General features: G+C 42.3%; 5 protein-coding genes across 11 annotated transcripts; 1 reads left to right on the forward strand and 4 right to left on the reverse strand.

Moving 5' to 3' along the window:
• Window positions 1-1,898: 1,898 nt before the first annotated feature.
• LOC114570304 (uncharacterized protein C16orf45) lies at window positions 1,899-18,812 on the reverse strand. Of its 3 annotated transcripts, none has more exons than XM_028600567.1 (7): window positions 18,798-18,812; window positions 14,245-14,355; window positions 9,804-9,924; window positions 6,482-6,555; window positions 6,249-6,363; window positions 4,988-5,058; window positions 1,899-3,793 (listed from the first exon to the last, which is right to left on the reverse strand). In XM_028600567.1, the coding sequence occupies exons 3-7, from the start codon at window positions 9,905-9,907 to the stop codon at window positions 3,675-3,677; spliced, it is 483 nt and encodes a 160-aa protein (XP_028456368.1). In that variant the 5' UTR covers window positions 9,908-9,924; window positions 14,245-14,355; window positions 18,798-18,812; the 3' UTR covers window positions 1,899-3,674. The 3 variants fall into 3 exon arrangements, with proteins under 3 accessions (XP_028456368.1, XP_028456367.1, XP_028456366.1); XM_028600566.1 differs by lacking the exons at window positions 14,245-14,355; window positions 18,798-18,812 and adding exons at window positions 11,320-11,442; window positions 13,024-13,097; XM_028600565.1 differs by lacking the exons at window positions 14,245-14,355; window positions 18,798-18,812 and adding an exon at window positions 13,024-13,292.
• Window positions 18,614-23,880, reverse strand: mfsd6l (major facilitator superfamily domain containing 6-like). Its single transcript, XM_028600564.1, has 2 exons — window positions 23,748-23,880; window positions 18,614-20,698 (listed from the first exon to the last, which is right to left on the reverse strand). The coding sequence occupies exons 1-2, from the start codon at window positions 23,847-23,849 to the stop codon at window positions 18,917-18,919; spliced, it is 1,884 nt and encodes a 627-aa protein (XP_028456365.1). The 5' UTR covers window positions 23,850-23,880; the 3' UTR covers window positions 18,614-18,916.
• A 4,308-nt stretch (window positions 23,881-28,188) lies between these two features.
• Window positions 28,189-45,985, reverse strand: pik3r6b (phosphoinositide-3-kinase, regulatory subunit 6b). Its single transcript, XM_028600515.1, has 19 exons — window positions 45,854-45,985; window positions 43,346-43,432; window positions 41,685-41,797; window positions 41,435-41,503; window positions 40,209-40,344; window positions 40,048-40,117; window positions 39,117-39,303; window positions 37,601-37,745; window positions 37,416-37,505; window positions 35,649-36,012; window positions 35,408-35,504; window positions 34,570-34,689; window positions 33,958-34,068; window positions 32,900-32,996; window positions 32,167-32,237; window positions 31,062-31,152; window positions 30,925-30,977; window positions 29,265-29,365; window positions 28,189-28,663 (listed from the first exon to the last, which is right to left on the reverse strand). The coding sequence occupies exons 1-19, from the start codon at window positions 45,867-45,869 to the stop codon at window positions 28,525-28,527; spliced, it is 2,157 nt and encodes a 718-aa protein (XP_028456316.1). The 5' UTR covers window positions 45,870-45,985; the 3' UTR covers window positions 28,189-28,524.
• A 3,215-nt stretch (window positions 45,986-49,200) lies between these two features.
• Window positions 49,201-70,922, reverse strand: LOC114569442 (phosphoinositide 3-kinase regulatory subunit 5). 3 transcript variants are annotated; one of them, XM_028599255.1, is made up of 19 exons: window positions 69,785-69,942; window positions 67,871-67,989; window positions 67,576-67,690; window positions 66,935-67,035; window positions 66,777-66,845; window positions 64,749-64,881; window positions 62,978-63,044; window positions 62,637-62,814; window positions 61,847-62,018; window positions 58,916-58,984; window positions 57,989-58,821; window positions 57,013-57,138; window positions 55,978-56,109; window positions 55,800-55,893; window positions 52,307-52,383; window positions 52,108-52,198; window positions 51,905-51,987; window positions 51,520-51,638; window positions 49,201-49,627 (listed from the first exon to the last, which is right to left on the reverse strand). In XM_028599255.1, the coding sequence occupies exons 1-19, from the start codon at window positions 69,819-69,821 to the stop codon at window positions 49,480-49,482; spliced, it is 2,763 nt and encodes a 920-aa protein (XP_028455056.1). In that variant the 5' UTR covers window positions 69,822-69,942; the 3' UTR covers window positions 49,201-49,479. The 3 variants fall into 3 exon arrangements, with proteins under 3 accessions (XP_028455056.1, XP_028455058.1, XP_028455057.1); XM_028599257.1 differs by lacking the exons at window positions 67,871-67,989; window positions 69,785-69,942 and adding an exon at window positions 70,809-70,922; XM_028599256.1 differs by lacking the exon at window positions 67,871-67,989.
• ntn1b (netrin 1b) lies at window positions 70,286-121,066 on the forward strand. 3 transcript variants are annotated; one of them, XM_028599260.1, is made up of 8 exons: window positions 70,286-71,051; window positions 72,148-72,294; window positions 72,725-73,769; window positions 101,944-102,132; window positions 106,875-107,024; window positions 108,216-108,269; window positions 111,718-111,792; window positions 119,331-121,066. In XM_028599260.1, exons 3-8 carry the CDS (start codon window positions 72,755-72,757, stop codon window positions 119,648-119,650), a joined length of 1,803 nt encoding a protein of 600 aa, XP_028455061.1. In that variant the 5' UTR covers window positions 70,286-71,051; window positions 72,148-72,294; window positions 72,725-72,754; the 3' UTR covers window positions 119,651-121,066. The 3 variants fall into 3 exon arrangements, with proteins under 3 accessions (XP_028455061.1, XP_028455060.1, XP_028455059.1); XM_028599259.1 differs by having other exon boundaries at window positions 70,286-72,563; XM_028599258.1 differs by having other exon boundaries at window positions 70,286-72,294.
• Window positions 121,067-144,179: the final 23,113 nt, after the last annotated feature.

Genomic DNA, 144,179 nt, shown 5'->3' on the forward strand with positions numbered 1-144,179 from the left:
GAAAGCAGAGCAGTAGCCGAACGTTAATGTTAATCAAAACGTAATTTTCATGTATCAAACTGTGAAATATATGTGTGTAATATGTCAATAACTGGGTGAATAGAATCTTAAATGTTACTAAAAATGTTACAAAAATCCATCTTTTCTCCGACTCGTAGTATTGTGTGACAAAAAGAACGCAACAACCCCGCGGTTACTCGTTTTCCGACATGGATGTGACATCACACTCCAGCTACTAGTCGCGATTACAAGATAAAAAGAACGCACCATTATTATGGAGCCGACGCAACTTCTAGGCAAGACCCGCCCTTCAAGAGCATTCACACGCTACTATTGGCCAGGCATCCATGCTTACGCTAGGTAACGTAACCCGATTTGTTCAGGTCCTATCCCCTGACCAATCGGCTATCCTAACCTTAACCACTTGCGGTCAATGCCTAACCCCAACCAATCGGCCTCATTCCTAGGCCGGGACTTGCCTAGAAGTTACGTGGGATCCCTAATAACGCCTCAGTGACTGAAATGTCACACAAAGATCTCTCATTTACCTTCCCTGGTCTTTAGAGACAACTGCCAGAGGGACAATACATAAACAGCGGGAGGGCTATGCAGCTCCTAACATACATAAAGTACCATAAAGTATACGCCCCATAGACTGAGTCTGAGATATTATTAAATGCTTTCAGAAGAAAGTCAAAACTGGAAAAAAGAAAGCAAGCACAAAGTCCCTAATTGGCAGAGCATGATCTCGCCTTTCCAGGGACTTCTTAATGTCTGGCCAACGCTGCATACAAGAGCAAGCATCCAATTAGTGTGGGTTGGCAGTAACTTGTCTATATTCACAGTATGGAGCCCTCTGATTAGGCTTCTCAGCCTGCAAATTAAATACAGCGGAGAGCGTTGCAGGTCCGTTAATCTGCAGCCAGCTGTGACGGCCGTTGTCAACGTGAGGACGGAACCAAACAGAGCACATTACTGCAGGCAAAGGCTCAGGAAGAAGCTATATAATACATTTGCCTTATGTCCTCTCTGCACCTCATGTATCGTGACTGTACTGTATTGTATTTGAATGTATTGTTAATAGTAGTGTTTTATGTTGTAACTGTATTTAAGTACCTGGCTGTGAAGACAACTTATCTAAAATATTGGACATTGAAGACAGGGAAAACATGCATACCAATCATGTCAACCTGAATAGTATTGTTGTATGTTGACTTGCATTTTTGTATGCAGTGAATGCATATCTATTTGTTTCTTTGGTAATAATATGATTTTGTAAATGAGGGGCAGGACTATATAAGCATTATGGTGATGCGTGCTCCTTCTCAAACTCATTCTTCGTTTGTTCTTTGAGGAAATCGGATTGATGTATCTATCTTTGTTTTATATTTTTGATGTTTTTTTCAGATTTTGTTTATTCTTTTACAGTCTGTTGATTGTTCGAGATATATACAAAATCAAATCATGTCCCTAATTTCTACTAAAACTGAGTATTCTTCGGATAAAATGCTCCATCAGACAAATTAAAGATAGTGGTCTTGCTGCGCTGTATAACTCATCTGTGGCTGCAATATGTGTGTGTGTGTGTGTGTGTGTGTGTGAGAGAGAGAGGTGAAGGCAGGCAGCTGAGGTAAGTTATGTGGAACTGAAACCATCTACTTTTCTCCTCACCTTCTGGTTCAAACACACACACACACACACACACACACACACACACACACATGGCCTTTGTCTGAAATGCAAATATTTCAAAAAAATAAGATCCTGCACTCTGCTTTTGCTACAGCAACACCATTTATTGAAGAGACTGAAGTTTCGGCCCCTCTGGACCTTCGTCAAGAGGATTCAAATACTTGAGATTTTTAAATACTCTTGATGAAGCTCCAAAGGGGCCGAAACGAAACAGCATTGCAAAAGATGATACATTCTACAGTCACAGAAAAGACTACACATTTTCTCTTTTAAGGCATATTACTGAATGACTAATTACATCCGGATCAGACATCAGACTTTGGTTTAAGTTGTGGCCTGCTGAGTAACTGAGTAGCAAACAGAAATGAACAATATTTGCGAGACAGCCTTCTGCATAAATCTGCTCACCTGTGTCTACATCGGATGACCAACAGAAAGTACAAAGGCCTGCATTTTTATTTTATCCATAAAATTGTCATTTTCATATACGGCATCTCCCCTCCTTCGCTGCTAATGCTAACTGTAACATTTAGATGGCCCCAGCGATTAACTGAATAAGGAAAAAAAGAGGAAACCACTCCCAATAATCAAAAACAAAAGTAATCACAAGCATTACAATAATACTCAATACAGAACTACAGCAAGTGTAGCCTGTTCCCTCAGTGAGTCTTTAACAGCTAATCCATCCCAAACAGAAGGTCAGAGCAACTATAATAGTATTTAATTACATTAATTAGACAGAAAGCATTAGTATTAGCCAGTCAGCTTCCTCTCTGCTAGACTTTAAACACAGTATTTCACAGCAGTAAATCACATAATATATCTTCGCTGTTGGGCAAAAACCTTGTAAGTCTAAAACACAAAAGCAAAATTATGACTTAAATACACTGTAAACCCGAATAAGTAAGCAGTTGCCACACATTTGTTGAGTTCATGAACTTAAAAGTCTGAGGTTGTTAGAGATTAAATATGTGGAGTAACATGAACTTGCATTTTTTGATTACCGTTAAATTAAAATACCAATTAAGCCAACTCAAAAATCAGTAAAATGCAACTCGAAAGTATTAAATTAACATAACAGAATAATTTTAAGTATAAAAACTTAACGTATTAATTAACCGTAACTCAACAATACGTTTTAAGTAAGTAGAACTTCTTAAACTGTAAATTTACAAAACTCATTCCAGTTAATTCATTTGAGCATTCGGGTTTACAGTGCAACAACAGAGATGTGAGCACTGGTGACCCTTAGACACAATTTTTATGTAGAGGGGAATTATGGGGCTCCAGTCAGTTAAAGCAACACTAAAGAACTTTTTGTAACTTAAAATAATGTTTCCAAAATCGTTTCAGTTGTTCATCATCTCGTAACAGGGTGAACGGCACTTCTGCATTCACTCTGCGGCTCTCTATCGGCTATGACCGCACTATGCAAGTTTGCCAGATCGGGTAGAGGATCTGTAGTTCCAGTGAGACATAAGAAACTACAATGGACAATTCCGCTTCCAACCTGTAGCGGGACCAAAGTGGGAAAAGTTCTCTAGTGTTGCTTTAAAATTCTTCAACTTTGTATCTCTCTGACTGGACCAGCAAATCGGTGGAGCAAAAGTTCTGTTACTGGGGAAATATCGCCTTCGTTTCAAGATCAGTAATGCTGTTTACGCCAAATTCCTACTTATGCAACACATTCACATAAACGGGTTTGTACAATGTAATATGTACGTTAAATGTATGCACACCAATTCGTATAATTTCCTACGAAAACTAGGTGACCACCGGCTGGTCACGTGATGCCAACTACAGAGCTTTGCTCGCCGACTACAGATCTCCGTCGTATTAGCGGCAGTTGGTAGTTGTGTTTAGCCGCCAATAGGTGACTGTGAGCCGGGTACAGGCAGTGCCAGATGGCGGTCCACTCCGCCAAAAGGTGACTGCTAGTACGCCAGACACACACAGACACACACACACACACACACAGAGTATTACATGATGGAGCAGGTGAAGCCGCAGCAGTCTTTCAGCAGTGTGAGTCCAGTTTTACTGATGAACGGCGTTGACGTCTGCTGGGATTTGGACGCCACGTTTTGATCTTGCGAAGCACCTGATCAATAATGAGACGTGATAGTAAAGTCAGGTTAACACTCTCATCCTCTACATCTTCACTTAAAGTTATATTCCTCAAAAGAAAAGTGCAATGTTTTCAGGGAATATGCTTCTTCAATTTATTGCCACTCTCATAGCTGTATGCAGCTGTTAGCTTAGTTTAGCCCAAATACTGGAAACAGGGGGAAACAGCTACCCTGGCTCTGTCTGAAGGTAACAAAACGCACTACCAACAGGAGGTTTCATAAATAAGCGCCCCCTAGTGGTGGCAGGAAATATGACCTCATATCTAAACCACAGAACATATCCACTGCAGTTTAAAACATATTATTAACATTGTGAAATGGTCGCAGTTTGGTTAGGTTTAGGCTCCAAAACTACTAAGTTAAGTCTAGAAAAAGTTCGTGGTTTGGGTTAAAATCAGATGTTACTTCACAACACACAAAAACTGGACAGCCAGATTTAGGAAAAGATGGTGGGTGGGGTTACAAAATGTACGTTTGGGACACGCGGGACACAAACGGGACATGAACCCCGGCCTCTTGGGTGAAAGTCCTGTGTTTGATTGAGCCATACACCCCCCCCCCCCCCAACGTCCCTCTTTCTTTACCTTAATTGCAACACATTCTCACTACCATCGCGTCAAAAAGTGATGCTTGGTCAGGGGCCTTTGACGTTTGTTATTGACACAAAAAGACTCCTTCTCCTTTTGAGCCTTGTTAGTGGTGTAGAAATAGAGATTTCTTTTTACTTTACCCTCTGCTCCGACGACTAGCTTTATAAGCTAATTAGCAGTTTGTGATCAAACTGGTCCCATTCGATTAGCATGAAAACATATCCCAGAGAACAGTCGACTCGGTACACGTGTTATTAACCCCTAGGTTCATTTTGCGCCAGATTTGTCCTTTAATACTATGTCATCTAACAGCGCCACGGTCAAGCTGTTGCCACGCTTAAGAGTGATTTTTGCATCGGTAGCCGACGCTGAGAGCCACTAACCAAGCGTCAGTACTTCACGAGTTTGGAGTGAGAACTAAGTGAGTTTGCTACTTTCCATTCTGCTCCCTTCATATTTACTACGGACACTAGTGGGAGCCGTCACTATTAACGTAAATATGAGTTGTAATTGCTGCTCGAACAAACGACTTACGTGGCCGTTTTTCGAGTGAAGAAAAGTCGTGGTTGGACTCACCTTTTGCAGACAATGTCTTGGGAAATTTGGACTGTAAGAAGACTGCCATTTCTCTGTCTTCCTCTCTTTCCCTGCGGAGGAGAATATATATCCTTGTTTTTAATTTGCCGGGTTTTTCAATCATGTTAAATGTCACTGGGCTGCAAGTAAAGGAGAAGCCACGTCTACAGGCTGGACCGACAAATCCTCAGGAGAGGGTTTTAATCCTCAGTACATGGTGTGAATTCACTGCTGCATCCGCACACACTCTCACAAACACGTCGAATAATGAAAGAAGATGGCCTCTCGCATCCCTGCAATCTTTATGAGGCCCATCAAAATGTCACTCAAAGATATTCTTTGGCATGAACAGCTGCCTGCTTATCAGTCGTGACAGCTAATTTAACACCACAAACAAACCATCTGAGCGACAGTGGACTTGCTCTCAATATTATTATTATTATTCAGTGTAAATATACAGAGAGGATGCACAGAGCACACAAAGAGACAAAGCTTTGTAAGAACAGAGCTAACCTTTTAAAAACTCACTGGATCAATAGTCTGATCACGTTTGTCCTGGAGATTCAGTCACATGGCAAAGTATAGAACTAAAGGAAAAACTCATCAACATGCTAAAAGCTAAAATTGTAAAGTTAAATTGTTAAAGTTCAATCAACATAATGTGGAGATCCAGACCTTTAGAATTGCACATCTTTATCTTTGCCTGTCTTGTAAAAAGCACTGTAATGGCTGCTTTGTGTGTGTGTGTGTGTGTGTGTGTGTGTGTGTGTGTGCGTGCATGACTACATCACTGAGAGATCGAGAACATTTTTTAGAGTTTACCGACTATTGTATGTACAGAAGATACAGAGGAGACATGAGTGAAGTGTATAAGCTTGTACATGGAATATAAGTATAAGTATGTATGAATAACAGTAAAGACTGATCAACATGCTAAAAGCTATAATTGTAAAGTTCAAGCAACATAATCTGGAGATCCAGACCTTTATCTTTGCCCCTTATCTTGTAAAAAGCACTGTAACGGCTGCTGTGTGTGTGCGTGTGCGGGTGTGTATGCATGTGTGTGCGCGTGTGTCCGGGCATGTGTGCGTATTTGTGTGTATGCTTGTTTGTGTGCATGTGCGTGTGTTTGTGTGCGTGCATGTGTGAGTGTGTGCGTGTGTGCTTGCATGCATGCATGCATACGCGTGTCCGGGCATGTGTGTGCGTGTGTGTGTGTGTGTGTGTCTGTCCTTTCAATCGATTGATTTAATAACCCCACCTGAGCCTCTCAAACTCCACGTCATCCACCAGGAAGTCCCTGGTCTCCACCAGCTTGTTGACCTGCTGCAGCAGCTCTTCCTCCCTCTCTCTGTCCGCCTTGGACTTATCATCGTCTGCTCAACACAAGCCCCAGAGGGTTAACGTTAGAAACTTTTACATCCCATTTCTTTTCATTGTCAGACAGAAGAAGACAGAAGTGAAAGAAGACGTGACAAACAGCACACAGTTTACCTGGAGTCGAGACGAGCTGCTGCAGCTCCGCCTTCAGCCTCGTGATTTCTCGGCAGAGCTGGATGTCATCCATCCTGAGTGTAAAACAAGCACATCGTGAATAGATGTTTTGCAGGAAATCAGCTAATGCCACTGTAAAAAAAATAATTTATAATTAAATAAAACAAATCAAATCAAATACTTTATTGATCCAGGGGGGAAATTGGTCGGTTAAATAAGCTCCACTCTCAATAGAAATATAAAGAGAACCAATACAAGTAAGAGATATGTGAATCTGTGACTTGAAGTAACTAGTGTTCTCTTGATGAGGCTTTTAAAATCTGAAATGGAATTTCATACCATGGCAGCAAAGCAATTCCCCTCCTAACTTTATATGCAAACTGTCATGGTCGTGGTGTTTCCCGTTTATTGTTGTTATTTCATTCCCTGTTTGTATATTCACCCTGTTGCCTGTTTTGTTTTTTGCCTTGTTCTATCTGTGTGTTATGCTTTATGCTTCAGTTTCACTTTTCTGCAATTTGGGTCCAAATCTGCACACCCCTGACACAAACATCCATGGGAAATTGTCGGAGCTTATCAAAGAAAACACAGCTGGTGTCCAGATGGTGATGATGTGTGAGTTTATCAGCTGGAATAAGACAGCCACGCTGCCCTCTGTCAACGACTCACAGCTCAAAGTATCAGATCTCATTTCACCGTCTGACTCTGATGCAGATTTGAAAACACGAGTGTGTCTGTCTGTCTGTCTGTCTGTGTCTGTGCATCTGTCTGTTTGTGTGTGTGTGTGTCTGTCTGTCTCTCTGTCTGTGTGTCTGTGTGCCTGTCTCTCTGTCTGTGTGTCTGTCTGTCTGTCTGTGTCTGTGTGTCGGTCTGTCTGTCTCTCTGTCTGTCTGTGTGCCTGTCTCTCTGTCTGAATGTCTGTCTATCTCTCTGTCTGTCTGTGTGTGTCTGTCTGTCTCTCTGTCTGTGTGTCTGTGTGCCTATCTGTCTGTCTGTGTGTCTGTGTGTCTGTCTGTCTGTCTCTCTGTCTGTGTGTCTGTGTGTCTGTGTGTCTGTGTGCCTGTCTCTCTGTCTGTGTGTCTGTCTGTCTGTCTGTCTGTCTCTCTGTCTGTGTGTGTGTCTGTCTGTCTGTGTGCCTGTCTGTCTCTCTGTCTGTGTGTCTGTGTGCCTGTCTGTCTGTCTGGATTTACCCTGCAGAGATCTTAGGAGCAGGTAACCATAGTCCTCACAAATCCACTGGAGGTTAGAACGCCAACACAGAGACAGAGGAAGGGGACGGACGATCCCAGAAGTGGACCGTCGTGGATACAGACTACTGTCTGTGTGTCTGTGTGTCTGTCTGTCTGTCTGTGGATACAGACTACTGTCTGTGTGTCTGTCTGTCTGTGGATACAGAATACTGTCTGTCTGTGGATACAGACTACTGTCTGTGTGTCTGTCTGTCTGTCTGTGGATACAGACTACTGTCTGTGTGTCTGTCTGTCTGTCTGTGGATACAGACTACTGTCTGTGTGTCTGTGTGTCTGTCTGTCTGTGGATACAGACTACTGTCTGTGTGTCTGTGTGTCTGTCTGTCTGTGGATACAGACTACTGTCTGTGTGTCTGTCTGTCTGTGGATACAGACTACTGTCTGTGTGTCTGTGTGTCTGTCTGTCTGTCTGTGGATACAGACTACTGTCTGTGTGTCTGTCTGTCTGTCTGTGGATACAGACTACTGTCTGTGTGTCTGTGTGTCTGTCTGTCTGTGGATACAGACTACTGTCTGTGTGTCTGTGTGTCTGTCTGTCTGTCTGTCTGTGGATACAGACTACTGTCTGTGTGTCTGTGTGTCTGTCTGTCTGTCTGTGGATACAGACTACTGTCTGTGTGTCTGTGTGTCTGTATGTCTGTCTGTCTGTGGATACAGACTACTGTCTGTGTGTCTGTCTGTCTGTCTGTGGATACAGACTACTGTCTGTGTGTCTGTCTGTCTGTGGATACAGACTACTGTCTGTGTGTCTGTCTGTCTGTCTGTGGATACAGACTACTGTCTGTGTGTCTGTGTGTCTGTCTGTCTGTCTGTGGATACAGACTACTGTCTGTGTGTCTGTGTGTCTGTCTGTCTGTCTGTCTGTGGATACAGACTACTGTCTGTGTGTCTGTGTGTCTGTCTGTCTGTCTGTGGATACAGACTACTGTCTGTGTGTCTGTGTGTCTGTATGTCTGTCTGTCTGTGGATACAGACTACTGTCTGTGTGTCTGTCTGTCTGTCTGTGGATACAGACTACTGTCTGTGTGTCTGTCTGTCTGTGGATACAGACTACTGTCTGTGTGTCTGTCTGTCTGTCTGTGGATACAGACTACTGTCTGTGTGTCTGTGTGTCTGTCTGTCTGTCTGTGGATACAGACTACTGTCTGTGTGTCTGTGTGTCTGTATGTCTGTCTGTCTGTGGATACAGACTACTGTCTGTGTGTCTGTCTGTCTGTCTGTGGATACAGACTACTGTCTGTGTGTCTGTCTGTCTGTCTGTGGATACAGACTACTGTCTGTGTGTCTGTCTGTCTGTCTGTGGATACAGACTACTGTCTGTGTGTCTGTATGTCTGTCTGTCTGTGGATACAGACTACTGTCTGTGTGTCTGTATGTCTGTCTGTCTGTGGATACAGACTACTGTCTGTGTTGCAGTTGATGTAAAACATGTCAACACATGCAGGCCCCCGGTGACGAGAAGGCGAGTAATCTATTATTGGGAGTGGGAGTGTGCATCACTTTTCATCCTCTGGATGCGGATGAACGCGGATGGAAATGAGAACAACGTGTGATATGTGACATTATGAACCACCAACACGTATCTGATTTCATTTAACAAGAAATAATGAGGAAGGTCTCAACAAAAAAATAAAAAAAAAATAAAGAGAAAGTCAATAACCAAAAAAAGGACAAAAGGGCATCTTTTGAGATCTGAAAGAAAAAAAAAAAAAAAACCTGATGTGTGCTAAGACCTTTAATAGCACTGCTGTTTTCTTTTACACACTTTTTTTTTGCCATCATGCACATGGCTGCAGTCAGTGTTGGTGTCTGACTGACATGATGCATCATGTCTTATTCCTGGGGGGCTGATAACGGTAGCTTGGCGTGTATTCAGATCCCCTTTACAGCAGAGCTTTATGTGTCGGTGCAGAGGACCAAAAACAGGGGAACGTAACGTGAAAGAAGAGACGTATGTGTTATCATCTTGGCTCTAATGTCACCGTGCCATCGCTGTGCGTCAGTGTCCCTTTTGTGTCTATGTCAGTTGAAATACTGAACACGAGAACTGGTGTTGAAGAAGCAGATCTTACATGTATCTCAGCTCCGATTCCCTCCGCACGAGGATGTCTCTTATGCGATCGATTTTGCACAGCTCTCCTTCGATGTCCTCGATGGTAATCGTGGAGTCAGCCATGGAAATGACATCCTCCGCTGAAAGACAGGCGAGACCAAAACACATTTGCTTGATTCTGATGATGGCAACAGGATTTTTTTTAAGAAATACACGATGGACAGTAGACCCTGTAACAAGACGTCTTTCAGTTGATTTCCAGTGAAATTGAGGATAGCAATTCCTTGCACATTTAAAGATTATCTTTGGGGCTTTTTCACCTTTTTAACTGACAGGACAGCTAGGTGAGAAAGACATGCAGGAAATCGTCACAGGTCGGATTTGAACCCTGGACCTCTGCGCCGAGGCACAAACCTCTCAGTATATGTGCACCTGCTCTACCAACTTCCTTGCACATTTAAGTGCAAAATTGCTTAATTGGAGTAATGTATTGCACTCATAACCCATAGAATAGAATAGAACTGTATTGTCATTGTCACTTGTACAACGAAATCTTCCAAAGTACTAACCCGGCAGTGCGTCATTAAAAAAAGAATAAAAAGATACATAGTATCCAAAAGCTGCATGAACAGGCATTCATACATACTGTACATACTGTACATAGACAGCAGCATGAGAATCCTTACATACCAACCCACGTTATTCACGGTATTTTGATTTATTGATTTGTTTACAGGTCACAATTTGGACGTTTATTTCGTGTACGCGTCACAAATTTTGAACGTGTACATGTCACGATTTTCGAACCTGCTCTGCGATCCCCGGGTGCAGGGGCACACAACGGGGAAATGAAACGCCACAACAGCGGGACGGTTGTGGTTAGGAAGAGAATAACGAGGAAAGGAACTGCAACACGCGGGACGCCATCCCCGGTCTCCAAGGTTTTTGACCCATCCATCCCATCATCCCATCTTTCGCCTTATCAATACTACTTGCTACCGTCATCGTTCTGTGATCACGAAATATGCTTCCCATTGAAATACATTGCTTTAAAATTCGTAATCACCACCACGAAAAAAAACGACATTATCGTGTCCTGTCCACGACTCGATAGATTCAATAACGTGAACCGTATCACGAACTGCCGTGAGACCGGGCTGGACGTACACTGTCACACTTATTGCAATCCCTCAATGGACTATCAGGTCAGTTCAATTTAGCAGCATTGATTTTAGTTAGATGGGTGAAAACTGTTTTTGAATCTGTTGGTTTTTGCCCTGATGGATCTGTACCGTCTGCCTGATGGTGACAGTTCGAACGGGGGGTGTTATCAAGATTAGGGGACTCTCGAGACTCATGATGAGAGACCTAATGTGGGACTATTTAAATATCCAGGCACAAACACACAACAAGCACACACATTTAATGAATGAGTTTAGTGAAACCTGTTCAGCTGTAAACATTAAAAACTTCCCTGGATCAAATTCCGCTGTCGTGCTATGATCTGATCAGAGCACTGTGAATACTTCCCTCACCCCCAGTCATTCTTCAAGCATCACTGAATATCTGCACTGCCTGCCTCCTGCAGCCTCCTACTCCTCTCCAGGGGCAACGATGAGTCATCCAGCAGAGCTCGGATCCGCTTTTAATTACCTGGCCTTGTGTGAAAAGACATTACAATCATACTCGTAGGTTTGTGTGAATGCAGTTTATATTTATGCGTGCTCTTACTTCTAACCACAACTATAGTAATACCGTCACACCCTTAAGGAACATTTAAAGTCAACCATGTGAAACATGTGGATAATAGAAAGCAATAACATAAAAATGAATGTGTGCCATTTATAGTACAATGTTGCACACGTGGTATTACAGAGGAGATGGTTGTATAAAATGGGAAAAACCAAGAAGTGAGCCTTGAGGAACGCCAAAAATAAAATCTCACTCAAGCTTAAAGGGGATGCTATATATATATATATAAGTGTGGTTTTCCTGCTCACAGGCGTTAGGGGGGAGCGAGACGACCACCATTCAACAAAAAAAAAGTCGTATAACCATTCCAATGACTCCGAAGCCTTTCACTTAAGGTGAATTAAGCTAAAAAAAACATGCATAGTTCCCCTTTAAGATATAAGGGTGTCTCCGTTAAAGTGACATTTTCAATGACATTACAGGATGGCATTGTTACTTTTACTTAGGTAAATGATACTGTATGAATACTATTTTTAAAGACTCAAATATTTTGGCCTTATTATGACCAAACTTTAGCCAATTGTATCAGTATGACTTGACATTGTTCCTATTTCTCTCTCTGTGTGGATGCAAATAAACTCTTGTCTATGTAGTTCCCTAATAGTTTCCGAGGAATTTCCCTGGAAAGAAATATGTAATTTCTTAGTAATTATAGGGGAAAATAAGTTTACCTTAAACAAAAACTCAAGTAAATACATGTTTTTCATTCATTATTGTAATATGTATTGTATATGTTGAATGTCCTGCTGTGCACTGACATTACGACTCTCTAGATCTAGAAATGAAAGCTATGAAAAGATTTGTTGATATACCGATTAGTTGAGCGTCAGAAAAATGATGTGCAACTATTTAGACAATCAATTTATCGTTCTTTTTTTTTTTCATCCAAAAAAGTGAAACATTCTCTAATTCCAGCTGACTGACGATAATCTGCTTCTCTTTGCCTTAATGTGGAAGTAAACTGAATATATATGTATGTTGGACTATTAGTTGGACAAAAACAAGCTATTTTAAAGATATTGTGATATTTTTTACAGTATGCTTAAATGTGACCATTCTGAAGGAAAAAAAAAAAATGAAATAACTAGAAGCTATTATTGGAATTGTATTATTCGCAATGGAGAAGAAGGCACTTCGAGAACTAAATTTAGACCATAGGCTACATGATGGAAAACTCTTGGATAACTGTATGGCCTGTCAAATTAATAAATGTAACATGTTCTCCTGCAGAGAAATCTCACCTACACAACATGCCCTCTATCGGTCCTTTAGAGGAGGTCTAAAATCCTGCAGACAGACAACTTGAACATGCTCACTGAGAGGATCTGCAGGCACCTGACGCTTTCATTCCCTCTGCTTAAAAAGTTGGCGCAACAAAAGCATCCCTTTTCCTTCGCTGATTACTTAATACAGAAACACAATCCAAGCGTGCATCCTCTTAAATTCACACACAAAGCACCGTAGAGCATGTTACACTCAAAACTCACTCGGTTTCTCCGTCGCTGTGTCCACCTGCGTCTTCTCCAGAGAGCCGTACTGTTTAGACGACCTTCTCTCTTTTTCCATATTGTTCAAAAATACTCCCCCTTTTTTTTAGACACTGCTCAGAAAAAGTCAAGTAAAAATTTGTGCAGCTCGAGAATTGATATTAATAAGGCAGGCCTATCGACTAAGTCCATGCAGAACTGCTGTAACGTGTGAGGGCATCTAACGGGAGGAGAGCTGCCGAACAGATGCTGAACCGACTCCTACAGAGCAGCATGTCCGCACGGAGGAGCGGAGGCTGCGGGGCGCCACCTGCTGGCCGACCGGCTCTATGACAACCCCCCCCCCCCTCTTAATTAGCTTAACAAGTATGAGCATTTCTCAACACAAAGGAACACTTCATCCTTCAGTTGGTCACAAACATTCAACATCAACACACGTGGAGATACAGGACAGGAAGCCAGAAGGGGATGAAAAACCCATCATCGCATTCTGAAAAGTAACTAAGCTGTCAGACAAATGTAGTGGAGTAAAAAGTACAATATTTACCTCTGAGATGTAGAAAGTAAAAGTATAAAGTAGCAGAAAATGGAAATACACAAGTAAAGTACAAACAAGTAAATGTATTTTGTTACATTCCAGCACTGCATTTGTATTTATTAAGAGAAGCTTCCAACAAATAATAACTCCTTGTTTCCCAAAGAGAGCAAATGCATGGAATCATGCCCTGACAGTACCTACGTAAGGACTACTAGCCAGTCAGAAGCAGAGTATGAGGGCGTGCCCTGACAGTACCTAGGTAAGGACTACTAGCCAGTCAGAAGCAGAGTATGAGGGCCCATGCTAGCAGCTAGGCGAGCATTATAACGTGTGTTCCAAAGTGACCACGTTGGTCTCTGAAGTAAAGGCTGGACTACAATAGAGCTGTTTGGAGCAGTTGGTGAACAGTGTTTTCTGTTGGAGATGGTAAGTCCCTTTGGGGGGGACTTTGGGCTTTTTCACTTTGTAAACCTGTAACGTGCACAAAAAAGATATATAACACAATAAAGGAAAGGGGAAAAGCCAAAAAGCATAACATGAGCACTTTAAGAATAACAAACATCTGCCATTTTAATGGTCTGCTGCGCTCTAACCACAACATCGCTCTCCACATGAGAATCGAGCTGTCTATCATCGTGGAATTTTCATCGCGCCTGATTGAGTTCATCTGGTTAACGACATACCGGGGATGACTTGATTTCATGTAGTCGGGCCCTTGAGGACTGCGGCAGATGTTCGGGGAGAGCGACATGTGCGTGCCGGTGTAAACAGGAAGCAGATTGGCTGACGTTACTCTGCGGTTAAAAAACATGAATGTATAAGCTTAGAATACAGAAAATAATATGGAGAAAGAACAACAATGGTGAAAAGTAAGAGCAGGGAGTTCTCTGCTTGGACCAACGTGGGCGCAAACCCAGCAAAATAAATTGTTTTTTAAACTAAAACGTAGTAGTGTAGATGTAGCCCATAATTTCCACCAGGCGCGTCTGCGCTGCGTTCTGGGTGAGCAAATTTATGAATCCTACTACGGCCACGCCAAGACCCGCCCTACGAAGCAGCTCGATTGGTTGGGGTTAGGCACTGACCTCGAAGGTTAGGATAGCTGATTGGTCATGGGATAGGACCTGTACAAAAGGGGGTTACGTTACCTTACGTAAGCATGGACGCCTGGCCCTGGCGTGGACATAGTAGGATTCGTAAATTCGCGCCCCGTGAGCAATTGCGGCCATTCCAGTCAATGTTTGATAATCCACCTGCTGTGCCACGCCAATAACTCATTATTGCTCATAGCTCTTTCATCAGAGTTAAATGTGACATCCTGTTTTTAGGGCATCGAAAATATATATGTATATATGTATATATATATATATATATTTTTTTTTTTATTAATAAGTAATTATAATAATTATATATATATATATATATAAATAAATATATATATATATAAATAAATAAATATATATATATATCTCTATATATATATATATATCTCTATATATATATCTCTATCTTAGTTAACTACACTTATCCGATTTTGTCAATTAGTTGATTTAATCGTCAGATCTGTAAAACGGAGTTTCTCCACAAAGAATCATGCGACAGCACCACTTTAAATCTTGTGTTTACCAGAGATGTTCCTAGAAGTTTCTTTGAAATAAAACATGGGATTATCTTAAACACGCGATTGTTCTGTAAAGTACTTGTAGTGACAATATAATCTGTGAGTCAGGCAGCAAGACGCTCCACTTCTGAGACTCAGCCGGTGTGGTATTGGGGAGCCTGCCTATGTTCCCACAGCCCTATGTTCCCACATTTCTAAGATGGGTTTTTCAAAATTAGGCCCTATATGTTCCCACATTTACTTTTTCATAAATTTGTATCAGATTTTATCCCCCTTTCTCCTAATTTGGTAGCCAATTACACCCAACGTATTATCCAGTAGCAATGGACTACAGATGGAATGTATCCCTAACCCTAACATAGGGCCTAATTTTATGAAAAATCTTAGAAATGTGGGAACATATGGCCTAATTTTCTGTGAAAAAAAAGAAGAAATTCTTAGAAATGTGGGACCATTGGGTTGTGGGACCATTGGGCAGTGGGACCATTGGACTGTGGGACCATTGGGCTGTGGGAACATTGGGCTGTGGGAACATTGGACTGTGGGAACATAGGGCTGTGGGAACATAGGGCTGTGGGACCATTGGACTGTGGGAACATAGGGCTGTGGGACCATTGGACTGTGGGATCATAGGGCTGTGGGACCATTGGACTGTGGGATCATAGGGCTGTGGGACCATTGGACTGTGGGAACATAGGGAAGTGGGACCATTGGGAAGTGGGAACATAGGGCTGACCCCCCTGACACTATGCTAACGTTACATTTGTAGCAAGCATTTCGTCATTTGTGGGAACATGACCCCTGGTATTGCGCGTGGTGGAGAACGGAACAAAACAGCCGGAGCGCAGTACAGACGTGCCCAGTCACTACTCAGCTGTGGAAAGAAAAAATAAAAGGAAAAAAAATGAAAGGAGTGTGTGTTCATTCAGTAAACATGACAGAAGAAGAATATCAAAAGATATAAAGAGTCAATAATGTACCCAAAACTCGTGAGCATCAGTCTGAATGAATTTCTCTGGAATTACATGATTTGGCTCTAAAGCAAACTTTTATTTTTGGCTGCTGAAAGCACTTCATATATGTATTTATTTATTTATATTATTACACACCAGATGAATCTGTTACTGTATACAAATGTGACATTATTTTAAATGTTTTAGCAGGAATAGTTTACTCTTCACAGTACTCAGGTCTGTAACAGGTTGAAGACTTTTAAATACAACATAGACAAACAAAATCTTTGTGGAAGAAAGAATATTACATCAGGGCACCTTTTATATACAGTACAGGCCAAAAGTTTGGACGCACCTTCTCATTCAAATGCGTTTCCTTTCATTTTCATGATTCTCACTGAAGGCATCAAAACTATGAATGAACACATATGGAATTATGTACTTAACTAAAAAGTGTGAAATAACTAAAAACATGTCTTATATTTTAGATTCTTCAAAGTAGCCACCCTTTGCTTTTTTATTAATAAAGGGAAAGAATTCCACTAATTAACCCTGACAAAGCACACCTGAGAAGTGAAAACCATTTCAGGTGACTACCTCAGGAAGCTCATTGAGAGAACACCAAGGGTTTGCAGAGTTATCAAAAAAGCAAAGGGTGGCTACTTTGAAGAATCTAAAATATAAGACATGTTTTCAGTTATTTCACACTTTTTTGTTAAGTACATAATTCCATATGTGTTCATTCATAGTTTTGATGCCTTCAGTGAGAATCTACAATGTAAATAGTCCTGAAAATAAAGAAACACATTGAATAAGAAGGTGTGTCCAAACCTTTGGGCTGTACTGTATATTGGTATTAAATTTGACCCCACTCCATCAAAGTGCAGTATGTGTAATCCACATTTGGCATTTTGAACCTAAAGGCAATGCTTTCTCTTCAAACTAATGTCTGTAGGGTTTCCTGACGGGTTACAATGGACTGTTTGACACGAGGTATGTTCAGAAAAAATGATTGGACAAACATTTTCTGACAAAGACGTCTGCTCATGCTGGCACAACAAGAATCTTAGGCTATGTTTACATTCGGCATCTTTTTTTAAGCTGCCAGCGTCTGTTTTACATTATAATCCTGTACGGAGTAAACCGGGTTTTCAAAAAAGTTCTGAGCGCTTTTTTTAAACACCACCGCAGACTTCTTTTTCTGCAGCTCGGAGCATCTTTTTGAAGTTCAAAAAAGTTCAACTTTTTTGACAGCCGACCAATGACAAGCGGAGTAGCCAGACTTGTCGTTTCGATAACAACAAGAAAAAAAATAAAGAGTCGGAGTAAAGCAAATTATATGATATGACCGGGTGCTCCCTGTACAGGGAACTTGCTTTGTTTTATCTAACGTTAGAACTTAACTCGCTCCACCACTTTGTTTTATCCAACGTTAGCACCTCTCCACATAGCACTCTAGCTAGGATACTGTAGCAGTAGCTGTTATAGCAACAAAAGATGCTCTCGGCTGCTTTTTGGAATAAAAAAAAAAAAAGTCAAACTTGTTCTTGTCAAAAAAAAGAGGCCAAGTGTGAACATAACCTTAGTTTGAATGTGCAGTTAAATGCACATAACTGAGCTGCTTTAACCATTTTATCAGTTCACACAACCCAAAATAAGGCACAAACAATGAATGACTTTAGCCGAAGATAAACCAACTGTTTGGGGTGTGGTGAAACAGGAAGAAAGTCTACTTTAGCCTCACCTTGTGCACACGGCTTGTGTTTACACACCTACCAAGGTGAGGGAGCTGAGTCCGTCTCCTACCCGCCTATAATCCTGCTACCTTGTTTGCTTTAAAAAAGCATGATTGCTTATGCTAAAGTACATCTGTGAAGGCTCAGGTGGCACAGAGATGGATCCCAAGTCCATCAGTATGTACCTGATAACATGGGGAGGGCTGCCACTTCTTAGTCGATTAGTCGACCAATCGGCCACTTTGGTCCACAAATATTTCTTTAGGTCGATTAGTCATTTTCTTATGCTTCTTTTTTTCCCCCCATTCTGAATGTTCAATTTCAAAGAAACTTCTAGGACCATCTCTGGCAAACACAAGATTTAAAGTGCCGATTCTTTGTGGAGAAACTCAGTTTTACATATCGGACAATTAAGTCAACTAATCGACAAAAAGTGTTAGTCGACTAAGGTTTGTTTTTAGTTGCCCTAAAAAACGGGATGTCACAACATTTACAGTAACTCTGATGAAAGAGCTATGAGCAATAATGAGTTAAAAATCAACACTAGAGCTGCAACGATTAATCGATTAGTTGTCAACTATTTACATTAATCGCCGACTTTTGAGTTATTTTTTATGAAAGAAGTAAAAAAAAAAAAAAAAAAAAGTCTGCTATTCCAGCTTTTTAAATGTATCTAAAATAACTTTTAAAGTTGTGGACAAAACAAGACATTTGATGACGTCATCTTGGGCTTTTTGGAAAACACTGATCCTGATTTTCTGAAATTTTACAAACCAAACAACTAATCGATTAATCAACAATGAAAACAATCGTTTTTTGCAGCACTAGTCAACACTGTTTGAATTAAACCCGTCAAGGTAGGAAATAAATGATCCGGCTTTGAGCTGCGCTACCTAATGATAAAGAGAGACACGTCTGTAACTGACCTGGTGGGGAAAATTATTATTATTTTCATGCTGATAGAAGTGATTTGGTTTTGTGAAGATAAATGCCTTTTGTCTACTGCACTCTGTAAAGCGTCTTTTTGTACTCTCCCACTGTGGTTTCAGTGGCCTCTCCCCCGTCCATAGTTGTTATTGCTTCTGCTGTCCTCCATCGCTTTTTCAAGCCAGTCTCTCTCCTGCTCGGACTCAGAGTCGCTGGCTTCGCTCGCGCCAGCCGCCAGCAGGCGACAATAGTTAATCCGCCGCTGGCGAGGGGCTTTCCACTGGAGCAGCGGCAGACACACGCACCACGCCATCACGCACACCGCCGCTCCTCTGAACAGCCAGGTCAGCCCGAACCGCTGGACCACGAAGCCTCCGGCGAAGCTCCCGAGCCCGCTCCCCAGGTGGAGAGAAAGCGCGCTGTAGAGCTTGCTCACGCTCCTCTCGGCCCCCGGCGTGGCGACTTCCGCGCACTGGGCCTTCACGGCCCACCAGAGGGCGCCGCCGCTGAAACAGCTCAACACCTGGGCGGGCAGCGCGGCCCACGGCGCCCACAGGAAGGAGTAATAGAAGCACTGCAACCCAAGACTCGCGGCCGCGACAACGAGCACCCTCTCCGGGCTGAGGAGCTTTGAGACTCGGCCGGCGAGCAGCGGGAAGGCGGCCTCGGAGAGCGCGGCGAGGGCTAGAGACAGCCCCATGTGCAGCTCGCCGCTCCCCTGGTCCTGCATCTGCCACAGCAGGAAGTTATCCACGGCCGAGGCCGCGCAGCCGACCAGCAGCGCGGTGACGGCGCACAGCGCGGCGCGGGGGGAGCCGCGCACCAGCAGCGCGGCTTTGAGAAGCCCGTTGGCCCGGTTGCGCTTCTTGTTGAGGTAGAGAGGGAGGCAGGCGGCTGCGGGCAGAGCCAGGGCCGCCAGGGCAGCGTAGCAGAGGAAGTGCACGCCGCTCCCGGGCGTCCGATAAGCCACGAGACAGCGCAACTGGCTCACCAGCACGCCCGCTCCTCCGACCCCGCACGCCGCTCCGAGTAAACCCCACACCCGGGTGCTGCCGTAGCGGTCCGAGGCATACGCAAAGTCCAGATACTCGTACAGGCCGTCGTCTGCCGTCCACTCCAGAGGCGCTGACGCCAACTCCCACACCAACACGATGACCAGGGTCAAAAAGAAGAGCTGGTGTTGAGGGTCCAGCACCAGAAAACCCAAACGGCTTCCTTTGTCCTCTTCCTGGGTCGTCTCTTCGCCGAGCTTGTCTTCTGACCCTGAGAAGAATCTAAAGCTGGACCTTTTCTTCCTCACCGCAGCCACGGAAGAGCCGACTGGCGCAACGCTTGGCTCTCCAGCGCCGTCGTTAGCCACCGCTGAGGTCTTCTTTAGTGACAGCAGAGGATGCGATGTATCATCGTCATAATACCGATTAAGCGCCGTTTGGGTCGTCGGAACCGGAGCAGATTTAGCGTCAGTGAGAGTCGTTGCAGGAAGAGTGACACCAGACGTGGAAACGGGAGCGGTGACAGCGCTGCTCCCGAGCAGGTTGGCGCCCGGTCTCAGATCTGACGCGTTACAGCTGGCGGTCTGTGGGTGCACATCGGCGGGCGAGACGAGCAGCAGAACCACGGCGACTGCCGCCGAGCACACCAGGGAGCCGTTTATCACCGCTCGCCTCTTGTCGTAGCGTTTGGACAGCTGGCTCGCCGCGGGGCTCCACACCAGCGATATGAGGTGCTTGGTGCCCATGACGATGCCCGTCATGGCGGGGGTCAGACCCAGCTGTCTGAAGTACAGCGTGAGGAAGGGGAGCAGGCAGGCGCGAGCGCAGCAGCACAGGAAGTTGAAGGTCCCGGCCACAGCAAGGGCGCGCTTCATGTCGATCTGCTTGTTCCTCTTCATGGTTGCCAGCTCACGGTGTCACGTTCAGACAGACAGACAGACAGAGAGAGAGAGACACAGACAGACAGACAGAGAGAGAGAGAGAGAGACACAGACAGACAGACAGAGAGAGAGATATGGGAATTAGTGCCGGGGATTGTCAGGGAGTACATTTACAGGCACACCAATATTCCACTATTATTCCGAATATGACAATATTCGGAATTGGATACGGGTCATGTAAACAGAATATTACGGTTGGATATTCAGAATAAGGCCTTCTTCCGAATATAGCATTTTCCAATTAAGACATGGGAGGGATATTCCGTTATTATTCAGGTTTTAGAGCAGAGATCTTCAACAGGGGGTCCGGAGCCCCTAGGGGGTCCTTAGAGTTACTGCAGGGGGGGCCACCAACTTTTTTTAAATTGTTTTTCAAAAATGAAAATGTGTCAACATGAATCAAACATATTATTAGCAAATATAAAAAAATGTGGTGAAAAAAAAAAACCACATTGATGATAGGCTTACTGGCCCAAGTATAAGGATTCACTTAACATTACAACATGATTTTTAAAATCATGCCAACAATTACTTAATAGCTTGGTATTCTATGCAAAAGAAGAAGAAGGCTTTAGGCCACCCACATGTAATTGTAGGCCCTGTTAAATATGCAACTTTTATACAAAATTTATGTATAATATATGTAGTAGCGGTCCCTGCTCAGTTTCTCTCAGTTAAGGGGTCCTTGGCCTAAAAAACGTTGAAGACCACAGTTTTAGAGGCATTCTTTGGAAAAGTCAAAGATCATCTATACTAAAGATCATGAAACAAGCAATGGTATGAAACGGTACACACTTCCGGTCTCCTAAAGGGGCGTGGCCTCGTTTGAACGTTGTGTGGATGGATTAAAAGTTATTTAAATAATTTATTAAAAAGGTTCTTTTGCTAAGGTTTGATATTTACACAGCTAAAAAGGCATATTTAGCATCACAAAGATTAGTTTGGTTAGGGCGTTCACAAACGTTAGCTTCTCGGTGTTGCCAGATCTCGCGAGAGTTTTTTCCTGAGACAGAAACAGGTCTCAAACAAAGTTCATTTTCTGTCATTTTAGTGTCAGAATGTTCTGGAGACATGTGGCTTGTGATGAATGGGTCCAATATTTACTCTGGGTACTATGGGGCGAAATTATCACTCATAATCTGTGTTCACGTTCACTTCTCCCGTTGGAATCATTGCACGCAGGACCTGCCGCTAGTCTCCTAAAGAGGTGTGGCAGTGGGGGAGCCCACGTGACACAGATACAGAAAACTACTTTACTTGGGGCTGTCTAGACCAGAGACAAGATGTGAGTCTACATTCAGAGTCATACATACCTACACTATGGCTACGTTCACACCGCAAGTCTTAATGCCTGATTCAGATTTTTTGCTCAGATCCGATTTTTTTGTTTGGCTGTTCACATGACTTTTTAAAATGTGGCCTATATCAGATTCCAGTGTGAACTGTTCGCGGTTTTGAACTGACCTGCATGCGCAAAAGAACAAGAACGATGACATCAGACGCAGCACGCTGTTGCACTAAAGTTAGGGAGGTTATGGAGGAAGTCAGCATTTTCGTTTTTTTTTTTTTTTTTTTTTGCCGACATCACCTTTTTACGTGAGCCGATCCTCGCCCTGGCGATGCGACGCGCGGTTGGGTAACACTGAGGACAGTCCGCCCCGGTTAACAGCCGCACTGGAAGCAGGGGGGCCCGCCCCTCCCCGCGGGGAGAGGGGGCGCAGCGAGGGTTTTTGAGGTAAAAGTCACATCAAATCCGCCTTGGCTGTTCACACTGCGGCCGCATTGAAAAAAAGATCTGGGTCGGGTTCAGGACCACATGTCGGATTTGGGCCACTTTGGCCTGCAGTCTGAACGTAGCCTATGTGAGTCGCGCACGTGCAGAAAGGCCGCCATCTTTGACAGATAGCTACGGCACTTGGACGAAGTGTGAAAACTACATTCTTTCACCCAGGAAATGCATGTTTGTTTCCAGGTAGTGTTTTAATCCAAACCACCATCTCTCCCCCCCCCCCCCTTTTCTGTTCATTAAGGGAACTGAAACTGAATTTGTTGAACAGTACAAGTATCTGGGAACCGTTGTAGATAAAAACCTGAAGTTTGATGTGAATTGTGATGCAATACGTTTGTACTTCCTTAAGAAGTATAACTCAGCTTAATTTGCACATGTAATGTAGTACTTTGTTTTGTTTTTAGAGATTGTTCCAGCGGTAATAAATTGTGTTGTGTGTATTGCATACAGGAAACCTTTTTTGTACTCATATCTTGTATTGTTGCCTATATATTTGTATGTTGCTTGAATGTTTTTCTTTTTTTAATCTTTCACTCCTGACTGAATATCAAGTTTCCCATTTGGGATAATAAAGTGACTGAACTGAATGTTCTTTTTTTTTTTTTTTTTTTTTTTCTTCTTTAAATGTTTTCAGTTTAAAAACCCAAAGAAAATATTCACATTTAACAAGCTGCCATCAGATTATTTTGAGGACTCAAAACGATATAATCGACTATCAAAATAGCTGACGTTTAGTTTAATAGTTGACACTGGTTTAATGGTTTACACTTTTGGAGCATTTTTACTTTTAAAATTATCAATTATCAAAGTAGTTGCAGTGACACGATGCTTTGGGCAAACCGCAAAGCCCACACCACAGCCCTCTGTAGTCTTTATTTTTAAACCTAAAAGATGAATACATCTTCATAATTATACGAATTTATTTTTATTTTGCTGGGATTTAAAAAAAAATAACGGGTCATTTATAGACTACAGTATACGGCATATATATATATATATATATATATATATATATATATATATATATACACACAATACACTTGTGCTTAATTCTTTCTTTGAACGTGTGGTGCATTCATTGGAAGAGCTTAACTTTTAAAACGAGCGTCCCAAAATAAAAGCCCATCGTGCACCTGTTCCCCGGTAGGACGTGGAGATGTGGAGCGCTAGTCCACGTCATGTCATGTTTGTAAGATAATGAAATAAAAGTCAACGTTAAACATTTACCTTTTGAACTCTCTCTCTCTCTCTGTCTCTCTTTGTGTCCGCAAAAAGCTCTTTAAACTTTTTTTTACCGTCCACCTTCCACCTCGAACATTCGCATCGCATCCACGGTGACCTGTCCGTCTGTTGTGTTCTGAGCTAGTTTTATGTAGCCTAGCGGGCTAGCCTACAGGCTATGATAAGGAGAGAGAGAGAGGGAGAGACAGAGAGAGAGAGAGAGGGAGAGAGAGCACCTGTGTAAGGCGAGGAACACTCGTTAACACCTGGAGAGCTTTTCCCCACGTCTACAGCGCCCCCTGACGGTGTGGGTGCCTCTGTAATAATACTTAAAGTGCATTACCGCCACCTACCGGACTGGACTGCAAAACAATAGAGTAGCAGGAAAAAGAAATAAATAAATAAAAATGAAATGAAACAAAAATTAAAAATGCTAGGGTTTTTTTTATTTCATAAAATAATTTTTTTTTTTCTTCAAATACAAAATTCAAAATTTTCAAATAGAAATTAAAATAAAAATAAAATAAAAAAAACGAGAAAACATTTTAATTTTTTTTTTTTTTTTTTTAATTTGTATTGGAAAATTAGGAATTTTGTATTTTAAATAAAACAACCCCCCCATTTTTTGGTTTTGATTTATTTCAAATACAAAATTCCAAATTTTCAAATACAAATTAAAATAATTGTTTTTTTTTTAAAAACCCTAGCAAAATCAACCAAACTAAATTAGGACAGACTAAACTAAATTCTCTCTAAGAACCCAAAAAAAAAATTATGAACCCAAAAAAAAAATTATGTTACTAGAAAACGCATTCCCCATGCTGCATCCCCAAGTAAGTTTTCTACTGTAAAGCTAACCTAGCTTCTTTTAATGCTAATCTGGGTTTCTTTCTTTTCTTTTCATAGCCCCTACACTCAAGCAGCACAGACCCACGCTGATCACAATGCATACACCTACCAGTTGGGTGTTTATCTACTCCATGACAACCATTTCTTCAGTACTGTTGGAGAATATCTATTAGATCACACCGTACTTTTTTATCTTTGTGAAGTTTTGAATCAATTGCCTTCTTTCATTCTCATATTTCTGACAATAGTAGAAGGTAAAAGTGGAATATGCTCGATTGTTTCTTCTTGCCCACAGTAATCACATCTTCCTGTATTATGCTTACCTTTTTTAAACAGTGAGGGGATCTCATACCAAAAAAAATTTCTTGCCCTTTAAACTATTTTGGACAAATATTCATGAATGGATGTGTATTATAATATAATCAAATTAACACGTCTGACAACACACATATCACATGACCATTCACACACACTGGGCATGTGCGTGCTGGTGTAAACAGGAAGCAGATGGTCTGATGTTACTGTTATAATACCTTGCATTCCCAGAGGTTTTAGAGGTGTTATTTTATCTCGAAAAACTCAACAACCACATATCTTTTGTAATTAAAGGTGCTGTAGGTAGGATTGTGGAGATCCAGGACTTAGCCAAAATCATCGACAACTTCTCAGTCCCTACCCCCTTTCTGATAAAGCCCAAAATGGTCTTCTAAGCCCCTCCCCCCACAAGGGAGAATGAATGCGTTGGCCCTGATTGGTGCATCTGAACAGGGAGTGGTGTATTTTTGCAAATCTCAGTCCAGGCTGTAGGTGGAGCCAGAGGAGCTGGATTTATTTTAATGACCTGCTTCATGTACAGTACAGGCCAAATGTTTGGACACACCTTCTCATTCAATGCGTTTCCTTTTATTTTCATGACTATTTACATTGTAGATTCTCACTGAAGGCATCAAAACTATGAATGAACACATATGGAATTATGTACTTAACAAAAAAGTGTGAAATAACTGAAAACATGTCTTATATTTTAGATTCTTCAAAGTAGCCACCCTTTGCTTTTTTTATTAATAAGGGAAATAATTCCACTAATTAACCCTGACAAATCACACCTGTGAAGTGAAAACCATTTCAGGTGACTACCTCATGAAGCTCATTGAGAGAACACCAAGGGTTTGCAGAGTTATCAAAAAAAGCAAAGGGTGGCTACTTTGAAGAATCTAAAATATAAGACATGTTTTCAGTTATTTCACACTTTTTTGTTAAGTACACAATTCCATATGTGTTCATTCATAGTTTTGATGCCTTCAGTGAGAATCTACAATGTAAATAGTCATGGAAAAAAAAGAAACACATTGAATGAGAAGGTGTGTCCAAACTTCTGGCCTGTACTGTAGTTCTACTGGAACATAGGGTCAGTTTCAGCAGATATGACAGAAAGTTAAGTTTTATAAGTCTTACCTACTGCACCTTTAATACAGTAATTCTAACTGGAAAGCATCATGTATTCATTTATGTAAGTGGAAAAACAGAAAGCCTAATTCAATTGGGTTTATTAATGGAATTAAACACTTTGTTAAAATCATAAAAATGTGTTAAACAAAACACCAAGTTCATAAAACTATACTGCAAAACTTGGAAGATAAGTTTTTGCCATAACTTTTAAAATGCATTACCCATGCTATGCTATGGTAAATATCCTTTCACATGTGTATGTAATTTTCATAGGCTTCAACAGAAGTCACCTGGTATTTTTGGGCATTTGATGCCTTTAATTGATAGGACAGCTTAGATATGAAAAGGGAGAGAGAGGAGGGGGAAGACATGCAGTACAGTGTTTTAATTCCTGTTATGTTTTTATATTAGATATGTTAAGTGTGAGGATGTCATTGCGCCAATCCTTTTCTTTAAGATCATTTTTGGGGCATTTTAGGCCTTTATTTATATATGACAGCTGAAGACATGAAAGTGGAGAGAGGGGAAACGACATGAAGCAAAGGGCCGCAGGTCGGAGTCGAACCTGCGGCTTTTTTCCTTTATTTTAATTAGAGCAGCTGAAGACTGACAGGATGAGAGAGAGAGAGTGGATGACATGTGATAAGATGAGATATTTTGTTTTATGTCACAAAGGAAATTTGTGTTGGACAAACAAACAGGGCCTCGGGTCGGATTCAAACCCTTCCACTTAAACCAGCAGGGGGCAAGCAAGACGCGGGAACTTGGCTCTTAAGAAGTTGTAGCATTTATTCACCGACAGATTAACTGTATAAACACTACACTACGTTCACAGCTACCGATGGTGCATCCCTGACAACAAACACAACTTCTGTGTCCACAGGAGGACTTCTGTTGACGAATGAGGCTGTTCTCATGAACCATTCGTACATATCGCTACGAGAAGTAAGGCACATCATTTGTATCTATATTTGTACATTGTGGACGATTAAGAAATCTGGTTTTAAACTTGCAAACTTTTACTTGCTTTACATAATTGTACTTTCTGTTGTATCCGTATTATCCTAATTTATTTATCAAATTTTATTCATCAATTCAGAAAGTTTTAGGGCCCTATTTTAACGATATAAGCACTTTTGCTAGTTTGACGGCGGAAAAAAGGGTCCATGCGCTGGGCGCATGGTCCTAAAGGGTTGTCCTTAGTGTCTTCGTTAATCAGAGGTGTGTTTTGGGCATAACATGCAATCAACCAATCAGAGATCATCTCCCATTCCATTTAAAAGCCAGGCGCGTTTGGACCTTGGAGCATTGCTATTATGATGGAGGATTTGCACCGTAATATATTTATTTGTAATCTTCTGCATGTGTGTGCGCTGCTGTGTGTCCCTGTGTGTGTAACAAACATAGTGTGCGCGCGCTGTGCACGAGCCTAGGAGCATCTTCCTAATTTGCTGTTAAAATAACAATGAAATGCTGCGTTATTGACTTTAGACCAGGTTTTTGTTGGTAAATGGCGCGATTGCTTTACGCCCAGAATGCAGTTGCATTTACTATTTAAACGACGTGGGCGTTGGACGGGAAATGCATCGGTCTTAAACCGAAGAAGTTAAGACGTTTATCTGGGAAAACGAACTGCGTTTTTATATAATGAAATGAACTGCGATCGCCGCATGACGCTCACTTGTTGTCGGCTGAACTCTGACCTCTCAAATGGCCCGGCAGCTCGCGGCGCTCTGTAGCCAGCACCCAGTAACCTTTTGTCGGCTAAATTTAACTGTCACATAGTCTATATTACCAGTGCCGCCGATAATTGCGCTGGATGTCCCTCTATTCGCCCGGATGTCCGTCCCCTTCCTCTGTCTCTGTGTTGGCGTTCTAACCTCCGGTGGATTTGTGAGGACTATGGTTAACTGCTCCTCAGATCTCTGCAGGGTAAATCCAGACAGCTAGCTAGACTATCTGTCCAATCTGAGTTTTCTGTTGCACGACTAAAACTACTTTTGAACGTACACATGTTCCACCAAAACAAGTTCCTTCCTGAGGATATTTAGAAGAGGCACCGTGGCTCCGTCCGGTGCTTAGCTCCGCCCAAGACGATTGTGATTGGCTTAAAGAAACGCCAATAAACCAGAGCATGTTTTTCTCCCATCCCAGAATGCTGTGTGGACAGGACCCTCCTCCGCAGCACTGTGGGGGAAGGTCTGGTAATGCGAGACTAACTAAACGACTGACTTGCCTATTTTGTAGGATATTACACAAATTGTTGTGCATAGGTTTTTGTACGATATCATACCAACCCGTTCATGAGAATGCACTGCAGGACAAATGCATAATAAACACTTATATCTGCTTACAAATACATTATAGTGTTTTATAACCAACCATAAAATGCTTAAATACTGCTTATAACCAAATTGCCTAACACTCAACACTATGTAACACTCAATCTGGTGTCGGTAGAGCATTATGTACAGCAGTGGACGGCTCACACGCCGGTGAAGGTGTTGATCGGCAGCGACAGGACTTTGTCCACATACTTGCTGAACAGCTGCTCTTGCTCCTGTCTCACACTGAACCGGGACCGGACGTTGCATCCTGGGTCCAGGCACGGAGAGATTTCTACCCTATAAAGAAACAACATCACATTGTTTCACACTTTTAACCCTCCTGTTGTCCACGGGTCGAATTTGACCCATTTTCAAAAAGTTTCTATATCAGAAATTTGGGTTTCTTTCCACCAAATTGTCAAAATAAATAACGTTGATGGTTCCATACAATGCTCTACACAAGTAAAAATAAATGATCAGTTCGCTACTTTCATTGGATTTGGGTGTTTTGTTCAATTTGATAGCATTTGTAAAAAATAAATAAATAATAAAAAAATAGATAAAAGAAGGTTGAAAAAAGTGACAAATATGTGGGGGAAAAAACAACAAAAGAGGCAGAAAAAAATTGAAAAAACATCAGAAAAATTAACAAAAATGTTGGGAAGAGCTCCAAAAATGTCATGTTTTTAGTGATAAAAAAAATAAACGTAGAGAAAAGTGACAAAAACATTGGGGAAAGCGACAAAAGTGACATCCAAAACGTTGAAAAAAAGGTTTTCATTTTAGATTTTGTCCCAGAAAAAGAAAAGTTGCATGTTCGACGGGAAGACAACGCAAGTGTTAATTTGCTCAAGGTATAGAGAAAATGTCGAAACAGAAACGTAGAGTCGTACAAGACCTTTGAACATCGTTGTATGTCCTGCGGGAGTCCCTGTCCAGACACACGGAGAGAGTTAGATGCTCCATTGTCCTGAAGCTGATGTTCTGAGTTTGGATCGCCTGAAATCAAAACAGAAAAGGTTTAGCAATAACTTAACTTAGCTTAACAATTTGCATTAAAGGTTCAGTTACAACACTATTATAAATATTACTTCAAATAAACTTAATAATAATGATTAGAGAGCCCCTATTATGCTCCTTTATTTGGATTTTTTCTATCTTTTAATGTGTTATATAGTTTTTGTGTGTAATTCATGTATAAAGTACAAAAAACACATTTCACTCAAAAGCTAGAGCCAGAGCTTTCTCTCCCACAGACAGCACTTTATGTCAACTGCCTATAAACGGCTCGCCCACATTCCTGTTTGAAATTCCTCCATTAGTGATGTCACTGATTGAAAAAGACAGCCCAGTTTTTCATATGTACTTCCCATAGTTCACCAATCACAACAGAGTGGGCCAGCTGACCAATCTGGGCAGACTGCTAGCTGCCTGTCCCCTGAACACACTGTAAAAAACATCTCCTCACTATCTGCTAGCTGCCTGTCCCCTGAACACACTGTAAAAAAACATCTCCTCACTATCTGCTAGCTGCCTGTCCCCTGAACACACTGTAAAAAAACTCTGCACAACCTGCACCACCAAACATAACGAACAGTGTTCCAGCCAATAACCGACTAGAAGGATTTGGGTGTTGGGGGGGTGTTAGTGTGCGGATAAGGAGGAGGGAGGGGCGAGCTAGCCTCCGTTTTGTTTGACAATACTTCGAACGTCAACAAAAAGTAACTAGCCTGGGTAAACCCTGACCAACTTCCGGCAAATTTATGATTTGCTCTGCAAGTCAGTCTGGCCAAGAGCCCGTTCAAGCCACCGAAGCGCAGCAAGCTGTTGATGCCGCTGTCGCTGCTACCTCACCCGGATCGTTGGTCTGATTGGTTGAAGGACTAGCCAATCGCGCCCGGAGGCATTTGAGCGGCGTCCGTTGGTGACGCCCCCTTTGGAAATGGGCTGTGAATGAAGCTTGCCCAGACCCACTCTCAGTTATAACTGAGAAGGGTCTGGTGTCAACCAGGCTAGGAAGTGACGTCACCTAACATCGTTTAGAGCACCTTTAATAAACACTACATAGGGAATAGTGAGCAGTGTTGGTCATCTTACTTTAAAAAAGTAATTAATTACAGTTACAAATGCATTTAATTTCAATGAGCGAGAAGTAGTGCTGGTACTTCCAGTTCGAGAATGCTACCTTTGAATTTTCCTGGCTTGTCGCCATTGTCGCTGTCTTGTGTTTAGTGGTAGTCAGAGCGTGCAGTGAGACAGCGTGAGCAGGGCATCCGCCCGTAACGCCGTTATACTTAAACGCCGTTACTCCCAACACTGATAGTGAGTGAGGGATTGAGGGGAACGCTTTCAAACACAGCTAGAGTGGTTCAGACAGAGGAGCTGCAGCAATGGGCAGTATGAGAAACATAATGTGTTTTTTGAACGTCAAAGCATGTAAACCTATTCTAGTAGACCCCAAGAGTACAAATATGAGGCTGAAAAGGAGTATAATAGGGGCTCTTTAAAACAAATCTAATTAGCCTTTATTCCTGAGCAGTAAGTAAATAACTTCTTACGGTGTTGTGTTCTGGGTTCACACTGTCGAACCTGACAGTAAGGTGATCCTCACCTACACAAAGTGATAATGCATTAAAACCCTTGCATTGTTGCATTTATTGCATCTGTCAAGTAAACATAAATGCAAAAGGGTAACCTGATGTTACAGCGGCCGGCTCTGATGTAATCACCACGCCACATGTCATGGGCGCCTTTCCCTTTACAACTTCTCGTTTGCTTAAAGGCATCTGTTGAGGAGACAATAGTTAGTCCTGTGGATGCTAATGATAAATATAAAGCATTATTAATGACCTAATGCAAGGCAGCTTTTCTTTTATAGCACACTTCAGCAACAAGTCAACGGACTTTACGTTAAACATTAAAAAGCAGTTCAAAACAATCAAAAACATTAGAAATGTGAAGAAAAGGTAGCATATCCCAAGTTCCCAAGTCAAGGATGACAAAATACTGCCTTTCACTTCTTTCATTAGGCTAACATCACACTAAATCAACGCTTTATGGTTTAAAGGAGAAGGCTTTGTGCCAAAACGCGTTAGTGTTTATTTATTGTTATGTGAGCCTAATTAAATAAGTAAAATGAGAGTATTCTGTCCAGTGGTGGACAGGAACTAAGTACTCAAGTACTGTACTTAAAATGTTGAGGTACTTGTACTTTACTTGAGTCTTTTCTTTTCATGCCACTTTCTACTTCTACTCCGTTACATTTCAGAGAGAAATATTGTTCTTTTTAGTCCACTACATTCTCTAATATCTGTTACAGCTTTAGTTCCTAGTTGCTTTACACATTAAGATTTGTGCACACAAAACACACTTTACTCTTTCTACAATGGGAGGATTCTTCTGCATTGAGTACTTTTATTTTGAATAATTTAAGTACATTTTCCTGATGATACTTAGATACTTTTACTAGTAATACTTCTCCCACCACTGATTTTGTCGTCCTTAATTTGGGAACTTGAGATGTGCTATTTTTTCTTCACATTTTGGAACATGCATATTGGATTTTGGGTTTAGCACTCCACCAAGAATCTCTATTGCAGAAGCGCAACCTCCTTTTTCAACTCAATTCAAAACATTTGTTAAAGAGAATATAAAAACGGCTAAAATAGAACGAGACAGATATGAAATACAAGAATAAAAGTCACTGTGCAGTGTAAGAAATGAACAATTACGCTACTTTAAAAAAAGGCAGCATCAAAAAGAAAGGTCTTCAGCCTTGATTTAAATAATAATAACTGTACCTTTGTGTAAGTGACTGAGATGAACGCCCCAAAGACCACTGTTGACTTCTTTCGGCGTGCAGACCGCTCCTCTGTCAAAGACAACACTTCACTTTAAGTAACTATAATGTTAGCACAGTCATAGTCTATATCCACGATGTTCCACTTCTGGGATTGCTCTGTTGCCGCCGGATTTCACTCTTTTCGGCCAGATGTCCCGTCCCCTTCCTCTTTCTCTGTGTTGGCGTTCTAACCTCCGGTGGGTTTCTGAGGACTATGGTTAACTGCTCCTCAGATCTCTGCAGGGTAAATCCAGACAGCTAGCTAGACTATCTGTCCAATCAGAGTTTTCTGTTGCGCGACTAAAACTACTTTTGAATGTGGCCGGGTTGGCTCAGTGGGTAGGGCAGACGCACATATATTTAGAGGTTTATGCCTCGACGCAGAGGTCCAGGGTTCAAATCTGACCTGTGATGATTTCCTGCATATCTTCCCCCCTCTCGCTCCCCTTTCTTGCCTAGCTGTCATGTCAAAATTAAAGGCCACCAAAACAAGTTCCTTCCTGAGACTATTTACCAGAGGCACCGTGGCTCCGTGCGGAGTTTAGCACCACCCAAAGCGATTGTGATTGGTTTAAAGAAATGCCAATAAACCAGAGCACGTATTTCTCCCATCCTGGAACACACACACACACACACACAGACACAGACACACACACACACACACACAGACAGAAAGAGATTCCGAAACATACTTGAGAACTTTTCTTTAAGGTGTCTGAACTCTGGGATGTCGGCCTGTAGATGGGACACAAACACCTCCTCCACCACATCACCGTGGGAGCGGGTCATCTAAAAACACAAACTGTAGTCAGTCAAACCAGGAAGTGCATGTCTAGCATCAACAAATACAGAAACCCATTTAAATATATGTATGACCCTTGCAGAATTAAGATAAACTGCAGAGTCGGGTGATAATTCTCTGGGTATTCCTCAGAGCTACAAGTGATCCTTTTTACACTCCACATGCTCATTTAAAGGTATAGTAAGTGATGGTAATCCATAACACTTTATGGTCAATTTCAGTGAATAACCCCTTGATGGTCTAGTGCACGAGCCAAACAACACTTTTCCAGCAACAGGTGGCGTCAGTTGATGTGAGGGGGCCAGGGGGAGGGCCAGCATGTGAGTTAGAGTGCGGATCGGGCCGCATTTTTCTGTCCGAGCCCAGCCCGCGTCCTACAGAGCAGTAACCGAACCCGGCCCGAGCCCGACAGGTATTAAGATATTGATGTGCAAGCCCGACCCGAGCCTGACACAGTTAAAATCTCGTTTTTTTTCTCATACTAAAGACACACGTACGCTTGTTTGTGTGAAAGCTTTTATTAAGGAGCTGTAGGAAGACATTCGGAAATGTCAACAGATGAGCGCATCAGCGCACACGGGGCAACAAGCGCACGTTAACACAGGCGCGCACCTACATTATAAGCCTTTTTAAATTTAAAATGTTCAATGCCTTATCGCGCTGATGTGACAAAGCCCGAGCCGAACCCTAACTTCATTTCTAAATATCTGTCTGATCCTGGCCCAGCCCGTCGGGTCCCGGTTCGGGTATCCATCCTCTAATGTGAATGTGCTGGCAGCCAGTATTTATCTGTCCGTGAATCTGGGGGTGCGGAGCTTCTATATAAACACTGCATTATATGTGATAATTTTATATTTCTGCTGCCTATGTTGACATATGAAAACCCAAACTTACTTTGGGTCTTCGATATTTGCATGCATGTAAAGTTTAATATCTGTACCACTGTACCTTAACTGAATAGAGCGGCAGGTGAACTAGCTGCGTCCCACAGCGAAGGTAGTAACACAGGCTGTCCAGCAGGAAGAGGTTTCGCTCCGCTGGCTCGCTGTGATTCGATTGCTGCAGTAGAGAGACATCACAGAAGGAAGAAGGTATGAACATGAACACGGTTAACACTATGTCGCTGGCAGTGGAACAGGGTTTCTGCAGGTTTTATCAAGTCAAATTTAAGACCTTTTTATGACCTTTTTAAGACCTTTATGAATGGAATTTAAGACCTATATCACGACATAAAAGTACAACGAAATGCAGAGTTACAAAAGTACTTGCAAAGTAAATAAATGTATTAAAATTGAATAAAAGTGACACAGAGTAATAATAATCTGTACATATACAATACCACTAATTATATTTGGACAAGCGAAAGAAAGAACTACAACCACAGAATAAAAAATAACAAAAATTTCAACGAGCATTAGTGATAGTGTTACTTTGACGTAGGAAAATTAAATCCTGTTTAAGACTTTTTAAAGCCTAAAATTTAGAAATTGTGGACTTTTTTTAAGACCCAGAAAAAACCCTGTGGAAACACGGCATTAGTCCTGTTTAATCTACAGTTACCGTTTCAGCCAGTTGAGAGATTGCAGGTCCCAGAGTGTTGATGTTGCTGTTGTACCATGGATCCACTCTTCCCAACATGGAGGCGAGAGACAGTCTGCCTCCATCCTGACATGGGCTATCCTATGAGGAAAAACAGCTGTTGCAGGGTCGTATTGTCTTCTACATTCATACCAGTCAGTCAGTATCGCTTTGAGCGTAGTCTGGATGAACAGAAGGACATTTTCCAGGATAATTGCCTAACATGCGGCATTTGATGTCCCTCACCTTCCGCTCTCGGTGTGTTGCTGTTCTCAAAATCCGTTCCGCTTCGGTAAACAACAAACTTCGAGCTAGCGAGCTACACACTGAAAATGGCAAGTTTTGAAGTAAATTCGGATCTTGCAACAAGGCAGGCCTGCTTGGTTCTTTCGAGGAATGATTGTAAAGATTAACAAAGAATACGTTTGCGGCATTACTTTCTAACTGGGACGTTTTGGGACCGATTGGTGGGATTGCTGGGGACATACACATGGCGAAACACTGGTAAGAGACAATGAGGTTTAACCATGTATCACTCACATTACTGTGTTGTGTGAACAGTTAACTTCATTTAATTTTGAATGTGGCAGGTTTTTTTGTGGGGTGCAAATGTTCCACCAAAACAAGTTCCTTCCCGAGACTATTTTGCACAGCCACCGTCGCTGCGTCTGGAGCTTAGCGCCGCCCAAGACATTTGTGATTGGTTTAAAGAAAAAGCGTTTTTTTTCCTCCTATCCCAGAATGAATCTGTGGTGTAGCCAGACTTTACTCCACAGGTCTGGCAATGTGAGACTACTTTAAGTGAATCAGTGTAACTTACAGCTGAACTGAGCGAAGGCTCCACATCAGGGACCGGGATGTAGTACAACCGTAGGTTCAGTTTCTTGGTCAAAATAAGATATTTTGACTCTCTTTCTCTGTTGGGAAATACATGGACAACGAGTTTACTCATTCACAAGTGCACACACATAACGCAAATGCAGAAAAGGTTTGAGGAACATACACCACTTTGCTGTTAACATCCATTGAAATAAGGTATCCATTGCAAACCAGCTGCTCACCGAATCGAGCAATACGCCCTGGCGAGTCTTCCCAACGCACGATCATCTCCCAGTACCACGACACGTGCTGTGTGATGCCTTGTGTCTTCTGTAATGACGGTAGAGCTTCCATGAAATGTGTTTATCTTCTCCCTCAGTAGGCTCATTTGATCTGAAGGATTCATGGACGCCTTAAAAGCATTTCTCCGTGTGAATGCCGCCGCAGGGCTTTTGACTGGAGACTTCTCTGTGTCATCAAAGTCACTGTCCTTCAGATCTCTCTGGATCCCACTGTCGTCGGAGCGAACTGAATCTCTTTTGTCCTCTTCGTCATCAACACTAGCTGAGATACGGGAACTCGCGACGAAGTTTGCCAGCAGAGTCCCTTTGAGGTAAGGTAGTCTTTATTATCCCCGAGGGGCAATTTGTGATACAGACAGCAACCAACACATACAAAGATTACAAAAGACAACAATTAAATAAAGATTAACTATTAAGTGCACGTATGGATATGTTTTTAAATCTGTTAGTTCTGCATCTAGGAAGACAGGAGCAACTGAAAAGCCTGTGAAAGAGCAACGCATTCTCATGAAGGGGTTCGTATGAGATTTCGTATGAAAACGTATGCACACCCATTCGTATAATATCCTACGAAATTAGGCGACTGCTGGCTGGGACGATCACTAACAATGACGGTTAAGTTTAGCGGTGTTTAGAGTAAAAGTTAGCCCACAAAAGGTGACTGTGAGACCGCTACAGAGCACCATGAGCTGCTGGTCATTTCGGCGCACATTACGGTTAAGTTAAGCAAGTGTGTAGGCACCAAAACGACTAGATTACGACTAAGATTATTAAAAAGGTTGTGGTTTGATTAAAACACTCCAGGGACACAAACACGTGTTTCCTGGGTCAAAGTATTTTGTTTTCCCGGGGTCACTAACTCCATCCTAGGGTTGAAAGTGCTGTTTTTTATGACCCACCCGTCAACCCTGACCTCCTGTGCACTACTTTTCTTAGCTATATGTACAAATGGTTCATGAGAACAGCCTGGACAGAGGGTGGTTGTTGTCTGCTGAAATTGACTCTCCCTTTAAAAGAATTGGAATGATCTTTTATAGCAGTGCCTGCAATTTTCCTGCACACTTTCAATATACCCTGAAGTCGTTTTTGGTCTTTTTGTTTGAGTAAACCGTACCGACTTATAGTACGAAGTTAAAAGTAAGAAGCAATTCGAAGAAACAACACTTAAAGGTGCACTATGAGTTCCTGCATGGTTTCAGCGCTATTTCATTTTTGTCTCCAATCGTAGGCATCTCTCCTTGATCCGCTAGCTGCCTCTACCGGTCTCGGGAGACAACACAGGGGTCGTAAACGTCAAACAAACACTAGGGGCACAGGCTGTTCACCACAATACAACAAACCACGTTCCAGCCAATCACCAACAAGATGGTTTGGGGAGGGGGTGGGGGTTAGTGACAATTAGTCAGTTAGTCATGATAGTTACGGAAACATGGGGGGAGGGGCGAGCTTGCTCTGCTTTGATTGGTATTTACTTGGAACGTCAACAGAAGTGAAGTCACGCAGGAACTCATAGTGCACCTTTAAACATTGTCATCAGAGTCGCATCCACGTTAAAACTTTTAAACTTATGAAATACAGGCACTGGTTGGCTTTCTTACACACCGGGTTGACATGATACACAAAGGTCAATTTTCATCCCAAACTTTGGGGAAACATTTAGTGTACGTGTAAGTGTAGTGGCAGCTTTTATTTGGCTGTTTGACTCACATAGATCCTCCTCATCTTTCCACAAGAGGAAGTTGATCTCTGGAAAGGGCATTGAAGTGCTGCACGAAGAACCGTGATCTAGCTTGGTTCCTTTTGAGAAATCAGGGTAAAGGTAACATATCAATCTTGTCACAATCTCTGCTACCACCAATCTGTGTTACAACAGCATTGTGCAGAACACACACCTTCTTTAGAGACAGTCATGATGTCTCTGTATATGTGCTGTAGTTTCTTCAGATAGTTTGCACGACCACCTGCGCCATGCTTCAAACTCTTCTCCACGGCTAGAACCACTTCCTGGAAATATTTCTCTACCATATGTTCCTGAGCCTGAAATACAGAAAAGATACATGGTCTGATAGAAAATAAAAAAAATGAAAAATACTGAATAAAGATAAAAGTACAAAGTACATCAGTTATTTCGGCATAAGCCAAAATATTGGAGTTAAGGGATCATCAAAGCTATCATTATTCATGAGGGCTACATGAATGTCTGTACCAAATTTCATGCCAATTTATTCCATAGTTTCATTTCAAAAGACCAAAAATGTCCCCCTCATTGGGCGCTAGAGGAAAAATCAGGGGACCCCCAAACCAAAAGGATCCTTCTTCTGGGAACCATGAATGTCTGTACAATTTTTTTTGCGCATTGATCAGGTTGATGTTGAGATATTTATCAAGATAAGTTAAAAAATGTACATACTGGTTGTGTTAGATGAAAGGTTAGGGGATCACTGAAGTTATTAGGACTCATCCTCTATTGGGACCATGAATATATATCCTAAATTGTAATTGCAGTTTGTCCAATAGTTGTTAAGACATTTCAGTCTGGAAGAGATAAACCGACTGACCAACAGCGCCAGATACCGACGCAAAAATCACCCTTTGGCATCTGTATGGAACACACCGGGTGTAGCAGCAGCTCGACCGCGGCTTTGTGAGATGATGTAATATAAAGAGTGACAATGGTAGGGAGTAGTATTAAAGATTGAAACTCCGCATAAGGATGGTTATCTGGTATATCTGGTTATATGGTTGGTTGGTTGGGATGATGGATGGGTCAAACAACACAGGACTTTCACCCAGGAGAGCAGGGTTTGTGTCCCGTTATTGTCCTGTGTGTCACATAAACATACATTTTGTAACCCCACCCACAATCTTTTCCTAACCCTAACTAAGAGTTTTACCCAGTACGTTGAAAATTGATGCCAAATCTGTCACAACCCAGTGCGTCCAAAAGTTATGCCAAGAGTCCCAACCAAGCGCATCCAAAAATCACACCAAATGCATGAACAGAGCATCAAATATCTCCGCGGATGGGATTACATTGGAATTAGTTGAAAGCCCCCTGCGTCTGACTGACACTTTTTGTGTCTGTAACTAACACCAAAAGGCACGGACCAAAGGTCTGTGTTTGACGCGCTGGGAGTGAGACTGTGTTGACCCAGGAGACCAGGGTTAGTGCCTCTTTTCGTGTCCCGTTCGTGTCCCATGTGTCAATTAAACGTACACCTTTGACCCCACCAACGATCTTCCTAACCCCAACTACTTTTACCCTGCACGTTGAAAAATGACGCCAAGGGTTCCTGATCAAGTACATTGAAAATGAAGCCAAAGGGATACCCACGGCGTTAAAACGTGAAGCCAAGGGGGTCTCTTAACAAGCACGTTGAAAAATGAGGCCAAGGTAAACTTGCTTACCTCCAGAGCCTGAGCCAGTCTGGCGCTATGGCAGGTCGTCCCCAGGCCCACCTGCAGCACACGTAGCACCACATTTTTCTCCATGGTTGAGGTGTCCCTGGTAAAGCTGCTGGACGCCTCCAAGTGTGCTCTTACTGCTGCTTCCAGCGGAGCAGAAAACACAGCAGGGTCGGCAAGCACAAACACCCTGGAGGAAACGAGCAAACAGGGAAGGAATATTAGTTTTATTGAAATAGTTTATTGCGTGTTAAACTCCCCAGTTTACTTACAAATTGGTTGTTATTGTGATATCAGTCTTTAGTGAAGTGGGCGGGGTTGGCTGGTGGACAGGGTCGGACTAACACGTCGTATGAGGGGGTGTAGTGTTGTTGATCTGATTTAACCCGGCCTTGCAGGTGTGTGGAGATGGATTGTGGAATTGATTCAGGAAGCAGAGGTGGAGAGCCTCAAGAGGACGGACGCTACAGTCCACACACACGCTGAAGAAAAACATTTTGTTTTTTTTATTGAAGAGGCGTTTTCTCGTTTCCCACAACACGACTTCTAGTAAATACACCTTTTAAAACCTGAACTGCAACGAGGAGAGCGGGCTCGCGGAGCACTGACGGCGACAAAGGACGCTGGAAAACAGACCCGGAGCGGAGGTCACTCAAGACGCCGTGGTCAACGAAGCAAGCAGGCCCGTGAATTAAAAACAGTGGCTGGGTGAGTCAGTTTAACACAGCACAACCCCTCTTAGGTAGGAAAGTATACTCATTTAGGCCAGTTTTGGTCTTACTCTCATTTTAAATGTATCACGCAGAAGAAGACAACACCATTAATGTTACGTACTACGTAGTTAGTAGTAGTTAGTACCTGTGGTTCTTATTTATTTAAAGAGCCCAGGTTAGCTTTAGCCTTGTAACAGTTGTCATTCAAATTATTTACTCACTTTTCCTTCAAGGTGAAAGGCTCTTTCTTCAAGTTTTGCTCCATAGTGACTTTCCTCTGATATAAAGAGCCTGTTAAAGGAAGAATTTGTCTGTCAAAAGTGTTTACTTTACAGCATCATTCTGTGCAGCTTCTGTAAATGTGTGAATTGATGGATGATACCTGGTGTGGTCATTTCCATCTTGATGCTCCTCAGAGTGCTCAGAGCCACAGCGGAGTAAGGAGACGGTAATGTCAGCAGCTTCATCAAACACTCGTACACCGTCTGGTAAACACTAGAAGGAATCATGACACCTGACTGGAAAGATACAGAAATAGCGAAACTTATTCAATTACGTGTTACGCCTTTTATATTTTCATCTTCTTTCCTCATCGTCAGATTTTCTTCCCACATAACGTCAGAATCAGAAAAATGATTCATTGCAAAGTAAGTTGAAACTGTCCCCCAAAAAATGCTCACACAGGTCGCTTGTTCAAGCAGCAACTACGACTCATATTTACATTACTAGTGGTGGCGCCCTCTAGGGGCCGTAGTAATTATGATAGAAGCAAAGTAGAAAGTAAGGTGACGTAAAATTTCCACATAAAGAGGCAGGTTGGGGTGAAGCTCATGTTATGCTTTTTGGATTTTCCCCTTATCTTTATTCTGTTATATATCTTTTTTTTTGCACGTTATATGTTTACAAAGTGAAAAAGCCCCCATCTCCAACAGAAAACACTGTTCACAAACTGCTCCAAACAGCTCTATTGTAGTCCAGCCTTTACTTCAGAGACAAACGTGGTCACTTTGGAACAGACATTATAATGCTCACCTAGCTGCTAGCATGGCACACCCTCATACTCTGCTTCTGACTGGCTAGTAGTCCTTACCTAGGTACTGTCAGGGCACGCCCTCATCCTCTGCTTCTGACTGGCTAGTAGTCCTTACCTAGGTACTGTCAGGGCACACCCTCATCCTCTGCTTCTGACTGGCTAGTAGTCCTTAATTAGCTACTGAGCATGTGCAACTCCCAACAAAGATGGAACAGAAGTGAGATGTCTCACTCTGTAGCTAAAACAGAGAGCTCAACACACAGGGTGAAAAGAGGAGCTGCAGCAATGTGCAGTACAACAAAAATATGGTGTTTTTTGAAAATTAAACCATGTAAACCTATTCTTATATAACCTCTAAATACAATTATGAACCTGGAAATTAGCATAATGTGAGCACTTGAAAAAAACGTGTTGTGTGTAGGGGGGAGGTTAAGAGTCTGTCAGTGGGAATCCCGAGCTGTGTAAATGATTCTTCTTCTGCATCTATTACAAATGTAAAAAGCTTTCCACTGTTACAAAGTTTACATTAACAACATGTTGTCAATTAGAGTCACACAGGTGTGTCTTTGTCTTACCTGAATAACTGCATAGTAGAGAGTGTGCAGCACTGGGATGACATGCGTGTAGGATCCTTTTGTATGATTCTGTATTACAAAGTAGTTGTCAAACAAAAGGTTACAGTTAAGTTGATTAGCTTTTGCAAATATTCTTTTTCTGACTAAAAAAAAACTCATCGTCTTCAAAGAGAGAAACACACAAGCTTTTGGGAATCTACATTTACACCGTTTTAAATTCAGCTTTGAAATGTGAAACAAAGGAGCCAACCTTGCTAGCCCTCGTCCTCTTCTGGTCCAGCTCTTTGACCAGCATTTGGATCAATGAAGCGCTGCAAGATGGATGGGCCTCCAGCTTCTTCTGAAGACTCCAGCGAAGCACTCCTATAGAGCGGACAGAGCTTTATATTCGACTGTGCACATTACACAGTGTGTTCGCTGAATCAGTTTTGCAATGAATCTTGGGGCATGCAGTCCAGTGTTGATAATTTATTTTTTTTCTCAAATAATTTTAAATAAAGCTTCAGTGGGTAGAAAACAAAAAACAGCAGAAATGGAAGTATATGTAGAGTGAGACCTCTTTCTGCAGCTCTCCCCTCTCTGTCGCACGGCAATGCATGCATGCATGCCAATAGGAACGCTCTCGCTCTCTCTCTCTCTGAAATGGCCTGTGATTGGCCAAAGTCTCCTGTCACGGGTTAAAAGCCTAAAAACAGATCCAAGTCTAGTTTTCTCTTAGACTACTTGAATTACAATATGCTGAAAGATTATTAAGGAATTTTTGCCTACCACAGCTTTAATCAAAAAAGAATGCAATAAAAGATTTATTCTGTAAAATATTAAAGGAATTGTTTGAAATCTTAGGGAAATAAGTTCCTTTTGAGATTGATGAAGTACTACTCTCACATCTGCCCATTGAGTATAAGGCTACAGCCAGCAGATTGTTAGATTAGTTTAGCATAAAGACTGAAAACAGGGGGCAACAGTTAGCCAAACTGTGTCCAAGGGTGACAAAATCCACCGATTAACCAAGATCTAAAGTGTTAAATAGTGAGCTTTAGTTTGTTAACTTCCGTTTCCCCTTGTTTCCTTTCTTTATGCTCTGCTACTATAACCCTTATATTAACTGTAAAGACATGATCATCTAAATAATGATTAATAATGATTACATTTTGGTTTCATTTAAACTCATTTGCCTTTAAAGGTACAATATGTAACATTTCTGCTTTAAAATGTCTAAAAACGACCATATATATTTTTATGAGTTGTGTTCTTACACTATCCCAAATGTTTCCACCAAATGTCAAACCCAGAAAAATCTGTTATTTTATTTTCAGACACGGGACGTTTCCTTTAGTCGCCCGTCAGTGGCGTCATATAACCTTTCACTGTCTAGTTCAAGGGGGGTAAGCTTCGCTTCAGAACGCGAACCTCAGATGGCGCTATTTTGTTGCTACAAAGCGATCACCTCTTGATAGCATTCCACTGACCGCCATTTTTTTTTTACGTCACTTGACTGTGAATAACTTTACATCTGAAGCCTTTAAAGACTCTATTTGTCCGTTGTTTAGGGTTAGCCTCCACTGGGAAGCTAACATTACTTTAGCTAACCAGGCTACGTGCACCGCCCCTCCCCCCCTCCTCCACACAGTTGCTAGTAGCCAAGGAGGACACGGAGGATTAAAAAAACATGATGGACTCTTCAGAAGAGGTCATTATCGCCTCTCGAGCTCCTGTCTGGGAAATTCACCGGAAGTCACAATCTTCTGAACATAGTCATACTGAGAAATCCAGAGAGAGTTATGTGGAGAAGATAGTCTTAATTAGCTTTGTAGCAACTCATTTGGCAACGGCATGAATGTAACGGACGTTCATTCATATCAAAAAGTTATGCACTAAAGTTTTAAGTGTTTTCTACTCCCTCAGTCGTACCAGTCTGTGAATTTCTTTGGCTGTCTTTGAAAAGAGCCTTGACGTTGTCGTACAGGCTGAACACCACCGTCGAGAGAGCCACATCGGCTAAAAAAAGAAGATCATGCATGTTGTTATTGTTATTGTTATTTTACAACCACAGTCAAGTTTACATTCTGCTACTCCAGGCTAAACCTGGGGCCTGTTTCACAAAACCAAGATAAGGGATTAAGCCGGGATTTCCTGGTTATCCTGGATGAATTTAGCCTTGACTCGGTTTCACGAAAGCAGAGGCACATAAATCACCATGGAGATTTATTCTGTGCAGCTAGCCTGGTCCTGACCAGGCTAACAGCCAGGATTTATTTAATCCTGGAACCTTTTCTGTTCACTCAGCAGTGGTTTTACCCTTTTCTTATCAGCCTGGATTAAAATACAACAGGTGCATATTGCTGTTCATTTGAGTACTGTTATTATTTAAAGTTGTGACCATTATTTTGCACAAAAGCAGAATATATAAATCCAGGATAACTGATAAAGCGAGGCTTGACCTAGTCTAATCTGTGCATCCTGGCTTGGTGCGTTTCACGAAGGCCGAGCCAGGCTGAGGAGGAGAGACTAGGTCGAGCCAGGCTGAACTAATTCAGATAGATGCGCGTCCACGGATTTCCTCAAAAGACCGCGAGGTCGATCACAGATTTACTGATGCCAAAATGGAGAATAGGCATTGTACATAGGCTACTTTATACAGAGTGAGCAGCAGCTTCTTGTGGAAGTATGATGACGTGAAACACATTATTTGAATAAAAAGAAAATAACACGGCTGCTACTGAAACAGAGAGAAAGTGTAGCAGACGATCACGGACCGACTGAATGTGTAAGCAGCCTAAATATCTACATTAACTGACCACTGCTCTGAATGGAAACCGTCATAATCCTACCATTCAATGATTAGGCTACTAATCATTTGCACAAATTAACAATTGTACGCTTTGCCTTAAAAGTAAGCAGAAGATAATGTTACTCAGGAAATTTACCATGAAGATCCATTTTCTATAACGCTAGAATATGAAGCGTATATCTCTTTCACTCTGTTCCTCCCTCTCTCTCATGGGCTAAAATATTAATTTCCTAAGTCATATTAACTTCCACTACTCGCTTTTAATGCAAAGTGTACAGGTGTTCGTTTTTGCAAATGACAAGTGACACATTGAATGGTTTCATTTAAGAGCAGTGGTTCAAAAATGTATATTTTTAGTCTGTCCGCTATTATCTGTCACGCTTTGTCGCGTTTTTTAATTTTTTTATAGAGGACGAGTTTCCTTCTCTACATATTATATGCCTTGCTCCCTGGTATATATGGACATGGAAAATAAAAACACTGAAGAAATTGAACTGTAAAATCTAGAAACTATAAAGATAATAAAGTGATAAATTCCATGCACACTATAAACATGAATGGAACAGAGTATATTCATCAGTTATTTCCCCCCAGGCAAAATATAAGGTCAAAAACCATTAAGGTGTCCTCTCCCTGTTGTTACATGAATGTACAGTAGCCTACATCACTAGATAGTTACTGGTCCAGTGAACTAAGTCTATAATTTGGGAGGATTGTACAGTTAGGATATGTTCTTAAAATTGTACAATCCTCCCAAATTATAGTCCCAGTATACTGGACAATACAAATTGTGTGCTAAGAATGCCAAATACAATGCACATGGAAGCAGAACAAACATGATCCTTATTGTTAAAGAAAAAAAAAAGAAATTATAAACTAAAATAATTTAAGGTGCATTGGGGAACTATAGAAATGTACAGCATTGTATGTATTGCCCTTAGTAACAGACTTCATTTAAAACTCATTTGAAATTTTATCAGCCTTTTCTAATTATCTCAACAACTGCCATAATATATTCATCAAACTTCTTACAACAATATGAACAGCAGCCTTCATACAGCAATATAACAGTAACAATGACAAATTTATGATTATAAAAAAAAATAATGGTCACAACTTTAAATAATAACAGTACTCAAATGAACAGCAATATGCACCTGTTGTATTTTAATCCAGGCTGATAAGAAAAGGGTAAAACCACTGCTAAGTGAACAGAAAAGGTTCCAGGATTAAATAAATCCTGGCTCAGAATAAATCTCCATGGTGATTTATGTGCCTCTGCTTTCGTGAAACCGAGTCAAGGCTAAATTCATCCAGGATAACCAGGAAATCCCGGCTTAATCCCTTATCTTGGTTTTGTGAAACAGGCCCCTGGTCATAAGACATCTCAAACAATGCTTACTTTGTAATAAAAGTGTTACAATTTACCGAAATACACTTAATGACAACAGTCATAAACATTCATAAAGACTCCTTTGTGTTCATGAAAGGTGGTATGTCATCACAGTTACAGCTGTGGCATGTGCATGGCAGTCCCCCCCACACACACACACACACACACACACACACTCTTTCAAAAACAAAGTGGAACCATAATTTCAAACACCAAGTTCCTCTTAAACACTCACCAACAGAATCAACCATCTTTTCAGTCTCTCAGAAGACCAGCTCCCAACCACAGCAAACCAGGAAAGCGGAAAGAAAATCTGCCAAATTCACTTGCATCTGTCCCTTCATAACCATCCTCCACTGCTGCTACCTTTAAGTGAAATGACATGCAGTAATAATGGCATGTGAGACATGTGAGTGAGACGGGGGTGTGACTCATGTAGGAGGAAGTTCAGGAGAGCCAGTCACTGTCTACGCTGTGAGAACAAAGAATCAACAAAACTGACTCAAGTAGGATTTTATTGCAATTGTGTGACACATTAAAACAGCTATCGCTTCAAAAATAAATAGTTTATTTTACAACATATTTCTTAAAAAGAACAAAAAAGGTTTTTTTTTCTCCGTCAACAGATGGATCAACAAAACGTACACAGTAGTACTAATCAAGTATTCAGTTTAATGCTGCTCACAGCAGATAGAGCATTTCTCTTTTGAACTGTCAATCAAAGATGTGATAAGGGGAAAGGGAACTGCAGAAACGAAAACATTCCTCTAAACACACAGACGGACACTCTTTCCTTCCCATCACAATGTGACACACCTTCACAACAGCTACAGGACAAACCTGAAATACCTGAAATATATGTCAATAACTAATTAGCACTGTGCTACTTCTCTGTTACGGTATGTGTCTACTGGGGCGGGGGTTTTTCGACGGAAGGGATCGCCACATTTCCCAGCATTCGATGCTTGATGGGCTTTCCACGAGCAGTTATCAATTTATCCTCGGTGACCACAAGCAAAGAAAACAGGCTCAACCGTCCTACAACCGCCATGGCTGAACCTGATTGGACGAACGCTTCGCTCGTGGGGCTGTCTGCTCCCGGATTTCAAAACAGACCAACATTTGCTTATTTTACCGAAATGTGTTTCTGAAAAACTTTTATGCGGGAAATTAGATGAAGCTGCTCAATCTGTCATCATTTTTAGAACAACAGCGGTCGGTTTAAAAGATTTTCCAGATTGTTCAATAGGCGGCGAGTGGAGCTGGATGTCCCTGATTTGCATGAAGTAGGACATCTTAGACTTAGAAAGGTGAGAGAGAGAACGAGATGCAGCAAAGGGCTGCAGATGATTGGAACCGAACCTGCAGGCGCTGTGTGTGCAAATAGGCGCGCTCTACCAGGTGAGCTACCCAGGCGCCCACCTAAGTACATTCACTCAAGTACTGTACTTAACTACACATGTTGAGGTACTGGTACTTGTGTTTGAGTCTTTTCTTTTCATGCCACTTTCTACTTCTACGCCACTACATTTCAGAGAGAAATATTGGACTTTTAACTCCACTACATTCATCTGACAGCTTTATTTACTAGTTACTTTACACATTAGAATTTCTGCACACAATAAACATGTTTAAGATATAAGATATACAATTTCAATTACCCTAGTTATCTAAAACAGCTTATGGTACCCTTTTCCTCTACCTACCACTTGAGACACTCTACACAACTTATTTTTTTCTGTCCCTGCTGTATCTTTCGCTACAGCTAAGAAAGCCTTTAGGTTTAAAGTGCCCATATTATGCTCATTTCAGGTTCATAATTGTATTTTTAGGTTGTACCAGATCAGGTTTACATGGTTTCACTTAAAAAAAAACACCATATTTTTGTTATACTGCACATTGCTGCAGCTCCTCTTTTCACCCTGTGTGTTAAGCTCTCTGTTTTAGCTACAGAGTGAGACATCTCACTTCTGTCCCATCTTTGTTGGGAGACGCACACGCTCAGTAGCTAGGTAAGGATTACATTAGCTGGTCTGGTCAGTTACAAGGCAGGATTAGCCGGGAGACTTCTTCTAAACGAGGGAACACTTCCAACTTTGCGTGGAATACCTGCAGAACAGGGACATGGAAGTAGTTCTTTGTAGATTATGGTGAACTAGTGTGTGTTGTAGCAGTGTTTTGCCATTGAGAACGAGCTAGCAAGCTACGATTAGCCCCCTCGTTTTGGCTAGTGACGTAGAAAGCCCTGCAGATGTTGACCAGCTCACCCGGAGACTGAAGGCAGGATACATTCAGAAACCGTATCTCACTCAAAACAGCATGGATATTTTTTTTTCCAAGTTTATGTGTGTGGAAGCACCAGAGACACAAAATAAAAACCCAAATCCCAGAGAAAGTGATTTTTTCATAATATGGACACTTTAAAGCCCCATCAGATCGTAATAATCTACTTGTAAACATTCGATCCATTCTATCTCTCCACTCCTTTAAAAATGCCCTGTTTTCCTACTACAGTAGCAACTGTACCTGTCCATAATCCTCTACAACACCTCTTCTAATATTACTATTAATATCCAGTTTCATTCTTGCTCTGCCCCAAACTAGATTTTGACTGACTGATTATGATGTTTTTTTGTGTGTCTGTTTTCGTTTTGTTAACTGTTGTGTTTAGGATTGTACTGTATATGTACTTATCGTTAAGGACCCCCTCAAAACGAGAGATCTAAAGGGGTTACTCCAAATGAAGACATTTTCAACAAATATGTTTTATTATAAATGAAACTATCTAACAATATAACGGCCTGCAAGTCCAGCTGAAAAGATTAGACCATTAAACACACAACTGGTTGGATCCTTTCCAGATTTTTCTGCATTGACTACTTTTACTTTTTATACTTTAAGTACATTTCCCTGATGATACTAACATTTTCTATGCAGGACTTTTACTTGTAACAGAGAATTTTTACAGTGTGGTAAGTACAGGATCTGAATCCTTCTTCCACCACTGCTGGATTTAACTTTATGCGAATGAAGAGCGGGCAACTTGAAACTCGATACTCGCCGCGACGCTACCAGAATGCATTGCCCGACTGCTTTCATAGACAATGAATGGAAAATGTGGAAATGGCGCTTGCCAGTGGACGCGCACCATTATGGTTTACTGTTCTCTCCTTCCTTTTTCACAACCTTTTCAGTATTTGTACTCTGCATCCTGTGTTGCTTGGGTTTAAACATCCAGTGGATTCGTTCAGAGTGGTGAAAAAGACCCACCGTAAACAAACCGGGAACTATATTCTCAGGCGGAAGAATATAGTACTTCGGCGGAATGATTTGCTTTGCAGCAAGCCTGTCTGAGAATATAGTTCCCGGTTTGTTTACAGTTAGAAGATGGCTGTGTCTCATGTTACGTTGTTTTTTTGTACATGCTGTGACTCTACAAATCACAACATGTAAATAGGAACATGTTGGAGTTATTTTGTCACTTATTGGGAGCAGTAGGCTAGTTGGAACCATTCACCTGCATGATCTGTGATGGGCTGCTGCAGCTGGAGCCGTCAGACAGCATTACAGCAAGCACGGAGATGAGAAGGGTATGTATGGACTTGTCTAACTCTGGGGGTTACGGTGAATAAGCTAAATTCCCAATAAGTTGGCCTGTTCCTTTAAGCGGAATTTCGATCTTACATAGTACTCGCTACCGTAGTCGCTCTTAATGCTACCTCATCTTCTCATTGACTTTACATTGGCATTGTTTTGGCCACACAGATTTTTCACACATTTGGTGCCACCACCACGTAATGCGCTGCTAACGATTCGTGATCATTTCACGGAATTCTGTGCGACCACGCTGGGAAAAGTGTGTCAGGGAAATGAGGCGGTGAAGGAGGTGATGGGCAGGCAGAGCAGAGAGCAGTAGGACGGGTGCAGAGGCTGGACTTGGCCAGGCGACGGCTTGTAGGACCTCCAGTCTGAACCGCTTCCTGGTTTACAGCACAGAGACACATCACACCTGCGGACACACACGATACAGCATCACTGCACCTGGGCCTGACAAACGCACGCACAGGTTTATGACTAACATATATTCAGGACAATGAGGGAGAGAGGACAGAAGTACAACACGATGCAAAATCCACAATCCAAACAAATGCTACATTTTCATTTCAGGTTCAGAGGCCCGTTCCCGAAAGCAGGTTTAGTGAAAACTCTGAGTTTGTTAACCCTGAGATGAGGGAAACTCTGGGTTTTCGGTTTCAGAAAGAGAGGTAACTTAACCTCAGAGTCAGTTACTATGGTAACTGAGCCTGTGAACCTAACCTGGTCGGGAGCAGGTTTTCTTCAAGAAACTTCAAGTTTCTCCCTCTGAGAGGGAGGAGACTGAGAGAAACTGAGAAAAAAACCTTGAGTTCCTTTCAGTCTCCTCCCTCTCAAACTCATTTCCTCATTCATTTATTCATTCATTCAGTCTGTATCAGGCGTATTTTAATGCACTTTGTTATCTGCATGAATAAAAAAAACATTAAGCAGACTATAAAACCTTTTTTTCTCAAACACGTCATGTCCTTTTGTCGACGATCCCGTTGATGAAAAAGCTGTGTTAATTCATAGAGTTTACGTCGGGAGATTGAGTCCCGACTATAGTTGTATTTTCATTTCCACATAAACGATTTGAGAGGTATTTTTTAATCACAGTCCATCAGATATGTAGATACCTTATCCGTCCACATATCAATAACATCAGCCATTGTGGACAGGCTTTAACATCCCAGCAGATACTTTGTGTCGCATTACGTTTTTTGCAAACTGCAGTTTTCTTTATAACAGTGTAGTGGATCACACTGTAATAGTAAAGCTACTGTATGCAGAGCCGTCAGAAAAGTGTGACTTGCTACAGTACACTACAGTACACTACAGTAAACTGTAGTGGAGTAAAAAGTACAATATTTCTCTCTGAAATGTAGCGGAGTAGAAGTAGAAAGTGGCATGAGTTCCTCAACATTTGGACTAAAGTACAGTACTTGAGTAAATGTACTTAGTTACATTCCACCACTGGTTGTCAGACGTGTTCATGTGCACGGAGATAAGTTCTGCTACTGGAGTTAAAATTCATGTGTGGACGGAAATCGTTTGTGTCTCAAAGCGCTGCTTCAAAATGAAAGCGTAGCGGTAGCATGTTAGCCTGGTGACACAGTCCTGATCTGGCGAGTTTTCTACTCCCAGATCAGTCTGGCATCTTGAGATTGAGAAAATTTGGAACCGTTCGCCAAACGACCGACCAATCAGCGTTGGTTTTGAGGCGGGTTTAGGTGGTGACAGACAGATGGTTAATCCAATCAGCGAACCAGTATTTTCAGACAGCGGTAGCCCTAATTCTGTTAGCCACTCGCTAATGCTTTTTTCTCTTGGATCTTTCTTTTGGAATATGCAGCGGGAACCTGAAATGGTGTCTTTTATTCCTAAATTCTCGTTACACAAACGGCAAATATCCTTTACCGACATGTTGCTTGCTTGCTCAGCTAACGAGTTATGCTTTGCCTGCAGCAGCAGAGTTTAGTTTATTTATTTAAAGAAACAGGGACAGCGTACAATAAACATTAACCCCAAGGGGAGAGATGCATAGTACCAGGTTTTAGCTCAAGAGCTAATTTTCACCTGTAGTCCCTGGCAGGGGCTTGTGGTTGTATTTTCATACGCTTCGTTGATCTGATTGGTTGATTTGGCCCGTCTATCACCAACATAGGTGGTGCTAGACAGATGGTTTATCCAATCAGCTAACCAGTAACGGTAAGTTCCCAGATGGATGTGCCGAGCAAATGTGAAGCGATCCATCTGGCGGAGTCAGGTTAGTAGCATGTAGCCTAGGATGAGAAGATTGATACCACTGTCATGATGCTCTTGTACCTGGTGACACTTTGGATGAACTTCTTCTCATCCTGATCCAGACACACGGCAAAAGTTGTCCCATCGTCTCCGCCGTTCACCTGCACCTTGTCCACCTTCACCTCTGAGACGGAGATGTGCTGCCACAGGACATGTGGAGGGAGAGAAGTGTGAGGAGGGGGTGTTTTTAAGAGGAAGGGGTGCCTGAAGTGTTTAATTTCAACTCTTTTTAGAAGCACCTGTCCCATTTTGTGTATGTGAGGGTATGGTTTGTGGAAGGGTATGGAGTGTGCGTATGAATGTATACCTCTAAGCACCAGAAGGAGAAGCACTTTAATTTCGTTGTGACATTGTTTTACAATGTTTTACAATGACAAATACACGATTCGGATGATTCTGCTTTTACCTGATTGTAGCCCTTTTTAGACTTGGAGCACTGCCTCTTCAGGACTTCTGTCATTGTCAGCTGCAGGCTTTCTATCCTTGAATCTGGACGGACAAGATTTGATTTTAATTAGACATCAAAATGCAGACAAAAGAAACCCAATTGCCAACAATAATAATTGCTTGCGTGTGATCAAAAGACTGGGTTACATCACTGTCACATACTTAGCTCAGGTTTCCGGCAGGCTTTGTAAAGATTTATCGATGTGCAAACCATCTCCGTCTGCGTCCACTGGCTCCTCCCGCTAACAGCCACCTGTAATCGGAAAGAAGAGGTAAAAATAGCTCCATCTGTGAACTGTAATATGTGTTGTGGTTTGTTTTTGCAGGAAATCTATTGTGAGCGTCAAAGCAGGAAGAATACCTTGTTGTAGGCAACCCTTAATGATAAAGGGACAGCCTCCCGTTCTTCATCAATTCCAAACCTTTTGCTGGCAGCACCTACAAAAAGACACTTTAGACAGTAAGTGTGTGTGTTTGTTTATATGCTGTTGTGGCTGTCTGGCTGTGTCTCTCAATGTGTAGTCTCATATTGCCAGCTCTATCTCCACAGTGCTGTGCAGTAAAGTCTGGCTAAACCACAGATACGCTCTGGGTTGTTTGCACTTCTTTAAAGTGCTCATATGCTCATTTTCAGGTTCATAATTGTATTTAGAGGTTAAATCAGAATAGGTTTACATGGTTTCATTTTCAAAAAAAACATATTGCTCCTCTTTTCACCCTGTGTGTTGAGCGCTCTGTTTAAGCCACAGAGTGAAACATCTCACTTCTGTTCTATCTTTGTTGGGAGTCGCACATGCTCAGTAGCTAGGTAAGGACTACTAGCCAGTCAGAAGCAGAGTATGAGGGCGTGCCCTGACAGTACCTAGGTAAGGACTACTAGCCAGTCAGAAGCAGAGTATGAGGGCGTGCCCCGACAGTAATTAGGTAAGGAGTAAAGTCCGGATCGGGCAGAATATTTCTGTCCGAGCACGGCCCGTGTCCGACAGAACCGCAACCGAACCTGCCCAAGCCCGACAGGCATTAAGAAATTTGTGTCCGAGCCCGACCCGAGCCCAACACAGTTAAAATTTCATTTTTTCCTCATACTAATGACACATGTAGGCTAGGGGTTAAAATCCAGTTTCTGGTGAGCAAATGAATGAACTTGGCTTTCAGTCTGGGCTTTATTTCAGACACCGCACACACTGTGTACAAAACTTATTCCACCAACTCTGCTCTGGTTGCATCTACACGTCTGCTTCCTCTTTCTCTATCTCTCTACTGTCCACACACACACACACACACACACACACACACACACACACACACACACACACACACACACACACACACACACACACACACACACACACACACACACACACACACACACACACACACACACACACACACACCTCTCTTAAAGGAGCCGCAGCACCATTTTACAAAATGAAAATGCCACATCCAATATTGACTGAAGTTAATGTTGACACAACACAGTAACGTGAGCTATTTAAATGAGCTGATGCATGGTTAAATCTCATTGCCTCTTACCAGTGTATCTCTGTGTGTACTTCGTCCACAGCAATTCCACCAATCAGTCCCAAAACCTCCCAGTTAGAGAGGAAATGACGTAAACATAGTCTTTGTAAAATCTTTCCAATCATTCCCCAAAAGAACCAAGCACACCTGCCTTTTTGCACGATTAAAAAACACACTGAAAAAACTTTTTCAGTGTGTAGCTCGCTAGCTCGAAGGTTTTTATTGTTTCCCGAAGCAAAGGGACCTGACACACCAACTCAACGGCTGAATTGTATTGTATCTGTATTGTCGCCCCAATGTATTGTTTTTTTTTGCAAGAAATAGCAAGTGCAGTTGCTGAATCTGTCTTCATTTCAGATTGACAAAGGTCAGTTTAAAAGATTTTCATCAGATTTTGAGTGGCTTAGTCAGGCTCATCCTGCTCGTCATTTCCGGGTTAGCACTCCACCAATCAGATTGGTCACTGAGTCCTACAGCCTGCCCTCCTACCCAGCAAGTCAGGTCGGCCAAAATGAAGGCAGACGGCTCCTCCGACGGACGACAGCACGGAACACACTCGAGTCACTTATGAAGGTAAATATGGTGCAAAACGTGAGAGCTCGTAGAATACGATGTGAGAACTTGCAGAACAAAAAATCTGAACGTGTATGAAAAAATCTGAACTTGTAAATTGAAATTTGCACTTGTAGAAAATATTCACACATCTGTATTCTGAATGTGAAGTCGCAGAAAAAATATACACAGATTAATATTTGCATGAACACAATGACAGCTGCAAACTTGTAATGCAACATTTACTCGTGTACTTCTTTTTTTACTCAGGTTCATTTTCCATCACAACCACAACTCAGTGATTACAACCTCTCGAATCGGTCACAAAGAGCCCCTCACCCGGCAGCAGCGGCACATCGCCCGGCCATGACCACAGCTTGCTTTGCTGATGTTGTGCCCACATTTTGCATCACTGCCAAACATTGCACTCGCTTGGGCAGCAACAATAATTTCTGCAGAAATGAGTGTTCCTTAACACTCATATCTGCTGAGAATTACATCCACCTCGCGGGCAGCAGCAATCATTTCTGCCGAATAATGCGTCATCTATTCACCCTCGTTGCTGCCGAGAATTGCACCCAGGTAGCAAGCAAATGATAGAGTCTGATAAAACATTGATGTCTCTAAACGTTCTAAAATTATAATCATTATTGATGAACATGACAATAAATGTATATAGCATAGCTTTTAAACAGTAGCTACTTTGCCTTATAAAATCATTATTTTATCTTCTTAAGTCTCGGCAGGGATGCAGATCTTGGCACGTGTTACCCGCTGATGACGGTCCATCTGCGGCTGCAGGACCTGGAGCTCACCGCCAGTGTTTCAGTTTGACTGTTAAAAAGTGTTAAAATAATTAAAAGGTATTTATTTAGAAGCAGGCTGGTTAGTTAGTTAGCTAACGCTAGCTTGCTATTCCACCAGTCTTCCATGCTACATAGCTAAATAAGCCGGATAGAGTTGCCCCTCATCTGGTGATAGAAACCCTGCTTTCCCCGTTCTGTTGGCTCAGAGCTCCACAGCCGTAGTCCACAAGGTCCACAGGTACGGATTAGTTTTGCACCAAATGTATCTTAAGAACTGTTGCAAAAGTGGAGGCGCAGATTCGCCACTTTGTGATGCGAGAGAGCACCTATGTGAAGTTGCAGTGACATATTCGAGAGGTTGTAATCACTGAGTTGTGGTTGTGATGGAAAATGAACTTGAGTAAAAAAAAAAAAAAAAAAAGTACACAAGTAAATGTTAGTAAAATTTTGCAGCTGTCATTGTGTTCATGCAAATATCAATCTAGACATTTGTGAATGTTTTTTCTGAGACTTCACATTCAGAATACTGAGAATTTTTTCTACAAGTGCAAATTTCAATTTACAAGTTCAGATTTTTATTACAAGCTCTCGTGTTTTTTTCTTTTTGTGACTTCAAATTCAGATCAAGTGTGTGAATATTTTTTATAAGTGCAAATTTTAGTTTTACGAGTGCAAATGTTTTCAGATCATGTGTGTGAATATTTTTTTACAAGTGCAAATTTTAGTTTTACAAGTGCAAATTTTAACATACACGTTCATATTTTTTGTTCTGTAAGTTCTCACATCGTATTGTACAAGCTCTCACGTTTTGCACCATATTTACCTTCATAGTCACTGACCTCGCCAGACTGTCCTACGGCCGATTATCGGCTAGGTGTGTCAGGGCCCTTAGAGAACGGCAACACACAGAGAGCAGACATCCTGCATGTGAGGCTTTATCCTGGAAATGTACTTCTGTTGATTCAGACTACTCACCCATGGCTTTAACAGCTCTGGTTCCAGCAGTGTGCCCGAGCTCCAGAGAGTGAATAAACACTTCCCTTCTCCTCTCTCCTCCAGCTAGGGTCAGCTGTGTGGAGGAATTCAAAAATGAATCAGGTATTTACTGCAGTGTGTGTGTGTGTGTGTGTGTGTGTGTTGTTGCTTCTCTCACCTCAGCCTGGTAGAGCTGCACCAGAACCGGCTGGTCTGCGTGTCGGCAGTAATAAAGCACCATGTCGGCCAACAGGGGGAGTCGCTCCAAGCTGCCACTGCTCTCTGACTCATCACCTTCCTTACACACCATCTGGTTCATAGAGAACACACACACACACACACACACACACACACACACACACACACACACACACACACACACACACACACACACACACACAGATTTCAGACAATACAATCTGTAATGAGGGAATAATGTGCATACAGTTGCATCATAACACAGCTTTTACCAAACCAACACCTGGTGTTAAGTGTACAGAACCAGCATTTTCATCTCTAAAAAGGCAAAATATCACCTTTCTGTTTTGGGTAGATTTTAGCTAGATGAAGAAAAGGCTTTTTCATAGAATAACTTTAGTGTCTCTATTCTCCATGACGTACAGAAAGCTCCTCTTCTCCAACTCTTCTTCCCCTATTAATAATTTCCATAATGTCCCTAAGAAGAAGACATTTAAATGACGTGAGCAGTTTTCTGTTACGTTATTGCTAGACTCACATTGCCAGACCTTCCTCCACAGCGCTGCGGAGGAGGGTCTGGCTAGTCCACACAGCATTCCGAGATTGGAGCAAAACGTGCTCTGTTTTATTGGCATTTATTTAAACCAATCACAATCTTTTGGACGGTGTCAAGCGCCTGACGGAGCCAGGAACTAGTTTTGGTGGAACATGTGTACGTTCAAACGTAGTTTTAGTCGTGCAACAGAAAACTCAGATTGGACAGATAGTCTAGCTAGCTGTCTGGATTTACCCTGCAGAGATCTGAGGACCAGTTAACCATAGTCCTCACAAATCCACCGGAGTTGAAATTGAGGGACATCCGGCCGAATTACTGGCAGCAGCTGAACAATCCCGGAAATGAAACGTTATCGATATAGATTACATTATTGCTAAATGTAGAAACTCTTTTTGTCGCTGAGAGTCAATTAGGTGCTGGAAGACATGGACCTGAGAAAGGGGGCAGTATGGAAGGTACCTGACAAAGGACGTCCGAGGACAGGCTGAGCAGGCTGAGGACGTTCCTCTCGTACCAGGGGTCGATCAGGCCCAACATCTGGGCGATATCATTGGAGCTGTCCTCCAGTACGCCGCCATTAGACTCCTATCACAATGAAAGAATAAAAAGGTGATCATTCCTCAATAATCCAAACTAATATACATAAATAACATTTCATTAACGTCATGATTGACTATGGGCGGCACTTCAATACCGCCGCTCCACCGACCGATCACTACTGTGCTCTGATTTCAAAATTACAAGATGGCCAAGTTGGTAAAGGCAAATAATAGAATAGCTAATAGGCTAAGTCTGTTAAGCTCAGACAATGACATCACTTTACTGTAATGCAGGCTTTAAAACCAGGAAAAGACAACACGTGTCATATCACGATATCCAAAATGTAAGACAATCTGTTGTGAAATGTTTGTTTAAAGCACTTGAATACAAAATTCATGTTGTTTAGTTTAAAACAGACTAAAGGAAACGCACTATTTACATTATTTCCTGTAATTAATTTACAGCTGATATGTGAAAAGGTACACAACCTTATTTGTTTAACAGTAATTTAGTTTTACAGCAAACTGTCACAGGAAGTGCTTTTATTTTGAAGTAGCCTACACGGAAGTCGTCTGTTGTGTACTCTTGCTAGCTTACTGAGATGAACGTGAGACGCTAGATGCAAAACATGTCCGTCAAGCTTAAGTTGTTCATTTTCTTGTTTGTAAAACTGCAACATATTGAACAGTAAATGTTCACAGTAAAAGACAAGCGTTTTTGGTCGTCCTTCGAAGCCATTCCAATACAATACCTAGCTTCATATATCTGTGACGATATAATATTGATATATTGCCCAGCCATACCCTATGGGTACACATACCCCCATTTGATTAACACTTACCTACAGTATAACATATAGAGGTGAAAACATGCAACACAGACAGACAGTTCTCACCACAGCGGCAGCAGCTTTGGTTGAACTTCCCATCGACCCCTCAGTTGGTGTGTGTCCTCCTCCCGGGCTTCCGGTCATTCTCCTTTTGGTGGGAACAAGGTAAAACTGCAGTTTGCACATCTTGGTGAGTCGGGGAAATCTGCTCTCTCTGCGCTGCAGGTCGTTGTATGCTCTGGCCAGCCTGCCGGCTTCTCTATCGCCTCCGAACACCACCACTTTGAGCAGGGTGGGCCCCTCCTCCACGTCGCCTTCGTGGTAGCTCAGGATCGGCCTCCGGCGGACGCACACGTGCTTCCGGGGGGCGAGGGGATCCAGGGTGGCAGTGGACGGATGCAGAGAATGAACGTGTCTAGACACGGTCGTGGAGCCAGTTCTGTGGCCGTCTTTGGTAAAATCCCCACGGTGGCTCAAGCTCTGGGCCCGGCGGCAAACGCTCGGGCTGCGGGGGCTCTTGAAAAGCGACGAGAAGCGCTCGGCGCCTAAGATGGATCTGGACTTCTTTTTGGGTTTCTTCCTGAGCTTCGGTTGGACATCTTGTCTGTCCTCTGTGTCCTCGTGTGTTGCGTCCTCGCTGAAGTCGCTCTCCACCCCCGACGAGCCAGACAGCGTGGAGACGGCGGAACAGGCGGAGAAGAGCGAGTAGCCGGAGTCCCTCGAGGAAGAGGATGCGCTGGAGAAGCGGTGATTCTGAAGCCCGTCGTCCGCTTTGTTCCCCTCCAACTCGTCTTCCTCATCCACACTGGTGTCATGGTTATCGTCCTCTTCCACTTCGGTTTTAAGGAAACAGTCTGGAGGGGAGTTCAGGTTGGGCTCGAGAACGCCATTCAGAACATCTGCATGAATGTGAAGAAGATTATTTTTTACAGTTAAAGACACATCTCTGGTAAATAATGCCGGCGTTTGGAGAGTTTAAACTTAACTAATTACCAAAGTTGTCTTTTTCCCAAGAGCACGTTTGACATTTGGGGAAGGGCAGCATGAAAGTCTCCACAGCCCCTAATGAGAGGAGATCACACACAATTTAAGGAAGCAATACTGTCGCATAACAATCTCCTTCTTTTATAGTTTCAGTGTCACTTTGGAAGCAATTCTGGATGCCGACAGCATATTGTCCATGTACACATGCTGCTCGATTACAACAACAAAAAATCATAATCACTATTATTTTGGTCAACATTGAAATCACAATTATTTAACACAATTACTTATTGACTTTTACAAAGATGATGCATTTATTGAACTTCAAAAAACAGTGAAACAGATAAGCAAATCAACATTCAAAAAACACCTTGAACTGCGAAATTTCACTTAATACTTTTCCCGTTTGAAATTTCTTTTGAATTCCCCTTAAAATAAACTATATTAAAAAAATCTATTCAAATGTCAGTTTAGCCGTCGGGAGGGGCCAAAGTGCACACGTCATTCAGAACACAAAAACAAAATAAGAGTTTCATTGTGAAATAATAGTTTTCCTTGATTACATTGCTTTTGTGATTGTTAGGAGCCGAAAGTCGTGTTCAAAAATTGGATTAATGGCACAGCCCTAGCTTAAAATGCGTATAAAATGTCTATCCTGGGATGCATTTTTATAAACTATGATAATTTTTCATTCAGAACACAAAGCACATACAAAATAAGAGTTCACTTGCAAAACGTCATGTGCTAAATAATCATAAATACACAGCCCTCACACACAATCTTGAAAAGCAAAAGTTTAAATGCAACTCTTCACACATTTATCTATTTCACATCTATTCTGTTTCACATGGGACACATTTATCTATTTCCGCTTTGCAGACATGTATTACTAGAGACCCAGACTTAAGTAAAAGTGCAAGTAATCAAAAAAGTGACTTGAGTAGAAGTTGAAGTGCTCTTTAAGCACAACACTTAAGAAGAAGTACTAAAGTATTCAAGAATTGTTGTACTTAAGTATTAAAAGTAGTTTATTTTAAAATTTACTACTCAAGTACTGAAAGTAAAAGTACAAGTATTGTGTTTAGCACTTACTGATAGCTCAAGCTGGTGTGCCATTTGTGTATTATATTTTGTAACTTACTCTGATAGGTTTCTTCAAATTCAACAGTGAATTTTTGAAGGCCATTATTTTGCAATCTTTCAGGAGGCAGTGTAGGCACTTCATTCTATATGAATTGTCTTTCACTCCGACAAATGAAAACATGGACTCTAAGTAGGGCCGGGGGTGGTCTCTTTCCTCAGCGGCACGATTGCCCCAAGTTGAAGTTGTTGAAGGTGGGGTTTCTGGTTCTTCCATCTCGACACAAACTAACAAAGCTGAAGTGTTCTCAATGCAGGCAGGCAGCAGAGCGAAAGGCAGAACGGGAGCATCCCCAGTCCTCTTATAGACCTTTTTCACAGCAGACATGATGACATGTTATAGTAGGAAAAGCACAGGTGTATCCAAAACCATTACTGATGGCTGCATTCCACTTAGGAGAGGTCCTGGTATTGTACATGCTGACTCACTGAAATATCTTACTGGGACACTTGATGGAACTGAGCCATCGTTAAGGTTATCAATTTCAACTGTGCTTTTCCTGCTATGACAAGTCAAAATGTCTGCTGTAAAGAAGGTCCATAAGACAGCTTGATCGCTTGATATCGCTCACTGATGAGCCAGCTTCATCAAACCTGGTGACAGAGCCATCTACCGCTCTGGAACTGATAATGTGGGTTTGGAATGATTCGTAACATTTTTATAATTGTAACGAGTAACGTTGCAGCACATAAAAACATTATCGGAATAAAAGTATTAAACTCATCGAAAAATATGTAAGTAAAAGTGGAAGTAGGGGAAAAAATACAGCCTTTTAGTACTTAAGTACAGTAGTGAAGTAGTTGTACTTTGTTACTATACATCTCTGTCGCTTTGTCGTTGGCAGTTTATGTTCCAACCCGTTCTTACTCCCTACTCGTGAAATACAGACTCTTGGTCAGTGGCTCTCAGCGTCAGATACAGACGCAAAAATCACCCTCCAGCGTCTGTACGGAACGCACCGGGCAGAGCATTAACAGTAGAGTATTAAGACAGTAGATAGTAGTAAAAAAGACCGAAAATCTGCATAAGGAGGTCGGTTGGGGGGGGGTGGATGGGTCAAACAACACAGGACTTTCACCCAGGAGACCGGGGCTTGTGTCGCGTTCTTGTTGTGTGTGTCACTGAAACGTACATTTTTGTAACCCCACCCGCCATCTTTTCCAAAATCTAACTGTCCTGAGCTTGTGCCGCATGTCAGTTCAACGTACGTCCAGACCCAGAGCGTCAAAAAGTGAGGCCAAATATAGGGCTGTGCAATTAATCGAAATGTAATCGTGATTATGATTTCGGCTCCCAACGATCATAAAAACAGAATAATCGAGAAAAACAATTATTTAGCTTATTACGTTTTGCAAGTAAACTGAATAGATAAAGTCTAAATAGGAAAAGTATTAATTAATAATTAATTTTTTTTTAACAGTTGATTTATTTAACTTTTTCCACTGTTTAAGTTCAACAATTGCAACATATTTCCAGATTTGAAGATTTCAATATTGATCGACATAATCGTGATTATATTTTTTTCCATAATTGAGCAGCCCTAGCCAAATATTCTCGACCAAGTGCGTCTAAATATGACGCCAAAGGAGACTTTTTGCGTCTTGCATTGCACATAAACACAACAAACATACTGTAAACATGCATAAATCATAAGCATACATTATGTCATCCAAATGCGTTCAAGGAACACTTTCGATAAACCTCACACAAGACCCCCCGCCTACCTTCCCCCACACTCACAGAAGAAAGAGAACCCACGATGGGAGTGAGAATGTCATGTTCATGTGTTTCTGTCTCACCAGTATCTAGGCAGCCATCAGCGGGAGTAGGAAGGGCCACGCTTTCTCGGAGCCTCTCCATGCTGTGTAGGAGACCTTGTCTGGCTGCGCTGAGACCGGCTGTAGAGGCAGCTGTCTCCATTCGGTCAATCACAGCCTCGCTGAGCTGCTCCAGCTCCTCAGGACGCTTTGTCTGGGCGAACGTAAGGAGGGTTTGTGTTAGGAAGCGTGGAAGAAAATTAATTACCTAAAAGTTTTAGTCCCATCTCATACTTATATGCTCTTTCCTTCAAGTAATATCGTTATCGCGATATTCAACAATGTTATCGCATATTTTCCTTATATCGTGCAGCTCTTTTCTCTTCCCTGTTCACCGATCCAATTCCTGCTGTTCTGTATATTTCGACTGTGCTGAAACTATTTGACCTAAAAGAGTCTGTCTGCCTTTTTCTATAGCTTAGTTTTAGGAGGAAGCATTTCACTTTGGTCACTGAGTGAGACTTTTTGTCAGGTTGACTCCGACAGAGATTCACAATCACGCCTCAGCTAATCAAAGCACTTTGGATTAGTGGGAGCAGATGGTATTGAGTCTATACAAATCCTTTTCCTCTAAACTGTCTAAAACCCTGGTCAGAGACTCCTTCGGGTCAGAGAGAATCCTACAGCTTCTCGTGAACTTCTGTCTCCACTGTGCCGTGAATAAAACTCATCTGAACCAGCCACTGAATTGGAGCAGAGAGATGTTTTTCTCTCTCCTAGGAAAGAATAAAAAAAAGTAAATTGTGCATCCAAATCCCATTTGGTGGGTCACCTGCAGGGCAGTGTGGAGCGCCTGGGGGTCGTGATCGGTGCCCAGAGCTGCCTGGAAGCCGTGCACGATGAGGAGGACGGCCACGTCTCTGCTGGAGGGCGCGGTGCCGCTCAGCTGCTCCGCCACAGACTGGACCTCTGGAGGGACGTCCTCATCTGGGCTCACTAACAGCACCGTCCTGATCACACACACACACACACACACACACACACACACACACACACACACACACACACACACACACACACACACAAGTGCCATAAAGAGTTTAACATGTGTGGAAAAGTAGCCATGTTTAGCTGGTTTTAATAGCCAACATTAATGAATTTGAATGAACTTACATGGTTCTGGAGTTAATCTCAGTGGAAATACCCTGCTCTGTCCGAACCTGTCTTTGAAATGAAATACCTGAAACAAAAGTAGGCAGACAGTTTAGTTTAGTATATCTAATGGCGTTTTTCCATTACATGGTACCTGCTCGACTCGCCTCGCCTCGCCTCTACTCAACTCTACTTGCCTTTTTTGGTTGTCCATTACGATAAAAAGTACCTGGTACCTACTAACAGGTACTTTTTTTAGTAACACCTCAGTCGAGGTTCCAAGTGAGCTGAGGCGATACCAAAAGGTGACGTGAAAGCGACAGAGGGGTGTGTCCTGAGTATAGATGTATTACCAACATAAAAAGATGGAAAACAACCACAAAGAGACACAAAAAGACTACAAACGACCCAAAAAGCCTACAAAGAGACACAAAACAACCACAAAGAAACGTAAAACCTCTACAAATACTGTAGCTCATAAACCAGACCCTGTGGAGTGGCAGCAGCGTTCTCGCCACCGTCGTTCGACATGATTCAGCCGTATTCAACTTGCGTCGGGGTCACCAATGTGGAGTGCGATAAGTGAGGAGACAACAGACGGAGATGCGTTGAGTCAGCTTTACTCGCCACTTCAATACGTATATAACACTGTACAATGAGTGAGAACAACAGCGGCAACACCACGTTAAAACCGGAACCTCAAATCATAACACCTCTCCCTTAAAGGTACAGTCCCTTGGTGAATGTCTCTTTAAGTGTTACTTGTGTGTCACCACAACCCAAAAATTACCACAAAGTGATGCACAAACTAGATGCAAAACCAGCACAAAAAAGGTATAAAACAACTACAAAAGAACGCAAAATGACTTAAAGACTCTTAGAGATTCTTTGAATTTGGGTGTCCCATTGTTTTATAATCCGTCCATGAGTACGCCCTGTGGTGGAATTTCCAGCTTACAAATTCCTGCTATGTAAGTTGAGTACCCCAGGTTTGATTCAGGTCAGTGTCCAACATAACCTCATAACCTTTCCAAGCAGAGGAGCACTTCAACTTCAAGATATATAGGCGCCCGCAATATCTTTGTTTACCTTAAAGGTTCAGCTAAACTTAACGCCTCCAGCATGGGTTAAAATACACCTTCAGGAAGACAGGAACTCCAGAAGTTGGGATAGCAACCACACTGTAATGTGTGATCCTAAATTCTCCTGGATTGAGATTCCATTAAATGCTCCTGTGTAAGTCATTAAAGTCTCCTGAATCTGCCTCACGTATGTGAATGAGTGGTCACCTTCCTCCACAGCGCTGCGGAGGAAGGTCTGGCTAGTCCACATTCACAGCATTCCGGGTTGGGAGAAAAACCTGCTCTGGTTTATTGGCATTTCTTTAAACCAATCACAATCATCATGGGCGGCGCTATGTGCCGGACGGAGCCACGATACCGCTGCAAAATATTCTCAGGAAGGAACTTGTTTTGGTGGAACATGTGGACGTTCAAAAGTAGTTTTAGTCGTGCACCAGAAAACTCTGATTGGACAGATAATCTAGCTAGCTGTCTGGATTTACCCTGCAGAGATCTGAGGAGCAGTTAACCATAGTCCTCACAAATCCACCGGAGGTTAGAACGCCAACACAAAGGAAGAGGAAGGGGACGGACATCCGGCCGAAAAGAAGGACATCCGGCGGAATTTCCGGCGGCACCGGAGCAATCCCGTAAGTGGAACGTAGAGATAGAGACTAACAGTGAGGTGACATTGGGCCTTTTTCATCGCGGTGTACGAGCGTCGGTGCTACCTGGTGCTCGGAGCTCCTGCTGAATAATATTCAGCAGGCGTTTGCTGGCAGAGCTGCACGGCTCCGGCCAGGCCAGGAAACTATGGAACAACTGGTGGGCCTCCTGGAGCACTTCTGGAGCCACATGAGGAGCCTGAGAAACAGAGGTGGGATGTAACCAAGTACAGTTACTCAACTACTGTACTTAAGTACAAATTTGAGGTAAGGCTTTTCTTTTCATGTCACTTTCTACTTCTACTTCGGTTCCTTTTTTAGAGAGAAATATTGCACTTTTTTCTCCACTACATCAATCTGACAGCTTTAGTTACTTTACAAATTACGATTTTTGCACACAAAACACGAAGTTTACAAAATACGATGTTTTATTATAAATTAAACTACCCAACAATATTTAGGACTACAGCTGAAATGATTAGCCGATTAAACACTTACTTTTTAGATTTTCTGCATTGAGTACTTTTACTTTTAAATACTTTAAAAGGTCCCATGACATGGTGCTCTTTGGAGGCTTTTATATAGACCTTAGTGGTCCCCTAATACTGTATCTGAAGTCTCTTTTATATAAACCTAATTGGTCCCCTAATACTGTATCTGAAGTCTCTTTTTTATAGGCCTTAGTGGTCCCCTAATACTGTATCTGAAGTCTCTTTCCCGAAATTCAGCCTTGGTGCAGAATTACAGCCACTAGAGCCAGTCCCACAATGAGCTTTCCTTAGGATGTATCATTTCTGTGTCTGTAGCTATTGAGGAGGAGAGAGGGGGGAGGGCAAGGTGGAGGGTTGGGGTGTGGCCATGACCAACTACCACTTTGCTAGTTTGAAAGCCATGATGTCCTTTTCTCATGGGGGGGCCAAATTCTCTGGGCAGGCTGTCAGTACCGGATCCGTTCCACCTGCACAATCCGTTCTGCGCATGCGCAAGATGTTCACGCATGCGCAGATGATAATACTGTTTTACGACCTGCCCGATCTGTTCCACGCTAGCCTCCACCAGGAAGCTAACGTTAGTTTAGCTAACAGCTAATTCGGCTAACCGCTAGCCGACAAATAACGCATGCGCAGAATGGATCGTGCAGGCAGAACGGACAGCTAGATTCAGTCTAAAATAATGTTATGTCAAACATAATGGAAAAAGCAGGCTACAACAAAATTAAGACTTTACAGTAATAACAATAAAGACAAGTATTGAGTGATTGTATTTTAAATGAGCACAAGTAAAGTAGAACTGACGTAACAGCTGTTATATATGTTAACGTTTGTTTTGAAGTTTTATTTTGAGGGTCTTTTAAAGTTTACATGCTGTCTCAGCTAGCGGTTAGCCAAATTAGCTGTTAGCTAAACTAACGTTAGCTTCCCAGTGGAGGCTAACAGCAGACCGCTATAATCACCAAGCGGTCCGCCCAAATTAGCTATTAGCTAAACTAACGTTAGCTTCCAGGTTAGGCTAGTGTGGGAACAGATAGTGTCGTAAATCTTCGTACCACAGCGCATGCGCGAACATCTTGCGCATGCGCAGAACGGATTGTGCAGGTGGAACGGATTGGGTACTGACACCGGCAAAGCAGAGAAAGGGGAGGTAACCTTGCTCCTTATGACCTCATAAGGAGAAGATTCCTGATTGGTCCATCTGAGCTTTCATTTTCTCAAAGGCAGAGCAGGATACCCAGGGCTTGGTTTACACCTATCACCATTTCTAGCCACTGGGGGACCATAGGCAGGCTGGGGGAATGCATATTAATGTTAAAAAACCTCATAAAGTGAAATGTTCATGCCATGGGACCTTTAAGTACATGTTCCTGATGATACTTACAATACATACTTTTACTTAAGTAACATTTTCAATGCAGGACTTTTACTTCTAACAGAGTATTTTTACTGTGTTGTATTATTACTTTTACTTAAGTAAACAATCTGAATACTTCTTTCACCACTGCTGAGAAAAAGGAAGTAACCAGGTGAAATAGAGAGTACAGAACAAATTGGGAGTCTGTGCGTGTTCCTCTCCTGATTATAATTTGGACCCGCTCACCTTTAGGAGGGTTGAAGAGAACAGGAGACTGAGGGGCACCACCAGCTCATACTGACACTGCTCTAGCACCTGTTCAAAAAAAATTTAAACACACTGTCATTCCTCATATTACACTGAACACTTTTGGAAAATTATATTGTTGTGTGTTAGCGCTTGACCTCCTTTGTTTTCCTCAGTATTTTATGCAAAAGGATGAGGAAGTTGTGCGGATCTCTCTTCACAAGTTCCTCCAAACACCAGCGGTTTATGCACAGCCCGGCTGAACAGACAGACAAACACACAACTTATTTCTCCTTTTAGGTTTAGGCTTTTTAGATACATTTTAACAACAGATGATCAGGAAGGCGTTGACCTAAAGGCAAAAAGATTAAGCCACTTTGCCTTGTACCTTGTTGTCTGAGCTAATTTATTTCAGTAAGTCTTTCAAAATTAAACTAAAGCATTACACAACATGATACTCCTCCACACTGTCTGTCACTCCACATTCTGTGTGTCACCACTTTCACTTCCCATTTGTCTCTATAAGTTGGACAATGTGTTCCTGATTGGTTCGCTGGGTGCGTGTTTTGATGATTTTACAGGTTAAAAATCAAATTAATATTTATTAGATAAAAAAATATATAATGCATATAATAATATATAAAAAAAATATATAAAAAATTAATACTTCAGTTCAACATTTTGAACTATCTCCACGTGTCTATTTCTGGTGTAAATTGAGGACCCAAGTTGTTTTACATTTTCAGCTCTAGTTTTGTATTGTGTTAGTTTTAAAGACAGGTACGGGATTGGGTCTTACCGTTCCAGAGTTGTTTGTCAGGAATGTCGAGGCCCAGGCCACAGAGGCAACGCTCCAGGACATGCTGGATCCGATCCTCAGTGCACGAGCTCTGCTCCATCTTTGTCATCATCTTCTGCAGAGGCATCACAATATCCACAGAAAGATACAGGAGATAAACCGACAGGAAGCCGCGATATAAAAACAAGAATTACACCCTATTATTGTGTTACGGTAAAACAAAGTATTATGTCTCTTCAGTAGTCCAAACTTCCTGTTATTGCTGTAGCCAACACTTAATATTCTTCATAGTTACCCTCAAGAGACAATCAACCACACATGTCCACAGCAAAGACGTCAGGGCAGAAAACACAGCCTGCCCCCTTCCTACTGAAAGCAGTGAGTCGCAGACTGTGTGAGCAGACCGGAGATGAGCTGGTCGAAAAAAAAAGCAACCTCAACTTCTACTTCATTCTTAAAATCTGCTGCTGACACCACATTTCACATGACTCAAAGTGGCATGGAAATGAATCTTACTAAAGGACAACTTCCCTTATTGGTCTTATTGGCAAGCAAAGACAAGTATGGATGTTTTTTTTATTTATTTTTTTATTCAACTTTTTTTTTTTTTAAGTAAAGACTGTGAAAGTCAGTCAAGGTAAAAGAATCAATTTAAAGCACAAAAAAACCCAGATCAAGTTACAAACTAAACAAATTTTTTGGAATTTGCTTACTAGAAATCACATGCCACCTGGGGTTAGGGTGCAAACGCATGTGATGACACACAAGTAAAACCACACTGACCATTCGATGAAATGGACAATTTTGGAAACAATAACATTTGACAGGGGTAATTAAAGCCTTTATTCCAAGGCAGGGCCTGTTTTAATGCCTATTGTGATTGATTTAACAAGAAACATTTGGAATAAGACTGCCATAAGACAAAACATTTTCCTCCTAAGTATATTTGGCTTCCAGGATGTCGATATGAATACGGAAGCTGCAATTGTGCCCAGCTGTGGCAGATGTGTCACTGCAGTGTTGAATAATGTGTGTAGTGACACGACTGGAAAACTGGGGTCACCTGTGCCCGTCAAAACAGGAAAAAGGCCTTCCGGGAAGCATGTATGCAATATTAGGACGGGACAGGGGGAGAAACTGCGTCTTCACTAGTTAAAATATATTGAATATATACTCCAAATGTGTTCATTTAAATTGATTTTTAGACAGAATCCCTATTAACTAAATAAAAGTGGATATTGCTACAATTTGTCAGTGTTTGTTTGGTTGGTTTGGTCATGTATGCATATGTACAACAACCTGTAGAAGCTATGTTTCACCCATTTATCATCCATTACTTGAAGCTAAATATTTCAACTGTTTATCCATTACTTTAAAGCTGTGGTAGGCATTTTTTTATTTTGGCGACGTTGAGCAAAAATGCCATTATAATCTCACAGCATATTGTAATTCAAATGGTAAATTTTGTCAGATGATGTTGCGGTTATAAAATCATGATTTTAGCAGTCCAGGGCAGCAGCTTGGAAACAACTTGAGAGTTTCTACTGGTTAACATTTAGTCTGAAGCGGCAACATTTCACTCACTATTTCATACTTGTTCAACAGAAACAGAAAAATATGTGAAAGAGAACAGCTTTATTGGCAATTCGGTTGTATTAAAATACTGTATATGTGGACACAGAGTAGGAGAGTAGCAAGCGTGAAAAACTGACGTCTGAAAAAGCTAATTAGCGCAAGATGAAATCTAGCGACATTTAGAGCAAGCTTTAGCTACTTTCCATCAAAAGTAGTTGCGTAGTAACACTGAAGAAGAGGTCACACTCTACTTCAAATGTTTGCTTTCTACCCACTGCAGCTTTAAGCTAAGTGTTTCAATTGTTTATCTGTTAACTTTTAGCTAACTAGTTCAACTGTTAGCCATTACTTTTAGCTAACAATTTCTGTTTAGCTAACATTAGCTATTTCAATCAATTGTTTACTTCAGCAGGCTGTTCTCTGCTCATTTGCTAACTAGTCGTGTGTTACATGTGGTGTTCAGCAGTTACAGCTGACTTCTCCCCATTCTGACTTTTCTTTTCTTCAAATTTGTTGAATTTGAAACTGCAGAAGTAGGCCTAACGTTACCTGTGGCTGGGAATCACATCAACCTAACAGTAAAATGACTAGCACATATACAGAATATTAAACCATGAAGACAAGCATATCTTACAGTATGTGCAGCAGGGAGGAAGCAGGTGTTGCTCCATTGTATGTTGTAAAGCTATATTGTCCAGCCCTGCCGTGCAAACTTGACTTTTACTGCCACAACAATACTGAGCTTGGCTGCGTGGTGTTGGCTTTAATTGCCCAAAATGGAGGGAGGGTGATGTGCTGTTTGGTTTTTAAGATGACTGCATTATGTCATAAATATTTTCATTATCTTAGCAAAATTTCTCATTCACAAAAGTAAATTCAGTAACAGAAAACCTCTGTTCAAAGTTGATGAAATACAACAATACATACAAGTTAATCAGCACCCCTTAAACCCTATAGCCTAAATACATACTATATATATATATATATATATATATATATATATATATATATATATATATAAATTAATTCAGCCTGCACTGCTGAATTAATTTTTCCGTAATATATTTATATATTACAGAAAATATATATAAAATAGTAGTATATATATTTTTCTTTCTTTCATAATGTATTTACCACTTAACTTCTGGTACAGTATATATGCATTTTGTCATTGTACTTGTTTTGAAATAAAAGAGAGAGAGGGGAACAACAGGTGACACTGCCAGATGTAGGCCTACAGCTGGCCCCTACAAACCCAACTTAATTATGCGTATCCCACAACCCTTCAATAATGGAAAACATATATATGTACTACTACTGAGACTCAATACTCTATAAAATACTTTGCCAAAAAAACTTTAATCTGTTATTCTGAACGCACTGATAACAGCCTTCTGCAGCTTTTAAAAGGGGAACAGGAAATCTGCAGAGCTTAAATAACACTGCAGTTAGATATGATGGATGTTTTGCAACAGATGCTTGTTCCTAGTTAAGAGGGAGAAGGCCTGTATGAAATGGTTAAAATAAATATATGCAAAGGCTCCTCTGGCCAACCTGACACAAGCATCGGACATATGATACAGATGCATGGAAAATACTATGTGTTAAAGCATAAAAACTAAGATTAAAAATTAAGAAGTACATGATATAAGTCTTACCTCTCTGCTGCAGTTATCAGTGTCCTAGATCATCCCAGATCAACCACAGCTGAGGCACAGCAGCGACAGAGGGAAACAATACAGAGACCACATCCTCCTGTGTTGGTGCTTTTTCAAAAATAGACCCTCCGACTGCACAGTCAGAGAGCATGTGCTGCAAAACAGGAACTGCATGAGTCTGTAGGCTAAGGTGGTTTACATTAGACCATCTACTTATGTCATAGGAGGAGTCTGGCTGAAATGGTTTGTAACTGTTCTACCTTTTATTTTACTTTATTATAGGATGCCCATTAGCTGTGTCCTTATGCACAGTTACTTCTCCTCAGGTCCACATTTAAAAACATACATTAAACATTACAGTCAACATAAATGATGAACATAAGCGTATATTAGGCTAAAGAATTAGTAAAACTCACACTTATACGTGCCAATGAATAAGCTTACACCGATGACTCTTAACATAGAAACCAGAAAAAAAGTTGAGGCTACATGAAGGTTTGAAACCAGTTTCATGTTATAGTAAGTAAAAGAAAATGGCTAATGAGCGACTTATCGTGGGAGACACATACTGCAAAATGAAAAAAAGGAAAGTAAAAGTGATGAAATTGTTATTTGAGCCCAAATTATTTGTAAAATAACAACAATGTTATGACTTAACTACATTCATCCCAATTTAAAGGGGTACTATGCAGTTTTGACCATTTATTTGCTGTTTTCTGGCTTTTTGCCGGCAGGTTTCTCTACAGAGCCCCCCCACCCCTAAGGTAAATTGTGCTAAAAAAAAAAGAATTAACTCAGTGTCCTCTCCCCCTGCTCAGATGGACAGTTTGTCTCTCAGAAAATACTGTATACAACAAATGTTTGAGCAACAAATTTACTTCCACTTGCAAATTCAGCAAAGTATATTGATTTCTGCAACATGACAAAAAAACTGTTTCATGTTTAAAAATGGCTCACGAGCGATTTGTCCTGGCAGATAACTGTTATTTGAGCCCAGATTATTTGAAAAATAACTTGACTTAATGACCCAACCACATTCTTCCCTATTTAAGGGTTAACAAAATGTCCTCTCCCCTTGTTCAGATGGACAGTTTGTCTTTCACAAAAGAGTACATATAGGCTAAGTCTACAACAAATACTTGAAAATGAATAAATTCCTGCATGGCAACATGGCAATAAGAAAATAACTAATTTGTGATGAAGATGTCATGTGTTTAAGGCCAATTAATTAGGCTATGAATAAATGTGTTACTAATTTTTCAAAGCACAAGATTTCAGTGCATCAGATTTCTCTTTATTGGGACTAAAGTAGTGTATTTTTTTTTTTTTTTACCTGCAGTGCAAATAATCTGCCGGAAGATGTCGCCGCTCTCTCTCCCCCTCCGCAGAGACACTCAAAAGGCTCCGACTCCTCTCCTCTGAATGAGTGGACCCCCTTTTCCCTTTTATAACAGAGAGGGAATGGGACAGAAAGAGAGAGAGAGAGGTGGGCAGAGGTGTGACTGAGAGGACAGGCAGAGGCAGAGGGAGACTCAGAGCCAGCTGGGCTTTTGCCATATCTTATTTTTATTTAGGAATCTCAAAGAGAGAGAGAGAGGGAGAGAGAGAGAGAAAAGGGGGAGAAAGGCTGAAGTACTATAGCAGTAGTTTTTCGTGCGTAAAGGGGATAGGTTGTTCTCCAAATTCTTAGGAGTTGTGCTTCACTTTCAGACTGAGCCGTTTATTTGCAGGCAGTGTCCTGGGTTTCTTTGCCTCGTAAGAATATTTCTTTTTTCCCATGCTTCAGTGCGTCCAAGTTTTCCATATATCCACCAGAGCATCATTTACTGTGATAGTTTTATTCTGGTCTTGATTGTGCCTTTATCAATATAAATTCCATTGTTATTAATTATATATTTGTCTCTATTGCATTTCAGCGCTAGAGTCCCTGCGGTGCACGGATTACAATGCAAAGGATTGTGGAGGTTTGGGTCACCTTGGTGACAGTTTGCGCGCTGACCGAGGGGGTCTTTGGAGGATACGGGCTGAGCATGTTTGCTGCGCAGTCTTCCCCTCCGGACCCGTGCTACGACGAGAACGGGAACCCTCGGCGGTGCATCCCCGACTTCGTCAACTCCGCTTTCGGAAAGGACGTGCGCGTGTCCAGCACCTGCGGCAGCCCCGCCGCCAGGTACTGCGTGGTGGCCGAGAAGGGCGAGGAGCGGACGCGGGACTGTCACACGTGCGACGCCGCGGATCCCAAGAAGTCCCGTCCGCCCGCGTATTTAACAGACCTCAACAACCCGCACAACCTCACCTGCTGGCAGTCCGAAAACTACGCGCAGTATCCGCAGAACGTCACGCTCACCTTGTCGCTCGGGAAAAAGTTCGAGGTCACCTACGTGAGCCTGCAGTTCTGCTCACCCAGACCCGAATCCATGGCGATCTACAAGTCCATGGACTACGGCAAGTCGTGGGTGCCGTTCCAGTATTATTCCACTCAGTGCAAGAAAATGTACAGCAGGCAGAACAAGGCGGCGATTACTAAGCAGAACGAACAAGAGGCCATCTGCACGGACTCCCACACGGACATGCACCCGCTGACGGGCGGACTCATCGCCTTCAGCACGCTGGACGGCCGTCCGTCGGCGCACGACTTCGACAACTCCCCGGTGCTGCAGGACTGGGTGACGGCCACCGACATCAAGGTGATCTTCAGCCAGCTGCACACCTTCGGAGACGAGAACGAGGACGACTCGGAGCTGGCCCGCGACTCGTACTTTTACGCCGTGTCGGACCTGCAGGTCGGAGGACGGTGCAAGTGCAACGGGCACGCTTCAAAATGCGTCAAGGACAGGGACGGGAATCTGGTCTGCGAGTGCAAACACAACACGGCGGGACCGGAGTGCGACAGGTGCAAACCTTTCCACTACGACCGACCATGGCAGCGCGCCACGGCCCGGGAAGCCAACGAGTGTGTCGGTAAGTCATCCCCCCCTCTTTTGTCCTTCACTGTGGAATAGTTATTGCTCTAAAAATACGTTTTGGATTAACTGTATTATTCGATTCCTGTGAAAAGGTGCTGTTACAAATAATCCTAATCACTGTGTCCTGCCGTTACGCACAGAAAATACGCACCGACCTGATCTTTATTCGTTCATGTGAATTCATTATTTGTTTATTTATTTATTTTTCTTACTGGGAATAAACTCTCGCCTCAAACCATAATGTTGTTGATTTTTGTCAGAAATGTTTGTGCTGAAGGCATAGATTAATAGGTGGTGATCTGACCTTAAAATAGGCTTTCTAATGAATTTGGTTGTGGCTAAATAAATCCTAGTAGTAGTAAAGAGAGAGAAGAAGGCCTCAAGCTGAAATCCACGACCTAAGCTGTAAAAGAACCATTCTGATTATTTAAATCAAGAGACGGTATAATTAAGGCCTAAATTAAATATCTATACTCTATTAAATTAATTCATTTACATATTCAAAACATGTGTCTTTGCTGGTATTGCAACTTTAATATGTCCAAAACAAACAAAACTACTGCTGACACAAGCACAGAAACAAGTGACATCAAATACATTATTTAAATGTAAATAAATGAAATATAATTTAGGCCTAAATACACTGTTAATTATTTGGCCTAAAGAAATTGATGAATGCAGTAATTTGATTTTGTGAGAGACATTGATATTTATTCATGAAAATCAGCTCGGCCTTTTTTTTCAAGAAAATTTAAAATGCAATTTAACTGACATAGACATTGATGAAACAAAGGTTTAAGCTATTTTCATTTTAAAATAAGAAAATTTAGCCTTAGTGTTTTCAGATTTTCAGAAGCTATATATTCTGTTTTGCAACAAATCATGCACTTTGTTGACCCCTGATTTTTATCAACATTCAGAAGAAAAAGCAGGAAGTCATTTCAAGGAACAAAGTCTGCCTGTCCGAATGCATAATTGCGCTTTGACCTGCGCTTCCGACTGTGGTAGCGCTTTAATAGGAAGGAAACATGCAGTTGCGGAGATAGACTGCAGGGGCGGGTTGTGTTTCCATAAGCAGGTGCTATTACAGATTGGATGGGCGATTAGGGCGGTTTTATTGACATTTTTGGCACGTAGAGTATAAACTTCCCCTTTAGAGCCAGTAAACTATTCAGAGAGGGGGACAAAGCGCGAGGTAATTTGAAGCCTGATGTGAGTTTTTACTCTGTGTTCAGTGTATTTGCTGTGATGCTTATTTTCAACAGAGCAGGGTGGGGGGGCTTATATCAACAGCTCAAGCCCCCCCTGAGCTATAGCGAACCAAACCTGGAAATGTAACAAGTTCCGACAGTGCCATGGTTTGCTTAACCAAACGAAACAAGTGAACAAGTTGTTCCCCTTGGCCTCCGCCTTTTGCCTCCGCAAAGCCAGCATCTCAGTGTATTTTACTAAAACAAAAGGTTGTCACTTGTGGCATCCATCTCGCTGTCAGCGGGAGGGGCCCCCCTTTCACCATCTCGCTTTTTTGTGTGAGCGGTGTCATCAGATAAAAACCGCAGCCAAAAGCCAGACTGAGCATGTCTTCCAAAGAGGAAATAAGGGTGGCCTGACACCCAAGCATGAAAGAAGAAGACGACCCAGGGGAGGGGTTGTTTTCATTGAGCAGTGGGTCCATATGGTCTGGCAGTGGGGATGCAGAGTGCTTGGTGCTAATGATCTGTCTGGATTTCTGGACATTCAGACATTGAGAGAAGGGTGAGAAAGAGAGGTGTGGTTGTTGGAGAGCGGTCGGTTTCACTCACTGGTGGCCGGCATCAAGAAAGTAAGACAGAGTCCATTTCCCCGTGACTTTGGATGCAGCGATGTCGTCATTTTGTCAAAAAGGCATTTATGTTGGCAGAAGCAGCTTTCACATTCCCGTCAGCTGCACTACAAATTTGTTCATAAAGCCAGGGCCGAGGCGGGAGGGTTGGCACTGGCCTCCCCATTTAGGCCTCACCCACCAGAGCCAGGGGGTGATAGGTATAGGCATGGATGGATGGAGCCCCTTGACCAGACCTCTGTGTTGGAAAGTCATTCAAAGCACTACAAAGTGACCACAAAGTGACCACAAAGTGACCACAAAGTGACGCAAACTGACTGCAAAGAGATGCAAAATGACAAAAAGAGACACAAAACGGCTGCACAAAGATGTGAAATGACAACAAAGTGATGAAAACTGTCTACAATGAGACACAGAATTTAAAAAAAGAGACACAGAACACCAACACAGAGATGCAAAATGACCACAGAGACACAAAACAGACACACAAAACGCCCACAAGTGACCCAAACTGACTACAAAGAGATGTAAAATGACAAAAAAAAGAGACCCAAGATGAGAAAAAAGAGACACAAAATGACCTCAAAGTGACGCAAACCAACTACACAGAGATACAAACTGACAAAAAAAACACACACACAATATGACATTAGGAGATGCAAAATGGGTGGAGGGCCTTGTGTCTGTGTCCAGGGGCCTGGCTGTTTTTTGAGTTGATATTATTTCACATTCATTCTTTATTTGGCATTCATTCATTCATTAATTCATTTGGCATATGTGTATGATGCGTATTATTGCCAGGAACCAGGGAATCCCCTCTCTTCAAAAGTAAACCCGCCCCCGCATAAAACTTGCAAACGGAAATCTTTACACTTGTCTAATACATTAATGCGGCAAATGTTTGACCACGACCCATAATCATTTATGTAAAGGAATGGTAGAGAAACACACACACATATGGTGACACGCCAGGCTCTGCTGTCCCAGGCAGCTGCTTCATATTCTCCCCATGTTCAGCGTAGCAGTGACCCCTGACGGTCCGGCCCCCGCTCCTCTCCGGCCTGACTGATGAGCTGTGAAGGGAACTGTGGGAAACTTCTACTTGCCAAGTGGGTTTTGAGGCAAGCTGAAAATGGTAGCCTTAGTCACTCATACACGTAATTTTGCACATTAGTTCAATTTCAGCTTTGTTTTTGCTGTCACCGTGCCATGCGATGTTCTGTTTAATGGCGACTGAGCGTCAGCTGGAGGTTCAATTGGGCTCGTTTCTTCACGCTTTTGATGTGCTTTCAAAGTAAACGTTCACCTTCACGTGTCTATTCTTACGTTTGGCCGGCGCTTATCTGGCTTTGGATGTCTTTGATATGACAGAAAATAAGACAAAATTAAAACATCTGGGGAATATTTGATCACAAAGTCAGTTACTATCTGTCCCAGTAGAGAGCATTTTATTTTTTGCTCTGCTCAACGTATTTATTTTATTAAACTTACGTACACAGACCTTTGTGAGGAAGAGCTGACATGTTTGCCACCCACAAGGTAGCTGAATTAGGATATGATTGTATCAATTGCCTACTGGCTCTGCTCCCAGTCTGTGCAGCACGTACTGGTGCTCTCTCCAATAGCTCTAAAAATAGAGTGCAGAATATAAAAGGTTCACATTACTTTTAAAGATATTATTTAAATATTGTGGAATAGATTTGAAAGCACGAATGCAAGGGACATTTTTATGATAAAACCAATAACTTTTGAAAACACCTAAAAAAATACCTCTTGTATTATAAAAGCCTTTTTACTCATTTATCTATTAATTTACTATCTACTGTAACCATTCATCTGTTACTTTTACCTAACTATTTCAGCTGTTTATCCATTACTTTTAGCTAGCCATGTCAACCGTTTATCGTTACTTTTAGCTAACTATTTCAACTGTTTATTTGTTACTTTTAGCTAACTATTTCAACTGTTATCTGTTACTTTTAGCTAACTATTTCATTCAACATGTATCTATTACTTTAAGCTAACGGTTTAGATTTCTCTGCTTGCTTGCTAGTTTTCACACACTCTCAATCGCAGCATGTTGGTGTTACGGCCGACTCAATATGTGGATATTTATTTTTTAATCAAATTGTGATTTAATTTTTTTTCAAATGAGGTGATCTACTCAAAAATAATACCCATGATTGGAAATCACACATCAAATCAGTCGAAAAAACACAAATGTTTGTCTTTTAACACCTAAAACCCACTTGCATGACAGCAGCTGAGAGAGAAAGAGAGAGAGAGAGAGAGAGAGAGAGAGAGAGAGAGAAAGAGAGAGAGAGAGCAAACCAGACCCTTACTGTACAAAGACGCCACATTTACCACAGTCTTACAGAACCAGTGGTTTTACAGAACCACTTCACATCCAACATTGCATTTCCTGTTTAGTTTACAATTGAGCCATGGTTATTTTAATCACAAGATGGTTTCAGGGATGCACGCTGACGGCATCTCTGTGCTGGATCAGTCTTTGTCGTCCATGTGGTGGCCTGGGACCATTGGCGCTACTGACGGTGAATGTGGCGCCACGGGTTGCCAGGTTGGGCCAGGCCAGGCCTGCTCACCATCTGGGTCATATGTCAGCTCCATGTGACAGGAGAGAAGAATTTCTGTAAAGCATGATGTCATAGATATTCTTCTGTCTCACTCGTCCTCTGGTATAATTGGTTCCTCTCCTCCTGTTACCCCTGTCGTTCTCTGGCCCGTCATTGTGTGCCAACGCCAGGGGACAGTCAGCCATTTCCATTTAATTTGTAAGCTGAGACATATTTGAGGGTTTTGATTTTTCACATGAAGTTAGTCAACAATAGCTAGAGGACATGACTATTTCTGTGGTTGTTTTGTTGACTTCTGTTTTGATGGGTTTCATGTTTAAATGCATTAGCTTAACATATTGTACAATACAGTAATGAAAACAGGCTGCGTTTGCAAAGTTAATGCAATAGAGGTGAAGATATTGTTAGAATAAAGAAGCTGGTTGATGCCCTGTCATACTGAAGTAGGTCTACCCATGAGCAAGGCACCGAATCCTCTTCAGGCTCTGACCTTTGACCTCGGTCTGGTCAGCAAAGAATTCATTCTTTTTGGGGTGAATTTAAGCACGACGGACACAAATTCACCGACGTTCAGTGGTAAATATGAGAGAGGACTTTGGTCATGCGGGGAAAAGAATCTTTTCTGAAAGATACATTTGACTGAATGAGAGAAAACACAAAAAGGAAAACAAAGAAAAATGCGTGCCTTGCTGTTGTTGTGGGTTGTTTGTTTGGATCCTCACTAGTGATTATTGAGGGAACAGGCATTTCCTAGGGTCTATAACAACCTTAACATTACAACCTTTAGATGTGCCGTGCAAAATGTTTTAATACGTACATACATACTAGGGATGGACCGATTATCGTCCATGGCCGATTATCGGGCCGTTTGCAGATTATCTGTCAGTGTTTTATTTGCCTGATAACCGATAAAGTTAATGAATTAAAAAGTGTTTTACTTTGGCTCGGCTACAGCTCTGTGCCTGTCCCTCTGCTCTGTTTTCACTCCCCACTGAGTCTGACTTAATGTCCCTAATTTATGAAATAATTGCTTAAAGCATTTAAACAAAGTTTGTGTTCAAGTTTGTAACATTCCAAAATCTTAATTTGAATTTAAAGATTTTCATTTTCACTGTAAATGCATGATTATTAGTATTATTAGACATTATTATTAGTAATAATTATTGGTATCGGAATCGGCCTTGAAAAACCAGTATTGGTCGATCCCTAATACATACATAAGTATGTGAAAGAAATGAGATATTAGGTGAAGACAAACACAAAATCTGGAGTGGTTAACAGGAACCAGGTGAGTTGCAGGTTAGGAGACATTTAGGAACTTTTATGGCAGCAGTGGTAAAGTCCCATCAGGAGCAGAGCGCCAGTTAGATGGACCGACGAGTGTCAGTCATCTAGAACGCGTCAAAGCTTGAGCACAGCTCGGGGGGGCACTGGGGAGGAAAACGCACATGGTTTGATCCATGGGAGTGCAGAGAAAGTAATTACAGGCGGTAGTGACCCTGAAGCAGAACTATATTAAACCAATCAGTTTCAATCAACAAAAATCAAATTGTAAAGCAGACTGACATAAACATGAAGAGAGTATCTAACAACATCAGCACAACCCAAGCTGTCGGGGCTAACGTGTCGGCCTCCTCCCGAGACACACTAACCCAAACAAGCAACAGAAAACTGGAGATGGACTCTGGAAACTGTGACAGGAACCATTGCAAATCGCAGGGAAAAATGTGTTGTTACTAATGATTAAGCAAATCAGTCACACTCGGTGTGTGTGACATGTTAGCACAGCGGAGTTCTCTGTTGCACTTCATGTTCACAGAAATGAACTGACGTGTCGGAAAAAGAAGGGACCCTACATTTCTCCGAGTTCTCTGGCCGTCCTCGATAGCGAGGGCGGAGTACGCAGCCAAACATGACAGGGATTCAGTACCTTTCCTAATACTTCGACGTAGAAGACGTCAGACGGATTCAGATTGTCCCGTTAAGTATTGATATCCTGCCACAACCCTTACATTTCAACGCTCTTTCCTCTGTCAACGAGAACAATACTTCTTTTCTTGCAACATAAGCTTATGTGTCTCTGGTAAGAGGTTTCTCTGTATACAACCAGACCATAAAACAAAGAGATGTATTTGGGGGATCCAAAAAAAAAAAAAAAGAAATCCCTGCTCTGCTACAATCCAGTGTCCTCTGGGTAAAGGCTGCATGTTTTGAGGATTTTGTTTTGTTGAGCTCATAATTCAAGACAGACACGATGTTTTGAGCCAGAAAGGTTTCACTCAGGCTTTTAAGAGCATACTGAAAAATCTTGTTCTGCTATGTTGTGGACGGCGGTTTGGAGAGGTGACTCAATGTCTTCAGAGGAGTATGTGAGATTTGATTTAATGTCGGTATCCTCCCTGCATGGGATGTTGGATAGAAAAGCATGAATGTATGCAGAAATACAGTGGGTTTATTCTCCACTTAGATTATTGAGTTTAACATTTGACTGAAAGGCGATTACTCTATCAGATGGCTTGAGACACACTGTGCCATCATTTTTCAACAGTAGCGTTGATGCATGTGTCATAACTGGAGATGTACACGATGAATACCAATACATTTTTCAGATATTAACCGATACGAACAGGAACTGCTAGTAGCCAAAGCAGCGTGACTTTCCATGATGCAGATTTGTAGACAAAAAAACGATTGCCTTTTTTTTTGGATCAGTTTTTTTTTCTTTTATTGATAATAAACAAGTAAACTTTCAATAATAATACAGGTTTAGACTTTTTAAAACCATAATACCTTATACCTTTCCACATTTCTAAGAATTTATTTTCCAAAATTAGGCCCTATGTTCCCACATTTCCTTTTTGATAAATTTGTATCAGATTTTATCCCCCTTTCTCCCAATTTGGTAGCCAATTACACCCAACCTATTATCCAGTAGCAATGGACTACAGATGGAATGTAACCCTAACCCTAACATGGAGCCTAATTTTAAGAAAAATCTTAGAAATGCGGGAACATAGGGCTGTGGGACCATTGGGCTGTGGGAACATAGGGCTGACCCCAAACAAACATCCCCACCCTCCCCCATCCCACAAAAAGCTATTGCTAATGAGGTTTAGATAGTTGAGACAATAAGTTCACCCTCCATATGTTTTCAGTAGTTTTTACCAGATTTGTTTTGCAGTGCAGGATAAAGTGTGTCTGACGTTGCACAGGTCTTCACCTCGTCAGATATTGAAGTTTGTCCCTTTTTTACATGACTTGACGGCGAACTGACAAGCTGAAATTAGGCACTGTCCAAAAACTGCACGCAACATCGCCAAGACAGCTTATTTAAAAAAAAAACAAGCTTTTATTTTTATTTTGACCTCTTCCCGATGCATGCACAAAGCTTTTTTTAAACTATGAACTTTGACTCTTTGAGCTGTGGTGGCTGTTGTAAATACCTTTTTATCATTTTTTAATCCCAGAAAATTCAGACCAACTTCACATTCAACTGGTCCTCCTTTTATTATACACACAACCTCTACATTAAAAAAAATAAAATGAGATCAATCTTGCAATATAGCTCAATGCGCTTCTGACTTTGATTTTCCCACTGTTAAAACCATCCGATATTCATTTTTACCAGGATCTTAAATGTCAGTGTGTAAGCTTTTTACTTTTTATTTTTTCGTGGCATTTCTGAAAGTTGGTGTGAGTGGGCTAATAACTCACTTTGGAATTTTTTTGGAGTGTAGGGTTGAAATACAAATTATGATTTGAGTATTACATGTATTTGATTAATCTGCGGATGTTTTTACAGTTTTCATCTGTGATCCAGAATTAAAATCTGTAGAATTTAGCAAAACGTTTTTTTGCTTGGGGAGGAGATGTGTCATCCTGAGATTTATTATTATTATTATTATTATTATTATTTAATGTGCTTACAATCTGCGGAAGAATTCTGGGAATTCTGCAGGATTCCATGTGGCCCTGGTCATTACTGGAGCATTTATTCAGTGAGTAAGTGTAAACTGTGATCTGAAATGCAATGCAATTTGTTGGGCCTCATCTCAGTTACAGACAACAGTGTATGACGCTGGATCCTCGATGGCTTGGACACTTCAAAGAGTTTGTTCTTGGCTGTTTATTGTAGTTTGTTCATGAGGCGCCTTGTTGTTCACTGGGCCAAGATGAAAAAGATGCACATGTTTGAGCGTCTGTGTGGATGCTCGGCTCTTTGTGTCCACCGTCTGTCTACATGAAGCTGACTGCCGGGGCTTCCACGGTGGCATCAGGACCACCTAGTGCGTGCGCATCGAAGCCCCTTTTGAGGCTCTGAAGCAGGGCAGGCTGGGAATGATTAATGGGGCCAGCGGAGTGACACACTCCGCAGCTCAGCTTCAGACCCCCAGCCAGCTCCCCTGCTGCGCTGCCACCCGACACAGCAAGCTCAGTGACAGCGGTGTTTGTACGCCCACACGCAACACACTTCCTCAGTGTCACTTACCCGACTCACCCCCTGTCCCACTTCCCCTTCAACCCCCAAAAAGCATTAAGGAACTCTGCAGTGGAGGCATAAGCTCCTTTGGCTGGTACCATCCTCCCTGCTGCGCTGTCGACACAGGGGTCTTTTTACCGTAAGACAAAAGCACCGACTGACAACTGGATTATTTATAGTTGAATAATGTCTTGATCCTTATTAGAATGACACCTACAGTAAGTCTGCAGGGGCTTTCCTAAAGTTTCAGGGATTTATTTGTTATTGTTTGGAGCCTTATATGTAGAGCTGCAAAGCTTAATTGATTAGTTGTCAACTATTAATTGCCAACTATTTTTATAATGGATAAATCATTTTGAGTCATTTGAAAAAAAAAGAAAAAGAAAAGTAAAGCATTGTCTGATTTCATAGTTTCTTCTCTCCTCTGTGACAGTAAACTGAATATCTTTGAGTTGCGGGCAAAACAAGACATTTGAGGACGTTGGCTAGGACTTTGGGAAACACTGATCCACATTTTTCACAATTTTCTGACATTTTATAGACCAAACAACTAATCGATTAATCGAGAAAATAATCGCCAGATTAATCGACAATTAAAATAAGAGTGAGTCGCAGCCCTACGGTAACATGTAAATTAAATGTGACTGCTGATTTAAGCTCCTGACACACCAACCCGACGGCCGACCGGACTGATCGGTCGGCTCCCCGACTTCCAAAAAGTGCCTCAAAACACACCGAAGCGACGCCGACTTTAGCGTATAATACGTCTCCATAACAGCAGGCAGTGCCAAACTGTATTGTCGGCCAAAAAATGAAAACCGGCAGCTGTCACATAGGTCTGGCTGCTCCCGGATTTTTTCAACCGGGCATAATGGCGGCTCGTTCAGAATCTGATCTCATATTGTACTAAAATAGTTCACCGAAACGTGTTTCTGAAAACATTTTAAGAGAGAAATAGGCCGTGCAGATGCTGAATCTGTCTTCATTTCAGATTGACAAAGGTCAGTTTAAAAGATTTTCATCAGATTTTGAGAGACTCTAGTCACGCTCATCCCGCTCGTCATTTCCGGGTTAGCTCTCCACCAATCAGATTGGTCACTGAGTCCGACTGGCCGCCCTCCGACCCAGCACGTCAGGTCGGCCCAAATGAAGGCTGACGGCTCCTCAGATGGACGACGGCCCGGAACACACCGAACAGACTCGAGTCACCGACCTCACCAGACTGTCCGACGGCTGATTATCGGCTCGGTGTGTCGGGGCCTTAAGACTCCACCAAGCATCAGGAATGTCCGCTGCTAATCACCCCGCTCCTCTTTTCATTAACAGCCACTTATCTCCAGAACCCTTTAAAACAAACACAGCCTAGCCATAATAGGCCCGTCTTGAAGAGGAAATGGAGTCCTTTCATATTTATTTTTCCGTATAACGTCTGTGCGAGCCTGTCTCAGAGTCTCTATTGCTTCATAATGAATGTCTACATCCTCCTGTGCTCTGCCTCCATCTCTCATGTACCCCAGTGACCAATTCTTCTCCGAGAGAGAATGAGGAACCACTTATTGGATTTGAGGGGATATCCAGCAGGATAGATAGAGGAGAGGAGAACACAGTGGCTACCAGACACCGGTCCCTACGCGACTATAAATCTACGGTTCCACATCTGCTCAAAGGAGGGAAAACCCGGGGATTCATCAATTGCAATCCTCCCTCTGCACTCTGTGTGTGCTTGAGCTTGAGGCAGATCTCTTGGTCAGACAGGGAGCAGAGGATTAGGCCGCCTTCCAGTCTTCCATAACCAGGGCCTAAAGTTACCTTTTTTTTGTTATCACTTATTCTTTAGATTATGGCTTTGACTCCGAACTTCGTTATTCGAATATCATTCGAATATTAAAAAAAATAGTGATATTCGCTTCAAATAAGTTTTTAGTCCCGATCACAAAAGGATTTAACTTAACTCAAATAACTCAAATCCAAAGGAAATGGTGGGCTTGGTTGAAATGTGAAAGAACAACAGTTGCAAAAACCAATCCAGCCAACGCGGCAGATTAACAGTTTCACCTGCCAATGCCAAAATTCACCCGCATTTGGCGCATGGTCGGATGTTAATTGCAGGCCGTGTCCATAACTCTTCCAGTCTACGGCCCTGCCCACATGAACACAGGTGTTTTCAAAACCGCAGCTTGTTCTACGGTTAGGCCGCTCGTCCAAACCATAGACTGTTAATATTAATGGACAGAGCATATGAGACGTCACCCATTGGTTTGTGGAGATCTGCTATGAGTCATCGAGTTTGGCGTTACGTTAAAACTAGCAATTGAGACCATAAACTCATGAAAATGTTTACTGAGGTAATAAATCAAGTGAGAAGTGGTGTCACTTTCTCATAGACTTCTGCAGAAATCGACCTCCTTTTGCAACCACACGTGTCGCCCCCTGCTGGACTTCAGATAGAAAGCAGGTTTAAGGCACTTCCACATTTGCAGCACTTCGCCGAACCGGATGCTTTGTCTATTAATATTAACAGTCTATGGTCCGCACGCTAACGCAGTATCAATTTTAGAAACTGTTGTGTAGCTGGTGAAACCAGAGATTTTGGCTTGTGACATCAGAGTGCGCAATGTTGTCTCCTTTGTTTGACATCAGATTGTGCGCCGCTATCACCTTTGTTTACATGAGACAAATCTCTGCAATGGCGGACGTAGCTAAGATATTGCTGCTAATAACTGTGCTAACAGGGCTTGTTACATACAGATACATGCACACAGTTCTCCCATTATGTTGCGGAACGGAGGTGTCCGAATGCAATACTCCGCAGGTCACTGCTTATGACTACACTCCCATGACACAGAACTGGCCGCCATTGTCGCCGGTTGTGGACAAGATGGACAACGCGAACTTCAGGCTTCTGATTGGCCAACATGGCTTAACGATTAGGGTTATATTGCCACCTGTTGGTTTGGCATGCAATAGACAGCACTTGATAGCGTGTTTTTACATTTTCATGTCGACAGAGGTTGTTTGTGAAAAGGAGGGAAAAACTCTGTTTATAAAAAATACCTGTGTACGTGTGGACTAGGCCTGTGTGTTTAGGACAAACTCAGGAGCAGCACAACTCATTTGACATGCATGAAGGTTTGGGATACCTTGATGAATTACACAGAAGCATTTAATAAACACTCAATTGAGGAAAGAATTTAGGTAGGCGATACAGTTTAACCACAGCGTGTTATCGTGTTGTGCCATCCCAACTCTCTGAAGTTCTTGTCTTCCTGAAGGTGTATTTAAACTCACGCTGGAGGCGTTAAGTTTAGCTGAACCTTTGATGTAAACAGAGATATGGCAGGCCCCTAAAACACAGATGCCAAAGCCTAGTTCAGCCTATCTCTCTCTGGGAAATATGCAAAAGTGTGGCAGGCCCACCGACCTCCAAAAGGAGACAGTCCTTAAACAAAACATTCCCTTATCATAAAGCTTCCTGGATTCCCTGAATCTATGGAAGCACAACGTTGAAGTACTCCTCTGCCTGGAAAGGTTATGAGGTTATGTTGGACACTGACCTGAATCAGACCTGGGGTGCCACTGTCTCAACTTACATAGCAGGAGTTTGTAAGCTGCAAATTCCACCACAAAGTGTGCATGTAGACAGAGCAAATTGCCTGTTGCCGCCCTCTCTTCATCTCTTGTCACCACAGCTACTGTGGAGCAGATGGCTCACAACTCCTTCACACACTCACACCAAACAGTAGAAAGTCCCTTCCTTCCTCTCCTGATGGGCCGAGATGTACATCAGACGCTTTCCTCCCTTCTCGGCTTGCAGTGTGATGTAAACTCAGTCGGAGTGTAGAACAGCTCATAGCATGCATATGTGTGTATGTGTGTGTATATGTGCCATGTGCTTTATTTAAACAGATAGTGAGGCTCAATTTGTCAAGATAGTGAGTCAGAGATAATATGCTGTATCTGGTTCCCACTTGGGCAGGCAGCTGGGGAAAGAATGACCTCAGAGCAGTGAGCCCAAAAACCATGTTGGAATACACGCAGTTTAAAAAAAACGATTATTTTCGGGTTAAGACGATACCCCGATTTCTCAAACTCCATGTAAACCAACCCCTTACCTCGGTTAAAGTCGGAGTTCTCATAATCCGGTTAACAGAGGTAGAGAACTCCTTCAGTAACCAGGTTATTACTCCATGTATACACCTTAACCGGGCTATGATCGGTTTAAGTGTCTGCGCATGCTTTAGCTGCCCTCCAACCGGACATACGTACCGGACAGCGCGCTGTGAATCGTAGTCGTTGCTATGACACAAAGTTAACGTTAGCTTGCTAATTCCGACCGACATTGGTTACAGATAACGTTATAATGAGCTGAACAAGTTGTCAGTCATGTGGTGGCAACACTGTGCTGTCCTACGCTGAGATAATGTGTACATTTTAAAATTAAAAAAAGTTAACATTTGACTAATTTAGTGTTCAGTCTGTGTGATTTTGACATAGGTCAACCGGAAGAAAAGCGTTGTGCGTTTGCAGAGCGCCACCTACTGTAGGAGGTAGAGTTACTCCTGGCATTCTCCCAATTCGTGCCCGCTCATGTATACGGGGAGAACTCGCATAACCCGGTTATTCACTTAACCAAAATAATCAACATTTCTGTAAATGTGCCAGTGTTAGCCAGCTGGCTAACTGTAGGCCTTTGGCCAGATGTTTTGAGACCTGAGAGATAAAGGTAGCTGCAATGTGTGGGTAGGATTTCAAATGATTTGTGCAAATGTTAATATTACAAAGATTTTATTTATTTTTTTTACACCTACCTTCTATCTGTAAAGTGTCCTGACATAACGTCTGTTATGATTTGATCCTATAAATAAAATTTAATTTGAAGTTCTGTCATAAATGAAAGTTAAATGAATTCCATTCACATAGGTTTGATTGACAGAAGAGGCCCGTCACACTGGATGTCGTCCTTACTCTGAGGCTCATGGTAGGCCTATAGCATTTGCTTTACTCATTCCGACCGTAGTTTAAGTTTCACTGGTTTCCTGCTAAGATGGCCAGCGGTTGGCGTGCTTCAGGAAGAACCAAGCCTTTTCCTCTTCAGCTCAGTACCATGTCCTGGAAGCCACCTAGCAACCAGAACAAACTTTGAGATAGCTTTGCTTTGGACACAGTAGTAATACAGCCTCTACAATGACCTCTCATTGTTTCCATGAAAACGATCATTAACCTTTTAATTACCTAACTTGTTCCTTCATATTGAGAGATATATATAATATATTGAGACCCCAGTGTTCAGGCTGTGCAATTTTTTCTGAGGTGAGCTGGTGTCCCATTATAAATTGAACAATTGCTTAGACCTGTGCAGAGAATGCAAACCATGTAAGTGCAAAGCAGGGTTGGAAATTAGCACCAACCAAATGCTGGTAAGATATGCAAGTGGCTGCTAGATTTGTTCACTCACCAGCCGAAAAAACAATCTATTGAGTGGCTGGTAGATTTTAGAATCCACCAGCCACGGTGGCAGGTGGACCAAAAAGTTAATTTCCAACCCTGGTGCAAAGTGACTCAGTGAAAATCTCTAATGAACTGAATACAAATTGGAAAACTGCCCAACCAATTCATAATCTCTGATCGTTGAGATATAGGGTTAAATGTGTTGATTCAATCCTAAAACACACGGGAGAGATATTTTTTGACGTGGGGATGCGGCTCGTTATAAATAGGCCCTCGGAGAAAAGGGGAGAAAAGCACAATAAACATGCCAGAAGAACGATGGATTGTCACCTCAGCTTTATGATTTACAACCTAGTGGCTTCCTGCCTCCCATCTCCCTTATTCCCTCTGCAGGGAGGAACACGGTGGAGGACACACGTGCCGGAGTGTTAAAATAACCTCCCTGCTCTGTGGGGAAGATTTGGACCTCAGCCTAAAACTCGCCAGCAAAGTCCCACAGCAACCTGGCCCTGTTTAGATGTTTCATACGGGTTTAGTCTGGAGAGCGTCCCCTCCGACCACAAGCTCAATTATGCTGCATTCAAGTTTACTGTAAATAAAAGCTTCCAACTGGAGAAAACTACTCATGTCAGCCTCAAGTTGGTGATTTTGGTTAAGATAAGTGAGTGATTTTCAGATGTCTCCGTGTTGTATCAACACTCAAACCAAAATCCCTATCATCCAAATTACTTATAAGACACAAGGAGTAAAGAATTTACAGTCATTTAGACAATTTGGTTTAAAAGGTAGAATAGTGGTGCCACTGATTACAAATTTGATGCTATATCTGTCATCTGTCATACCATCTTTCCCACCAACTAAACCTTGTATCGGTGATAGAAAACAGCGATTCCCAACCAGCTCCACTTGTAGCCCAGGGGTTTCTTCTGTAGTTGCCAGTTGGTACGTGGATTGTTGATTGTGGAGTATAGCTTCACTTGAACAAAATAAAATTTTGATTAAAGAATATATATATTCACATATTGAGCTTTTAACAACAGTACACCATGTGTTTGCGAAAACAAGTCGTCCGAACCATACAACAAATATTGTTCTTTTATTTCCTACTCTCTAATACGACCCACAGGAGCGTTTTCCGTCCGCATATCTAAACCAGAGAATGTAACGGTCGCAGTTTTAAACATGTCATCAACGTTGTGAAACGGTCGACGTTTGGTTATGTTTAGGCACCTAAACTACTTAGTTAAGTTAAGAAAAAAGGTCGTGGTTCGGGTTAAAATCAGACGTTACTTTTCCTGTTTGTTCCGCAAAGTTTTAAAACAAAACTCGGCGATAACTTTTATTTTTATACCGGACATGAATGCCGGTCGCCTGGGTGAAAGTCTTGTTTGTTTGACCCATCCACCACCCCACCCTGCCTCCTTATGAGGAACTTGGCGCTCTTATACTTCATCGTCCTACTTTCTGCTTTGCTCCCGTCATAACTACTACGGCCACTAGAGGGTGCGGCCACTAGATACGGAAGTATGAGTCGTAATTGCTCATACAAACGACCTATGGGAGCGTTTTTCGGTGGAGGACAGTCGAAACTGCCGTAGTTACCGAGCAAGAAAAAGTTATGGCAGTAAAAAAAGAAATGTCAAACCTTTAAAACCTGTTTGTGTCCATGCAGTGCACTACCATAGACTATACTGTAACAACCTCCCTCAGAAACAGAAAAGTTGGAACAGAATTTGCTTATCGAGCTTAATGACCATCGACCTTTTCATCACCTCTCCCATAATGTTGAGGAAGGAAAAGGGGCAGCACTCCAGTGGGCCTGTTTCCACACCTACGCTGTGGGAGCACTCCAGTCCATTAATGAAAATATACAAGGCATCAAACACAAACACACAGATAACTTCAGAAATAAATAAGCTTTAATGAGATTATTACTCAAGAGAATATCTTAACAACAGTCACAGAAGGCACGTGTAATTGCTGACGCAGTTGCGTGTCTGTTTATGCACGCACAAACGCACCATACACACAGAGTAAAGAGGAAGTATTCCCCCGACAACGCCCCATGTTTCTGCCAGCCAGCGACAACAGGATGTTCCTCCACCAATCTATCAGCTTTATGCTTTAATTGGACATTTTAAGTCCAGTCTTGTTTCCTCTTGCTGTCACTCAGGAAACAAACCTCACATTTGATAATGTGACTCAATTCCAGATTTCGCTGATTTACATTTAAACACTTGAACTCTGATGTTGGGAGGATCAGGCATAAGAGAGGCCCTGACAACAGGCCTGGACATCTGAGGAAAAGCTAAATAAAAAAGCTAATAGCCGACGCAGAAATTCATGCTCCGCTTTCCCACTCTTCTTTGCGTTTCCCTTTGTCCCATTTGCTGCTATTTCTTCCCATTTCTAAACACATTGCTGCTTTAATTGGCAAGTTTAGAGTATACAAAGACGAGACAAATGGGTGATAGAAAACGGGTGACATGCAACAAAGATCCCAGACGAGTTTGTTGCAATTACAAGGCATACGTTCCAGCGAACTGAACCAGCAGTACGCCCACTCCCGCCTCCCCTGGAACGCTCCCAACCCTGCAACAAGAGGATAAATGGGCTGAGATATGCTGGCCATTATGTATTATTATTCATAAGAGGGTGTGTTATCATTGGCACCACCTAGCAGCGGCTGTTTAGAAAGGAGAGTGAATAACTCTGGTCATTACTGATTGCACAATTACAACATGTCAGCTCTTTTTTCTTGTATGTAAAACAGGTCACGGTTCTGATTAGTCTGGGCTCACACACTGCGTATGGGTTGTGACATGTTTCACGATACTTTCTGCAAATGCAGTACATTGTGATGGCATGTAATATACATACAATACAGTCAAATTCTCAGAGCAGATATTGATTAAAGTATGTGGTATAGAGAGGCGAAGTGCCTCACCTTTTAGTGGGACCTTATTTTGGAAAAAGTATATACGGTAGTGAACGGCGAGAGACAAAGTTATTCGTTTTAATGGAGCCATGAATTCAACATATTCTGTTCGTCAATTTAAAGTGATTTAAAATGTCTGCGTGTTTCATACCCGGATGTAAAGTTACTGACATGAGCAGCAGGTCTTGTTCGTTCTTTTGCTTTTCGGCTGATAAAAAGCTAAAAAAAAAAAAAAAACGCTGGATAAAACACATCAACTAAAATAACGTTACATGTTCTGTGGAACAGAGCTAAGCTAGCCAGCTAGCGAGCAAGGTGACGTAGATTGTGCGAGACCATAGATGTAGCTCATTGAGCGGTTTCACACCAAACCAAGTGCAACTACAACAAACCTACGACAACCTGTGACTTCCTTGACTTGCAGAATTATCTTTTACATTCACAAACGTGTAATTCATGGTTCAATTCAAGCAGGATCCAAAAATGATTTGTCTCTCCCCTATTTGCTAGTAAACATATTTTTTTCCCCAAAAAAGGTCCCACGGTGGTCCACCAGAAAGGGACTTTGCCTCTAGGGTTGGGTCCCTTTTGCATCTGAACCAATACCACTACCGATACCGGTAGCTGGAATTCGGTTCCGGTATCCAACGGGTACTTTCCCTCTGTAATTACAAAAAAAATATTTCAGTTGTAAAAATAATTCCAAACCTATTTACTTAGAACATTGTTATTTATTTAGAATATTTTACACTGACAGAAATAAAACCCCTCCCTCTCTCCTCCCAAACCCGTCCCTACAATCTATTAAATTGAATAATTATTCCACTTTTATTCTTGTATTTGTATATTATTCTAATTTAGCCTGTTTTATCTTCATCATGACCGTTTTTAATTGCTTTAATTTACTTTAATGTTTCATGTCAAGCATTTTTGTATTGCCTTGTTGCTGAAAGGTGCTGTAGAAGTAAAGTTGCCTTGCCTTGCAACCTCAGCCTGTCAGTCAGTCCCCAGGGCAGAGGAAGTGTAATGTCAACAGCACCACGACCGCTTTCGGCTCACCATTAATATCATATCACGGTGAAAAACTGTAACCACACTTGAAATCGCTTTATCGGCATCGCCGTGACTCACTGTGACTTGAATAAATCTGCAGAGCCGACGTAGTTTACTCAAGTTTACTCCATCTGCACCTCTGCTCCCTGTCAACATGCAGAGAGGACAGATAAGCTTGCGCTTACTGTCAGGTACCGAAATTTGCCACCGTTTGAATCTACGTGAACCAATACTCGGTAGTACCGACGTGATTCAGTCGGTAACGGTAAAAGTACCGGGTTCGGTACCCAAGCCTATTTGCCTCTTTATACAGCAGATAAATCTGGCGTCATTAAAGCCTCTTAGAAAGAACTACTGTTGAAATAACCATTCACCACTAACAGCTCATTATTAATACAACCCACACACATTAATATCGGCTAATCTTAAATTACATTGCTAATGGTGCATTGCCTGAGCTGATGTCACGTTGCATTACCTAATGACACACAGTATACTGCACTGAGACGGAGCCTGCGGTGCTGCTCCGGCCAGCTTGACTTGGGTGGCTGTTTATGTTGAGGCAGTGCATTCCCCGTTCGCCAGGCAACCGAACGGTTTACGAGCAGTTACTCACACAAAAGCACGGGGCGGGCTGATTGCTCAGCTAATTGATCTCCACCAGAGATCACAGAGCTGTGCTCGTAAAAAGAAAGGGGAACGCCTCCCATGACATCACCGCATGCTGCATGGCGAAACGAGCCGTGCAAGTCAGGGGAGAGACTTATTCCCACACTGAGGGAGGCAGACTGCAGAGAGAGGAGAGACAAAGGGTCCCATGGAAAGCACACATTCACACTTAAAAACAAACACACACCCACACACACACACACACACACACACACACACACACACACACACACACACACACACACAGACGTCCAACTATTAATCATCAGCTACAAATGGGCAGAATATTCAGCTTCTAATCTAGAGCGGCTGGTGGCATAAAAGCAACCTTTTTAGGCCTCAAAGCAATACAATAACATACACATGAGCTGCAAAAGCCTTGGAAACCTTTTGTAATGCCATATTATCTACAATATAGTGCCGGCTTTACCATCTTATAGAAAGTTTCCAACCAAAATGTTGACTGTTCTTACTGTAATATGCACAGGGAATCTAAGAAGTTAATTAACAGCTTAGTCTGATTCAAGGCAGCAGATCTTGTTGGGAAAAGCATGCAGTATGATGTCATTATGTTGGAGCCATTTTTGAATAGTATCGAAATCATATTGAAGATCGTTCTGTATCTTAGATATCATAGTATCAGAAGTATATATCACTGTGTCATCAGCGTATAAATGTATAGAACAATCGGAACAAACTTGAGGAAGATCATTGACGACGATTAAGAATAAGAGAGGCCACAACGATGATCCTTGAGGGACACCATTTTCCATAATAGAAAAGCGAGATAAACTACCCTGGATAAGGACACACTGATATCGAAAATGTAAATAAGAGTTGAACCAGAGAAGAGCTTGTTTAGAGAGACCAATGGCATAAAGTTTATCCAAAAGAATATAGTGATTAACAAGGTCAAATGCTTTAGTTAAATCTATAAAAATTGCTCCGGTGGATGATGACACATCATTGGTGAGCTTTAGTAGGGCAGTTGTGGTAGAACATTTTGGTCTGAAACCAGATTGATGTTGAGACAAAATAGAAGACTAATATAGATTAATATAGTTCTATAACTGATTGAATATTAGCTTTTCAAATTTTTTTGCCACATTGCTAATAATAGAAATGGGTCTGTAATTGTTAAGATCGGATGGATCACCTCCTTTATGGATAAGAGTTACTCTGGCACATTTCCATCTTAGTGGTACCTCGCCAGAGGTTAATGATAAGTTAAATAAGTCTGATAATGGATATGCCACTATGTTAGAGGTAATCTTTAAGAACTTAGTTTCCAAACCATCTAGGTCTCTACCGCTTCCAGACTTCAGTTCTGAAATAATTATCTGGAGCCGAAATATAAACGGACACGCCACGCGGCTGACACGCGTGCAGTGTGTAACCGGCCTAATGAGATCAGTCTGGACATATAGCTAAAACAGCAATACAATCAGTTCATACCTGCACTCAAGCTAAAACTGTACAAACCTAGAGCCCAGCAGACTTGTACACAGATATAGGAACGTGCTCAGACCTGGGTGATGTAGGAACGCGAGATGGCTTTAGATAGCATTTCATCTCGGAGGATAACTCAATTCATTAGCTCAGAATTTACCTTTTCATCTCTTATCTGGTCTCGGGGCACAAAGTGCACTCTTGTGTGGTTTGGCAGCTCCTCAGAGGTGAAAGGTGAGCTGAGTGATGGTTCATTATGTTTCTCTGTGCAGCTGTTATGGTAGCAGAGCAGACACAACTCCCCACAGGGAACAGAGGTGTTGCTGCCAAATTGGCCTTGATGGCATCATTAGATTGATAGCATCTGTCCTTATACAACCAGGCAGATGCAGCTAAACTGCTCTGTTGGCCTTTGCCCTTGGTATCAGTTCTGAAGTGGACCAGTAATAGCTCTTGCCAGAAACAAATCAATGTCATGTCACCTAGAGGCTTCTGAAAGGATGTTTTGATGTTTGTGGTTACCGCTCGTTGCATCTGGTCAAGCCACAAAAAAACCTGCAAAATTGCATCACCATGATGCTTGCTTAGGCAAGGTAATGCAGCTTTATTCATAGAGCACATTTTAGGAACAGGGCAATTCAAAGTGCACTAAAACAAGTCAAAAACAATTAAAAACATGAGTTAAAGATAACCGGACTAATTTCCGGAATCAAGCCAGACTTGTGATTATCAGTGTGCCAGAAGACATGCCCGTGGGTTAACACTGGCCATAAACTAGCCAGAGTGATGCTAACAGGAGCAGATTCTCCGCTCAAATGTTGTGGGCAGGGCGAAGTACGGATGGCATCCAGGCTAACTAAAGCCCACAAAGCTCTGGCATCCGCCCCGTTCAGCACTGAGGCAGGTGCAGCAAAGTGAGGTCAAGGTCAAGGAGTCTTTATTATCCCTGAGGGGCAATTCGTTTTGCAGCAAATAAAGTGCAACATAAACAAGACATAAGCCATACAGACAACAGACACTATCGATGGAGGACACAAGTAAATTCATACTACACAGAAGTCCACATCTCACATTGAATTGTTAACAAAACCTATAGCGGCAGGAACAAAAGAGTTTTTGTGTCTGTTTGTCCTGCATTTAGGCAGAATCTGCAGCCAGACGGCAACAACATGAAGTAGCTGTTCAGGGGGTGGCTTATATCAGCCAGGACTGACTGGGCCTTCTTCAGGGTCCTTGTCTGATATAGAGATCAGAGAGTCAGAGAGTCAGAGAGTTCCAGGAAATTTTTCCACACTTTTTGTGAACCAAGTATTCTCATATGTCAAACATCCTCCTGCCTCTAATATGCGTCTCATTAAAACCACGTCACACATATTAACTCCTCATGCACCAGCTCCGTTGTTTGCCTTAGCTATGCTAACTCAATCATAGAAGGTGGTCTTTAAATCATTCTCCTATTGGCTCACTAGTTTTGATGCTTTATTTGTTTCTGTGACACCAAGGTGACGGGGGTTGCTGGTCATTGCGTAAACCCTGCTCCGTTCTGTGCGAGATAGAAATCTCCCCGTAGCAGCTCCCAATTGTCATTCTTTTTTGGTGAAATCATCAAAAGCAGTCCGGAAACTTGTAAAAGGATTAATCATCTGGCGGGGCTGTTGCAGAAGTCCTTTGTTGTTGCACTCGCCCTCATCACAATCCCAGCTGCCGCGGTGATGTGTGATCGAAATGTTGATTGTGGGGAAAACGTGCGTCTGGTGGAAGTCGCAGCTGAGGGTGACGGATCGTAGCTTTTCATGTCTGTGCATTACCGAATCAAACGTGCTTCATCAGAGAAAGTCCACGAACGCTGTTAGAAACCGAAACACTTGTCCGTTTCGAGTTTTGGCTTCAACAAAGATAAGCCTCAGTGCATCCTGTTAGACCCTTGGCAGCAGATTCCATTTTCTGTGACTGATTTATTGAACCTTTACAGCAGAAATCAATTTACTTCCATCAGATTTACTTCCAGCCTTCCAGTATTATAATGATATATTTGTGCCATCTGTTTTTATGGAATATGATGTGACCTGTAACATCTCAGTGATGTCTTTATAATCCTACAGAGGAACTACTTCCAGAGAATGAAACCTAGTCACTCACTTAATCATTGGCTGGTAGGGATGTAACGATACACTCAACTTAAATACGAAAAAAAAAAAAAAAATGCGTACTCACTTCATGGATATTAATGAACTCTTTTGACTCTTCTGCAACATCCCCCACATATACAATACAGGTGTTATGCAAGCATTGCATAATCTTCATATGCTTTGCAGTAAGTCCTTAGAATCAAGTACTTTTGATGTAAATTTAACAGTGTGTGTGTGAGAGCTCAGTGAACAGTCATGCACCCACCTTAAACAAAACACGTGAAACTGTCTCTGAGATATTCAGAACACTACAGTTTCTGTATGTATGCGTTTCTCTGAAATATCCAGCCACTAAACCAACTTCCGTCGTAAAAATATGTTTCTGATAATCTGTTAAGGGCCAAGTGTTGTCTTTTCCTCCGATCGCAGGCTGTGATGAACCCTGTTTGATCTGGCACACGTCGACAGCTCACAGTATGAGCGACTGCCCGGGATTATACACAGTGAGAGAGTAATTGATCCTGAATAAACAACAATTGTGCTGGAATTCCATCTCTCTCCGTGTCTGAAGGAGCGGTGCATTCTTCAGTCGGCACGGTTAAACATCTGACACCCGTTGACAGGGTTGGTAAATATCTGCAGTCCTTCAAACCGTCTGTAACCAAATTTCATCAGCGATCATCATGGACCGACGTTTGATTGTTTCTGAAGTGAGCTCTTCTCTGTAGACGGAGCGAAAAACCGCCTCCATCAAGCTGTGGGATGCGTAATTTCCATCCAATATGCACACCCACCACGAGCGCTTCCTTCACTAAGCCTGATAGATGGCACTTGAACATAAATAGATTGGAATAGCATAGCTCTAAGTAGGCCCTTGAAACCAAATGAAGCAGACCCAGAAAAGACACCTTGGTACTCTGGATGTCCAGGGCAAAATCACAGTAAGCTGCTGATTTGCAGTTACAGTGCCTTTATAAACTCAATTTATATTCAGAATTTAGATTTTGTTTTTCACTTGAATAGTGAAATTATGGGCAATAAGATTCTATTATAATATGTGTTTACTAACTCAGTTTGCAACATGACATCAGGACTTTGTGTAAACGTACACGCCACTTTGTTATCTGTACGCATTTTGAGCTATCCGCGTATATGTCTACTCTGTATACAGCGGATGGCAGTCTGCAACATCCCAGCGTAAACATACACGCCACTTTCTAAAGCCACGTGGCGTGTTATCGCGATGCTACGTATTATCACGAGGCTACGGTTGGGTTTAGGAAACGTCACACGCGGGTTGGGTTTAGGAAAAGAACAAACGTGGAAAGGAAACGTCACATGCGGGACACGAAGGAAACATCACACGCAGGACACAATCCCCGCTCTCCTGGGTGAAAGTCCTGTGTTTGACGCATCCTAAACCACGACCAACCTCCCTACGCAGATTTTCGTCCTTTCATACTTGCGTCAATTGACATGCAATCGCAAGGTAATGTAAGTCAATGGAGGCCAAACGGATTGATAAACACGCTTAAAATCGAGTACGCAGCTTGATAACACGCCAATAATGGCATACGAATTGGCGTGTCATACGCCACTTCATGAGAGCAGCCTGCAATTTGGATCACTCATTGATACTGTTCTAGCATTTAAGAAACACACTAAAAAGACAAACGCTTTCACAAGCTGGGTTGTGTTACAAGCTGGGTTGTGTTACATTAGACGGCAGAAACAAAGGATTTATTTGTATGTAAATGTCACACATTAAAAGGTAATACTATTCTAGTTTTTTTTTAAGTGAAAGCCACACAAAACGACGCGCATATAAAGACAGACACTTAAAGTAACAGCTAAACAATAGAATACTTCGCTAAGTGATGGATATATGGTTGAAATGGTGGATGTATTAAGGAGATCTGGATACCGTATTCAAAGATGGCGCCGCGTCCATCAAGCAACATCAAAAGTTGCTTGATTTAATCATATTGGTCTTGCATACTTTCCAACTTTCATTGGACTGAATGGATCCAATTATGATAATAAAAGTCATTTCAGAGGGTTTGTGGCACTCAGAAAAATGTCTTCCCCGTTTTACTGACGCTCATTTTTCAATGATTGTGTAGCCTACAGGAAAAATTTGGACCAGTGTGCATCACGTGATGTTGCAATATTTTGTGCAAGTTAGAATATATGGCCCTGGCCTTGGCTCTGAAATATCCCTAGCATATATACCGGTAAGCTGTGTATTGATAAATCCATGGCGCTGTCTGTGGTGCTGAAGTAGCAGACGGATTTGAATTTGCTTTGAATTGGGGCGGGTATTAAAACATACAGAACCAAGACCTAGAGAGTCAACTAACAAATCGCCTCCTGGGTGCATGGGTTCATCTGACAGGAGTGTGGGAGTACGCTTGAAAAACAAAAAAAAGGCTCTTCACTTAGTGATTTCACATACTTTTTACTTACAGCCCAAACTGTTGAGGAACAAAACCACAAAGGTTTACCTGTGCCCTGACTTTTCAATAGTTCCTAATTCAGTTATCTGGCAAACGTTTTACAGATGTTGCGAGGGGCATTTGGAGCCTGTTGCTCTAAACCCGGCTTATCAGCGCTCAAGCTGTTGTCGCTGCTGGACGACAACTACAGTGACTGTGTGGGCAGAGTGGGGATGTGTGGGAGAGATAGCACAGCGCTTATTAAAGGACCTGGAGACAGCTGTGGAGATAGCGCTTATTAATCTCATGACGCTTTCACACACAAGTACTTTTTTTTACCTTTGAGAAAGTCTCCAAAGAAACCGATTCAGATTGAAATATTTGCCAAAGACTCACAGACTTTTATTTCTATTTGCTTGCGCTCGATTTTAACACAAGAAAAAGATCAATTATGATGTGTAGCCCGCTTAGTTATGTTGTCTCTGACTGTAAAAAAAAAGAAGTAATTGTGTTCTTTGATAAACACGATAAACACATCTGTCTCTGAATATTAGAGTAAGATGAAAGTACAGTACCAGCATCCCTTTCTTCAGCAGGGACAGCTAAGAGCATTCCATTTCCTATTCATGAAAAAAGCCCGTTGTATTTTCCCCAACACTTCCCTTAAGTGGAGATAACATCTGGGATAAGAAAGCGGTAAAGAGTAAGAGGGAAAGGGAAGGGGAGGAGGGTGGGTGTGTGTATATGTGGGTGTGTGTCTCTGTGTGTGTGTGTGTGTGTGTGTGTGTGTGTGTGTGTGTGTGTGTGTGTGTGTGTGAGTTCTTCAAAGCTTGGTGTAGTGTATGTTGGATCGGCCCTGGGGATGGTAATGTGGTAGATAAGCCTGTGACAGCTGCTAAACAGTGTGTGTGTGTGTGTGCCTGTGTGTGCGCGCGTTTGTGTGTGTGTGTGCGTGCGTGCGCACGACTGCCCCCCCCATTCAAAAGGAGTGTTTCTGAATCCCAACCACCTGCCAGCTCTGGTCCCTTTTGGCAGGTGTGGGTTGGTTAGTACGTGATTCAGACCACTGATGAACGTGGAGCATATGTGACAGTCTTATCGCCAGCATCTCTATGTAATAACGTTAAGACGGCCACATCGATGGAGAGATTACCGAAATGTGAGGGACTGTGAGGGCTGCTCATATGATTGGTCCGTGCCTGATTCAGCCTAAAAAGGGGGGAAGTGACCTGAAATAATAAAATATCACTAACACGAGGATGACAGAAAATTTCATCATTCTCACTTTTTATTGGAATTAATTTTTATTTTGTAATAGATATTTTATTTCAAAATGGTGTTTTATTAAACCCCAACTTTTATCACAACAGATTTTCAACAGGCTCTGTGTCACTGCAGTGTGGGTATCAGCTCCAAGCTCACCCGCCAGAAAAAGTCAGCCGGATGGCAGACATCAAAACTAATATCTTTAATTATTTAGCTTATCAAGGCGGCGCATGCAGGTTTCATGTGAGCTTTGTTTATTACTCATGCCAGGTGGTGAAATAGGCACGTTATTTTGATTTATTCATTTGTGTACACGTCACGATTTTGACGTTTATTTCGTGTACACGCCACGAATTTTGAACGTGTACAGGTCACGATTTTCAAACCTGCTCTGGGGGATGCAACAACGGGGAAATGAGGCGCCACACGCCGGCAGACAGTAATAACGGCAGCAGCTAACGTTAGCTGGTTAATTTGTTAGTTACCTCGGCAGCCTTTTTGGTTGTAAAGATGTTTCTAAAAGAAACTGTGAAGAACAAAATGACCACGTGTCTTTTCTCTGTGGATGCTCTAGCCAACAGGCGCTAGCTAACAAACACCGCTAGCACTTTCTCTTCACTTTTATGCTAAATAATAAGAACAACCTAGCATAGTTAGTGAGTCGGCTAGGTGGGTAAGTTAAATAAAAAGAGAGGTGTAGTTACTGTGTCTGTGTAGCCTATTGTGTTCAATTTCAGCAGTTTGTAGTTCATTCATAATTACTTTGACATTGTTGATGCTCTAGCTAACGGGAGCTAACTGGCTAAACTTTGTAGCTTGGTTGTTGAGCTTGCTAGTTTAATAGAGGAATGCGGCCATGTAAATGGCTGAGACTGGTGACAACATCATTGTCACAAAAAGTGACAATAAATAAAAACAGTAGAAAATAACATAAAAATAAACTCCAATAAAACTCTCATTTTAATAATAGAAACATTGGAATAATATAGTAATGACATTAGCTTTAGTATTTTTTTTTTCATTTTTTTCAAAAGTTGTTGGTTCAGTAATAAATTTTGCACAATTCATTTATTAATGTAAGTTCCATGAGAGAGGTCTGAAATCATGTGTGCATCAGTGCATAAGGAATATGAACTTTGGGGTCAATATTAACGAGTGAAAATAGTAAAGACAATAAATCTGCACTCTTTCAGATGTGTGGGAGAGCGGAAGAAAGTTTTCCTGCCTGAAATCACCAGAGTTCAGAGGTTAAATTCACAAGCAGGTGGCCAAGCGAACGAGAGCCTGAACCAGGACGTTTCTTTTAGAGGCTCCATTATTCTCAAGCCAGACCAAAGCAGGCCAAGCCACTCCATCTGTTTCAATAACCTGTTGTCTAAAAATTACAAACTCAAACCAGGAGATTGAGACTTTGTGATGTCTTTCAATTGCTTTTTCTCAGGAGCTGCGTTTGGCTGCGCACCACAATTGCAAATTGGAATTGGTCGTTGTGTTGAGTTCATCACTGTCAGATAACAAGCATATATATATATACACATATTTCTAAAATGTCAACTTTTCAGGAGCTAAGAAAAACAAACGTGTGTTTTGCTGCTTGATGACACTGCATTTGGTTTCATGAGTCTAAGAGTTTGGAGTTTCTCAACTGACAGAGGACTATGTTACCATGCAACTGGAGTGAAAACATGAAAATCAGCAAAACTGGAGCTACGCTGTTTCAAAATACTGCCACATGGGATTGTTTAAATTTGAGTACTGAACATATTACTTCATTTAAAAGCATTATGACTAGCTGATCTGCAAAATGTCATGGTAGACTTTCTCAGCGTCTCTCTCTCTCTCTCTCTCTCTCTCTCTCTCTCTCTTTCTCTCTGTCTACCCAGCATGCCACTGTAACCTGCATGCCCGCCGCTGTCGTTTCAACATGGAGCTGTACAAGCTGTCAGGCCGGAGAAGTGGCGGCGTCTGTCTCAACTGTCGACACAACACGGCGGGACGCCATTGCCATTACTGCAAGGAGGGTTACTACAGGGACATGACCAAGTCCATCTCTCACCGGAGGGCTTGCAAAGGTAACAGGAAATTCAATTCTATTTCATTTATAGTGTCAAATCATAACAGACTTATCTCCGGAGACTTTAAAGATAGAGTATGTCTAGACCACACTCTCAAGGACACAAGACGTTCACGGGTTCAACGGGTGTTCGTGTCCTGGAAGTACTACTTAAGGGAAACGGTGTTTTAACCCAAACCACAATCATTTTTTCTAATCTTAGTCGCTTTAACGTAACTGTTGTCGCCGCATGACAGTCACTTCTTGTCATCTAAACTTAAGTGCAACGGCCTCTACATCGACTGTAACCTCGTGTTGCTCTGTACCTGGCTCTCACTCACCTTTTCTCAGCTAGACTTAACTGTAACGACCGCTAAACTTGCCGCTTGTCACGTGGCCGGTTGGTGGTTGCCGTAATTTCTTTTGATATCATACGAATTGTTGTGCATATGTTTTCGTACGATATCATACCAACCGGTTTATGAGAATGCGTTGCAGGCAGGGCAGGATCAGCTACAGCAGTAAAATGCTGCTTAAACATCAGTGCATCAGTGTTAACAATCTACTATTCTACTTTTTCTGTAAAACAATACAACTACATCTTCAATACGTGTACTTTCACATAAGTAGGATTTTGCAAGCAGGACTTTAACTTTTAGGATCTCTGTACTTCTTCCACCGCTGTCTGTTTCACACTTCAGGTATTGATGGAATTCTTTAAAAAGTTAGTGGAGAAAAGTGCCCACCTGTCTTGGTGTCAGTGAACTGACCCATGCAGCTCCCAAGCTATTTAGGGTCCTCTGTGGATCCCTGACGAAACAAACAGAACAGAGGTGGGAGCTGATCCACTGAACAGAGCAGTGGAAACAACTCGCTAATCGCCCCCCTCCCCTATTCATACTTTGCAACACATTGCATAGGCTCAAAAAAACAACACACACGCAGGTGTGAGCACATACGTCAGGCTTGAGACCAAGCGGCCGGGGATTAACGTGTGGGGAGACAAAAGCTGGGCTCCTTCTGTCTCGCAGCACCTCAGGGAGTAAAGGCAGGCTCCGAGGCCCTGAGCAAACAAACTGCTGTCACTCAGTTACCCTGCCTATACACTCACCGGCAAAATATCCCATAAATGCACAAAATACGTGTGCATGTCTTTCTCTGACTATGTAGTCTTGCATTCCCGGAACTATCTCCACAGCGCTGCTGTTTTCGGACGGAAAGTCTGTTTAAAGTCTGTGGGGAAAAAAACTTTTTTCAAAGTTACTAACTTCTTGGCAGTGGCTGCTTTTAAACAATATTGAATCCCATTGTACATCTACATCACAATTGTCTGCGTTAGACAGATGAACATATATTGCTCTCTTGAGCAACATGCACCACTGAGCAATGATTGGCTGGTGACGGGGCCTCAGGATGCCTATCCTCCGGTGGTCCCATCCTTGGTATACCACAGGCTATTTAAACACAGGAACAGCAACGTGATATTTCCTACTGCATGCCGCAACAGTCCTCCCCTCTTAATCTACTCTGACTCATTCAGCTTGCATCAAATGAAGGAAAAGGCACGAGCAACTGGGCCTACAAAAAGCGTTTTCAGAGTTTTCAGGGATGGCGCTCAAACAGAGCGCGGGGTCAATTTACTGCATGTGAACACAAGTTTGATAGATCGTTTGTACTTAGCAAAAAAATGACAAATGGTTCTTTGCAGCGTTGTTTCACTCAGCCAGCCTAAACATTTTCACAAGCTATATTTGAGGAGTAGTTAGTCAGGGGGATGGAGCTGGGAGCAGGTCAGCGTAACGGAGTTTCTCACTTTGCCTAATGTTGTAGAAACATCCATAGATCTTTGTAAAGTCTTTCCAAACAGCTGGATCAATAACCTGAACACTCCAAGCCCCTCTCCCCATCTCTTCATATACCCAGCTCGGTGCTCTGGGATCAAACCTAAACAGCCTGATTGCTGCCTTTCTCCTCAGGTGACAAAAACAGGGCACTGTGACATCGGTTAGAAACCACTATATTTATTGTTCAAATCAGCCAACCATCCCACTCTGCTGTTGTTGGACAGGAAATACAGCGCTGCGCCAACACAGCCAGGAGGAAGTCTGCTTTCATTCTCCATTCCTTAACCCCCACCACCCCCCCTCCTCTCTCTCGCCAATACTCAAAACGTCTCAAAACGATTTGCTTAATAGTTGAAGGTTTAGTGCACTATACAGCGCCTACATCTCCAGTGGCAGCATGGAATGCCTCATGCTTTATTTCCCAGATTAACAACTTCACCCCTCATCAAGCGCAGTGTAAACACGGCTCTTGCAGAACCAGAGCGCACCCCCCCCAACTCCCCGCCCCCACCACAGTTTTTTTTTTTTTTTTCCCCATCCCCTTGTACGTTAGGCAGTCTAAGCCTTTAACTAGGAGTCCACAGAGATGTAGCTGGTACATGGTTCACTGCACCGCACTCCTCCTCTCAGCAACCATTCAGCTCCACAGCCCCCCCAACCCCCATTGCAGGTTGAAATGAATTGATCTGTCTAGTTAGAAGCACCTCCTGCGAAGGCAGTGAGGCTGTGGTTTTACATTAGGGGACTTTGGAGATTCTACCTGTCATTACAAAACAAGTGACAAAGTAGCTTTCTGATATTTTATTGCATTATAAACATTATTCAGTCTTTCACATTTCATTTAGAGTCAATCAAACACTGTCTCTTAAAGGAGTAGTTTGACTCGTTTTAGCAGCCAAAAGAAAACCCTGTTGCTAGAAACAGACAGGGGGTTACGTGCAAAGATTGTAGAGTAGCTCAACTAATTTGAAAAAAAAAAAAAAAGAAGAAATTATGTTTTGCTTAATTAAATTCTGCTTATTAAAAATATATAATCTATAAAAAAGGGATTGTGTTGCTGTGCTGTGTGTTAACCATCCAAACATTCATTAACAAAAGAAAATAATGGGACAAAAAGAAATCAAGGGACATTTAGAATAGGCAGGCACCCATATGTAGAGGATTACTTCTCGACGCAGCAGCCTGACCTGCGGCCCTTTGTTGCATGTTGTTTCTCTCCCCTTTTATGTCTTCAGCTGTCCTGTCAAATAAAGGCCTAAAATGGCTTAAAAACAATATTTAAAAAATAAATAAATAATCTGGATATTCTTTAGTTTTTCATTTGGAACATAGTTTTGAATCGATGAAGGGGTATGTAAATTAATCTGACAGTGCATTGGGGTACCCCAGACCGAAAAGGTTGGGAACTGCTATGGGTAGGAATCACCAGAGACCTCACGATACGATATCATCACGATACTTGTGTCACGATACGATATTATTGTGATTTTAAACATATTGCAATATTCTGCGATATATTGCAATGTATTACTTTTTTTCCAACTTCAAATGTTGTCCCCCCAAAGGAAACTTTGTCAACATCTGTTTCATCTAAACAGATACATTTCTCTGTCTGTTCATCTCACTGCAAAATGGGCGTGTCAAGCAGACAAACCGACCAACACATATATCATAATAGATCCATACTTGGCATCTGTGTATCGACACAGTATATTGCCACGGAAAATATCATATATATATATATATATATATATATATATATATATATATATATATATATATATAGTCTATCTATTTTTTTCCCCCCACCCCTAGGAACTACATTGTTATGTGATGATTATTGTATTGCATTTGTAGTTTCCATTTAACGAACTGGATCCCTGAAGATTTGACCATTTTACTTTCAACAAATACACTCGGAAGACACTTTTATGATCCATGTCAAGTAGAAGAAAAAAACAAAGAAGTTTAGACCTTTTTAAAAACAGACTTAATAAGCATCTCGTTATGTTCATGAAGCTCCATAAATTCCAACTAAAAGCAACTCCAACCTCTACTGGACCACTTCAAGCACATTTCAAATAACTCTGCTGGTACATATAACACATGCAGGGCTAATAGGGAGGCTGGGCTTCCACTTCAAACACTGGCTTTATGGTAAACGCTTGGCAGAGCGCACACACACACACACACACACACACACACACACACACACAGAACAAATTTCTCACATTTAAACGTGCCATCCTCCCAACTAACAGCTTAAACAGACTTTGAAGTGCGTTCCACTCGTCCATTAATGGGAAACATTATTCAGGCAGTATTTGCAAGGAACTCTTTGCCAAAAAGCTTTACATTGGAAACTCAATCTGAAGAGCACACAGTCTGTCTGATCACAACAGTGCCGAGGACACAAAGCCGGCTCTCAAGAAGCTCAAAGACACATGCGCCCGTTTGCAGACGCACAACACGTGCATTTTGCGTTACACGCAGTAGGCCGACGCAGTGTGGTGAGGGTGAAATACTATAATTAATCAAGTTATTTACTCTCCTGCGTGCCTTCCAGAGCAGACCCAATGAAAATCCCATCGTCATTATGGGTGGAGGAAGGCGGTGTAATTTGATTGAGGTTTTCTGCTGGTGCAGGGCCCAGTTCCCCATCTGTGGTGGTCTGGAAGGAAAAACACAGCGTGCTCTAATGTGAATGATTTCTCACTAGGTTTTTGTGTCAGATGACTTTTTATTGTACGGGTTATGTAGAGTCAGCAGAGGACAGGGTGGAGACACACCGTAGCCATTTGAAAGCTGATATTTGTTTTGTAAGGGCACTGGTTTTGAAACCACTCATGTTTTCATTTTGCAAATCGTTTACTTGGGTACAATCGAGCTTGATGTTCTTGTGCTTTTTTTTTTGTAGCGTGTGATTGCCATCCAGTTGGAGCAGCAGGGAAGACGTGTAACCAGACAACAGGCCAATGCCCCTGCAAGGATGGAGTGACGGGAATCACCTGTAACCGCTGTGCCAAGGGCTACCAGCAGAGCCGCTCTCCCATCGCCCCCTGCATCAGTAAGGCCCACTTGTACCACCGTTAACACCCAATGATCGGATCCAGAGAATAAATCCAAGTTGACTGCGCAAGCAACAACCTCTTTATAACTCAGGGCCTCTGGTTCAACTTTCTAATGAAGGATACAAAGCTTCGATACCAAAACCCCCTCAGCGATAGCAAACCCTCAGAGAACCGCAGGACAGGACCTGAAAAGGACAGGACACGTTTGTAATTCATAAATTCATGGCTCACACGATAAGATATTTTGGGTAGATATTTAGCTGTTCAAACCAGAGCCTGGATAAACAGACCATTAGAGCTTGCCTAACATGGCCTTGTGTGCCTTCAACACCATTAACGGTCCGTCTCACAATAAAGCGCCAGAATGAGTCCAAGGGAATGATGGCTGATATGTTTATTGGCTGTATCTGCTGCCTGCAGACTCCAGGCCCTCGGCAATAAGCGCCAGCGCCTCACAGAAACGGAGATGGGTTGCTGGTAGCTGCTTTCGCCAGGAGCATCAGGTTGCTGGCTGGCGTGGTCAGATAAGATAACAGTGACGTCTGGGAGGAGATGTACACACTAACAATTGTCCACTATGTTGCTGGGGTTGACATTTCTGATAAAGTTGTGTGTGGGGAAAATTGGACATGGTCTCTGTGGACTTGTTTGTCCAGAATCCACAACGATAATTTAACCTGCTGGTATAGGATTTCTTTAATTTTGTTGGAAAAGTAACAAATGCGGTGTAAACGTTGGAGGAAATAGGGGTTCTGGAAGAATATATTTGGTTTCTCGTATATGTTTGAGATAATGTCTTTTGGTTTTAATAGCACAATATAAACTTTTTGTGATATCTAACTGTCTGCCAGCTCCGACTTTTATAAGACCCGCGGCCTTGGCTCTACGTACCTTCAACATACCGCAATCAGGAGGGAGCGGAACATAATAGGGAACTCGCAGTCTTGTTACACACTTTCCGGCACATCTGTGTGTCAAAATCAGCTGCCATTAACGAGACATCTAATTAAATCCATCCCCAATTCATATGCGCTCTGAGGTATTTCACATGGTGTGAAATTCTACTCTTTGGGGAATAATCACAGGAAATTGAGCTAGATGTGTTTCCCTATCAGATACGTTGTATTCTGTTTATGCAATTCTGCAATATGATCACAACGTAAAGTCTATCCATCTCTTTGTTGCAGAGATCCCAGTTGCATCTCCGACAGCAACATACACCAGCTACGAGGAGCCGTCAGGTGAGTAATGGCACATATTCTGCTCATTCAACAACAATCAAACAAAACCTCTTATGGATTAAAGCCCTATTTTTATGATATGTTCTGTTTTCAAGCACTGGCACAATTTAGTCCCATTGCTCCTTCAATGTACTTTTTGTTATTTTATTACCGTGTCCTTTTTAATCAGTGTGCAACTAAACTAAAATAACTGCTCCTTCACACATGTAACTATGTGCACATTTCTACACATGCATGTTTTTCCATCCATTCATAGCGCCAGTCCCCGACTAAACGCGCGTCAGTGAGGTCTGAGTGCCGCTGATGTGAACTCCAGATATTTTGCCAGTGCTCCCTGCGGCCTCGTTGCCTGTATTCCCAGCCGGCTCAGCAGGCTCGCCCCCCCCCCCCCCCCCCCTCCCCCCTCCCCCGGGTCTCAGCCCTAATCTGATTACATGCTTCATTTGCACCAGTTTGTATTTCAATCAAGGCTGGCTGCGCCGACAGTGATGCCCTGCCCGACCCTTTTGTCCGTGTGCTCTGACAAGGGTGTCCGTGCTGGACCGCTGACATTAGACGATACGCAACAAAAATATTTACCTGCAGCTTTACGCTGACCCCAAACTACTTCTCAAGCCATTCCACTGTCACAGGCAAAATTCCAATAGAATAGATAAGATGTCTATTGCCATTTGCACAGGTACAGGGCCATACAATTACATTGTAATTCTTGTGCATTGCTCTTGGAGTCAGTTCTACAAAAAAATATTTGAAATTCAATAAAAAAAATACAATGAAAATATAAAGCTATATAAATATAAAAGATAATAATAAAAATTATATATCTATATGAAGTAGAAGAACAACATAAAGAGAAAACAGCTGTGTAAGATAAAGTAATGATTGCAACAGTGCAACGGAAACATACAGAGTATAAAAAATATATCTGAATGAAATTATGAGTCTTGCTAGAGTTGGAGCGTGCTCGCGACATTGCGACAAAATCAAACGAGTTTGATTTCATTGTAAGTTTGAAGTTTTGGCAGCAAAATCTTCTAGTCTGACTGAAAACTCAGCGACGTTATGACAGATTGTCTTTCGATTTTTTTTTTCAACGTCTTGTCTGTTAGCGTATGGTTGGCTTCAGTGTCATTTCTGTGTCTGTCCTTTAACGGCTGATTATGATGGCTGTTCATGAATGTAATTGACCATCCAGCAGGATGTAAACCTGATATCTCAGCTGTTTAGGTTTTTTTTTTTTTATTACAGCGTATCAGTTAGTCTTTCTTAGCCTACAACAATACAGGTCGAATAGGCTGAGTCACTTCTGATCATCAATCAGTGTCGGACGAGAGTGGCGCCACTGACTTCATCCAGCTTTGTTGTGAGTCCCACTTCCTACTGTAGTGCCTGGCGAGGCTGTGTGGAGTTTGGATTCCTGTCAGAAAACTCCACACAAACACCACCCTCCAAATTAGGAGCGGTGTGGTCCCCGGGGGGGGACCCCGCAGAATGAACGTGGCACTGCCGCAGCGACACACAAAGGGGGCGTTTGTCCCCACAGCGGGAGATTGGACCTTAATGAGAGCGGTGGGTGTAATGGCCCAGTGCAGCGATTGCGCTTGGGGGCTAATGGGCAACGTCAGCTATCAAAGGGAGGTATGATAAAGGCCCCCAGGGGCCAGCGGGAGATAAAGAGGCCCCCCCCGCCCTCTGCACTTCATTTACATGTAAATCAGGCATGCTCGATATGGACTCGTCAAATTCATTTACTTTGGGATTTCCTCTTTTCTTATTTCTCCCGCCACCCCAGAAAGCGGCCAGGCCTTCCACCAGAAATGCTTTCTCTACATACGTGAATTCGATCCTCATCCCACGTCCCAAACTGCTTCTTTTTTTTTTTTTTTTTTTTTTTTTGAGAGAGAGAGAGAGAGAGAGGGAGGAGAGGGAGGAGAGGGGCGTTTTTTTCTTCCTCAATCATTACCCAGGCAACCTCATTCACACAGAGTATAATGGGGAAGAAAGGGGAAGACTGGACAGAGGGCTGGAAGAAATAATGAAGTTTGTCCATATTCAGGCGAGCTGAAAGGTCCCCTCTCTCTCTCAACTGCTTCCCTCCTTTCTCTACAGACTGCCCAGCCCAGCTTTCCCACCCCCCAGAAAAGAGCACAAGGCTTATTGCTCCGGGAGAGGCGGAGTGGAAGAGGGGGGGGGGGTGGGGGGGCAACACTCACAGATGATCTGGTTCCAATTTGTGTCAGTCAGTGGAAAGTGGGAGGCAACAAATGATTTCAATTTTTAGTTTGGCCTCTGGTCTCACCTCCAGCTCCCTCGTTAGAAAAGATAGGCGGCGCGGTGACAGAGAGACAGCCTCGGCCGTCGTATTGTCTGGTAAAGACTCTAACCCTCGTCACACTGAGTGTATGTATGCCCTTAGGCTGTTAATGCTGCTGCTGGTGTATACTTGCATTTATTATGAATCCGTGTTGTTGATGTCTGTGTGGAATTATTGATAGACACACACAAATTGTGTGTAGGTTATATTGACATGATTATTTCCTGTAACATGCGGCCACTTTTCAAAACCCCTGAGGGGTTTTTAGGCAATTCTCCTTCACATTTCACTTACAAATTATATATTGTATCTTTGTGATTTTTCTTTTTTTACATGTGTAAATAAAGAAAAGAAACGAAACAACACAACAAGAGCTGCAAAGATGAATCCACTGCTTTATATACTTATATAAAAAAGTCAAATTTATCTGATTCCAGCTTGTTAAATGTGAATATGTTCTAGTTTCTTCTCTCCTCTGTGACAGTAAACTGAATATCTTTGAGTTAGAGACAAAACGAGACATTTCAGGACGTTTATCTTGGGCTTTGGGAAACACTGATCCACATTTTTCATCATTTTCTGACATTTTATGGATCGAACAGCTAATCGATTAACGGAGAAAATAATCGCCGGATTAATCGACAGTGAAAATAACCGTTAGTTGCAGCCCTACACGGAACAATTAGGCTCGGCCAGTGGTCGAGTGTTCACTTTCTCGCCTCCTGTGGCTGAGATGCTGCTCAGGGTGAAGCTAATTTTCGGTAGGTCACTAGCTAATCCCCCTCCCCGTGACCTCCTTTTGTGCAGGGGCAACCCCTGCAGCCTTCAGAGCTCTCACAATGCATGCCAGGACACTGACGAGCCGGGAGGAGTATAGTACGAGTGTGTTGCCAGACACAGGAGGAACTGTGTAAGCTATAACCAGTTTCACAATGGCACTTTGAAGGCTTCATAGAGCCCCTGGGGGCAGAAAGAGTGTGACGCGTGGGGCCACATGTAAAGTCCATCCGGCTGGAGTCTGGCCTGATGATGCTGAAAAGCGTTTTCCCTGTCATAGGAAGCATTTTATGAGTCACAGGATGACCTTTGCGATCTAATTTGCTTCTTTCTTTACCTGTCACCTCTTCTCCCTAGATTGTGAATCTCACTGCAAAGCGTCCAAGGGAAAGATGAAGATCACCATGAAGAAGTACTGTAAAAAAGACTACGGTGAGTGAGTCCAATATGCAGAAATGCGCGCTGCCAGATGTCCGCCAGCAGTCAAGAGGTCCGATGTCTCAATTAATCTGAGACCTCGAGCAAAGCCAATCCACTCCGTGGTGCCGTTCTGTTTCTGTGATGTCTTACTTAGCCTCAGGCAATGTCCGCTAGTACGGATTCATCTGAAAACATATCTTTTCTCTCCGCTGTGGGCTTCCATACACACGAAGCAGACACTTCCCACACCTGAAGTCTGCACCGGGAAAACTGAACTGTCAGCCAAATAATTTTGTACGTTGACACGGCTGATCTGATCACCCAGTACTCGTGTGTTCGTGGTGTGTTCATCGACATACTCAATCTCTCTTTTTCTGATGTAAAATAACTGCAAGAGTATGAAAAATATTATTTCGATAAAGAAATATTCCACTAATTTTCCCGTGTGCATGCAGTTTACCAAATAGGATGTTTATGTTGGTAGAACCCCCAATTTAGACGCATATTTTGATATACAAAATAAACCCGCATTTCTTGTCTTAATCGGAAAATGCTATATTTGGAATAAGGCCCAATTCGGAATATCTTTTATTTTATTGTCATATTTGGAATAATAGTGGGATATTAGTGTGTATGTAAACATCATCAGTCATTGTTAGGATGGGTCAACAGCTAGGATTTACCCTCTCTCTCTCTCTGTCTCTCTCTATCTCCCTCTCTCTCTCTGTCTCTCTCTCTCTCCCTCTCTCTCTCTGTCTCTCTCGCTCGCTCTCTCTCCCCTTCTCTCTCTCTCCCGCTCTCTCTCTTTATGTCTCTCTCTCTCTATCTCTCTCTCTCTCTGTCTCTCTCGCTCTCTCTCTCCCCTTCTCTCTCTCCCCTCTCTCCCCTCTCTCTCTCTCTCTCTCTCTTGCTCTCTCTCTCCCCTCTCTCTCTCTCTCTACCCCCCTCTCTCTCTCTCCCCCCTCTCTCCCCTTCTCTCTCTCTCTCCCCCCTTTCTCTCTCTCTCTCTCTCTCTCTCTGTCTCTCTCACTCTCTCTCTCTCCCCCTCTCTCTCCCCTTCTCTCTCTCTCCCCCCTCTCTCTCTCTCTCTCTCTCTCTTGCTCTCTCTCTCCCTTCTCTCTCTCTCTACCCCCCTCTCTCTCTCTCTCCCCTCTCTCCCCTCTCTCTCTCTCTCCCCCCTTTCTCTCTCTCTCTATCTCTCTCTCTCTGTCTCTCTCACTCTCTCTCTCTCCCCCTCTCTCTCCTTCTCTCTCTCTCTCCCCCTCTCTCCCTTTCTCTCTCTCTCCCCCTCTCTCTCTCTCTCTGTCTCTCTTGCTCTCTCTCTCCCCTTCTCTCTCTCTCTCTACCCCCTCTCTCTCTCTCTCCCCTCTCTCTCCCCTTCTCTCTCTCTCTCCCCCTCTCTCTCTCTCTCTCTCGCTCCCTCTCCCTCCCTATCTCTCTCTCTCCCTCTCTCTCCCCCCGCTGCCCACGTAGAGCCAGGTTCACTCTGAGGTTTCTCCCTGTTAAAATGAACTTCTGTTTTTTAACACTAAAAATAAAATTGAATTCAATTCCAGTCATACGCCGGTAGACATATACTGTAACCACAGGCCGTCAAAACACCTGTAGCGTGTGATCAGCTGGTGTAAAACACAGATGACAGAGAAGGATGGAGGCAACAGGACAGAGCTTTAGAGGTGCTGAGAAGGTGGATTTTGGTACCCTTGTACAGAGCCAGGCTGTCTGTTTGCCCCTGTTTCCAGTCTTTGTGCCAAGCTAAGCTAAGCTAATGGACTGCTGGTTCCAGCTACACATGTAGGGTACAGAGATGAGAGTGGCATCAGTTTTCTCATCGAACTCTCGGCAGGAGAGCAAACCGTATTCCCTCAAATGTTGAACTACTCCTTTAAAGGAGCATGGTTTGAGGATTAGGATGTGTGAATTATTTTTTTAATTTGAGCACTAAGATGTGTTGTCTATCCACTGCAACTAAATGTATAGCATTGAGTATTCCCTCCTTGGTCATAGAAGAGTCAAAGCGTAGATGTCTTAACTGTGGTAGACGGAACAGACCGCACACGTATGGTGGATAAGCTTTGTCCAACTCAGTCAGCCTGAGGCATTTGGCAAAACTTTTAGACGTTTAAGAGCAAATCTCAAACTGATAAGAGAAGCCAAAACACGCACACACAGTAATCACATTATGTTGTCAATGAATCCAGAGAACAAGTGGTGCAGCTGAAATTCATTTAACATTGTAGCGCCAGGTAAATAAACATCACATAACGGGGTCTGAAGTGATCCATTAAAACGCGTGTACCACCAGAGTAAAAGCAGAGACAGCCGTGTCTATTCAATCAACCGCTTGGAAGAAGAGGGAGATTTGATACTTGGTGATTAATGTTAGTTATATTTCAAACAAAAACCACAACAAAGGGAGAGTATCATACACACATAAATACTGTACACGAATATGTTTCACTTTGCACTGTCCCACTGTGAAGCTCTTCTTTCACTCACATGGCAAATGATCCACTGCGATCTTTGGATTTTCTGCCCCATTAATCGTAGCAATATAATAGTTGATCTGTTACCGGTGGATCCCCATCTGTAAAGCGCAGAGACACAAAAAAACCCGGTACACAGGATGTAGTCTCCTCTCAGCCAAGTTTTTGCAAGTATTATATCCCTAAAACCACAACAAGTGTGCTTCTGTAAATAAAACCTACATTTTTCTCTGTTAAAACGGCTCCGCCAGAACCCTTGTAGCTCCCCTCATGTTGATTTCTTTCAGACATGCCTAACTTGTCTCTGGTTCAAAATCATCATCGCTGAAACTTCATCGTTATAGGCTTTAAACGGCATCCAACTGAAATTTGGCCAAACATATTTTACTCCCCTCCCACAGTTGAGTCGACAGTAAATCAGTCAATTTTTTGTGTGTGTGTGTGTGTGTATGCACTTTGCTAGGAAGCCAAACTCAGCAATGATTCATATTTCCACTGATTTAAATCTTAATCATCAGCACTGAGACAGGCTCTGCATCTATATATCAGTCAGGCGGATTCAAGCAAAGCGGGCGGTTCCTGTTGCTTTTCTCTGAAGTTCCTCAAAAACAAAATAGAGTCTGGAAGCAGATGATTGGGCTTCGGCAGTATGGCAGACATCATTTCTTAGCGTGCATTCCCTCCGCCTCGGCCTAATTCATTTCTCAGGCCTGTCGCCTTGCTTTTGTGGGGCTTCAGAGTCTCCTCTCTGTTCTTCGGAGGCCACAACCCCCATGTGTCCGCGGTGATGCAGCCCCCCCCAGGGGGTCACGGGAAGGGGCCCTCTGTTTAAACACAGTTGTGCGCTCTGCCGGCACGGAGCATTCCTCGGGGCACAAACAGGTGGTAAATTAGGCAGACGGTGACGGATCGCCACCCCGGAGAGAAAGAAATATGTTTTGTTTATTCAATTTTTGTTTTTCATCACTGGCGTAGCTACGGAGACGGAGGACACAAAGGGATTATATTCTCGCCTGACACCCTCCTCTGCACACACGCACCCTCCCCTCTCCCTGCCACCGGGAGGACAATGAATCAAAAGGGCCGCGTGTTTACCGACGCGCCGGGATAGCACTCAAAGGCAGGGCCCCCCAGACTCCGTGGTCACCCCTCTGTGCTCACCCAATGGTAACAGCTCCCTGATCATTCACTCAGCTGATAACCAGAGGGGACAGGGGCCTCAGTGCGGTAATTAAGCGAGCTCTAATTTCATTAGCCCTTGCTTGTTGGTGGCATGCCGTGTCAAGCTGCAGCACACCACCCAAAGAAGATAAACCCAGCTGGAAGTTTGGCTCTGAGGGAGGCTGGGTTGGCAGCCATTGTGTGCCGAGTTCAGGACCATCTCACTCTTCTCTCCTCTCTCTCTCTCTCTCTCTCTCTCACTGTCTCACCAAAACACTGTCAGCATGCACCATTTTGTAATAGATTGTTATGACCCTGTGCTCTTAGGCTCTCTCTCTCTGCCGTCTATTTAGCTCAAACCAAGTGGCAGAAGGTGTGTGTGGATTTGTGTGTGTTTAAACACACTGCGCAGACTGAGAACATACTTGAGAAAGAAAGGGGGGAAAAAAAGAGGCAGACACTGACAAGAGATACTGGACGCTGTAACCGAGTCTCCTCGGAGAGCGCTATCTTCGCTGGATTCTCACGCTGTGAAGTTGGATGGAGCTCTGGGAGCAGAACCCAGGATAGCTCATGAGGTCGGAAACACATCACGATTCTCCTGGAACTTTTTTTTTTTTTTTTTTTTTTTTTCTGTGGCTGGGAAGACAAATAGTGGCCCCTCCTGCCTCCTCCTCACACACCCTTTATGTGTCTGGATGAAGGAGAGGGCTGGAATGAATGGCAGGGCTGTGAGAGCTCGCTCTACTCAGCCCAACAAACCTTCTTTATTCTGAAATTGTGTGCAATTTGCTCACACCATGCATTGACACACACACACATACTCAAACACCCTCTCCTCCGGTTCTCCTCAGTCTTGGCAGTCATTTGGGTTCGACTGACAAACACTGAAAGTGATCATGTTCAGCCAGAAAGGCAAAGAAAAGGCTAAGCTACCTAGCTCTCTGATTGAAATGAGAAGGAAATACATTTTATTATAATTACAAAAGTATTTGGTTAACCATTCCCCCACAATGTGCAGGGTGTTCTCATGAAGCATTCATACATATAGCTATGAAAGGTAAGGCACTGTAATGCATATGTATATTGGCTCCTAAAACACAGGGCTTTCAAGCGGGGGAGCTGAGGTCATGTCCCGGAAGAAGTTAAGGGGAAAACACAAGACTTTCATCCAGGAAACAGGTGTTGGCGTCCCGGGAGAACTACTAAAGGGGACAGGTGTTTTAACCCAAACCACAATTGTTTTTTCTAATCTTAACTAGTGGTTTTGGTGCCTGAATCGGGCGGTCACCTTCTGTCGGCTAAATAGAACTGCAACTGAAATGACCGGTGTCTCGCGGTGCTCTGTATGCGCGCAGTCACCTTTTCTCTGCTACGTTTAGCTGTAAAGAATGCTAAAGTTAACGGTCAGGTGACAACCGGTCACCTGACCGTTAAGTCGCCGTCATTTTCGTAACACGAACCCGTTTATGAGCATGCGTCGCAAAGTGAAAAAAAATGACATTTGTTATTGATTGAAGATGAATAGATAAATATAAGATTTTAAGACTGTTACACATCCAACTGATTAGGTGCATCTTGAGTCTTTCCCATCATCTAATTTGAGTGGACCTCCCACACACACACACACACACACACACACTTAACCGTTAATAGCACATTCCTAGCTAAACCCAAGGGGTAGAGCACTTCACTTCAAGCACAGATTAGCTTCGTCGCTGTTGAGCTGTTTGCCTCTTGTTGCAATCACGCTGATGAGGTAATGGCTGCTTGGTCTGACGGGAGAATCCGTGCAGGGGAGCTTCTGCGAACAGAGCTTTAGTCATTTCCTGGTATGAAAATATCTGCTACAAGTGGTGTCCCAATAGCTTCCAGATTTAGCTGGATTTAGCCCGAGGTTGTCGATGTTCGGAGTCCATCTTAACGCCTGATAGAACAGTTGGAAAGGTTATATTGTTAGCAGATGTGATATCTTTCTATAAAAAAATAAATAAATCTTTTTTGGCCGTTTATTTTTTGCAATAAAGAAGCTGATATCCACCTCTTTGTCCTCAAACTCTGGTCACCTGAAGTTCTAGGCCTACTAATAAGAATAACAATAATCTTTATTTATAGAGCACTTTTCAAAGTCCACGTTACAAAGTAGGCTACTACTACAAAAACAGCAAAGTGAAACAGAGCAGTCATAAAAACATAAGGTTTAAAAAAATAAAAAATTGGGTGTATAAAACTGGTACAGTGTAGTTAAGAATAGTAAAAACATTTTTAAAAGAAATAAAAGACAGTTCAAAGGAGGTTCAAGCTCAAATAAGATCAGAAAAAGCCTCTCCGATAAAAGTATGTTTTAAGAAGGGACTTAAAGGAGACCAGTGACCCAGCCGGGCTGATATCCTCGGGAAGATTGTTCCAGAGCCTCCAGCCTTTTAGAGAAATGTTTCTCTGCCCCCCGTCCCCCCCTCCCCCACATGGAAGTGTGCTTTCAGATGTTCTCCGCCAGGAACCTTTGTGCTTGCACAGGGAGCGCTATGGCAACTGTTGCTGTAATAGGGAGTATGCTCAGGAGCACAGCGAGGAAAGGTCAAAGGTCAGAGATGAGGAGAGGGGTTGGTGGGGGGGGGGACCTGTGACACCCAGCAAAGTCAGCCATTTCTGGGTCATGTTTATACGGGAGGTTTTATTGGACCTTTTATACAATGTTGTATAAAAGTGGCATCTGCCCGTCTGTGGCATCAGACAGTGGCATCTGTCTGTTACAGTTTACGTCACTGGTCCGATGTGATTTAACACTATTAACTACATGAAAGGAGATATCATTACACAATTGTTTTCATACCGCTGAGCTGTTTGCATTCATACTTCCACTTGGAGTCCCAAAAATTCTTCCATTTTTTAGTTGTCCTGTTATGAATTTCTTCTACGTATTGTTGCTGTTGTCGTCCTGCAGGCTTTTCTCATGAACCATTCTTACATAGAAAAGTAATGCTCCGCCATTTGTATTTATTCAAAGTATTTATTGCTGTACGCACTACATTCAGTCCTTCCAGAAAAATGCTGAGTTTTTTTGTGATTGTTGCGAGCAAAAATCCTTGATTATGTGGCACGTTTTCTTAAAAAATGCAATGGAATATGCGGGATATTTATGCAATTTGATGCGATGAAATTGCGGGAACTTGCAAAAACTGCGGTTTGATGAAAAAGAGAAAAACATTTTATTCCCCCAACACCCTGCTTTTCGATTATGTTCACGTCACGTAATTACGTCACTTCATAACGTTCCCATGGCAACAGGGGAAAATGGCTGCTCTTGTGTGAAGTAAACGCAACATTTTTCAACTTTCTGCTAAGATATATGGGACTTCTTTGCCACGAAAATGCGGGGATTATGAAATCATGCAAGCCCCGCATATTTTCTGCGAAAATTTGAAAAAATGCGCCCCCCCCCCGCATAAATATGCGGATTATGCATTGAATTATGCGATTGCATAATCGTGTTTTTCTGGAGGGACTGTACATTGACTGCCGAAGATCCGCACAGGGAGGAGGTCGGAGTGGGTGGAAGGGTCCTGAAATGCTGCGTTGTTGACTTTAGACCAGGTTTTTGTTGGTCAATGGCGCGACCACTTCCCGCTGCCTCAAGATAGCAATACTCCCAGAATGCACCTGAACACACCTCCCTGTAAGACCAGCACGCCCAGAATGCACCTGAACACACCTCCCTGTAAGACCAGCTCGCCCATGGGCGCAAAGATGGGCGCAGGTGCAATTGTTATTTAAACGACGCGGGCGCAGGATGGCGTCAGTCTTAAACTAGCAAAGACACTTTGCGTCGGGCTTGGCGCTGCGCCGGGGGCAAGATATATTCATATAGGTGATTCAACCCACTTTTCTTTTCTCCTCCATCAGCTGTCCAGGCGCACGTTCTGAAAGGAGACAAGGCCGGCGAGTGGTGGAAGTTCACCGTCAACATCATCTCCGTCTACAAACAAGGCGAGCACCGCATCCGCCGCGGCGACCAGCTGCTGTGGGTGCGCGCCAAGGACGTGGTCTGTAAGTGCCCCAAGATCAAGCCCGGGAGGAAGTACCTGCTCCTGGGCACAGACGACGATTCCCCCGGGCAGAGCGGCGTGGTGGCGGACAAGGGAAGCCTGCTCATCCCGTGGAAGGACCTGTGGGGCCGCCGGCTGAGGAAGTTCCAACAGCGTGACAAGAGGGGAAAGTGCTAAGAGTTTCACTAGAGAGAGAGAGAGAGAGAGAGAGAGAGAGAGAGAGAGGGGTGGAGGCAAAACAGCGTCTCCACTGCGATGAATGCAAGGAAGAGGAGAGGATGAATGAAAAAATAAATAAACTGGAAGAATAAAAGCTAGAAAGACAGGTGAAAAGTAGGAGAGGTGGGGAAATGACTGAGTGCTGCTGCTCTGAGTTGGAGCGAAGAGATTAGTGGTTTTAGGAACTTTTGTGAAGGAGCTCATTCTACAGTTTTTGTTTTGGTTTGTCTTTCACGGTTTTGTTTGTTGTGTAATTGCAGAGTTTGCACCTAATGTTACAGATATGTCACACCTGGACTGTTTTACCCATGATGCCGTTGTTGTTTTTTTAAAAGTCCCTTATTTAGTTGATTTAAAGAGCAATGCATCTACCGTATCACCCTTCTTTTGTATTTTAAGAGGATCTATTTCCACTGTGCTGTGTAAAGCATTATCTAGTTAAAAGAAGAGACATTTCTCGGCATTGAGGGACTCCACTCATGTATGATAAGTTGCCCTTGTAAGCTGCCAAACTTTGGATAAACTTTTTCAACAGCTGAAAGTGAAAGATTGTGAAATTATTCTGCGGAAAACCTAATAGGTGCCATCTTGCCTGAGAGCTCCTCTTCTCGTATGCGAGTGAAACAGCTGGTGTTGTGGGAACAAAACGCCACGATGATCCTCTGGCCGCTCTGTGTAAAGATTGTATGTGGCGTTCCAGGCAAGTCTCTGCTCGCCGCTTATCTATGTATTAGCAGTGTGTTGTGGGCGTGACCTCTGCAATGTAAAGTAACCACACGTGCAGACATACATACGCGTTATTTTTAGTAGATGATGCCGTAGCATCGACTAGATGTAGACGTGTCAACCATGCACTTATTTTTAGCAGTCGCAAGTTTTAGAACATGTGAGATACGTTCACATGTTTAGAGGGGCATCCAAAAAGAAAGAAAAAAAACCATACTGTACCATATGATGCAAAAAACGCTGTATAGTTCCAACCCTGCTTGCCTCACTGATGACTGGTCTGTATGGAATGATGGTCGACTACATGCACATAATATTCCCGTTTTTGCCATTATTCCGACAGTATTCCGACTAATATAGTTTATATGGCTAATGAAAGGGATTATTCCACTAATATTCCCGTTTACATGCAGTGTTCCACTGGTGGTGGACTTGTTCGACTGTGCGAAAGCAACCTCCCTCTTTCATTCCTTCAACCACCTTCTGTTGATATCCAAGACTTTCATAATGTTTAAAAGTAGCTGTGTTCCTCTGTCTTTTCTTTTGGCCATGCCTCTCTACCGCAGCCTAGTAAACTATTGGCTGGTTGGTTTGTCTATAGTCTACATCCACGACGTTCCACTTCCGGGATTGCTCTGGTGCCGCAGGAAATTCCACCGGATGCATTGTCTTTTCACCGATGTCCGTTTCCTTCCTCTCTCTTTGTGTTGGCGTTCTAACCTCCGGTGGATTTGTGAGGACTATGGTTAACTGCTCCTCAGATCTCTGCAGGGTAAATCCAGACAGCTGGCTAGACTATCTGTCCAATCAGAGTTTCCTGTTGCACGACTAAAACTACTTTTGAACGGTCACATTTCACCAAAACAAGTTCCTTCCCGAGGCTACTTTTCAGCGGCTCTGTGCGGTGTTTAGCGCCACCCATGTCGACTGTGATTGGTTTAAAGAAATGCCCATAAACCAGAGCATGTTTTACTGTGCTGTGTGGACTAGCCAGTCCCTCCTCCGCAGCGCTGTGGAGGAAGGTCTGGCAAAGCGAGACTAGCTTGTGTACAACAACCTTAGCAACGCACAAAGCTGCCTGCAAGCCGTAAACAGGCAAGAGGCCGTAAACTGTTGCAAACTGCAGTAAAAACCCTGATTGAGATGCAGATTCTGAATGTGCTGTATACATGTCCAAAGAATGCTTCTAAAACCTGAATAATACCGGCATATCCCACATGTCTTAATCAGAAAATGCTATATTCGGAAAAAGGCCTTATGCCGACCTTGCACCAAAGAACTTTTCAAGCAATTCCACTGTTGCAGACAAATTTTGCTTGAGTTGGAGCGCACTTCCTCGTTTGGTGTAAGGTGGTCATAAAACTCAGTCCGAGCTGTCTTAAGTCAGTCTTTTTCCCGTCTTGACATTCCGAGAAAATCAAACGAGTTTGATGTGTTTGTGTGATATTATCATAAGTTTGAAGTCTTGGTAGGAATATCTTCTAGTCTGTGAAATTATGACAGGTTGTCTTTAGATGTGAGATGGTGTCAGACTTTAGTCCTTTCAGAGTCTTCTAGTGTATGGTAGACATTAGTCGGAATATCCAAATGGAATATGATGTTTACATGACCTGTATCAAATTCGGAATATTGTCGGATAAATTCGGAATAATAGTGGAATATTAGTGTGCATGGCAACATACTCAGAACCAACCCTGTTCAAGAATTTAGTGTTTATTCTCTCATCAAGGTCTACATGTAAGTTAGATGACCCGAACATTTACAAGTGGGAGAACTGATGAAGTAAAGCAAAAAATAAAGAAAGAAAAAATAGACCTACCAAGCGATCCTTATACCACTGACGTAATGCATGCTCACTCTTTTACTGTAGCTGCCTGATAGCTAACGATGATTGTGAATTATGTACACATTTAATTTGTATACGGTATTCAATGTTGTGGGAAAATAACCTGTGGAGTGATAAAATATCACAGATGTTTATTGTACAGTTCGTTCAGCACGCTGTGTCAAATGTTCGTCACCTCAAAGCGACTTTTTGAGGACTGGATTCCATTCTCAAGATACTTGGTACTCGAGAAAAAAGGCATGACTGATTGTCTACGTGTTATATAGCTGTATAGTATTACTTTTTTTTTTTGTTAAACATTAACTAGCTCTATCTCCATGTGAACTTAACCAGAGTTTTAAATACTAGAGGTTTAATAAAAGACACAGAAATAAGTAAATGTGAGGGAAATGTCTCACACGTTCTCTCACGAAGAATCCGTTTACACGTCACAAAATAAAACATTAACACACACACACATATACACACACATATACAAGAGTACACTTCAGTATCATGTGCATCATACTGTATGTATTTGAAAACTTCAACGCACTTCTAGAGTCTCTGCCAACGCATTTGTACGGACACACTTCAACCTGTTTTTCAGGCGTGTTGCAGAAACCAGAGTTCTGCTCTCCATGAATATTATATCTGAATAATTATCTGCTCATGTTTATACATCGGCTTGTAAATGTTGTTTAGCAGTGTCCATTGCAAATGGTTTGCGTAATGTCTTGTAATACTAATATATTATGTTTATCACAAATGAATATATTTAATGACACATGAAACAATGTGGCTTTCGTGGTTTATATGTTTGATCTTTTTATTTTTTACCTTTTTTTTTGCATTTGAATTGTAGATGGCTGTAATGAAAAGTATTGATAATTGTTTGGCTATTGAACAGCCTGATAGAACTGAAAATTAATTCATCTGAAATAAAGCTGTAAAAACAAAAATTGAGGATGATTCCAGCTTAAGTGACATTTTTAGGTCTTTTCTCTTCCTGTAATCAAATGTCATTACTGTTAAACATTGCAACACACCACATGCAGACATTAAAACTACTGCGATTGCATTTACAAAAAACAATGTGCTTCGATTAGGGGTGTCACGATATCAATTTTAAATTGACAATCGATTGAAATGAGAGGATTAGCGATTTATCTAGTATTTTATTTCTCTCTCCACTCGTCTACTTGCTCATATCTGAAGAAAAAAAACAACACACAGCGTAGCTTAGCGGCCGCTAGCATTTAGCTAAAGACAGTGTAACGTTAGCTTACCAGCTGGTAGCATGCACCTAAAGACATAGTGTAACGTTAGCTTACCGGCTGGTAGCATGCAGCTAAAGACGCAGTCTAATGTTAGCTTATCAGCTGGTAGCATGGAGCTAAAGACACAGTGTAACGTTAGCTTATCGGCTGGTAGCATGCAGCTAAAGACACAGTGTAATGTTAGCTTACCAGTTGGTAGAATGCAGCTAAAGACACAGGGTAGCGTTAGCTTACCGGTTGGTAGCATACAGCTAAAGACACAGGGTAGCGTTAGCTTACCTGTAGCCTACAGTTTGAATTTTCCAGACACCTTGGTCATTTCCAGAATTGGAGATAATGGAGAAACAACAGAACTGGAAAATCCTTCTGCTTCCCTGAAGTCACCGGTGTGGCCACATTTAGCCTTTCCCGTCAGGGAGTCTTGGAAACAAACAACCAACAGTAAAGTGTCTAGGCTCTGATACATCATGGTGCATTCAGGTGCCCCTTGGTAAATTCATATTGCATTTATTAGTTAAATAAATAAAAACAAATTGTGACCCTAAAATCAAAAGTCAAATCGAATGGTGGATTTGGAGAATGGTGACACCCCTAGCTCCGATACAATTTAGAGGCACAGGGACTGTTTCATTCACAGCTTTTGTCAGTTGTACAGTAATTGTAGAAGCCCACAGTGTGTGAAATAGTTAACCCTACAACAAAAATATAACGACTCAAATAAAACAATCGCCTACCGGAAATCCCACAAACATACTGCAGAACATTTCCGGCAGCACTTTAGATTACTGCACAAATCACAGTGTAAATATTTAGCATACAGGGTAGTAATACATACTTATTAAGTATGTATACTGTATGTACAATGTATGAAGAAATAAGACATAAACAAAATATCCACACTGTAATTTGTGAGCAGTTGTAATACTGAAAAACAAGGTGCAAGCGTATAAGTGATAAGCTCAGCGGACTCAAGGAGCACTTTTACACACAATACAACAATAATGAGACACTTTTGAAATAATTAATCATTGTGACAAATTTTGAAACTAACAATAAAGAAAAAATAATACATTACCTTTTCTTTTAACAGATCATTTCCCCATTGTAATGATGTTTACGTTATAAACCTCCGAAATTATGTGAATTCTCAATAGGGGGTGTTGTCATTGTGACATAAACAATGTGAAACTAATAGTTAAGCAAGTAAATGAATTAAAACAAAAGCTTCTGCCAAAGAACTTCAACCCTGTCCTGCAGCGCAGCTCATCATTTGTGTTGGATCCTGAGCCTCTACAAACTTCACAGACAATAAGCACTGGCTGTACGATTGCTATAATGCAGGCATATTACTAAAAGGGTGATATCACCAACGCGTCTAATCCAAACCGCAGATGTTATTGTTGTAGCTGGGAGGTTTTGGCATCGGTGGAAAGCCCTTAAGTTATTCCTGTGGGAGCTTTTCACACAAAAACACAATTCTGAACCGGCTCCAAATGAGCGTCCATCTGTCTTGGCGCGAGGACAGGGGATTGATATACTGCTCCCACAATGCCCGGTGCAAAATACTCCAAAGGGGCCGACCAATTACACAGTCACTGCTGAAAGCTTAAGCTGTGTTCTCCATTAAAGGCCACCAGGATTATTACCCATAAAACCGCTCTAACTATTGGTAGATGGAGGAGAGAAAGCGAGGGATGAAGAGGCCAGTGGATGGAGGTATGTTTAACCCAAGTCCTCCAAACCATACGACGATTGGCCGTTTGTTCCTACCCTTTAATAAGACCCACAAGAGCGGATTTCATGCTCATATACAGGGACGATTTTAGTCCCTAAACTTGATCCCGGCACCCCTAAAAAATAATTGCTGTGTTTATGTATTGTGTTCTGCTTTGGAAATATCGCAGTATCATGAAACTAAACCCAGAATCTAGATGCCGAGATAATTCAACAACACAAAAATCTGAGCAAATTTTCAGAAAATAGTGCTTGTCAGCCAGCTAGTCAAAATTGTATAAATCTCTAGTTTTCAAAAGTTATTGATATTGCATTTTAGAAATGTCAAATTTTCCATGGATACATATCCAATTTCATTTGTAATACCACCTCAACTTTGTAGTAATGGCCCTGTGGTTTAGCATTAAAGTAAATTTTCTTAGAAATGTTGTTGCCTTTCTAGTTACATAATTCAGTGTTTCCCCTACCATTATGGTCCAAAATGATGTTAAAATGCACAGTTAGCCCAGTAGAACAACATTTATGCTCCGAATCAGTTGGTTGGTTTGTAAACTTGGAGTGAATTGCCCTCGGCTCGGTTTCACAGCTGGAAAAATCCAAGCCTAATTTTAACACATACTTTTTCTTTTCAGGAGCTGTTTCCTCTATTTTCAGTGTAGTTAACTCTGACTCCAACGTGAGCTTGAACGTGACGAGTGAGTTCAAGTTCAAGTTCAAAGAGTTTGTCATATGCACAGTCAGAAAGCATGTTTCCCTGCACAATGAAATTCTTACTTTGCCGTCAACACTAAATGTCATACAATAAATACAATATCATACAAAAAATAAGGCAATAAAGTTAAAATTGAAATAGTGCATTTCTTTATAAAAGCAATAAAAAGTGAGGTAGTGCAGTTCTAAATAGGGCAATAAAATTAAACAGTTATGTCCCTGGTTGCAAGCTCCTATTGGCTGTTCAGGAGTCTGATGGCAGAGGGGAAAAAAGAGTTTTTTAATCTTGAGGTCCTGCATTTCACACTTCTGTACCTCCGCCCTGAGGGTAGAAGTGTAAACAGTCCGTGCTGGGGGTGGGAGGGGTCTTTGAGGATGGAAGCAGCTCTCCTGTGGACTCTGCAATGGTAGATGTTCTGTAGAGAGGGCAGTGGAGTCCTGGTGATCTTCTGTGCAGTCTTCACCACTCTCTGCAGGCGTTTGCTGTCCATGACAGTAGTGCTGCCGTATCACACAGTAAGGCACGGCACATCAGGCGGGTTGTTTGGGTTGGGTTGCCAGGCAGTACCACGACATATCCTACAGTCTGGACCATAGACTTATATACATGTCTATGGTCTGGACATATCACAGAAACAATTAGCGGGACAAATTACCAATCGGGAGCAGGGCAGGACAAAGGGTTCAAAGTAGGGAGAGTGTTGGCAGGTTTGTCATTCAGACCCTGCAAGATGTGAACAATTTCACCTCTGCTTATTAAGGCCAACTGTTGCACAAGCTCTCTGTGATTCCTCTCATGATTTGGGCGGGATGGGAGAGTTGAAAAGAGATCTGGGTGTGTGTGTGTGAACTTACCTCTCAGTACGTGCCAAGATGAAACTGGAACAACAAACACACAGACATGATATGACCGAAAGCTTTTGGCCTTCATGATTCTGTTCTACAGATCTTATGTTGAATCTGTCCTGACCTTCTGCCTTCTCTGTTGGTTCGGAAATCTTAACATCAAGTCCAAAACTGCACTGAACAGTTGTGAAGATGAGCAACAAGATATTGGGTGTCCAACAGTGCACATTATCAGACCTGTTCCATGGACGGATAGTCAGGAAAGCTAATTCTATTTGCTCCGACAGCTCCCACCCCTTATTCCCTGAATTTCAGTCCTTGCCGTCCGGCTCCCGTCTAAGATGACTATCTGTAAGGAATAACAGGTACAAGTACTCCTTTATACCTGCAGCCATTTCCTTCTTGAATAGGGGTCAGGGGAAGAGTCTTCTTTGAACTCTTGGCTACCTTGTTTCTTTCTATTTTTTTTTTCTTTCTTTATTCTTTGGTTGGTTATATATTCTAGTCTATTCTAGTTGACTGTGTTGAGGATGTCAGAAACGTTGATAAAAGGGGTTGGTGATGTAATGTAATGGATGCTGATGTTGTTGTTGACGATGGTCACGATGGACTTATTGTTGATTATGTTGTGTCAACTTTGTAGGCTGATTTGCACTTTGACGCTGCTATCCATGCACCTTGTACCGGTATTTATATGTCCTCGTACTGTTACCGTTGTGTTTCAGTTGGACTGTGTGTAGAACTTGTATGTATTTATGTCTTGTATGTGTTTATACTTGCTGCACACCTAATCACCCTTTGGGGACACAAATAAAGTTGGAAGTCGAAGTTGACACTACGCAGGGTGGACCGAATGCAAGGGGTCAGGTTTCCAGCAGCAGCAGCACCAAACTCGGAACTTTCCACACGGATGAATCCCCTCCAGTCTCACCGCTTCCATTGTCTCCCTGTTAACGGAGAGAGTTCTCCTCGGAAAAGAAAGCCAGACAGGGCAGCGCTGCTGATGCGACACGCTGAGGTCGTCCTGTAGCCGTGGTGGCGGGGCGGCCCTCTGCCCTCTGATTGTCTGCTGTGCTGACAGCTGCCAGGAAATGGAAACAGCAAGTGGTTGAGTGAAACAGCTTAAACTCCCATGACATGTATTCAATATGTCTGCTGTTGCAGACAGGATGGAAAAAAAGACCCTGATTTCTTTGTCAGATTGGGCCCGTAAAAACATTTGGAGGATCTGAATTTATGGCCTTTTCCGTACTGTTCCTTACCCCCTTGATTTTCCCTGAAAGGTAAGCGTAACCTCAAACATCACATCAGGGATTGTGTGACTTTCATGCATTTATGCGTTTTTATCATCAACTTTCAAAAGCACTACTTTACAGATTTTTAAACTTTACGAAAATGTATTTCTTACAGCACAAGTTTGGTCTAAAAACCACCAATCTATGGACAAATCTACAGCTCCTAACAATCTATTGAGAAAATGACCCCCGTGGTGGGACAGGAAGCATCATAGGCAGCCTAATCCCATTCACACCCCCTCATCAACGGGCCCGACAGAGCCTTCTATAGGAGAGGAGCAAAAGGAGGCATTCAAATAGTCCAATGGCCATCTTTTTAGCAGGTAATTACAGTGTATTGACAAGACATTCATTAACTGCAGTGTAAATAAACAATGTTTTAATGACTATGATTGGTGTTTTTATTACATGGGGAGGAAGAGAACTAATCATTGAGATCTACCCCTGAGAGGCCTGGGATACTTAAGTGGATTAGTTGTTTGGGAAGAAGGAGGAACACCAGTGGGGGATCACAGAGGCTGATTTGCATCCATCACCCAGCCGCCACGAACCTTCAGCGCCACCATTTCTAATCTCTATTCACCGATGAACGCAGCACCGACTGTCAGAGAAGAACGTTACGAGTGCCACCACATTTCATTTTAGTCTGGGAGATGCAATCATTTCAATCAAGTCCCGTCAGATTTCAAGTCAGAATATATGCATGAGATCCCTACTACTGCCACTTTAGCGGGAAAACTATATGCAATCACGGTCTTTTTTTTTCTTTCTGAAACCCACTTGGCCCCCTGCTCCTTCTTCTTAACCCTCCGTAAAACCAGAGCTGCACCACAGATGCTGTTTTGTTTGCTCCTAAGCACCCGACTAAACACCGAACAATTTAACACTGCGTTCTCTCAGCTGACTAAATGCAATTTTTCCAGCCCTGTTTACTTTGCTTCTCGCGAGAAACGGGGAAACAATCATAACATTTACAAATGCGGAGCAAATTTTAATTCACGCTAATTTGCATGAAGATTGCCAGAACACAGCAAATAGACTTTCAAAATAAACCACAGGAATTGGGCTTGCCTTCTGGACACAATGTGACACATCAACACGCTTCCCTCCTTCCCCCGCTAAATGTATTTCACACTTCACCTATTTGACTGTAATCTATTTCCATTTTCCACTCCCTTTTTTAACGCCGTCTCCGTCTTCCATCCGCTCTTTTGCTTCCCAGCCTTCATTCACAGTCCGGCTCCAGCAGAATGGGGGAATGGGGCTCCATGAAACAAAGAGTGAAGCACCTTTGGAGATGGAAGGAGGGCTTGAAGAGGTACTTGATATCAGCCCACTGTGTGACCACCACCACACACACATAGATGGGCACATACAGGCGAAAAAACACACACCCCGACAACAACATATATGTGCACACACACACACAATGAACGTGATTTGTATCATAGCATACGAAAAAGCCGAGAAAAGGTGACTGCAAGCCGGGTACAGAGCACTGTGAGTTACAGTTGTTCCAGAGGCCGTTATCCCAAAAAAGGTGACAGTTCTGCCATGATGACAGTTAAGTTTAGACACCAAAATGATTAGTTTAGATTAGAAAAGAGATTGTGGTTTGGGTTAGGTCTGGGCAATATATCACTATCATATCGATATCGCAATATGAGACTAGATATCCTCTTAGATTTTGGATATCGTAATATCGTTAACATGGCTTAAGTCTTTTCATGGTTTTAATGGCTGCATTAAAGTTTACTGTACTCAACTTAAGAGACTATTCTGGCTGTTCTATTATTTGCCATTACCCACTTTGTTGTTTTTTTTGATGATTATTTATCAAAACTTTTGTGAAGATATTTTGTTAAAGCACCAATTTTATACCCTACAATATCGTCGCAACATAGACATCGAGGTATTTGGTCAGGAAAATCGTGATATCTGATTTTTTCCATATCGCCCAGCCTTAGTTTGGGTTAAAACCCCGGTCGTCTCAAGTAGTTCTCCGGGACACAAACGCCCGTTTCCTGGGTGAAAGTATTGTGTTTTCCCCTTAACTTCTTCCAAGACACAAACTCCACTCCCGCGCTTGAAAATCTTGCGTATTCTTTAGGACCCACCCATCCACCCTGACTTTCTCCCTACGTCGTTCTTTGGGCTGTTATACAGCTGCAGTCAATGTGGTGCATACAGCAATAAATACGTGGAATACGTATGAACTACAGTGCATTACTTTTCGTAGATTTATGTACTAGTGGTTCATGGGAACAGCCTGCACACAGACACTCAACTCAGACTCCAAACTTATTACACCCTGTGCTTTTGACACCTTCAGAGCCCTCTCAACCCCCCTAACCTCTTCACTTACTCATTCACACTCTCCCAAACTGCCTCGCCATTTCCCTTCTTTCTTGCAATGCACATGGTTCAAAAGCTGTAATTCTGGCTTACTAGATTGGAGCACAAAGGCTCTTCTTATACATCCCACTTGTGAGAGGCCTCGATCCCATCCTGGATAGGAGAGCGCACACAGACAGAGTTAGTCCTCTCTTTTTTCTCATTACCATTTCCATACAGGATTAAGCCACTTGGCTTTTGGATGGTGTGTACTATATTTTTCACCCGTCCCACTGCCCCCACTGCATTCTCAACCTCCAAGTTAAACGATCGGTAAGACCATCAGCTCATAAACTAGCTCTGCTAAATGAATCTATTCACGCACACTGCCGGGTCCGGAGGATGCCGGAGCGGATGGATCTCAATGGAGTCTGCAACACGATGAGGAGAGTCCTTCAGTTGTCTCACAGTAGCACCCCGCTTTCCCCCTCCAGGCTTTAACGGGGACAAGAGGACACCAAACAAAGTTTAACACTAACACTAAAAGCAATTTGACATTTTATATGCTGTTTGAATGTGGCCTCAAAGTCAAACTTGGCTTTGGATTCTATTTATGGTCTTCATTTTTCCTGCAATAGCCCTTCAATGTATTTATATTCAATGATAATCGCTCTTTACAGTATTGTTTAATGTTTGTGGCGGAGTCTGCCATTTCCGTACTGGATTCAAATTGCCCACTTATCAAGATCAATGCACAGTGTTACTGTTTGTAATTCTACCTCACTGATATCAGCCTCAGGCTACATCTACACTACTACGTTTTGATTTTAAAGTGCCCATATTATGAAAAAATCCCTTTTTCTGGGATTTGGGGTGTTATTTTGTGTCTCTGGTGCTTCCACACGCATACAAACTTTGAAATATCCATGCTGTTCTGAGTGAGATACGGTTTCTGAATGTGTCCTGCCTTCAGTCTCCGGGTGAGCTATTCAAAATCTGCACGGCTTTCTACGTCACTAGCCGAAACGAGGGGGCTAGGGGGCTAACCGTTAACCGTATGCTAGCTCGTTCTCAATGGCAAAACACTGCTACAACACACACAAATTCACCCTAATCCACAAAATAAATTGTTTAGGACTGCTTCCATGTCCCTGTTCTGCAGGTATTCCACGCAAAGTTGGAAGTGCGCCCTGGTTTTGAAGAAGTCTCCTGGCTAATCCTGCCTTGTACTGACAACAGCTAGCTAGCTCAGGTAATTCTTACCTAGCTACTGTGCCACTGATAACAAAGATGTTAAAGAAGTTGCACGGTCTCACTCTGTAGCTAAAACAGAGACCTGACACAGGGTGAAAAGAGGAGCTGCAGCAATATGCAGCACAACAAAAATATGGTGTGTTTTGAAAATGTAAACCTATTCTGGTACAATCTCAAATTACAATTATAAACCTGAAAATGAGCATAATATGGCCACCTTAAGGCAGCGTTTTGAGACAAAAACGATATCTGTTCACACAAGAGCTTTGGCTCCTGTAGCAGAAGTAATCTCTGTCAATATTAACATGTCTGACAACACATATCACATGACCATTCTCATACACTGGGCATGTGCGGCCTGGTGTAAACAGGAAGCAGATTGTCTGATGTTACTCTGCGATTGAAAATCACGGATGTTTAAGTTGAAAATCCAGAAAATACTTTGGAGAAACAACAACAACGGTGAAAAGTAAAAGCAGGGATTTATCAGCTGGGACTGACGATGAGGTGGAACGGTTACTGAAAGGTATGTAAGCCGACCTAACCGATAAGACTGACTGACTGCGTTGCCGTTTCCAAATGTCTCCGTTTGTGTCCGTCCAGACTACAAAGCAATCCCGGAGTTTTCAAACCAAAACGGGGGCAGCAGAGTTTCCAAATGTCTCCGTTTTAGGGGCTCGGAAACATCTTGAGTAATGTGGACACAGACTAAGCAAAAGATATTCGTTTTTAAACCAAAATGTAGCAGTTTAGATGTAGCCTCACTGTTGACTATACACTCTCCTGTACAGCCATATCACAGCTGATCCAACATTTCCACTGCTGCTGGTTCACATTAAAATCACTTAACCAAGAAAACACGGGGTGACTTTTATTGTGAAGCAGTCACAGGAAACACAGTCTTTTTGTCAAATTGACAGGACTTAAATAAGGATCTTTAAACTTGTTGGGGTATGCAATCAATAAAACTTAAAGAGCCCCTATTATACTCCTTTTCAGTGGCATATTTGGACTCTTGGGGTCTACTAGAATAGGTTTACATGCTTTGATGTTAAAAAAAAAACATTATGTTTTCATACTGCCCATTGCCGCAGTGCCTCCGCCTGAAACATTCTGTCTGAGCTCTTGGCCCCCCTTCATGAAAAGCCCAGTCTGCTCTGATTGGTCAACTGGCCTACTCTGTTATGATTGGTCAACCGAATTCAGACAAGCCACTGGGCATGCTGTGCTTGGTCAGGCAGCACCAATAGGCAGCACATATGAAAAACTGGGCTGGCATTATCAATCAGTGACATCACTAATTGAGGAATTTCAAATAGGAATGTGAGCGAGACGTTTGTAGGCAGTTTGGGAAAAAAGTGCTGTCTGTGGGAGAAAAAGCTCCATTTGGAGTGAAATGTGTTTTTTGTACTTTATACAGTACATCTATTGCATACGCAAAATTATATTAACTATATAACACATTCAAAGACTGGACAATCTAAAAAAGCATAATAGGGGCACTTTAAGTTGATTATTTTTGCTATGATTTGTCTTTATTTACGTATGTGAAAATGTATGATTCATTTTCAAGGATGTGAAAATGATAATTGTAATTACCGGTTGATGTAATGTTTTTATTATGATAGAAGAAACTAGACGATATATGGAAAAGGAAATTTTGAGTTTTTTCTTCTTGCTGCTTGGCTGTATCCCCCTTTCCTTTCGCTCCTCCACCCTCCCTTCCTTCCTTCTCATCCGAATACATTAATATCTGAAAGTGTTGGCTCGGACCAAAAATACTCATGGACTTAACAAAGTGCAGAGTGACTTCAGGGTCTGGGATCTTCAAATAAACCCTGCCTGGGTGTCATGGGGACCAGGAAGTGGAATTAACTGCTATATTAGCTGACCTTCATCTTGTTGTTTGTCCCAACCTGCCTGGCTGGGCCCCGGGCTGGCCCGTAACCACGGTCTCCGGGCCCAACAATGCGGGCATTTCCCTCAGCGAAAAAAAAAAACACAGGCCTCGGGGGTTTACTGAGCAAACAAGGCGAGCCGTGCCAAACACTCCTCGCTCCCACATTTCACAATCACTTTTTCTATCGCCATTTTTCCCTCTTGTCTCTCTCTTGTCCATCCACGGACTTCTGAGAAGCTACCAGACAGTTCTGGGTCGAGTTTGAGACAGAAACGTAGGAAAACACTGACCTATGTTGAGATTTAGTGTTAGAAAAACTCTTCATGTTGCCGAGGTAGACCTATAACTCTCGGGATGTCTCGCTTTAGTTTTCCAGAATGGCTGCAATGTGAATGTAAAGCATTTTCTCTCATAAATGTTGAATCTCTAAAGATTCCTCCTTTACAACCTGGTGTGTAACAATTTATATTTGACTTATTGGTACCAACATCAGGAAATTATGATCAATATGAATACTTCTACAAAATTTGCAGAGCGTGAGCAACCATTTTGTAAAAAAATCCCATCAACAAAAGGGACAGTTCACCCTAAAATTCAAAAAATACTTATTTTCCTTCTTACCTGTAGAGCTATTTATCAGTCTAGATAGTTTTGGTGTGAGTCGCCCAGCGTTGGAGATATCGGCCGTAGAGATGTCTGCCTTCTGTCCAATATAATGGAACAAGATTGCACTCAGTTTGTGGTGTTCAAAGCACCAAATAATAGATTTGAAAAAACTCTCAGACCTGGTTGTGAGCAGTTTAATTCTTTTCTACTGAACTACACCCGCCAACCGTATCACAGAGGAAGCATTAGCAAATAAAATCTCTACTTGATAAAGGAGGAGTAGTTGGTGCGATATTTTAATATTTGTTGTTAGTTCTAAATTCAATTTTCCATCTAAATCCCTGCGATGGATGTCTTCATAATTATCTAATAGTATGAAGTGTTTTAAAGCGGAAGATGCAGTAACATGAAATTAACCATGGGCGTACCTCAAGGATCAGTGTTAGGCCCCCTATTATTTTGCCTATAGTGTCACAGGAGAGGATGGCAAATGTATGGGGATGATATGTACACATGTATCCATATCTTCATTTGATATATTAAATTAAATATTTGAGACTAATTCAAATCTGGATCAAAATCCAATTCAATTTATCATTCAATACAATAATTATTGCAGTATTCTGCTATTTATTTTTTGCCCGTCATTCCTCATCTCTCTCTTTTCATTTCCTATATAATAAAACCATGAATTAAATGTAGATCAATACATTGAGAGTGATAAATATAGCACTACAGGTAAGAGGAAAAATGTGTATTTCTGATTTTGGGGTGAACTGTCCCTTGAAAGGATCAAAATATCCCAAAAGGTCAACGTTTTTTTAGACGAGAAGATTGATACCACTCTTGTGTCTGTCAGTTAGATATGAAGCTACAGCAATCAGCCAGTTAGCTTAGCTTAGCATCAAGCCTGGAAACAAATGAAAACAGTCCGTCAGTCTGTCTAAAGGCAACAAAAAAAAACGTTCTTTTGCTTTAACGATAAATCATATTCAATGAAAATGTCTTCATATACTCTTATAATATGACCAAAAACTGAATTTCATTTCAACACGCTGTATGTTTTAAAGGTCTGGGTCTGCTTTCGCCATTAGTCAGTACAGTATGTTGTTCCATCCTACAGAACTTGACATAAAAGCCAAGTAAAAGCAAAGTAGTCCTGAGTTGCTAGTAAACCAGGCTCCTTGCTTGCTCGGATTAATACAGGAAGACATCAAATGGTCAGGAAACAGAACTGTTGTATAAAAACCAAGAGTGAGCTACAGGAGAAGACTTTTATTTTACTACAAGGCCATGACTTTTCTGTATTTCTTTCCTGTAACAAAAGCCCCGTATCAAGTGATCTCAGAGGAAGAAAAATCAAGAGCTGCAAAGATTTATCGATAAGTTATCAACTATTAAATTAATCTTAGCCAACCATTTTGATAATTGATTAATCAGTTGAGTCATTTGTTATGGAAAACATTTTCTGATTCTCTGATTCCAGCTTCTTGAATATGAATTTTTTTCATAGTTTCTTCTCTCCTCTGTGACAGTAAACTGAATATATTTGAGTTGTCGACAACACAAAACATTTGAGGAAGTCATCTTGGGCTTTGGGAAACACTGATTGACATTTTTCACCATTTTCTGACATTTAATAGACCAAACAACTGATCAAATAACCAAGAAAATACTTGAAGGTAGTTGCAGCCCTAGATAAATCAAAATGTCAACACGAATAAAAAACAAAGCTAAATAATACAATATTATATTTCTGAGGTTTGAGGCTTAAAGCCCAAATCCCTCCTCACAGGGTATTAAATAGTGGACGCAGAATGTCAGAAATACAACAAATATCAACGCTCAGGATCAAAGAGAGGAGGAGGAAATTGCACCTCCTGTTAAGATACGAGGTCTGATGGTGCTATTTGGTCAACTGTGCGCACTTGTGTGTGTGTGTGTGTGTGTGTGTGTGTGTGTGTGTGTGTGTGTGTGTGTGTGTGTGTGTGTGTGTGTGTGAGTTACAGAGGGCGGGCGGATTCAATCTTGTCGCGGCATCAAAGTAGGCCGGCCATCAAAAGCCCAGCATCAGCTCAAGGATCAAACCTGTCTCAGTCACAGCAATCATCCACAGGGTCAAAGGAGGAGGACCTGGGTCAGATCTCACACACACACACACACACACACACACACACACACACACACACACACACACACACACTCACCTTCAGGATGATGTCCTTGGGCTTCTTCCTGTATTATGATGAGAATTATTGGATCCATATTTTCAAAGAATGAACAACAGAGTTTAAACCAACCAGGAAAAATGTTCTTACTTGGTTGTCAATTTTGTAATACATCAACGCATTCTCATGAACGCAAGACATTGTACACATTGCATACTAATTTGTATGAGCCTACAAAATTATGGCCGATCACGTGACGAATGACAGTTCAGTTTAGGCGGTAGCGAGAAGTCCTTCTCAACAGATAACAGGCTTTCTTCGTGGGGTTCCATGTTTGAGCTGCTGTTACTCTGGCGGGGGAGTAAGCGCTATTGGCTACCTCAAACGGTAATCAATATCCGAGACAAGTCCCTCCCTAGCTTGGTGTTTTTACCGGAAAAACGTAAACATGCTAAATCAAATAGCGCTCTGACTTCCGCTTCACGAGGCCTTTAAATTTAGCCGAAAAAAGGTCACTGGTCATTCCGATGGAATCGGATATATTATAGCTTTAGTGCGTAACTTTTTGATATTAATGAACGTCCGTTACATTCAAGCCGTTGCCAAATGAGTTGCTCCACAGCTAATTAAGACTATCAGCTCCACACAACTCTCTCTGGATCTCTCAGTATGTTCAGAAGATTTTGGCGTCCGGTGACTTTCAGGCGCAGAAACTCGAGTGATAGTTAATGACCTCTTCTGAAGAGTCCATCATGTTTTTTTAATCCTCCGTATCCTCCTTGGCTACTAGCAACTGCGTGGAGGAGGGGTGGGGGCTTGTATCATGTGGACGCGCAAACACTGTTGTTGTCATTACTTAGAATTGCTCATGGAGGAGACAGAAACTACACACTATAGCTTTAAACAGTGACGAGGCAATTTTGTCTGACTTCATCTATATATTTTTTAATTAGCGTTTTTTTTTCATTCATTCATTTCCTATTTTTTGACATGCAAGAGTTGTACTGACAGCAACAATATGCTACTTCAAATGAAAGTAGCATGGTACTTTAAATGAAAGTACATGGTACTTTCTGAACATCTGTTCACTTCTTCTCTCAGTGACATCAGTAAACATCAGGTGGACCGTTTCGTTCCAGTCCAGTCAGGCCCGTCCTTATCTATTAGTACGTAAAGAGTTCATGTAGGAGTTGGTACACTTGTTGCACAGCATTAAATGAACAACAAGGGATCTTTCAACATAAATATAAAAAAGGGAAAGCTCTGTGATCCCCGCTGCGAGTAACTGACCAGAGGCAGAAACCGCCCTTGGCTTTTACAGTCGTCTCTCTGCGGCCAGGAAAGGAAAACAGCTCAAAGCTCCTGACTCACACACTCTCTGCTCATCCAATCATGTTTAAGATTCCTGAGTGATGTCTGCTCCCATCTGGACAACAGCTCCTTTTTTTGATGATGAAAGACAGGACAGAATGTGGTAAACCTGTATGGGGAAACTGATGGCTGCTTTTTTTTGTGTTGTACCGATAAAGATAAAGATACCCGGACTGCGAAATGCAAGGGGCAGATTTGTCTTATTCAAGACTTGTCACACAGACTGGCACATGCACACACAAGATAACTAGCCATGCCTCTAAATCAACAGGTCCCCAATTTGTTTTGCCTGGGAAAACAAGCACTCCACGTTCAGACCAATTTAACAGCTAAGCTGTCCTCATGCGATTGAGGCAAACGTTGATAAGCCGAGTACTTCTAATGACACGAGCTCATTACCAGAGTGTGTCAGCGCATCTCAATGCATGTAGATCTCACAGGGGGGGGGGGCATAAATCTTTTAGCACCAAAATAAGCATCGTCTACACACGTGTCCTGCAAATTATCCACAATTATTTCTCTGTAACTGAAAAAACAAAGCTTTTGATTGTATAATTGAAACAATGTTGAGTGTGACATGCAAATTTATTTAAATAACTGAATTAAACTCTTGTTTTGATCTTTCCAACTCTGGAGTTTAAAAGGGAATTATTTATCTTGTTTACACGCTATATTCATATTCATCAAACAGGTATTAAACATATTTGTTGTGGAGCTTGGAGAGCCGCCAGAGACTCAAAAATGTCCACAAAGAGACACAAAGAGACACGGAACATCTAGAAAGAGACACAAAATCACAATAACTTAATTAATAATGTAACTACAATGATGTACGGTTTATTATGACAGGCCAGAGCTTTGAGAGTCTTAGCATATTTCTTTTACAAATGTTGTAAATTAGCACCCCCTTCTTCTTTAGTTTTTCCGACCCGCCCGTTGAAACGTTTCGAAACCCACCACTGGACGTTGTATAGTTTGTTTGGCAAACAATGGACCAGGATTGAGTCACATTTTATTTCCTATCTTGTTCTCATTCTCTGACTCATTCTCACCTCTGTCTTTGTTATCTAAGCAATCATCACAGAGGCGTCGCCGACCTCTTCCTTCGCTAATGCTTGTTTTTCCTCCCCGGCAGGAACCCCCTTAACCACTTTCAGCAGCCAACCTTTTCTCGGAGGCTCTCGCTAACTCTGTTTGACACTAAAGACGGTCACTCTGTTGGGTTTACGGAGGAGGATGTGTGCGATCCGTCTCCGCTTTGATCCAGACAGAACTCGAGGATGTTATACACAGGCGAGGAAGAGGGTGGCGTCACGTTATCTGTGTTCTCTGGACTGCTCCAGTCTTCCGGTTTGGACAGGACTGGGCAGCGTAAGGGACTCGTTACAGACACATTCCCCTTCAATTTCACATGGGGGTTTTCTTACTACATCACAATGGGGCACAGAATGCACGATGAAATTAATAGTAATATTTTGCCACATTAAGCTCCAGATTTTTTTTTTTTTATTATTAGACTTATATTAAAAAAAAAGTATAACAATAATACATTTATTTTATATACCGCTTTAAAAGGCACTTTACAAGGAAGGAAATACAATATCACGATCAGTATAGAAATAAAAATAGCAACTAGAGATAAATAAAAAGGTGCAGCAAAACAGCATAGAAACAGGATACAAGAGAAAACCTGGCGCAATGTTGCTGTTAATTTCAGCGTGCACTAGTCTAAAGTCGGCGCCCACTCTTTACGACTGCAGTGTCTCCCAGGATGAAACTAAACTTTCACTGGCCGGCCTCTCACGCTATCTTGATTTTTTTTAAAACCTCTCTATTTATCTTTTATTTTGTCTGTAACCATCTGACAAGCATCTTCTTAACATGTATTTCTTGTAAGCCTGGGTCTAATCTACGCTTCATATCCATATCATTGAATCAGATTTGTTGTTGATGTTACATCAGATCCGACAGATGAGTTAATGACGCTTCTGTGTCATCTTAGAGGAAGAGACAAGGTCAGAACCTCGTACAGACTTTGACAGGGGTGGATTACCGGTGCGACAGCTGAAACACATTGAAAGATGGTAATCATTAACCACTTTAAATAAGACGTCAGATCGGAGAGGTCAAGACTGCATCAATAATACGGCGAACCGCAGGCACCGGAGTCTGTACGTGACTTTTACTGGGGCAGGCAGATCATATGGAATAGATAAATGTGAGCCCCAAATCCCTTTTATTAGACTATTTCACCTTGCGTGCTGCATCGACAAGAGGCACAGTGGAAACAGTCTCCGTGTAGACTCAACAAACTGAATGTGTGTGTGTGTGTGTGTGTAATAGAGAGCATTCCTGACTGTACAAAACCAAATGAACATGGTATGTGTATCCGTAACGCACAGATTTCTATGTCCAGCATGCGTGTGAAGCTCGAACCGGGTTCCCTGCTCTTCTCTCCATGGGAGGTGTTGTGAAAAACCTTCGATGGACGTCTCTCTCTTCCCAGCATCTGGCTCTTAGAAGTGTCTGCGAACACATGGAGCCATTAGTTCCACCTCCGGGTGGACTCCCGCCCGATCCACACTGATGTGATCTCACAGGGGCCCGGGCCAGCCCTCCCTGGGGACCCATAACCACCCAGGCACCAGAACAAATAGCTCAGCGCTTACGCACACTTTCTTTATGGCAGGTGATTCCTTGCCCTGTTTCCAGAGCGTTGCAGGAACTTCAAAGTATCACACTCAGACCGTTGTTCTCACCCTTGGCTTCCTCATCTCTAACCTGCCACGTCGTTGGATTCATGGCCGTAGCTAGAGTGAGGCAACCAGAGGGTGAGGTCACCGAGCTGGGTGTCTACGTGTGCTTTGATGTTAGAGAAAGGAATTGAGTTATTCAAATATATAAGTAGTCATACATATACTGAAGGAAATATAGGAAGTTTCTGCGTTACTGTCTAGCAGAACTCCCCGTAAAACCACAACGGATGAGTAGATAAGCGTAGTTCCTAAAATGTCGAACTATTCCTTTAAGAATAGTAACCGGTTTCCCCTCCCTTGGTTACTGTTGCTGCCAGACCCCTAGGAAGAGTGCCGGGCAATTGAATTGAACGCAATTGAACATAGCGGCCAAACAGTGGAATTAAACTTCCGTGCCCGTCACATGAAGCAAACAGACTGGTCCAAACAGGCTTTTTGTGAAAAAAATATAATGTCCGCAACACTGCTTTAAACTCCTATATTTAATATAAATGCAACGTTTCGACCCTACTGGGTCTTCTTCAGGCAAAAGTAGGCTTAAGTACTTTTCATTTGTCCTGCACCTGCCAGAAGGTGGGATGTGCACACAATTACTTTTATAAACCATGTACAAAAGAGACGTCTATAAATCCGTGGATACATTCTTTGGAGTCACAACCCCGCGAAATGACTCATTACACTATCAGGATTTGATCCATTCAGTCCGATTACATTTGGAAAGCCTAAAGAGGGGCGCTATGCAGTTTTGGCCATTTCTTCGCTGTTTTCTGGCTTTTTGCTGGCAGGTTTCTCTAATAGAGCCCCCCCTACAGCTTCAGAATAGATATTTGTCAGCTCCTATGTTTATTCGTGTCTGACTCCTCTCTCAGTCAGTCTGCCGTTTCCTCTTTCTCCGTTCCCCCGACATTGCTTTCCTAGCTTTCTGTTTCTTTTTTGCCGGCTCAGCCATGATGATAGTGTGAAAAACTCCATTGCTACCTTGTTAGCCGGTTCCTGAATGGGCGTGTGTGTGCAGTGCCGCGAAGCAATTCGTTACACATCGTGAGCCCTGACGCTGAGGCCGCCGGCTCACCGTGTGTTTGACTGACATTTAAAAAGCAGACATAAAAGTATCTTAAAAGTTACTTTCCCTAGTAACTAATTACTTTTGATATACAGTAATTGGTAAATAATTTCAATTACTTTTAAAAGAAGTAACACATTTTCAGTAACTTGCCCAACACTGGTCCTAGCTGTCTGAAATGACAACATTCACTGGCAGATTATTTCAGCTGTAGCTAGCTAGCTAATTAAACTGACGTTAGCTTCATGAGTTGAATGACAGTGCAGCGTAATTGTTGTTGCTTGGGGTAAAATTGGTTTATCATTGTCCGGAGGAGGGGTTTAGCAAGTTCAGAATATATTTTTCTTTCCTGTCCATCAGATTTGATTTTGTTTGACTTTAGCTCACAGCAGAGCTGGTATTGAGTTTGTGTGTGCCACGGTCAGTGATGTTGGCTGCCCAGTCAGGTGTTGAAAGATGGGCCGGTAGGAGGCAGAGACGAGGAAATTGATGGCAGAAAGAGAGATGCGTGAGGAGTGGAGGTTACTCACCAGCTGAGGAAACACGGCGGCTGGCATGGCCGAGCTTTTTGTGGTGAAAGTCAGCTCTGGGGCCAATGAAAATGTTTGTGTAGAAACGTTTAAAACATCCACACAGGAAATAAGAAGACGACTCTTCATTAACAGGAAACATACATCCTCTTACACACACACATCACACAGCGCAGCAAAGGACACATTCTTCCTGACACCGTGGCTCGGACCTGTAAATGTGCTGGTCTTCCACCATAGGAATTCAACTGTCACAATAGCACAGTTAGCTGTTGAAGGCTTTACATGTTGCAGTGCACTGATTGAAGAAGCAGATACAACTGTTTTCTTTTCATCCTGGATTTAATTTTGAGTCCTACTGTGCATCGTTGCCGCCTTTAGGTGCCCACCACTTTCATTTCATGCCAAAACCTGATGAAAACCCATCTGAATGCATGAAACATGCTCAATATTTAATAAATTGCAGTGTACATTTGGTCAGATTTATTTTTTGGTCAAACTGTTCATCACGTGCTTTAGGGATGGTAATGACTGACCGTCACCTTCTTTGGAACGTCTCGCCAATGTGGGACTGATGAACATCGCCAATCATACCACTGCTTGTAAAACACTGCTGTACTCCAAGTCTCTGCTCTCAATTCAATCTGCTTTAAATCTGCAGGAATTAGACGTAAAACCTGGAAATGAGTTAGCATTTAATAAACAACAGTTAGCAGGCAATCAGTGCGTTTACATGCAGTTTAAGAAAACCATTATATTTGGGTTAAGGCGATTTTTATTTTTCAAACGACATGTAAAAACACCTTACCCCGGCTGAAATCTGAGTTCTCATCCCCCAGTTAACAGATAACTCCTTCAGTAACTGGGGTATTGGTGCATGTATACACCTTAAACGGGGTAAGCTTGGGATACGTGTCTGACCGTGTTCTGTAGGCAACCTGGTCTCACAGAATTCCGTGAAATGAACACAGCCCCTTAAGTTGAGGAAAAGGTCGTGGGTGGGCTTACGTTTCCATGACACACGGGACAACAACGGGATGGTTGGGTTTAGGAAAAGAACAGGACGGTTACGATTGGGTTTAGGAAACGTGACACACTGGACACAAACCCTGGTCTCCTGGGTGAAAGTCCTGTGTTTGATCCATCCACCACCCCAGCCAACATCCCTAAGCAGATTTTCGGGCTTTTGTACTACTCGCTACCATACCATACTTGCTCCTAATGCTACGTCATCTTCTCATTCACTTTACATTGGCATTGTTTTAATTTTGACACATTCCGTGCCACCTCCACGTAATGCGGTGTTAACAGTTCGTGATCATTTCACGGAATTCTGTAAGACCAGGCTGTCCGTAGGTTATAACTGCCCCTCCCCACTCCACTGCACTGTTTTTGACCGGGAAATAGAAGAGAGCCATTGGAAGCAATGGCACCAACAACAACAACACAAGCTTTTAACCTTTAAACCAACGGACAAACGGGCTTTTGGTTAGATTCCTGAAGTTAGCTCTAAAGTAGTCTATTGAAGTAAGAAAGTCTGAAGCCACCTTGACCTTGCTTTCTCTGTGTCTAAAGGCCTGGGAGTGATAGTGATAAGACTTGTGGGGGGTGCAGCTGGATCGCAGTCATTAACACAGTATCAAAATTAACTGGCCAGATACGCAGAGGAAACAATGGTCTAGTGATGGATCTGCGCGAATTGCGGTGGGAACCGGAGGCCTGGACCAGGTGCACTGATAACGGCACATACATAGTCATAAACGTTTGTTTGCCATAGAGCTTATTTTCTGCAACAATCCAAAAAAAACCTTGGATAAATCCATTAAAATTAATGAACAAAGCGACGCCGTAGACTTCCACGGAGACCAGTGTAGGATAATTGAAGCACTTTCCCGGTGCTGGCTGAGCGTTACTGAGCAGCCTCAAACTGAGCTTGAAGACGTAGATTTGACGTGAGCAACCTGTCTGAAAGTTGGAAGTCTTCTGGTAGCTGTGCCGAGAGAAATCTCAATCATTCCCAATCTTGCAGAGACGGAGAGCGTAAGTACAGGCTAATTATTGCTAACTAAAATGCTAGTTAACATTAGT

The sequence above is a fragment of the Perca flavescens genome, chromosome 15 (assembly GCF_004354835.1).
Source record: "Perca flavescens isolate YP-PL-M2 chromosome 15, PFLA_1.0, whole genome shotgun sequence".
Taxonomy (NCBI): domain Eukaryota; kingdom Metazoa; phylum Chordata; class Actinopteri; order Perciformes; family Percidae; genus Perca; species Perca flavescens.

Coding starts and splice junctions, on each gene's coding strand:
- pik3r6b (XM_028600515.1), bottom strand. Junction 37,746..39,116: donor GACTGGCTCAGGCTCTGGAG/GTAAGCAAGTTT, acceptor TCTGTATTTCAG/GCTCAGGAACATATGGTAGA. Junction 29,366..30,924: donor TGAACCCAGAACACAACACC/GTAAGAAGTTAT, acceptor TTTTGATTTCAG/GCGATCCAAACTCAGAACAT.
- LOC114569442 (XM_028599255.1), bottom strand. CDS start 69,821: ATGGAGCAACACCTGCTTCCTCCCTGCTGCACATACT. Junction 64,882..66,776: donor TCTCTTCAACCCTCCTAAAG/GTGAGCGGGTCC, acceptor TCTGTTTCTCAG/GCTCCTCATGTGGCTCCAGA. Junction 52,384..55,799: donor CAGAGCTGTTAAAGCCATGG/GTGAGTAGTCTG, acceptor GTCTTTTTGTAG/GTGCTGCCAGCAAAAGGTTT.
- mfsd6l (XM_028600564.1), bottom strand. CDS start 23,849: ATGCGATGCGAATGTTCGAGGTGGAAGGTGGACGGTAAAAAAAAGTTT. Junction 20,699..23,747: donor AGAGAGAGAGAGTTCAAAAG/GTAAATGTTTAA, acceptor TGACACCGTGAG/CTGGCAACCATGAAGAGGAA.
- ntn1b (XM_028599259.1), top strand. CDS start 72,755: ATGCAAAGGATTGTGGAGGTTTGGGTCACCTTGGTGACAGTTTGCGCG. Junction 102,133..106,874: donor TCACCGGAGGGCTTGCAAAG/GTAACAGGAAAT, acceptor TTTTTTTTGTAG/CGTGTGATTGCCATCCAGTT. Junction 107,025..108,215: donor TCCCATCGCCCCCTGCATCA/GTAAGGCCCACT, acceptor TCTTTGTTGCAG/AGATCCCAGTTGCATCTCCG.
- LOC114570304 (XM_028600565.1), bottom strand. CDS start 13,102: ATGGAAAAAGAGAGAAGGTCGTCTAAACAGTACGGCTCTCTGGAGAAG. Junction 6,364..6,481: donor GCAGCTCGTCTCGACTCCAG/GTAAACTGTGTG, acceptor TGTGTTGAGCAG/ACGATGATAAGTCCAAGGCG. Junction 3,794..4,987: donor CAAGACATTGTCTGCAAAAG/GTGAGTCCAACC, acceptor ATTATTGATCAG/GTGCTTCGCAAGATCAAAAC.